Source organism: Girardinichthys multiradiatus, chromosome 19, assembly GCF_021462225.1.
Source record: "Girardinichthys multiradiatus isolate DD_20200921_A chromosome 19, DD_fGirMul_XY1, whole genome shotgun sequence".
Classification (NCBI taxonomy): domain Eukaryota; kingdom Metazoa; phylum Chordata; class Actinopteri; order Cyprinodontiformes; family Goodeidae; genus Girardinichthys; species Girardinichthys multiradiatus.
This window is the reverse complement of record NC_061811.1, coordinates 1,571,109-1,694,662: the sequence shown is the minus strand read 5'-3', so window position 1 is coordinate 1,694,662 and position 123,554 is coordinate 1,571,109. Positions and strand designations below refer to the sequence as shown.

The 123,554-nt window shown below is 42.8% G+C and overlaps 2 protein-coding genes across 5 annotated transcripts in view; both read left to right on the top strand.

Annotated features, from left to right (window-relative positions):
• Nucleotides 1-11,141, top strand: part of eif4eb (eukaryotic translation initiation factor 4eb) — a 17,038-nt gene extending 5,897 nt beyond the window's left edge. Inside the window, exons 4-8 of the mRNA XM_047345541.1 lie at nucleotides 438-533; nucleotides 622-685; nucleotides 5,902-6,015; nucleotides 10,301-10,440; nucleotides 10,518-11,141. Coding sequence (XP_047201497.1) covers nucleotides 438-533; nucleotides 622-685; nucleotides 5,902-6,015; nucleotides 10,301-10,440; nucleotides 10,518-10,626 — 523 coding nt within the window. The 3' untranslated portion in view covers nucleotides 10,627-11,141. The remainder of the gene's footprint in view (nucleotides 1-437; nucleotides 534-621; nucleotides 686-5,901; nucleotides 6,016-10,300; nucleotides 10,441-10,517) is intronic.
• A 35,445-nt stretch (nucleotides 11,142-46,586) lies between these two features.
• On the top strand, nucleotides 46,587-116,294 carry lingo2b (leucine rich repeat and Ig domain containing 2b). Of its 4 annotated transcripts, none has more exons than XM_047346128.1 (2): nucleotides 46,587-46,902; nucleotides 113,094-116,294. In XM_047346128.1, exon 2 carries the CDS (start codon nucleotides 113,123-113,125, stop codon nucleotides 114,989-114,991), a length of 1,869 nt encoding a protein of 622 aa, XP_047202084.1. In that variant the 5' UTR covers nucleotides 46,587-46,902; nucleotides 113,094-113,122; the 3' UTR covers nucleotides 114,992-116,294. The 4 variants fall into 4 exon arrangements, with proteins under 4 accessions (XP_047202084.1, XP_047202085.1, XP_047202081.1 ...); XM_047346129.1 differs by lacking the exon at nucleotides 46,587-46,902 and adding an exon at nucleotides 104,009-104,223; XM_047346125.1 differs by lacking the exon at nucleotides 46,587-46,902 and adding an exon at nucleotides 106,063-107,175.
• The last annotated feature ends 7,260 nt before the right edge of the window (nucleotides 116,295-123,554 follow it).

The window sequence follows — 123,554 nt, the reverse complement described above, 5'->3', positions numbered from 1 at the left end:
TTATCGCCTTTAATCTGACCTGTTGCTATTTGACAGACAAGTTCAAAAGGAGAAACACCACAAACATCTTGCATTAAAGCGAAGCTGACAAACATTTGCTTGTCAGACAGTCTGCTTTGTATTTTCAGCTCAACAGCATAGAGTTTCATTTGCATCTAACTGTTTCTGTCCGTATTTGGCATTTCTTCAAACCCTGCCGTCGTTTTAACTTTAATTCCTGTTATGTTAGACCTTCTTCAGCTTACAGAGTTCTGGGAGCTATAGAAAGATGTAGACTTGATTTGTTATGACACAGCATCACATTTTATTCAACTAAGAGTCTGAATATATGATTTCCAGAGCGGTTTTCCTAGAAAGCACCCAACAGATTCATTCACAAGCACTCTGGTTTCATTTCGTCTGTTTGTATTTATACCTTGTTCTTCTGCTTCAAACAGATGGTCTCTGTGGTTCTTCAAGAATGACAAGAGCAAAACATGGCAGGCCAACCTGCGCCTCATCTCTAAATTTGACACAGTTGAAGATTTTTGGGCGTAAGCAGCAATTAACGTCAGCTTTGCCTTCCTTTGATGGAGAGACTGAAGGAGTTGAACGTTTTCATTATTCTGCTCTCTGTTTCAGCCTCTACAACCATATTCAGCTGTCAAGCAACCTCATGTCAGGTTGTGATTACTCCCTTTTTAAGGTGTGTTGGCTTTATAATTTATAGAATAACAAGAAGTAAAAATCAGCCTTTTATCTTCATCATCATCAACTGTAATTGTAAAGTGCTTTAAAACCAACCACAGCTAAAACAAAATGCTGAACATCAAGTGCTGAAAAGCAGTTTTGTTGCTTCATTTGGTTCCTTTTTTATGTGAAATGTATTGAGTAAAAACAGGTGTCTACCCTGAATATACAAGCCAAGCACTGGGATTCATTTACTGGTTTATCAAGTTATACCAAGGAGGCATTGACAGAATATCTGTGTATTTTATTTGGAGATGGACAAACCTTTCTGGAACCGCCACAAAGCCCAATCAACCAATGTTGATTTGATTGGCTTTGATCTGTGATCTGCAGGTGCTGAAAAATGCTTCGTTACATTCATCAGAGCAAAGACTCCCATCACTTTCAGCCTGTAAGCGTATCAACAGCAGCATAAACTCTCATGCACGTTTTTCAATTGAACACAAATCAAATAAGGATTAGGGACGTTCATCGGGTTGAACCTGCAGCTCATTGTCCTTTTATGTGTCACGATCATCTGGTCCGACGTCAAGGAAAACCAGTGCATCTCTTATTTTAAGTTGTATTTACAGCTTCCTCACAGATCAATCTGCCATATTTTCATATTGTTATTAGCTGACTTGCTGCCCTCACTGAAGGCATTTTGTTTCTCCATGAAATGAAACAGCAGGTGTTGAAAGGTCATGTGACTGTTTGTCAGTGATTGTAACATCAGATCAAATGGATATGTCAACAAGCTTCATACAAACCTATAATCAGAATCAGAATCAGAAAAGCTTTATTGCCAAGTACGTTTTTGGACATACAAGGAATTTGTTTTGGCGTAGTCGGTGCAATACAATACAAATTAAACAGTATAAACATATCTACAATATAATATAAATATATGTGCACAGTTTTAAGTGAGTGAGAGTAAATATAGAGCAGTATAAGATGCAAGAGCAATACAACAGTGCAGGTGATCATTGTGCAAGTATGGCAGTGCAAGTAAAGCAGGAGTCCAAGCTGAGCGTTAATGTAACTCATAGAGTTACAGGTTACAGGTGTCCTGTCAGCAAAAAAAGGGGGGGTGTGGGGGAAAGGGAGAGTGTCAGGGTGGTTTCCGGGCTTTGTTAACCAGGCTGGTGGCAGATGGGAAAAAACTGTTCTTGTGGCGTGAGGTTTTGGTCCGGATGGACCGCAGCCTCCTGCCAGAGGGGAGAGTCTCAAAGAGTCTGTGACCGGGGTGGGAGGGATCAGCCAGAATCTTCCCTGCCCGCTTCAGGGTCCTGGAGGTGTACAGTTCCTGGAGCGACAGTAGACTGCAGCCAATCACCTTCTCAGCAGACCGAATGACACGCTGCAGCCTGCCCTTATCCTTGGCTGTAGCAGCGGCGTACCAGATGGTGATGGAGGAGGTGAGGATGGACTCAATGATGGCTGTGTAGAAGTGCACCATCATAGTCTTTGGCAGGTTGAATTTCTTCAGCTGCCGCAGGAAGAACATCCTCTGCTGGGCTTTCTTGATGAGGGAGCTGATGTTTGGCTCCCACTTGAGATCCTGGGAGATGATGGTTCCCAGGAAGCGGAAAGATTCCACAGTGTCAATTGTGGAGTCACAGAGGGTGATGGGGGCAGGTGGGGCTGGGTTCTGCCTGAAGTCCACAACCATCTCCACTGTCTTTAGAGCGTTGAGCTCAAGGTTGTTCTGGCTGCACCAGTCCAACAGATGGTCCACCTCCCATCTGTACGCGGACTCGTCACCATCAGAGATGAGTCCGATCAGGGTGGTGTCGTCCGCAAACTTCAGAAGCTTGACAGACTGGTGACTGGAGGTGCAGCTGTTGGTGTACAGGGAGAAGAGCAGAGGAGAGAGAACACAGCCTTGGGGGGAACCGGTGCTGATGGTCAGGGAGTCAGAGACGTGCTTCCCCAGCCTCACGCGCTGCTTCCTGTCAGACAGGAAGTCAGTGATCCACCTGCAGGTGGAGTCGGGCACACTCAGCTGGGAGAGCTTCTCCTGTAGCAGAACTGGGACGATGGTGTTGAAGGCAGAGCTGAAATCCACAAACAGGATCCTGGCGTAGGTTCCTGTGGAGTCCAGGTGCCGGAGGATGAAGTGAAGGGCTAGGTTGACTGCATCATCTACAGACCTGTTGGCTCTGTAGGCAAACTGCAGGGGGTCCAGGAGGGGGTCGGTGATGTCTTTTAGGTGTGAGAGCACAAGGCGCTCAAAGGACTTCATCACCACAGAGGTCAGGGCGACGGGTCTGAAGTCATTAAGCCCTGTGGTCCTTGGCTTCTTGGGAACAGGGACGATGGTGGAGGACTTGAAGCAGGCTGGCACATGACATGTCTCCAGTGAGGTGTTAAAAATGTCTGTGAAGACTGGAGACAGCTGATCAGCGCAGTGCTTCAGGCTGGCTGGTGAGACAGAATCCGGACCAGCAGCTTTCCGGGGGTTCTGTCTCCTGAAGAGTTTGTTGACGTCCCTCTCCTGGATGGAAAGAGCCGTCCTCGGCGTGGGTAGGGGGCTGGTGGGGGGGAACTTCAGGGTGGGGATTGGAGGTGCCAAGGCCCCTCTTGAGGTTGGGGAGGTGGGGGTGGTGGATTGTGGCTGCAGCTGTTGGGGGGTGTCGTGGGAGATGGTTGCAGGACTGTCCCTTTGTCTTTCAAAGCGGCAGTAGAACTCGTTCAGGTCGTTGGCGAGGCGTCGGTCGTTGATGGAGTGGGGGGCTTTCGGCTTGTAGTTGGTGATTTGCTTGAGCCCTTTCCAGACAGACGCAGAGTCGTTGGCTGAGAACTGGATTTGGAGCTTCTCAGAGTACAGTCGTTTGGCCTCTTTCACTGCCTTGCCAAACTTGTACTTTGCCTCTCTGTATATGTCTTTGTCCCCACTCCTGAAGGCCTCTTCCTTATCCAGTCTTAACCTTCTGAGTTTGGCTGTGAACCAGGGTTTGTCGTTGTTGTAACTCACCCTGGTGCATGATGGTACACAGCTGTCCTCACAGAAGCTGATGTAGGAAGTCACAGCCTCTGTGTACTCGTCCAGACTGTTGGTAGTAGTCCTGAACACATCCCAGTCTGTACAGCCTAAACACGCCTGGAGATTCTCCACAGCCTCACTGCTCCACTTCCTTGTCGTCCTCACAACAGGTTTGCAGAGCTTTAGTTTCTGCCTGTATGCAGGAATCAGGTGGACCATGATGTGGTCGGATTGGCCCAGTGCAGCACGTGGGACGGCGTGATAAGCGTCTCTGATGGTGGTGTAACAGTGATCCAGAATGTTGTCCTCTCTGGTCGGACATTTTATAAACTGTCTGTATTTGGGAAGTTCGTGGGTCAGATTACCTTTGTTAAAGTCACCAACGACGATAACTAAGGAGTCCGGGTTGGTCCGCTCCACACTCAGTATCTGGTCGGCGAGCATGCGCTGTGCTACCTGCACGTTAGCTTGCGGCGGGATGTAAACACCGACCAGGATGAACGAAGCGAACTCACGGGGGGAATAGAAAGGCTTACAGTTTATGATGAAGGCTTCCAGGTCTGGAGAACAGTGCTGCTGAATCACTGTCACGTTGTTGCACCAACCACTGTTGAGGTAAAAACAGATTCCTCCACCTTTCGTTTTGCCGGAGAGTTCCGTGTCTCTGTCCGCTCTGTAGAGCTGGAATCCTGCCAGCTGCAGCGCAGAGTCCGGTATTAATCCACACAGCCACGTCTCCGTGAAGCACAAAACTGCCGATGAATAAAAGTCCCTGTTTTTCCCCAACAACAGTTGTAGTTCCTCCATTTTGTTGGGAAGTGAGCGCACGTTAGAGAGAAATATTCCAGGTAACGGTGTTCGTAGTCCACGCTGGTGAAGACGTACCAGCACCCCAGCCCGTTTCCCTTTCTTCCGGCGTTTCACCGCGTGAACAAAGGTGAGTAAAGGTGAGCGCACCTTTAACCAGAATGTCCAAATATTCCAGAGCAGTAGGTAGAAATGTTGGAAATAACTCCTCTGGTGTAGTAGCCCTGATGTTCATGAGTTCTTCTCTGGTGAGAGAGCTCCGGGTACCATCACAGAAGACCGTTTTAAAGCAAAAAACAAAACAAAACAATGCGCACCAACACGCCGAGGCGACCATCTGCGGCGCCATCTTGTATCTTGTATCTTGTAATTAAACTCCATCAAGTGTTTGTGAGGATGTCTAATGTGTCCGTTGACTTTCAGAAAAATCACAAGTTATTAAAAACCAGCCTAATATCTCAGCTCAAGATAATGAGACAATAAGACTTCATAATAAAGTGTTATCTGGAGATAATGATCAAAGAAAAGCAGCATCATGTCAAAGCTAGTTGGAGATAATTAAACGATCTGTTTCCATGGCAATAATACCCTTTATATTGAGATAATACTGAGATAATAAAACTTAAAAATTCACCAAACGGCCACCACAACAAAACAATCTCAAGATAATGATGAAATAAAAATGTTTTTAGTAAAACTGTGCTTAAGATCTTATCTCGAGATAATAAAATAGTCAAACGGCTGCAGAAGCAGTCTTGACATTTCATCATCCTGAGACCATGAAGAAGCTCAGGTTATCCTGAGATAATGATGGAACAAAACCATTTTATTAAAAACAAGCTTGAAATCCCCAATGAAACAATTAAAGTTTCATTGTAACTAAATAAGGTTAGATTTTATTATCTGAAGATAATGAAAGACAAACAACTTGTACAACAAAATCCTTATTTCCTTAATACACTTGAGATCTCATCACCACATAAAATAATCATCTGCTGATCTTGTTATCTCAAGAAAATAAAATGCCTCTAGATATATCTCATAAAAATAAAAATGTGTGTTCAATTTTAGTTTTTAGGTTAATTTTTATGGAGTTTTATTTCAGTGGCTCCATAATAAAATGTGTTTTGTGCAGAGTTGATGCTTTTAGTATATAGAGAAAACTGATCATGAACCCTAAATAATAGCATTAAACATTTGAAGTTTCTTTTAACAAATGGTCTGAAAATCTCCAGAATATTTTTAAACATTTAATGAAAAACATCCCTGCGCTCCTCGCTGGATCCTTGTTCCTTCCTTTACCTTTTTGATATTACAGCTGTAAATGTTTGTACTGTTTCAATATGTGGCATCACAGAAGTTCTGAATATGTGTTGATGATCGGACCCGTTTTACTGCAGGATGGCATTGAACCCATGTGGGAGGATGAGAGGAACAAGCGTGGCGGACGCTGGCTGATCACACTCACCAAGCAGCAGAGAAGATCAGACCTGGACCGCTACTGGCTGGAAACTGTAGGTTTGACTGTTTGTTTTCTGTCGAGCCAAACCAAAGAAACCATCAATCATTTCTGGACCTCCTCCCTGGAGGAGTACATCCATTACCTGCTGGCAGTCATAATTAGAAACAGGTAGCTGCTGCTTTTCCACTTGTTGGTGGAGAAATGGGGGATTTCATCTACCCATACCCTTGAGCCCCGGATCATATGGCTTTGTTGGTGTTGCCATTCATCTCTCACACAGGGCAACATGGGTTTGTTTATATGTTGAGCTAACAGTTAAGGATCACTGTCTGGCCTAAAGGAAGTAATGCTGGAGTAAACCTGGAGCACTGAAGGTCCCTCCATTTATAGACAGGATTTTCATATTAATCTGCATCTTTTAATGATTTATTAGAACCGTTATTCTTCAATGATCATTGAAAGCAAGTGTTGCCGAAGTTAGAATTTATTGTGGATTTTACACAGGATCAGAATTATACATACAGCAGGTAGTATAATTATTAAGCACAAGACCTCATGCAAAAAATCAAACCAATGATGTCCAATAATTAGGTTATGTTTAATAAAACTGAATGACATTCGGAAAAGTATTCAACTCATGAATAAAGTGAGGTGCAAAAAGAAATGGAAAGGCATGATAACAGCTGAAATCTGTCAGTAATTAGAAAGCAATCCTGCCACTCAGTGCAATTCAGTAGCAGGTGGTTCAGCCTCAACTGATGGCCTCATTACCAAGGGGTCACAGAAGCAACATCTCATGATGGGCAAAACCAAGGAGCTTTCTTAATATCTTCTCAACCTTTTTGTCCTGAAGAAGAAGAATTTCTAAGCTGTTGAAGGTTCCAGAAAGTTCTCATGGAGCTATAATCTGGATGTAGAATTCACCACACCATAAACCAGCCACATCCAGCTGCTCCCAGCAAGATTTCAGACAGAGGAGCAAAAAGAATAATCAGAGGAGTCATCCTAGAACCACTTGTGGAGAGCATCAGAAGGACCTGCATTTAGCAGTTGCTGTTGCTTTAAAGACAATGCTAAGTAATGCACTCAACCACCATGGCTTGTATGCCCTCTCACTGCACAAGGCTCCACTGCTGAAGAAACATCAGGTTGAAGCATGTTTAAAGTTTGCTGAATAGCATTCACACCAGCTTGTGAAACACTGGTCAGCCGAGACCAAAAATAAACTGTTTAGATGCCGTAATACACACCATGTTTAGAGGTCAAAGGGCACGGCAAATTACCCCAAAACAACACCATACAAACAGGGAAGTGTTTGGTACTGACAGACTTGGTTTAATTAACGGATCAATGTCAAAGAGACATTCGTGATAATATACCAGAAGAATGAAAACAAAACAAGGGTGGACATTTCAGCAAGACATGGATCCCAAACCAACAGCCAAGGGAACTCTTAACTTGTTTCACAGGATGTAAATTTGGCTGGGTTACCCAGTCAAGTAACCTGACCTGAATCCTATAGGACATCTATGGAAAGATCTAAAACTCAGAGTTCATAGAACCTGATTTGTGTTTGGACTGTTTTGATCCTGGGGAGCTTCCTGAGTTATCAGAAATATTAGCTTCATCTAAATCTTCAACTTGTATGTTAGACCCAATCCCAACCAAATTATTTAAGGAAGTGTTCCCTCTGATTACCAGCTCCATTTTAGATATGATTAATCTATCTTTAGTAAATGGATCAGAACCACAGGCTTTTAAGTTAGCTGTAATTAAACCTTTGCTTAAGAAACCTTCGCTTGATCGAGATGATTTAATAAATTACAGACCTATATCCAATCTTCCATTCTTATCTAAAATTCTTGAGAAAATAGTTGCTAATCAAATGTGTGAACATTTACACAGCAATGACTTGTTTGAAGAGCTTCAGTCAGGTTTCAAAGCTCATCATAGCACTGAAACAGCTCTGCTGAAAGTCACTAATGATATTCTTATGGCCTCAGATAATGAACTTGTGTCTGTTCTGGTTCTGTTAGATCTCAGTGCTGCATTTGATCCAGTCGACCATAATATTCTCTTAGAAAGGCTGGAATATGCTGTAGGGATCAGGGGAACAGCGCTAGGCTGGTTTAAATCTTATCTGTCTGACAGATTCCAGTTTGTTCATGTAAATGATAAATCATCTTTAAACTCCAGGGTTAATTGTGGAGTACCACAGGGTTCAGTACTTGGGCCAATTCTCTTTACTATATATATGCTTCCAATAGGTCAAATTATCAGGCAGCATGGGATAAATGTTCACTGTTACGCTGATGATACTCGGCTTTACTTATCCATGAATCCTGATGAACCCAACCAGTTAGATAGACTACAAGCATGTCTTGAAGATATAAAAACTTGGATGACTTTACATTTTCTGCTTCTAAATTCAGACAAGACAGAAGTTGTCATCTTTGGACCAGAGTCTTTAAAAAAGAAACTGCTTAGTCAATCACTTAACCTGGATGGCATTAAATTGACCTCCGGTAATAAAGTAAAAAACCTTGGTGTTATTTTTGACCAGGACATGTCATTTAAATCCCATATTAAACAGGTTTCTAGGATTTCCTTCTTTCACCTGTATTGAGTAACTAGTCATGTGCATTGCTCCGGTCTGATTTCGGCTCATTCTTCCACATAAACTGTCTTTAAACCCGGAAGGTTCTGTGGGCCCTATCTATGAATACAATTCAATTCAGTTCAGTTCTATTTATATAGTGCCAATTCACAACACATGTCATCTCAAGGTACTTTATAAAGTCAGTTCAATCAAATCATTCAGATTTCATACAGGAGGCATCTTGAAGCCATCATCACCAACAAAGGCTTTGTACAGGCAGCATTTCCACGTGCCCTTCTAGTTTATTACACTTCACTTCATTTATGCACATCAATGGTTTAAATTCTTTGGACTGAATGGGTTGTTACTGACAAATGTTAAAAGCCAAGGAGGACAGGATTTTGTGGTTTTTAAGAAAAGTTTTAAAAGCAGACAATAAAGAGCAGCTGGTCAGCTGATCCTTGTGAGCAGGTCGTATTCTAGGGATGCGACAGCTCAGAAAGGGAGGGTGCGGCTAGGCCAGTCAAAGATTTTAAAACAAATAAAAATAATTTCAGAACAGACCTCAAAATGTACAGTATAATGTTCTAGGATCATTGTGGCTGAATATTTGACCACTCTTTCTTGTAGAGTTCAGTTAAACGGCTTGGTTTTAGTCCAAAATTGTTATCAGGTTGAGGCTGGACCTTCAGGAATGCCTTTTCAGAAGCTTAATGTTTTCTGTTTTGTCCATTCCAAAACTATCAGACCCTCAGATCAACGGAACGTTGTTAGGATTTTCAGGAACAACCCGGGAGCCACCAAGCCTATTGTGAAATGGAAACACCTGGAACACCAGTGTCCCTGTCCACAGAGAAGCCAATTTAACATCATCAGAGAATGACCAGGAGCTAACCAACAAAGAAAGCCTGGTTCCAAAGCCGACACCTTGAAGGTCGACTGAAATCTGCAGCTGTCCACAGGGACAAGCCAAATAGCTTCTGGAGAAAGCTTTGATGGTCAGACGAGACAAAGAATGAGCTGTTTGGACATAATGACAGGAAATATGTTTGAATAAATCAAGGTGTGACTTTCAAACCTAAGAACACTGCATCAGCTGTCAAGCATGGTAGTGGTAGTGTCTTGCTGCGGGTCTGTTTCAGCACCAGCGATACTTTGCTCCTAGTTGACTGCAATTCTTCAACTTCCCCTCAGATAGGCAGCTAAAGGGTTGAAACTTGGACAGTGATCCCAAACACAGATCTAAACTGGTTCTGGAATGGAGGAACCAGGATAAGAGTTGTCAGATATCCAGACAGAATGATGCCAGAAGCAAGAACAATGTGATCAAGGTCCAGCTTGTCAGAAGGAATTGAACCAAACATTAGTGGGTATGTACTTATATATTAAAACCTATGTGTGTAGTTCTGACCCTGTGTGGATTTGAGCAAAAACCACAATAAATTCAAACCTGAGCTCTAAATTCTGATTTTTAATAATAATAATGATCCATTTTATTAAAAGGCGCCTTTGTGTAACACATCTTTTAATGGTTTTAGAAACAATTAAAGTAGTTTTTTTATATATTTATTTCAATCTGGAAAAAATGTAATTATAAATAATAATGATGATGGAAACCTGAGCGGACCTGTGTGAAATCTGAACTGGGTTAGCGTTGTCTTTCTATCGCAGTCGGAACCTTTTCCCTCACTGTTGACTACAGGCGTGACTCATAGTGTCCTTGCCTTCCTCTAAACAGCTCCTGTGTTTAGTCGGAGAGGCTTTTGATGACTACAGCGACGATGTGTGTGGAGCCGTTGTCAACATCCGCAACAAGGGGGATAAAATTGCTGTGTGGACATCTGACTATGAGAACCGGGAGGCTGTAACACACATAGGGTGAGCCAGACTCTTTCTGACTGAGCATGTGCAGATGATGTTTGCTCGCTCTTACGATGCCATTTCTGCTTCCTCAGGAGGGTTTACAAGGAGCGCCTGGGACTTCCTATGAAGATCGGCTACCAGTCTCACACCGACACGTCTACCAAGAGCGGCTCAACCACCAAGAACAAATTTGTAGTCTGAGAAATGCCCCTTTGTGCCTCTTTCATTTCCTGTGTCTTATGTGTTGGTGCGAACGTTTACTTTGCTGCAAAGACTCTGCGAAACGCAATCTGGAGAGAAAGGAAAGTTCAAACTATGTGCCAAAATAACCATAACCAGCCCATTTCCAGTTCAACAGACATGTATTAAACTGTACACAGGTGGTTCATGACACTAACAGTGAGTGGTGGAAAGTACTTAGAGTGATTTATACAAAATAAATTTTATTGATTTTTAGATGCCTTTTCTGTTGAATGGCAGGGAATCCTGGAATGCAAAAATTGTATATTTCTCTCCTGTTTTTGTACGGCCTCTGGTTTGCTGTAATCCTGACATTAAACACATTTAATTTATTATATTAACCTGCCTGCATAATATTAGTGATTTAAACCTTTGATTGTGCTTTTTTGTGCCTTGAATTGTTGCAACCTTTTTAAAGTATTTCATGACTCATATTCATTTGAGTGTTAATATGAATAAAACTGGTTTTGCAATTATTACCTGGCAGTTGTGGTTCTGTTCTCCTTGGATTTGACTGAAACCTGCCTCTGGACAAGAGGACAGCAGCTCCTCAGGGTCTACATTACAGACATGATCACTCTGAGGAAAACATCCATCCCATCAATATGATATCCCTAAAATGCCAATATTAAAGCAGAATTCTTTGGGAAAAAACATCCAGTCTGAGTTCATTGGTATTAGATAAGCTTTGAAAATGTCAGTGCAGCATGACAAATGTCATCACATTTATGAGGAGTGGCTTTCATGCCAGCAGGCGATACATGTAGCTACATCCTGCATTAAGTGACTAGCTGTTTCATCTGTTGCTTGTTGGAAATGTGTTAGTAACCTTTAAAGGCCAGCTGATTTGTCACACGATCCTTATAAGGCGTGCATGATGAATACAGCAATACGTTAAATGTACATGATTAAAACTACTGACAGGGAAAGAAAGGACGGCATTGTCTTACAGTTATGAGTAGTCCAGACTGTGCAGACAGGTCACCACAGGGCCACTTTATTAAACGGTTACACTCTAACCTTGGCAACTATCACTGTGATTAATTTCATTTAGCTTTTTCCTAGGCTCCAGAAAGCTGCAGCTGCTGCAAGCCTTTTTTTTTAAATGTTTTTCTGTCAGAGAAACACATTAAAATCTCAATTTCTCCAACCATTTAAACAGTGAGAACCAGCAGTCATGTTAAAGGAGAAGATGCCCTCTTGAAATTCTAGAGTTTCAGGAGAAAGCCTCTTTAACAACAACACAGCAGCAAGGCTTAGGTTTGTGAAGCACAGCAATTTTGGGTCATAATTAGATCACAGATGAGACCAAACCTGAGCTGTTTGCCCATTACGCACAGAACCTTGTTCAAAGGAAACGAAACAGAATATCAGCACAACCAACTATCAAGCACGGTGGTGGAGGGCTGAGGATTTGGGCTTGTTTGGCCACCTTGCAGTCATTGTGTGGAAGATGAGACCATATGTCCAGATTGGCTTAAACTGGATCACAAACAGAACTTTATCCTAAACACAGCAGCAGATATACAACAGAATGACTGAAAAAGAACAGATTTATATGTTGTAATGTCCTATTCAAAGTCCAGACCTCAAACTGCTGTGTAGGGACTTTCAGAGAGCTGTGCAGAAACAAATATTCCTAAACTTTAATGAACAGAAGCAACGTGAGAAATGAGTGGGCTTCAATTCCTCCGCAGTAAAGAGATTGTTAAAGTCAGACAAGTTAACCTCTGCTCAGTCACTGAAATGCTGGATCATGGGGTGCACTTAGTTTTTCACACAAAGTTTTTCTGTATTGGCTACATCGGTGTTTGCCAGATATTGACAGTGTTGAATCTTTTATGTGTTTGTCTACGTTGAGGTTAGAGGTAGAGAATGTGGTAGAAATTAGCTCTTAAATATAAATATGGTCCTCCTGGGTTTTCACTGCTGTTCAGGTGGTGAAACTCAGAGTGGACTGAAATCAAAACAAACTTTTTAAAGAAGTGTATAGCCTTTTATTTTATGGTGAGTGCTAATTGCTTCTGTGAGCTGATTTTAATTGGTCATTATTTTACACTGGAGGGAGCTGCAATGCCGTGTAACTGTAAACTGCTGAGTGTGGAAAGCCAGTAGGCAGCACACTGAAGCAATTGTTTACAGCTTTAAGTCTCCATCCTGCAGGTTCTGATTAAAATGCTGTGATTTAACAGTTTACTTTTATGTGAAGCACACACACCATACTTCTGGGTGTGTCTGGCTTATTTCCCATCTCCAGGTTTGATGGTGGCAGCTCATAGTTCAGAAGGAAACAAAAATGAAGTCAGGCAGCAACACAGGCTGAAAATGTATCTTTTTCAGAGGTGAAGAGGGAATTTCAAAGCAGAAAATATCAAGAGACAACGTTTTCATTTTAGATGCTGTTAGTTTCTTTTAACATGGAGTTGTGCTCTCACCAAGGACTGCAAGTATGAGATTACGCAGTTAAGAAATTTTACACGTTTACGCCCCCTATGGTTAGATAATCAGATGGATGGATGGATGGATGATGGATGGATAGATGGATGGATGATGGATGGATGGATGGATGGATGGATGGATGGATGGATGCGATGGATGGATGGACGATGGATGGATGGATGCGATGGATGGATGGACGATGGATGGATGGATGGATGGATGGATGGATGGATAGATGCGATGGATGGATGGATGGATGGATGGATGGATGGATGGATGGATGGATGCGATGGATGGATGGATGGATGGATGGATGGATGGATGGATGGATGGATGGATGATGGATGGATGGATGGATGGATGATGGATGGATGGATGGATGGATGGATGGATGGATGATGGATGGATGGATGGATGGATGATGGATGGATGGATGGATGATGGATGGATGGATGGATGGATGATGGATGGATGGATGGATGATGGATGGATGGATGATGGATGGATGGATGGATGATGGATGGATGGATGATGGATGGATGGATGGATGATGGATGGATGGATGATGGATGGATGGATGGATGATGGATGGATGGATGATGGATGGATGGATGGATGATGGATGGATGGATGATGGATGGATGGATGGATGATGGATGGATGGATGGATGGATGATGGATGGATGGATGGATGGATGGATGGATGGATGGATGGATGGATGGATGATGGATGGATGGATGGATGATGGATGGATGGATGATGGATGGATGGATGGATGATGGATGGATGGATGATGGATGGATGGATGGATGATGGATGGATGGATGATGGATGGATGATGGATGGATGGATGGATGGATGGATGGATGGATGGATGGATGGATGGATGGATGGATGGATGGATGGATGGATGGATGATGGATGGATGGATGGATGGATATGGCTGATCAGGCCTTCAGGCTCCAGGATTTAAAGCATTTTGAACGGTCTTGTTCCTGAACTGTGGTGTATAAATAAACTTGCCAGTGGACTAAGAGGATCAATATCAGGATTTGTTAACCCAGATTAAAGGAATGAAGGCTAATAAAGCAGGCAGTTAGTTTGTTACGTTACACCAACATCCCAGGCACATACAGTCTATACTTGAAAAAGGGACCTACAACACATACAGAGGTGCACTGCCAAGGCAGTTTTTTCAGTATTAATCGATATTCCCTAAACAGCTGTTTGAGCCAGACTCCTGACATTCAGCTTAGCAGAAAGAGCGTATTATCCTCATGTTAGCTCCCAGCGCTGCACATGATTGATTTCAACATTTATTGATCATCTTGGAGACAAATCTGGTGGCAGCAACCGATTATTTCTCTAAACTAGATGTGGGACCCAAAGGCAGAGCCAGTCCAGCAGTGTTCAATGTCATAAAATCTCATCAGCATAAACAATTGTTCAGATTTCAGCTACAAATACAGTACAGACCAAAAGTTTGGACACACCTTCTCATTCAAAGAGTTGTCTTTATTTTCATGACTATGAATATTGTAGCTTCACACTGAAGGCATCAAAACTATGAATTAACACATGTGGAATTATATACTGAACAAAAAAGTGTGAAACAACTGAAAATATGTGTTATATTCTAGGTTCTTCAAAGTAGCCACCTTTTGCTTTGATTACTGCTCCACACACTCTTGGTATTCTGTTGATGAGCTTCAAGAGGTAGTCACCTGAAATGGTTTTCCAACAGTCTTGAAGGAGTTCCCAGAGATGCTTAGCACTTGTTGGCCCTTTTGCCTTCACTCTGCGGTCCAGCTCAACCCAAACCATCTTGATTGGGTTCAGGTCTGGTGACTGTGGAGGCCAGGTCATCTGGCGCAGCACCCCATCACTCTCCTTCTTGGTCAAATAGCCCTTACACAGCCTGGAGGTGTGTTTGGGGTCATTGTCCTGTTGAAAAATTAATGATGGTCCAACTAAACGCAAACCGGATGGAATAGCATGCCACTGCAAGATGCTGTGGTAGCCATGCTGGTTCAGTATGCCTTCAATTTTGAATAAATCCCCAACAGTGTCACCAGCAAAGCACCCCCACACCATCACACCTCCTCCTCCATGCTTCACGATGGGAACCAGGCATGTAGAGTCCATCCATTCACCTCTTCTGCACCACACAAAGACACGGTGGTTGGAACCAAAGATCTCAAACTTGGACTCATCAGACCAAAGCACAGATTTCCACTGGTCTAATGTCTGTTCCTTGTGTTCTTTAGTCCAAACAAGTCTCTTCTGCTTGTTGCCTGTCCTCAGCAGTGGTTTCCTAGCAGCTATTTTACCATGAAGGCCTGATTCACACAGTCTCCTCTTAACAGTTGTTCTAGAGATGTGTCTGCTGCTAGAACTCTGTGTGGCATTGACCTGTTCTCTAATCTGAGCTGCTGTTAACCTGCGATTTCTGAGGCTGGTGACTCGGATGAACTTATCGTCCGCAGCAGAGGTGACTCTTGGTCTTCCTTTCCTGGGGCGGTCCTCATGTGAGCCAGTTTCTTTGTAGCGCTCGATGGTTTTTGCGACTGCACTTGTGGACACTTTCAAAGTTTTCCCAATTGTTCGGACTGACTGACCTTCATTTCTTAAAGTAATGATGGCCACTCGTTTTTCTTTACTTAGCTGCTTTTTTCTTGCCATAATACTAATTCTAACAGTCTATTCAGTAGGACTATCAGCTGTGTACTGTATCCACCTCCTGCACAACACAACTGATGGTCCTGACCCCATTTATAAGGCTTGAAATCCCACTTATTAAACCTGACAGAGCACACCTGTGAAGTGAAAACCATTTCAGGTGACTACCTCTTGAAGCTCATCAACAGAATACCAAGAGTGTGTGGAGCAGTAATCAAAGCAAAAGGTGGCTACTTTGAAGAACCTAGAATATAAGACATATTTTCAGTTGTTTCACATTTTTTTGTTCAGTATATAATTCCACATGTGTTAATTCATAGTTTTGATGCCTTCAGTGTGAAGCTACAATATTCATAGTCATGAAAATAAAGACAACTCTTTGAATGAGAAGGTGTGTCCAAACTTATGGTCTGTACTGTATATAAAATGTATGCTTAGTCATAAAATGGCCTTGAGTCAGATTTTACACCTCATTGCTCTGACTGCAAATCTACATTTCTCCCCACATTCGTACTTGTTACCATCGTCTTCCCTCTCCTCTAGCTGTGTCTACTGCAGCCAAACTGCAGCTTCTTTGGTGACATAAGGGAGGGGTGTACCTACTTTTTAGGTTTAATTATCTGGTGCTCTGAATGATGAAAGTTAATTAAAAAGTAGGGGCCAGAGATTGGGGGTTACTTTAGGTTAAGACTGGTTGGCTATTTATGAAATAGAAAGTAAAATGTAACAAATTACAGCAAATTTAGTTTAATGTTAGTAAAATCCAATGTTAACTTTCTTTTATTGCATTTCCCATTTAGGCCATAATGTTTTACTAATTCTTTTCATTTTAGACACAAGCAAGGCAGTAATTTCTCATTCTACTTGTTTACATTTCCCAGCATCATTGTCAGACGAAAATAATGGAAACAAATCATTTTTAACTGATACTCCTAAAAATAAGCAGCAAATTATATTTAGTTGTGTTTTGCCTAAAATAAAAATAAGGTGAAGTAATAAGACAGCAGTTTTTAGAGAGTGTGATTTATCTTTATCTTTTGATTTATCTTTCATTGTTAAGTGAAAAACTGACATTTAGTTCATAAAGTCAGTGATTGTTTCTTTTCATCACAATCCTGTCCTCCAGATCTCACATACTGCCAGCAATCCATCATCCTGGGTGGTTAATTGCTCTTAATTACTTTCACCTGGCATAGCTGGTGTCAATTAGTCCCTAACAAGAAGGCTGGAATCTCAACAAGCAGCTCTATGAAAGCACTTGATGGAAAACCTCTGCAGAAAGGAGGGGAGCAGAGAAAAAACTTGTTATTTCTTGTTAGACAAGTGGGTCACTCAGTGAAAAGTTTAAAAATAACCAATCCATAGCATATCTTATTAACTGAAACCCTGCATTCATCCAGCCTTCAAAGGCGAGGTCACAACTGGCAGGGTTCACACAAGCTGGAGATCATTAGCATCTCCTTTTCTGAAGCTTTATGGTGTTCGCACCAGTAGTTACATACTAAATGGGCTGGGAACTATTGGCCTCCATCCACACCCTTCATCCTTCATCTGTGACAAATGAGCTCAGGAGACTCAACGGTCATATTGCATTTGTCATCTCAGTTTGCTGATGAGAATATTTTCCATTTAAATGGTAGCAGTGACACCCTTCCTCATATAAAGGACATCTTATGCGTTTGGCTTTGGATGGCACTAAAAAATAGGAGAAGAAAGAACAGGAGTGTGTTTTAATTAAATGTGTGAGCATTTACACAGCAATGACCTGTTTGAAGAGTTTCAGTCAGGTTTCAGAGCTCATCATAGCACTGAAACAACTCTGCTGAAAGTCACTAATGATATTCTTATGGCCTCAGATAATGGACTTGTGTCTGTTCTGGTTCTGTTAGATCTCAGTGCTGCATTTGATACAATCAATCATAATATTCTCTTAAAAAGGCTGGAAGCTCACAGCAGTGGAGATTGGGCGCGGTACAGGCAGGCCAGGAACAAACTAACAAAGGAGATCAAAGCAGCTAAGAGAAGCTACAGTGAGAAGCTTAAGAACATCCTTTCTACTGGTGACACTTCAGCTGTATGGACCGGTCTGAGAAACCTGACTGCCTACAAGAGCCCCTCCACCCATCCTGAACAGAGTCGTCTCCTGGCCAACCGTCTGAATGGATTCTACTGCAGACATGACAAGAAGCCATTCACACCTCAAATCATCTCCTCCACATCCCATTCAGGAACAAGTTCCTCCCACAAAGCTACCAACCTCCTACCATCAGATCCTCTGCCTGCACTAAAGATCTCCGAGGAAGATGTAAACAGGCTCTTTCAGCGCATGAAAACAAAGAAAGCTGGAGGACCTGATAACGTCTCCCCATCATGTCTGAAAGCCTGCGCACATCAACTCGCTCCGACCTTCACAAGGATCTTCAACAAGTCACTGGAGAAATGTGAGGTCCCCTCCTGCCTCAAACGATCCACCATCATCCCGGTTCCAAAGAAACCCACCATCGTAGGATTAAATGACTACAGGCCTGTAGTCCTGACGTCTGTGGTCATGAAATCCTTTGAGCGGCTGGTGTTGAAGCACCTGAAAGACATCACAGGCCCCCTGCTGGACCTCCTGCAGTTTGCTTACCGAGCAAACAGGTCGGCAGATGATGCTGTTAACTTAGGTCTACACTTCATCCTGCAACACCTCGACCATCCAGGGACGTACACCAGGATCCTGTTTGTAGACTTCAGCTCGGCCTTCAACACCATCATACCAGACATCCTCCACCAGAAGCTCATCCAGCTCAACGTCCCAGCCTCCACCTGTCAGTGGATCAACAGCTTCCTAACAGACCGACAGCAGCAGGTGAGACTGGGGAGCATCTTCTCCCGATCCAGATCAATAAGTACTGGTGCCCCCCAGGGATGTGTTCTATCACCACTCCTCTTCTCTCTGTACACAAATGACTGCACCTCATCGGACTCGTCCGTGAAACTCCTGAAGTTTGCAGATGACACCACTGTCATTGGACTGATCCAGGACGGTGATGAGTCGGCATACAGACACCAGGTGGATCGGCTGGTCCACTGGTGTAGTCAGAACTACCTTGAACTCAACCCACTCAAGACTGTGGAAATGGTGGTGGACTTTCGGAGAACACCACCCCCATACACCCCCCTCACCATCCTCAACAACACTGTATCGGCCGTGGACCACTTCAGGTTCTTAGGAACCACCATCTCTGAGGACCTGAGATGGTCTTCACACATAGACACTGTTCGAAAGAAGGGCCAGCAGAGACTGTACTTCCTGAGGCAACTCAAGAAGTTCAACCTTCCACAGGAGCTGCTGGTCATCTTCTACACTGCCATCATTCAGTCTGTCCTGTCTTCATCCATCTCAGTGTGGTTTGGATCATCCACAAAACAGTACAGGTCCAGACTGCAATGAATAATCAGGACTGCAGAGAGAATAATCAGAGCTGACCTTCCCTCCATCCAGGACTTATACAGGTCTAGGGTCAAGAAAAGAGCTGCCAAAATCTCTGCAGACCCCACACACCCTGCACATAAACTGTTCAGAGCTTTACCTTCAGGTGGCGCTACAGAGCACTGTTCACTAAAACCAGCCAACACAGAGTTTCTTCCCCCAGGCTGTTTCTCTGATGAACATTCAATAGAGTACAAAACAACAGCATACAGATGTTACAAATGCACCTTTTTTATGAGATATGTATATATGTGTAAATTGTAAATTTGTATATTCTGTAATGCAAAAACAGAACAAAAGAGCAAAGTGTACCGGAGGCAAATTCCTTGTTTGTATGTACAAACTTGGCAATAAAGCTGATTCTGAATATGCTGTAGGGATCAGGGGAACAGCGCTAGGCTGGTTTAAATCTTATCTGTCTGACAGATTCCAGTTTGTTCATGTAAATGATAAATCATCTTTAAACTCCAGGGTTAATTGTGGAGTACCACAGGGTTCAGTACTTGGGCCAATTCTCTTTACTATATATATGCTTCCAATAGGTCAAATTATCAGGCAGCATGGAATAAATTTTCACTGTTACGCTGATGATACTCAGCTTTACTTATCCATAAATCCTGATGAACCCAACCAGTTAGAAGATATAAAAACTTGGATGACTTTAAATTTTTTGCTTCTAAATTCAGACAAGACAGAAGTTGTCGTCTTTGGACCAGAGTCTTTAAAAGAGAAACTCCTTAGTCAATCACTTAACCTGGATGGCATTAAATTGACCTCCAGTAATAAAATAAAAAACCTTGGTGTTAACTTTGACTAGGACATGTCATTTAAATCCCATATTAAACAGGTTTCTAGGATTTCCTTCTTTCATCTCCAGAACATTGCCAAAATTAGAAATATTCTGTCCAGGAGTGACGCTGAAAAACTAGTCCATGCATTTGTTAATTCAAGGCTGGACTATTGTAATTCTTTACTATCAGGATGTCCACAAAATGTAGTTAAAAGCTTTCAGCTGATTCAAAAGGCTGCAGCAAGAGTTCTGATGAAAATTAAAAAGAGAGATCATATTTCTCCTACTTTAGCTTCCCTTCATTGGCTCCCTGTTAAATCCAGAATAGAATTTAAAATTCTCTTCCTCACATATAAAGCCCTTAATGATCTAGCTCCATCATACATCAGAGATCTGATTGGTCCATATGTTCCTAACAGAGCACTTTGTTCTTAGACTGCAGGTTTACTGGTGGTTCCTAGAGTCTCTAGAAGTAGAATGGGAGGCAGATCCTTTAGTTATCAGGCTCCTCTCCTGTGGAACCAGCTCCCAGTTTTAGTCCGTGAGGCAGACACCCTGTCTACTTTTAAGGCTAGGCTTAAAACTTTCCTTTTTGATAAAGCTTATAGTTAGAGTGGCTTCCATTTCTGTTATCTGTATGACCCCTTCTGTTTTCCAATGGTTATAATCAGTCTGACAGAGAGAGGTATCCCAATCCTTGTGGTTTTTAGTATAACAATGACCATCAGTGGGACCCTTTGTGGGGTGCCTTGAGACGACATTGTTGTAAATTGGCGCTATATAAATAAACTGAATTGAATTTAGCTCATACCTGGTTGATGGTGCCCTGGCACACTGAATGGTGTCAATAATACCAACAGGGAGATCATCTGTATTTAAATTCAGCCGCATAGAGGCCAAGCCCAAAGGGCCAACCTTTCTGGATAAGGGTGAAATATCTCCTTGTGATCCTGGGATGGCAGATCCCTGCGAAGCATCAGTTGCCACGATGGGCTGCACAAGGGTTGAAAAATCTCCGCCAGCCAGTGCTTTCCCGGCCACCATGGAGCTATCAGGATCATGGACAGACCCTCCTCCCTCACCCTGGCCAGTGTGGGAGAAATGAGAGCTACTGGCGGGAATGTATGGAGCAGAGACCCCGGCCACCTGTGTGCCAGAGCATCTACTCCCAGTGGAGCTCCCTGGTCCCGCAGGGAGAAGTAAAGTTGGCACTGAGCGTTCTCTCTCGATGCAAACACGTCTACAACTGCCTGACCGAACCTCATCCAAATCCAGTTCACCACCTCTGGGTGAAGTTTCCAATCTGCATAAAGCAGGTTGCCCCTGGATAAAAGGTCTGCACCATTATTCAGGGCTACTGCTATATGAGACGCTTTGAGAGACTGCAGGGTCAAACTGCTCCAGACTATCAGTTTATGTGCCAGCATGTGCAGGCGGGAGGACCTCTGTTCCCCTTGCCTGTTGATGTAGGCCACTACTGTAGAATTGTCTGTTCTCACCAAAACATTGCTTCCTCTGAGCCAGGGGAGAAAATGTTTCAGAGCTAGGTGAACAGCCATCAGCTCTAGACAATTTATATGAGTCAAACCCATGCCAGCTCCAGTCCCCACTTTCCATTTATGGAATCTCCCGTCGTGAATAGCACCCCAGCCTGTCAGAGAGGCATCTGTGGTGACTACCTTTCTGGCAGAGATGGTACCCATAGTGATGCCCTGAGTCAGGAAACCTGGGCTCTTCCACTGACGAAGAGCTAGAGAGCAGGCTGCAGAGACCTTTACTCTGCGGTGGCCATCTCAATGTGGGTCCAAGTTCAGAGATGAAATCCATGACTGGATCCCCATCATAAAGAAGCGACCGAGCGGTATTGGCGCCACAGAGGATGCCATCAGGCCCATCAGCCTCTGGCATTGTTTCAGGGTGACTGAGCGCCCCCTGTGAAACAGAGCCAGACTCAACCGCATGGCCTCCACTCTCTCTTGACATAAAAAAGGCTTTGAACCGGACCAGAGTCAGAGTCCAGAGTCTAGAGTCAGCCTTATTAAAGGTGATGCATTGAGAGGGCATTAGAACACTCTTTTTCCAGTTTATCTGGAAACCCAGATGTTCCAGGTGCTGCACCACTGCATTGGTGTAATGAGACACCTCCTAAGAGGTTAGAACAGCCACAAGCCAGTCATCTATGTATGTGGCTACATGTATGCCCTTTTCCCTGAGCGGGGCCACTGCTGCCTCTGTGCATTTTACAAACACTCTTGGGCTCAATGCAGTGGCGATTGCTCTAAGGCTGCAAGGGAAGCTCAGCTTTCCCTAAAATGTCAAAAAATAAGTGATCAAATAAAAACTGTTGTGTGTTCATGTCATTGACTAAATATGCGCTACAACGCGCTCAATTTATGTTCAGAATCAGCTTCTTATCACTGATAACGACGCGGCTTCTTCTCACTCATTCCTGCAGCTTCACAGCTTTAAACTCTGAGTTCAATAGTGAAGTAAAAATGCTGGGCTTTGTCCCGCCCATCGGACGCTCAGCGTCTCCGGGGGTCTATGGGGCAGTGGGCTGGTCTCGGCTGGCCCGGACGCTCAGCTTCTGCATGATGATTGGATGATCTGTCTGAGGCTGAATCCCTTTTTGATTGACAGCGAAATGAGCGAATCAGTGTTCTTGAAATTGAACTTCCCCTTCTTGAAAGACCAGCATCCGCCACTGGCTCAGTGACAACCCAAAGGGTAGAACCACAAACTCGTATGCTATCCCCTGGATTGCAAAACGCAAGTATTTTTGGTGTGTGGCTAAATGGGTATGTGAAAATAAGCATCTTTCAAGTCAACTGAGGTGAACCAGTCGCCTGCTCACTCCGTTCTCAGCAGGGAGGTGTGAGTCAGCATCCTGACTTTGTATTTCCTCAGATAACCGTTCAGAGCACGGAGATCCAGAATGGCTCTCATTCCCCGCCCCCCTTTCTTTGGAACTAACCCGCCGTGGGTTTCTGATGGAGGGACAACTCTTATTGCTCTCTTCTCTTTCAAGATGGAAATTTCTTCCAGAAGGATATTTAAGGTATCTCCCTGCATTTGGGAAAACACTATTTCTTTGAACCGGGGTGGGGCGACTTTGAACTGAAGTCTGCATCCCCGTTTGGTTGTACGCAGCACTCATTTTTTATGTGTGCAGGTTGCCCGGCGCTCTCTGTGTAAGGAGAGGGGGCTGACCGGCCACTGTGCCAGAGATGGGGTAATGATGCCCCCTTGTGGCGGAGCGCCAGGACATGCCGCATCCTCCCCTGCCGCCGTCTCTGACACATTGTGTAGGGGGAACTGGATGCTGTCTTCGCAGCTGAAAAGACATGGGTCTCCACAGGCTGTGTTATGGTAGACAGCAGTTGTTTGTTTCCCAACATATTTGTTGTCTTTTTTAATGTTTTTACAACATGCAATGCCGCCCTTGGCTTTCTGCCTGGATGCACGCATTGAAACATTTTTAATACAGAGTGTATGAAAGATGTGCTTTTGTGACAACTGTCCGAACACAGTCTCTCTTCCGTCATCCCCGGAACGGCTCGGGACTTGCACTCTGCCTGGAATATGTCCCCCGAAAAAACTCTGCAACAGAGCTTGGAGACAAAGGAGCGGCCCATGAAAAGGGGGAACTGGTCTCGCTGCCTCCGTAGGGAGAAGGAGAAGCAGTCAGGCTGGCCGCTTCTTCCGTTCGCTCATAGCGGCGGGAGGTGGAAGAGGTGGAGATTGGGCATGCCTGAGGGGACTGCTTCCTAGCCCACAGGTTCTTCGGACCTCCAGGGGCCAGTGCCGCGGCCTGCGCTTTAGGCACCTTGGGAATTCTAAACGCTGGCGTCGGGCGAGCGGCAGCCGGCCGTGCAACTGATGCGGTGCCGGAGCGTCGGGATGTATTTTTCTTGGCAGACAAAGTTTTAGAGTCTCATTGTCCCTCTTCTATTCCTCACATCTCTTCTGCATAGTGGTAACTGCTGCACCAAAGAGACCGTGGGGGACAATCGGGGTGTCGAGGAGTTCCTCCTTTTCCCTAGTCATCCGATTGGTGAGCCCAAGCCAGCGTGCCCGCTCCTGAAGAACCATGGCTCTTCCCGTGGCTTGTATAGCCAGTTTATGGAGACGGAGAACATGATCCGTTATTACACAGATCTCCTCCCACAGAGCACTACCTGGTTTAGCGGTCATATCTTCTTCCAACTCTCCCTGATATGCGGTCAGAATAGACGAAGCGTTCAGGGCTCTCACAGACAGGGCCGCAGCTTTGTGAGGCTAGACTGAAAGCGGTCCGTCTTGAAAGGGAGGGATGCGGCCATGGAGGAATAGGACGTCTTTCTGTGAAGGTGGCTTGCAACCAGCGGCTCCACCGTTGGCATCTGGCGTAACCCATGAGCCTCCATGCCCTCACAGTCCAGCAGACAACTTCTTGCGATGGGGTGCCTCTCGGTGTAAAGCTTGTCTCTGCCACATCACTGCAATTTCATCCAGGAGCTTTGGAAAAATGGACAGCACATGCTTCCCAGTTTTCCTTGCTTTTGGTAGCTTTTTCCTGTCAAACCGAGATTTTACAACCTCTGCCCGAATAACCGGCCAACAAATGGTCAGCCATGTGGCCGCACATTTGTGCTGATCCTGCACATCCAGGTCCAGGGGACACAGCGCCGCAGGCTTACTGTCATCATCCGCTGCCGGAGGTGTGTCTGGCAATCATCCGACAGCATAAGCTCTGAGTCATCCGACTCTGCCCCGTCTTCATCCCCATCTCCTTCCGGGAACAATCGAGAGATGGCCAGGCCATCACATACTTCGTCCATCTGTAGCAGTGGAAATGTTGAGGGCATTAGCTGAGGGTCTGCATCCATCCAGCTGGGACCAGGTGTAGCGAGTGGTTCCACCGCGGCCTCGCCCTCGAGCATGGCTGATCCACACATGACCGGGTCTCTGCCGGACAAGCTAACCTGGCGGCTAGCCTGTGATGGAGCAGCTAACGGGGAAAATCCGCACAGTGGATACACTCCTCTGTGAAGGTTAAGGCTGTCCTTACATGGACCACACCCAGACATGCCCCACTCACGGGATGAGTGTCCCACGAGGACATTTTGTTACCGCAGGAGCAGAGGTTGGGGCCTTCCTCGTCTACACCGACGTTCACCGCGGTAGCCATGGTTACCTAACAGGGCTCTCTCAAACGCTTGCGCAGCTAATAAGTATGAGCTAGCTTGCTGTATGGTACTGATACCGGTACGGTATTGCTACCCTCAAGTATTGCCACTTGGTGGATAAGCGTGAAAATCATTGCTACTTCGCGCTTGTACTAACCACGAGAAGTATTGCTACTTTTCGCAGGCTAGCGAACAACCGTATGGCTTGGAACAAGAGCCCGTGACCGAGTTGTTCACCTGGTCTATAGACAGTATAGCTTAGCACCCAGTAGTACAGTTGTTAAACAGCTTCTGGGAGAAGCCAGAAGAGGTTTTTGAATGTGAATGACACTATGTCTACCCTATTTATAGGGTGAGGGTCTGGGTCCGTCCTGACATAGACGTCACTGATGCCAGTCATTCAGGGCTGGCGTAATGACATTTAAGCTTCTGTCGAGGTCACGCAGGAGGCATTCCCCATAGTGAGACACGAAACAAATGCTATGAAAGAGAACCAACCTGATTCTCCTGCTGAACTGGAATTAAAAGCCAAGTTAAAAAGAAGAGTGTTTAAAGGAGATTGAAAATCCTTCAAGATGTTGGCCATCCTTACAGTGAGTGGAAGATCTTTCCAAAGTTTGGGAGCTGCAACGGAAAAGGCTCTGTCTGCTCAGCTCACAAGACGAGTCCTAGGATCATCTAGAAGCAGCAGGTTACTTGACCACAGATCTGCTGGGAACACACTTGTGTAAGAGGTCTGATAAGTAAGAAAGTGTCTGACCATTGAAACATTTAAAAACCAAAAGTGAAATTGTAAAAATAATTCTAAAACATACAGGCAGCCAGTGCAGGGAGGACAATATTGTAGTAATCTGGTCATGTCTTATTTTACCACTCAACAGACAGGCTGCGGTGTTCTGGACCAGCTGTGGATAAAGAATAAAAGAGTTGTCCATCCCAGTATAGGGAAAGTTACAGTAGTCCAGTCTAGAGGTAACACAGTAGTTAAGTAGCCAACACTTGGAGTAATGGACTACTAAAATGGCGGAGGGAAACGTATATGGATTCTCATAAGATACCGACGAGTCAGATGTAAACATTTGACCTGCCTGGCACTAACAGGCGTTAAAGGTATTAGCTAACAAAGGAAAGGTAATAGCTTGTTCACCACTTCTTTAACATTAAACATGTACATTTAACTACCATTAATATACATATTAATGTTCGTATGAGTGTGTTATGGCCAATCTGTGTTCAAAACCACCTATTAAATAAAGGTATCAACTACAAAACCAAGCCGATCTAGCTTGTAACCCCAAGCTCTATGGGGTGTTATCACTCAAATGGGTTAGCTTTTAGCACCACAAACAAAACAAAACACCACGAAAGAAACAGTATTAAGATTATTTCATCCTAAACTAATTTTCTCCCACCTCTCACATGAATCGTTCTGAGGATGGGAGGTCCAAAGGGCACTGGTTTGGGTAGCAAAGTTGGCCTGGCCCAGCCACGTGGTGGGCACGAACAAAGGAACGTTGCAACTACTCTTAGTAGCAGCTCTGGGCGTAACTTATGCTGGGTTGGCAAGCAACACGTGTGCAGAGCTGCGGTTCCGACCCCTTCTTCTTCAGGCCGTGGGGAAAACCGCTTCGATTTTCCTCTGGGGCCATCTCTGCAGAGGTCTGCAGATGCTCAGAAAAAAAAGTTGAAGACAGATTGTTTTAGTTGCCCCTTTTTGCATGAACGCTGGATTATTTATAGAGCAGATCATACTTAACTTTGGTTGTTCTCGATCGACGGATCTGTCTGTTTGTGCACAGTTCAGAGTCTATGTTTTCCATGGATAATAGAGTAATTGTGCAAATCTGGGCAGCTGTTTTGGCAATTGAGTGTGAGGTTTTATGTGAGGTATTTATAGAACATTTTAATTTAGTAAGCAAGCCTAAAACACTGCATTGGCTCACAGAAAGGAAAAAGGAGAAAAGGACCGGTCAGAGATCCATTGCTGCACCAGGCTGGAACCTGTAACTAAAACAGAATATGCTTTATATCCATGTTTTATATATGTATAAATATTGAACGCTGAAACAAGACAATGTAAATTCTTATTCAGAGAGCTTTTTAGTCACTTTCTCAGCATTTCATTAATACATTGAGGACTTACAGGGCAAAGTTTAGTGTTGTATATGACTTATGTATTGACTACATGAATATGACAGCGAGCCCTCCCACCACTGCATATTTATGATGAGGCCCTACAGGAAAACCTTAACCTTACAACATGATGCTGTGGTTTGTTTGCTTATGCATGAATAGATAAAAAGGGTGATTAATTTACTCCAATGTTTATTCATAATACTTTTAATTTGGCTGAAGTTGAGAGAGAGGGAGATATACACATAATACAAGGCTGAGAAAACAAAAACAGCCCAACAATTAAAAATGTGTTTGACTTTGTTGTCTGTTTTTAATGCTTAGAGTGCTCTGCAGTCACTCCCTGATTGCATTTACCTGATGATGCAACCTCCAGCTACTCACCGCCCACCTCTGAGCCACTTGTCACTTTTTCATGGTTGTTATCTTTATTGTAATCCACAAACATGAGCATTTGTGCAAGACTGCATAACAGATCAGCCTGTGTGAATTCAGAGAGCACAATAAAAAGGCTTGGTGTTTTTTTATTTTGGTTAATTGTTCCTCACAGGCAAACGTAGCACAAAATTAGGCCTGTGTTTCCCAGCTGCAGCTGAGGTGATAGAATATTCTGATTGTAACTCTGGATAATGAACAGGAACATTTGCAGTGTTGTTATTGGACAGAAAGACTTAATAAAACTGTCTCCATGGCCAACAGGCAAAACATAGGTTCTTCATCAAGTAATGATCACACTGACCTGAGTGTGTCAGCTGCTTTATTTAGCATTAATGACCTGTTTATAAGTCAGATCTTAGTCCTCGTCCCCACCTTCTATGGATGGGAAACGGATTATGTTACACATGTTGAACAACTTATTGCAGCAGGTTCCTGGGTTCTCATTGCTCCCTCCTGACTAATTTGCCTCCCAACAACCCAGTAAAAACAAATGATTGCTGCTGTTTTTCTTCCAGGTGCTGCTGTGAAGTTGCAGGGTGAATGAGCTGTGATAAAGTGTTTAATATTCCACCCACAATTTCCTAAACGCATCTCATTCTGCACTTTATTTTACATGTAAATTCAACTGTGAAAATGAAACTAGGTAATTTTTTTAAGCTGCTTCTAAATTCAGTTTACTTAAAACCTGGACACACTAATTTACATACGATTGAACCACCAGGGTATTGCTTTTTATGACATGTTGAGCTACAGAATGACCGATTTGATTTATGATTAAAAAAAACTTTTGTTTTTTAGAAATTTTGGGAATGACTTATACTCGTACTCGTCGTCTTCAGCTTTATCTGTGACTGGGTTGCAGGGGCAGTAGACTTAATAGAGACGCCCAGACTTTCCTCTCCCCAGACACGTCCTCCAGCTCCTCTGGGTTGAGCCCAAGGCGTTCCCAGGCCAGCCGAGAAACATAGTCCCTCCATCGTGTCCTTGGCTGTCCCCTGGACCTCCTCCAGGTGGGACATTCGTGGAACACTTCCTGGAGGAGAGACGTCCGGAGGCATCTGAAACAGATGCCTGAGCCACCTCAGATGACTCATCTCAATGTAGAGGAGCAGCGGCCCTACTCCGAGCTCCTCCCAGATGGCCGAGCTCCTCACCCTATCTCCGAGGGAGTGCCTGGCCACCCAGTGGAGGAAGCTCATTTCAGCCTCTTGTATCTGGGATCTTGTTCTTTCGGTCATGACCCAAAGTTCCTGCCCATTGGTGAGGGTAGGAACGTAGACCGACTAGTGAATCAAGAGCTTTGCTTTTTGGCACAGCTCTCTTCACCACAACGAACCTCCGCAGCATCGTACACTGATCCGTCTGTTGATCTCCCGCTACATTCTCCATTCATACTCGTGAAAAAGACCCCGAGATACTTGAACTCCTACTCTTGAGGCAGGAGCTCCCCTCCACCCTGAAGAAGGCAAGTCACTCTTTTCTGGTTGTGTTGGTGAAGCATTGCTTCCCTCTCCTGAGGTGCCAGACGGTTTGCCAGAATCACTTAGAGACTGACCGGTAGTTCTTCTCCATGGGCTGACCGAACTCCTCCCTGGCCAGAGTTTTTGCTTCTGTCACCAATTGGCCTCAAGGTACCCGTCAGCTGCCTCAGGAGTCCCACAAGCCAACCACACCCGATTGGACTCCTTCATTAGCTTGACGGCATCCCTTACTGCCAGTGTTCACCACCCTGTTTGGGGATTGCCACAGTGACAGCCACCACAGACCTTATGTCCACAGCTATTCTCCTCAACATCAAGAATAGAGGCAGAGAACATGGTCCACTATGACTCTATGTCTCCAACCTCTCCCAGAATCTGGTCAAAGCTCTCCTGGAGGTGAGAGTTGAATACATCCCTGGCCGAGGACTCCGCCAGATGTTCCCAGCAGACCTTCACTATACGCTTAGGACTTCCAAGTCTATCCAGCTTCCTCCTCTTCCAGCAGATATAACTCACCACCAGGTGGTCAGAAGAAAGCTCAGCCCTTCTCTTCACCCGAGTGTCCAAGACATGTGGCCGGAGGTCCAAAGACACGACTACAAACTCAATCATCAACGTACTGTCTAGGGTGTCCTGGTGCCAAGTGCACTTATGAACAACCTTATGCTTGAACATGGTGTTCATAATGGACAATCTACTGGGGTTGGACAATGAAACTGAATCACCTGGTTTTAGACCACAATAATTTATTAGTATGGTGTAGGGCCTCCTTTTGCGGCCAATACAGCGTCAATTCATCTTGGGAATGACATATACAAGTCCTGCACAGTGGTCAGAGGGATTTTAAGCCATTCTTCTTGCAGGATAGTGTCCAGGTCACTACGTGATACTGGTGGAGGAAAACGTTTCCTGACTCGCTCCTTCAAAACACCCCAAAGTGGCTCAATAATATTTAGATCTGGTGACTGTACAGGCCATGGGAGATGTTCAACTTCACTTTCATGTTCATCAAACCAATCTTTCACCAGTCTTGCTGTGTGTATTGGTGCATTGTCATCCTGATACACGGCACCGCCTTCAGGATACAATGTTTGAACAATTGGATGCACATGGTCCTCAAGAATGGTTCGGTAGTCCTTGGCAGTGACGCGCCCATCTAGCACAAGTATGGGGCCAAGGGAATGCCATGATATGGCAGCCCAAACCATCACTGATCCACCCCCATGCTTCACTCTGGGCATGCAACAGTCTGGGTGGTACGCTTCTTTGGGGTTTCTCCACACCGTAACTCTCCCGGATGTTGGGAAAACAGTAAAGGTGGACTCATCAGAGAACAATACATGTTTCACATTGTCCACAGCCCAAGATTTGCGCTCCTTGCAATATTGAAACCAACGTTTGGCATTGGCATGAGTGACCAAAGGTTTGGCTATAGCAGCTCGGCCGTGTATATTGACCCTGTGGAGCTCCCGACGGACAGTTCTGGTGGAAACAGGAGAGTTGAGGTGCACATTTAATTCTGCCGTGATTTGGGCAGCCGTGGTTTTATGTTTTTTGGATACAATCCGGGTTAGCACCCGAACATCCCTTTCAGACAGCTTCCTCTTCCATCCACAGTTAATCCTGTTGGATGTGGTTCGTCCTTCTTGGTGGTATGCTGACATTACCCTGGATACCGTGGCTCTTGATACATCACAAAGACTTGCTGTCTTGGTCACAGATGCTCCAGCAAGACGTGCACCAACAATTTATCCTCTTTTGAACTCTGGTATGTCACCCATAATGTTGTGTGCATTTCAATATTTTGAGCAAAACTGTGCTCTTACCCTGCTAATTGAACCTTCACACTCTGCTCTTACTGGTGCAATGTGCAATCAATGAAGACTGGCTACCAGGCTGGTCCAATATAGCCATGAAACCTCCCACACTAAAATAACAGGTGTTTCAGTTTCATTGTCCAAGCCCTGTATGACTGGCACAGAAGTAAAATAATGAAAAGCCATTCGGGCCATTCCTCCCAATCACACCCCTCCAGATGTCACTGTTGTTTCCCATGTGGGCGTTGAAGTCGCCCAGCAGAATGACAAATGAGTCCCAGAGAGGGGCACTATCCAGCACACTCGACAGGGACCCTAAAACGGCCGGGTACTCCACACCACTGCTCAGCCCATAGACCGAAACAACAGTCAGAGACCTCTCGGCGACCCGAAGGCTCAGACATTCGACCCTCTCATCCATCAGGGAAAACCCCAAAACGAGACAGCTAAGTTGGGGGGCGACAAGCAAACCCAATCCAGCCCGCCACCTCTCCCTTTGGGACACTCCAAAGTAGAAGAGAGTTCAACCTCTCTCGAGGAGCTGGGTTCCAGAGCCACGCTGTGCATGGAGGTGAGTCTGACAATTTCTAGCTAATATCGCTCACCTCCCACAAAAGCTCAGGCTCCTCTCTCCCCAGCAAGGTGACATTCCACGTCCCTTGAGCCAGTTTAAGCATCTGGATAGCCGGTCGTCGAGGTCTCCACCTTCATTCGCTGCCCGATCTTCTTTGCACGAACCCCTCATGGTTCACCCTGCAGGTGGTATGCCCACCGGGGGATGGTCTTGCGATTTTTGTTCGGGCTTGGTCCGGCTGGGTCCTGCAAAGAGTAACCCAGCCACCAGGCGCTTGCCCATTAGTTCAAGTCCCCCCAGGCAACCTCAAACCCCTCCACCACGTTACGGTGGGGGTTCAAGTAGGGTTTTTTTTATGGAAATGAGTTATAGTTCATCACAAGAAAACAATATCTAAACATACAATGTCATCGCAGAATTTATTGGGTTCTGCGAACTGTGGAAAAGTCTGGAGATATTTTCCAGAATGAACTAAATTAATATTTACAGACTAGATTACCTATTCCTGTATATGACTAATACTATCCATCCATCCATCCATCCATCCATCCATCCATCCATCCATCCATCCATCCATCCTCCATCCGCAATGGGTATGTATACAGTCAAGTTAAAAAGTCTATTTGTTTTTCTAACATATTTTAACATATTGATATTTTTCCAATGTGAATTTTATCAGTACTAAAAATGTTTGGAGGTACCAAGATGAGCTTATAAAGCAATCTCTCAAACTCTTACATCTCAGGGCCCACTGCTCAATCTATCCCAAAGAGTATAGCACAGCTGCAGAACTACCAAGACATGGACATCCACCTGAACTGACAGGCTTGACACGAAGAGCATACATCAGAGAAACACCCTAAAAGACCAAGGTAACTCTGGATGAGTTGCAAAGATCCACAGTGAAGCATGGTGGTAGCAGCATCATGCTGTGGGGATGATTTTCTTCAGCAGGAACAGGGAAGCTGGTCAGAGTTGATTGCAGGATGGACGGAGCTAAATCCAGGACAGTACCAGAAGAAAACCTGATAGAGGCTGGAGAAGACCTGAGCCTGGAGTGGAGGTTCATCTTCCAGCAGGACAACCACCCTGAACATACAGCCAGAGATACAATGGAATCTCTGGCAGATTCAAGTGTTAGGATGGTCTAGTCAAAGTCCAGAGCTAAATCTAAATCTGACTGAACTGGAGCTGCTTTACAAAGAGGAATGAACAAACATGTCCATCTAGATATTCATGTCACACCTTTCAGATTCTTATTAGTAAAAGATTTTGAAAACCATGAATCATTTTCTTTCGACTTCACAATTACCAACTACTTTGTCTTCTCTAAGCATGTCCCCTCAGGGCTCTGATAAGGGACCATAAGTGTCTGCATAAAAATTATGGCTGCAAAAAAACAGACCAAAAGTCTCTTTTCGTATCGGACATCCAGCGCTTTTTTATTGCTACTGAAAAAGACGGCATCCAGGATCCTTTCCCACGGCATTTAAATTAAACTGATCAGCCCATATCCAGGACATAACTCATCTCTGGGAAATTTTACTGAGTTAGAAACTTTTCCAAAGAGTTTTCAACCTGATCCAAAGATCCACTTAGTGGCAGGAGGATTTTTCTCCGTGTTTTATATATTTCTCCCAGTTCTGGAAAACCTTCTTCACCAGATTCTTGCTGAGAGCAAGTTAGATTAAGAGTACAGTGTAGTTCAAGCAATGAAGTTTCAAGTGTCCAAAGGTCAAAAGTCTTATAAGCAGCTCCATAGTAGACTGAATCAACTCTTTCACAGGTTTTAAAACTAAATCCAACAGAACCCGGCCTCTGAAAGTGACAACTGTGGTTTTACAGGAGAGTTTATAGCTGCTACTTTTTCCGTGGCTAATATCAAAACATGACATCAATTCTTTTACAGTTAAAAAGTCAGACAAAGGAAAGAAAAACATGTGGACTCAAACTATTTCTATTGTGCATCTTTACTTTTAAAGTGTGACCTTTAACCAGTGGCAATGCATGAGCTGACTCAACCCCTGGAAAGCAGCAGTGACAGAGCACATCAGCTGGAGGGGCCGCTGCGTGTTTAAGGGCCACTTGTCACACAAGTTAACATCTGAGGCCTTATGCAACCAAATTGCATTTTGTGAGACCACCAGGAGACCAAGCAGGCCTCTGTGATCTCACCTGAGGGCAAATGGATCAGAGGAAAGTGGAAAGTTTATATAACTGCACCATTTTGTGCCTTGGTTCATGGAGTCTGTGACAAATGCTCAGGTTTGGAATTAATTTTCTAGAATGTTCCTGGTAATTTGAGGATCATCCCTCCAAACATCAGTGTTGTCAAGCTGTTTATAACAGAGGATAGACTCAGGCTCAGACTTCTGAATCATGACACCGGCATTTTTCCCAGAGCTGGCTCAGTCACAGCGAACCTTTGGCATGATGAAGTTAAGACGGTAGCGAGTGTTTTCTTTGAGGCTTTGGAGGTGAGACCAAAAGCTGCACATTCTGTTGCTCTGCTTTCTGCCGTATTGCACAATGTCTCTGTGAGTACAGGTGACAAATATGATTTCTGCCAGATGTTTGTGACCTGAGGCGCCTCCACCACCAGCCTCACCAGAAAGGGACCAGCCTGCCTGTCACTTCACTGCTCAGAATTTATCCATCTACTCATTTGAAGCTGCAGAAACATTTCAAGACTGTTTATACATATTTAGACATGTTTATTCACCCAGCAGCCACTTTATCAGGCCATCCTTCCAATCTGTGAAATGAATCAGTTTTATTGCCAAGTTTATACAGACAAACTAGGAATTTGACTCTGACACTTTGCTCTCAATAATAAAAAATATCTTTTAAATGTACAAATATACACAATTGACGTTACACTAAAATATAATGTGAGATCAGTCCAAGTATGCATGGTGTTGTTCTGGAGCTCTGACTGTCAAGAGTTCATCAGAGAAACAGCTTGGGGGACGAAACTGTCTCTGTGGCAGCTGGTTTTAGCAGACAGAGCTCTGTAGCGCCACCTGTAGGTAAAAGCCTAAACAGTTTGTGTGCGGGATGTGTGGGGTTGGCAGAGATGTTAGCTGCCCTTTTCCTAACCCTAGACCTGTATAAGTCCTGGATGGAGGGAAGGTCAGCCCTGATGATCCTCTCTGCAGACCTGATTGTTCATTGCAGTCTGGACCTGTCCAGACTGCAATGAACTGGAGATGGATGAAGACAGACTGAATGATGGCAGTGTAGAAGGTGACCAGCAGCTCCTGTAGAAGGTTGTACTTCTTGAGTTGCCTCAGGAAGTACAGTCTCTGCTGGGCCTTCTTCTGAACATTGTCTATGTGTGAGGACCATTTCAAGTTTGGAGAAATGGTGGTTCCTAGGAAGCAGAAGTGGTCCACAGCAGATATTGAGGATGGTAAACGGGGTATGTGGGGTGGGGTAACAAAAGCAATGTTGCCAAAAAGTGCACAGTACAAATGAATGCAAGATGTATTTTGTGGCAGCCGCAGCTCAATATAGAACATCTATCTGTTAAAATCTGAATCGAAACATCTGTGGGTGTATGTGTGAGAGCGCTTGTGTATTAAAGGTTTCTCCATAAAAAATATCCAATAGCGATTGTGAAGAGCCACAGACCTGACCCTTGAGACCCGAGACAGATGGAGAAGATCTGAGCCACAGACATTTAAAGGCACCCCAAAGCACGCAAACCCCAGGAGGACCACCGCTGGGACTACCGCAATTCCCCCCAGAGAACAGCAGAGGAGAGCCCCAGGGGAACCACCCAGCGACCAATGTAGAAGCCCTAGGGAGCTGCAGCAACGACCCCACAGGCCCGCCGACAGCTGTCTACGCCAGAGCAGATCTAGCCATGGACCAGAAACCCAAGACCCCAGGGCAGATCACCCCCAAGCAGAGGGCCAACAGAGGGGTCCCAGGCCCCACAAGCAGCCACCGGGTGTGAGTCAGCACACCCCAAGCACCCAGCACTGGACACCGAGAACCACCAATACACTAGTGTCAGAGACACCAGCCACCAGGAGGGAGTGTGGCGGGGAGAAAATAGGCACCCTGTTTGATGGGTGGCCTAAGCTGATAATGGCCCACGATCCAACCTGACACAAAAACAGGTGCACACAGTCACAATCACACATTCCCAACCTCATGCACACACCTAAGAACACTCACACCCACACGTCCAACGTAAAGACACACAAAAATGGACATTGTAAACTCACTCACTCACTAACACTCCCCATACATACTCTATACTCCCAGGTCCATGTACCGATACCTCAGAGGGGCAACCAACCCCCGGACCCCGGGGGTGGTCCCCTTCATTCTGGGGTGGAGACAGGCAGACTGCCCCAGCATCAGCCCAGACCAGCGCCAGCATCCCCTGAACTAGAACGACCCCGGCATAGACCCCAACCCCAGCCCCCAACCACCATCATCCTCATCCGGAGAGGGGGGCACGAACAAAAGGGGGGTCCACATGGTCCAAACGAGCCCACCAACCAGAACCTTCCCAGAATGAAACAATCCCAACCCCCCAATGAATTGTGATCTCAACCCCATGAGCCTCCCACCCCACATGAATCCCAACATGAATTTTCCCACAGGGCCACCCCCAACCAGGACACAGATATCAAACACATGCCTCTGAACCCAAATGCCATGAATTCTCTCCCAGCAAGGGCACACCCCACAGAAGAGCTCCACTCCTGAAAAGCCGATGAGGATCCATCCATACAGCGCAAGCTCCACACACTGCCCCGCTACAAATGCCCCCGCCACATCCCGCCCTCCACCACACAGTGCGCAATGACAGCAACCACCTAACCAACCAACATTTCCCCCAGAACACACAAAACAAACCACCATGAAACAGCGTGTTTGGGTCAGAAATTTATTGACGTACCTTAAGGGAACCACCATCTGCAGGAGGAGGGAGCAGGCAAAGAGCAGCTGCCTATAATCAGACTGCCTTCATCAGATCAAACGGGAGGAAGATCCCACTGAATCCACGGAGGGCGAATATCCAACCTAAAACTAACTTCACCACGGTCAGAAGTCTGTGGTTTAGCATTTTAAAGGCCTGGTCATCGTTATCAACATGGCTGAGACAAAAACCTATTCATAAAGCCCAAAATTGTAACTTCTTTAGGCAAACTTTGGAGCTTCACCATCCAGACAGCAGCATTTCTCCTCTCTGATTATCCTGCCACACCCCTCAAAAGGGGCCCAGGGGAGCGATGGAGCTCTACAGCCAGTAAGCAGTCTCGAGGAGTCGCAGTAATTCTTCCCACAACACATTAGGGCTGTTGACTCCAGAGAGGTCTGGAGCCTGTGGGAGTTACAAAAATTAGAAACATAATTTCCTGGACCTTCATACCAGCTCAATCAGTTCCTGCTCACACTATCCAATTGAACCAATCCCAGCACTTGCATTTCTAATCTGTAAACAGACACAAAACATGGCTGCAATCAAAAGGTCATGGGACAGATGAAGACAAAAGTTGTCATCTTCTTAGAATGTCATAAAATCTCCACAAGGGTCATTGACACACTGTGAGACTTAACTCATTAAAACAAATGTTAACTTTCATCAGTAGGGTGAACTCCTACCTCCCAGTCCCTCTGTCTGTTTTCACACCTGATAGTTCAGTAGACCCAGTACAATTAGGGACTCAGTTTAGTTATGGTTCCCACATTGTGCTGGTGTACTTTCATAATATTACTAACATTAACTTAACAAACTGGATCTTCTAAATGAATCATTGACATCCTTAACTTGTTTTACCACTGAGTGTAGAAACCTGATGCCATCGTTGCTATGCAGCTCATCGTCCATGAGACCACCATGCATGTTTGTCATGATATGGGTTTTAATATAAAGCTTGGAGTTTTTACTTGACAATTTATAGACACTGAAATGAGCCACCAAAGGCAGAGCTAATTAACCCTTTAAACAACCATGGATGTTTCTTACGAGCTTTCAGTTCAGATCAATAACAACTGTTCACTAGATTAAATGTAAATTATTCACAACCTCTGTCTCTGTGAGACTCTAATTATGGTAATAATATATATGTGAAAAAAACTTGATTTCAGTGCTAATTACTAGTAAATACTAAGAGCAGCTAAGGCATTTGAAAATGTTTGGCACAGTTTATTATTTATTTATTTCTATTTTCAGGAAAGAATTAAAGGTAATTCAGAGCCGTTTGCTCGGTCTGTGTGAGAAACATCTCATCTATACCAGCCCAAGAAGGTCATCCAGGTCTCTGCAGCCCAAAATTATGACCCAACTAAATATGCATGCCCGAAATGTGAGTGTGGTTCAGGTGTCCTTTTATTAGCAACACTAACTGATACTTATTATGAAGCATTTCATATGTTAATTTCCAACACAGCAGAATTATCTTTTACTTTCCAAATCCAAACTTCTGGTTTGTAGCGGCACACCATCTGAAGTGAAGCCAAGAGACCTTGCAGGCTCTTTGTTGCTAGATGTAATTATATATAAAGTACAGCGGTGTAAAAATATGGCTTTAAAATTTGTCTGAACCTCAGACATCATGCAGCATATGCTTTTTATCATAACTGTACTATACGTCATGTTTGGATCATCAGCAGCAATCCCAGCATTTTTAGGTTTTCGTTTATGTTCTTCCTCAGCTCGGTTGCCATAGATGCCAGAACAGTTTGTATCTCTTTGGTCTCTTGTTCAGTCTTCTCTGCTTCTATTTTGGTCCCACTCTCAGTCCAACATGTCAGCCAGCGCAGGAGGGGACTGGCAGTCCAGTCTTTCACCGCAGGGAGGGAAACACAGAGGGTCGACTTGTCTAGTCAGAACCCCAATGAGACGTTACCCTCACAGGTACATGCTAATGAAGACAGTGAAATCAATATTCCTGTCAGCCTTTCCACAGTGACACACACACACACACACACACACACACACACACACACACACACATACACACACTCTCTCTCTCCATTCCTCACCAGATACAAGCTTATTTGTGCTGTTAATGGACAAAGATCATCATGTTTAGACTCATTTACTTAATGTTTTATTCCAGAATATCTTTTGTGAACCAAAGCAGATACCACATACCATATATACTGGTCCTTCTCAAAATATTAGCATATTGTGATAAAGTTCATTATTTTCCATAATGTCATGATGAAAATTTAACATTCATATATTTTAGATTCATTGCACACTAACTGAAATATTTCAGGTCTTTTATTGTCTTAATACGGATGATTTTGGCATACAGCTCATGAAAACCCAAAATTCCTATCTCACAAAATTAGCATATCATTAAAAGGGTCTCTAAACGAGCTATGAACCTAATCATCTGAATCAACGAGTTAACTCTAAACACCTGCAAAAGATTCCTGAGGCCTTTAAAACTCCCAGCCTGGTTCATCACTCAAAACCCCAATCATGGGTAAGACTGCTGACCTGACTGCTGTCCAGAAGGCCACTATTGACACCCTCAAGCAAGAGGGTAAGACACAGAAAGACATTTCAGAACGAATAGGCTGTTCCCAGAGTGCTGTATCAAGGCACCTCAGTGGGAAGTCTGTGGGAAGGAAAAAGTGTGGCAGAAAACGCTGCACGAGAAGAGGTGACCGGACCCTGAGGAAGATTGTGGAGAAGGGCCGATTCCAGACCTTGGGGGACCTGCGGGAGCAGTGGACTGAGTTTGGAGTAGAAACATCCAGAGCCACCGTGCACAGGAGTGTGCAGGAAATGGGCTACAGGTGCCGCATTCCCCAGACCTGGGCTACAGAGAAGCAGCACTGGACTGTTGCTCAGTGGTCCAAAGTACTTTTTTCGGATGAAAGCAAATTCTGCATGTCATTCAGAAATCAAGGTGCCAGAGTCTGGAGGAAGACTGGGGAGAAGGAAATGCCAAAATGCCAGAAGTCCAGTGTCAAGTACCCACAGTCAGTGATAGTCTGGGGTGCCGTGTCAGCTGCTGGTGTTGGTCCACTGTGTTTTATCAAGGGCAGGGTCAATGCAGCTAGCTATCAGGAGATTTTGGAGCACTTCATGCTTCCATCTGCTGAAAAGCTTTATGGAGATGAAGATTTCATTTTTCAGCACGACCTGGCACCTGCTCACAGTGCCAAAACCACTGGTAAATGGTTTACTGACCATGGTATCACTGTGCTCAATTGGCCTGCCAACTCTCCTGACCTGAACCCCATAGAGAATCTGTGGGATATTGTGAAGAGAACGTTGAGAGACTCAAGACCCAACACTCTGGATGAGCTAAAAGCCGCTATCGAAGCATCCTGGGCCTCCATAAGACCTCAGCAGTGCCACAGGCTGATTGCCTCCATGCCACGCCGCATTGAAGCAGTCATTTCTGCCAAAGGATTCCCGACCAAGTATTGAGTGCATAACTGTACATGATTATTTGAAGGTTGACGTTTTTTGTATTAAAAACACTTTTCTTTTATTGGTCGGATGAAATATGCTAATTTTGTGAGATAGGAATTTTGGGTTTTCATGAGCTGTATGCCAAAATCATCCGTATTAAGACAATAAAAGACCTGAAATATTTCAGTTAGTGTGCAATGAATCTAAAATATATGAATGTTAAATTTTCATCATTACATTATGGAAAATAATGAACTTTATCCTGTGCAGCATCACCATTACTGTCACATGACCAAACAGATAAAACATGGCCACGCCCCTCCTCTACCCTTCCAAACACACAAACAGCAACAAGATGGAAATAAACATATGATGTTAATATCGGCATAGTTTTGCTTGTGGGACTGATACGGATATGTCAAAAAACATCAGCCAAAACCGATGTGAATGCCGATATATCGTGGATCCCTCAATTTGATGATTGTTGGCAACGACTTGGCTTTTAATCATCATAATCATTAATGTTGAGTTTGGATCTTTGGGAAGACAGACAGACAGACAGACAGACAGACAGACAGACAGACAGACAGACAGACAGACAGACAGACAGACAGACAGGAACTAAACCATTGCTGCTGGTCTGGTTGGTGATGCATTAAAGTTTTGACTGTGTTGTAATAATTGTAACTGTACAGCCCCAAAGCATGATGCTACCACCGCCGTGCTTTCAAGCTATCTATGTTTGCAGCTGATTGAGCTTAAAGTTGCTGATTTTCTTTCTCTGCCGTAAAAACCTGGCTTCTCTGTTAACGGTTAAATTGGTGTCCCAGCTGGTTCTATTTCATTACTTAATGAAAGTTTATTGAATGCTCAAAGATAACTTTTCAGAGATATATGTCAACAAGGATAAAGAAGCACACCAACAGTAGCTAAAAAAAAAAGGAATGTTGACAGCAGCTAGAATCTATTGAGATGATTTCCAGATGTCTGCATCTTCTGCATTGCTTTAATAAATCAGTCAGCCACAATCAAATTCATCTGTCAAAGTAAAACAAAAGCAAACATTAACATTTTATTAATTTTATCAAAAATCAAAATTTAGTATTTCCCTCCTCTGCCTTGCCCTCTTTGTCAGAACATCTTGTCCTGAGACAGAGAGATGTAAGAAAACACTGGTCAACATCTCATGAGTCGAGGGTCTCCTATGACTCAGATACAGGTGAGAACATGTTGCACAAGATTAGAATAAGAAACACTGTGCCGCCCATAAGCAACAGGGGTGAAGGGTAGGAATGGGTAGTAGATGAGAATAGATAAAAGTCATGTAGAGCAGAGCTGAACAGAGGGGGAGGGGGTGAATAATGCCTTAGGTTTGCCTTTCTTTTTTCCCACATACTGAGAGCTACTGATGTCTGCCAATATCTTGGCAATTAACTGAGAAAACTGGAGTCCCACTATCACCACAGCAAGAAAAATGTCTTATTAAGCAAACACAAGCAGCCATTTTTCTTGCTTTCTATCCAGTGGATTGACCATCATCCATTAAGTGGCAGGATTATTGCTCCCTGAATAGAGGCATCAAATTCCTGTGCTGGCAGGAAAGATTGGATCGGCCAAATATTGACCTCATCTTTAAACCCTGATAAGCTTATCTGGGAATGTCAGATGCATCTGTAATGATGCATCTGTTTTAAGAGGAGCAGATTGGAGAATTGATTAGTTTGGGTAGTCTATGAAGCCTTTGGGTTAATGCTAATGTGACATTTTGATCCCATCCCAACCTCACACACGCAAGCTTATAAGGTCATAATTTATAAAATCTTTTTTCTAAGCAGATCATTCACTTAGAAAACCAAATTTAGTTTCAGTTCTGATTGTGGCAAGTCTCATAATTGGCTGTCTATTTATTTGTAAGAGAGAATAAAAACCACAGATACACAGAGGCAGAAAGAGATTTTTGGGCTGAACAGGTGGGCAGGTTCTGCTAATGGGTGCAGGCTTCCTTAGCTGTGAAGAGAAGGTGCCCAGGGCAGGTCCAAAGGGACTAATGCAAGCTGGAGAGAGAGAAGCTGAAAAGGCACCATGCAAGAGCACAGAGACTGAGGTAGAGATAACAAGCCTGCTGGAAAGATGGAGCAGACATTGTTCAGAGAGCAAGAAACACACAAAATACTGAAAGGCTGAGATGGTAAGTAAATAGCCTGAAGCGCTGTGGTACTGACAGATCAGGCTACAGTCAGGCTGCATGGCATCTAGAAATTACATTTTGTCCATGTCTTGTCTAAAGGTTGTTTACATAATTAGGATGGAAAAGACTGTTTTCAGCTAAAACAAGACATTTGCATATAAAACCTTTTAACGTGTGCATTTCTTTATAAGTAACTTAACGCAAAGGTCCGATCCATGTATTCATAGACGGACGGACGGACGGGCGGGCGGACGGACGGACGGACGGACGGACGGGTGGGTGGGTGGACGGACGGACGGACGGACGGACGGACGACGGACGGACAGATGGATGGATGGTTGGATGAATGGGTGGGTGGGTGGATGGATGGATAGATGGATGGATAGTGTTTGTTTTCTTTGAATAGATCTTCGATCTACACCACACGGCTGCTGTTTTCCTGTCTCCACAATTTATGACACCTAATGGTTAACAAGAACATATCTCTGGTTTTAGAGGCCATTCAGTTGAAATCAGCTTGGTTATATACTGCACTGGTTCACAACAAATGTCATCTTACAGCACTAAAATTATACAGAACTATAAAGTCAAGTCAGTCCAATCATTCAGACAGATTCAAGCTGTTTTTCATCCAGTTAGATGCTACTTAAAAAACAATGCAGTCAAGTTCATTCAAACAATTTATTCTTACTCTGCAAGCTTGGATGCAGACTGTTTTTAATAAAGTTGATCATGGTAGAATTTCAGTTCTCAATTCTTTGTGAGTTCATCTTCAATCCATCACACATTTATGCTTTGTAATCAGGCCTAAATGGGTAAGTATATAAAGCGACCAGAATCCAGTAGGAGGATGAATGAAGGACAGTTAACTCTAATTCTGATAAGTAAATGATTTAAACCATGAGAACCTATGTGGTATAAACATACAGGGGTTGGACAATGAAACTGAAACACCTGGTTTTAGATCACAATAATTTATTAGTATGGTGTAGGGCCTCCTTTTGCGGCCAATACAGCGTCAATTCATCTTGGGAATGACATCTACAAGTCCTGCACAGTGGTCAGAGGGATTTTAAGCCATTCTTCTTGCAGGATAGTGGCCAGGTCACTATGTGATACTGGTGGAGGAAAACGTTTCCTGACTCGCTCCTCCAAAACACCCCAAAGTGGCTCAATAATATTTAGATCTGGTGACTGTGCAGGCCATGGGAGATGTTCAACTTCACTTTCATGTTCATCAAACCAATCTTTCACCAGTCTTGCTGTGTGTATTGGTGCATTGTCATCCTGATACACGGCACCGCCTTCAGGATACAATGTTTGAACAATTGGATGCACGTGGTCCTCAAGAATGGTTCAGTAGTCCTTGGCAGTGACGCGCCCATCTAGCACAAGTATTGGGCCAAGAGAATGCCATGATATAGCAGCCCAAACCATCACTGATCCACCCCCATGCTTCACTCTGGGCATGCAACAGTCTGGGTGGTACGCTTCTTTGGGGCTTCTCCACACCGTAACTCTCCCGGATGTGGGGAAAACAGTAAAGGTGGACTCATCAGAGAACAATACATGTTTCACATTGTCCACAGCCCAAGATTTGCGCTCCTTGCAATATTGAAACCAACGTTTGGCATTGGCATGAGTGACCAAAGGTTTGGCTATAGCAGCCCGGCCGTGTATATTGACCCTGTGGAGCTCCCGACGGACAGTTCTGGTGGAAACAGGAGAGTTGAGGTGCACATTTAATTCTGCCGTGATTTGGTCAGCCGTGGTTTTATGTTTTTTGGATACAATCCGGGTTACCACCCGAACATCCCTTTCAGACAGCTTCCTCTTGCGTCCACAGTTAATCCTGTTGGATGTGGTTCGTCCTTCTTGGTGGTATGCTGACATTACCCTGGATACCGTGGCTCTTGATACATCACAAAGACTTGCTGTCTTGGTCACAGATGCGCCAGCAAGACGTGCACCAACAATTTCTCCTCTTTTGAACTCTGGTATGTCACCCATAATGTTGTGTGCATTTCAATATTTTGAGCAAAACTGTACTCTTACCCTGCTAATTGAACCTTCACACTCTGCTCTTACTGGTGCAATGTGCAATCAATGAAGACTGGCTACCAGGCTGGTCCAATATAGCCATGAAACCTCCCACACTAAAATAACAGGTGTTTCAGTTTCGTTGTCCAATCCCTGTATGTTCCACATCAAAAAGTAAAAAAGGATGACCTGCATGAATTTAAGTCAATATGTAAAACAATAATCAAGAATAGCATTATGACGTCTGATAGATGAAGTGAATAACGCTGCTCATCTCTCCATGAAATCTGTTAGTGGGAGATATATCAGGCAGCAAGTGAACATTTTGTCCTCAATGTTCATGAAAATAGGCAGGTTGAGGACTTCAGAGAGTTTGACAAGATTGTGATGGCTCGACAACTGGATTAGAACATCTACAAAACACAGCTCAATGAGGCGTTTTCAGACTGCAGTGGTCAGGATCTTCCAATGTGATTTAGGGAAGGAACTATGTTGTACCAGCTCCCTTATTTAGGGATAACTTGACTACTGGCCCGTGTGAGGTCCGATACACGGTGGTGGTGGTTCTCAGTTGCAGCTGGGGTTGCTAATTCTAGATCGGCATGCATCACTCGAGCTGCCGTTTTGATGCATTCTTCAGGCAGTGGGGAAAATCTCTACAATAAGAGACACCGTCTCTTCTGGGGAAATCTCTGGCTCAGATTCATTTTCTGCGGAAGCCGAAAAAGAAAAGTATAAGAGAAGCTTGTCGTGATATTGATTTTGATTGTCCTTTGATCAACGGGTACCCGAACATGGGATTATAGTCAACTTTGGATCCATGGATTCTCTGAAGTATTAGAAACTTACTCGCCATGTAGGTTTCAAAGAACTTCAGTTTTACTTGCTGCCCCCCAGAATATAATAATTTAAGATGCAGAGTTTCCTACCAATCTGTTTGATTGTGTGTAATTCAGTCCGTGATTTAGCCCATGAATGGGGGGACCAAACCATTACAGGCATTTAAAGCTGCAGTAGGGAGTTCTGAGAAAATCTGAACTTCGCCTAAAAATTTGAACCTCACACCTTACAGGTCCTTCCCCCTTGCTCTCTGTTTTGCTACAACCCTCCCTCCACAGCGGAGCCTGCCGTGAACGTGCAGACTAGTAAGCAGGGCCACCGATGATGGAGGATAAACAGCTATGGCACTAGTTACTCATTAGTAGGGAGGAAACATCAGTGACATGCTTTACACAGACTGGTATGTCCCAAGTCAGAGGCTGCATCCTTCGAAAACCCAGTCTACGTGGGCCGGGTCCTTCGTTGACCGCTAAAACCACGGAGGCCGGAAGTGAGCAGCTACAAATTGGGACGGTCTAGCCTAACCCCTGGGAAGGCTGGCAAGGTAAGCCGCGGGAGTGGAAAAAACGTCAGAGCACATTTGAAATGAAGCATGTCAAGCAGATATTTCACGTCAACAGTTATATTTCCACACTAAAAACATTGTAGAAGTTCATTTGTGTCACAGAAAGTGTAATTTTTCACAATTTAATCACAGCTTTTGCCGCTGTAGTCTTCCATGGCTGCCCTGCTTGACTAATCTGCTTCAACCCGCAATGAATCATGGGAAAAGATGGACCGCGAAGGATACTCAAGACCCATCCATCAAATTGGGCAAAATAAGGACACATTGTCGGCCGCATTTGAAGGAGTCTCGGTAGAATTCATGAATTGGGACAGCCTTCGTCATCTCGCTGTGATATAATCGGCCTACAAATACATCCTTCGAAGGATTCAGCCCCTGAATTGGGACATACCCTATGGTCTGCCCATACTATGACTACAATCTTGGTCCTCAAATAATTAGCTTAGCTGCAGCACATGATGGTAGACACTGTGCAGGAAGGGGTGTGATTGACACTACTACGACATTCCTCCTGGCTCTGATTGGTTGGTTCTGACTGGGAGCGGTGTATTTCTGCAAAGGACAGTAGAACCACTAGGTGGGGCCAGTGGGTTTTTTTCAAATTGTATATGTCTCATATTATACTGACTCGACATGGTGACAGTTTTAAGAAATATGTAAAAAATATATTTTTATAAAAGTTACGTACTGCAGCTTTAACACTGGAATCGTATGTGAGCCACATATTCAGGTGGTCATAATGTTATGCCCGATTGGAAATGCATTCTGTTAAAAACTCTTATTTTGAATATATTCATGTAATTCTGTAAGTTTAAACGTAAATAGTTTTGGAGCTTTTATTCTGAAGGTTGACTCATCAAGCCCCTGTGAAGCCGCAGCTGCTGGCTTGACGCATCTTCATCCCCGTCCTCCTCCTCCTCCCAGCGCCTCTGTCACGTTGCGCGGATCCGGCACATCTTTAAACCGTCGGTGAAGATGAGCCGCCTGCAACAGAGAAGCACATAAAAAATCATAGAAGAAAGCAAGATGTTCAGGTGAAGGTACTTTTGTCTCCCATGGAAGACAACCACAGAGGAAGGGAGACAAACTCGGAGAGAAGACTGCGTCCACAGCCTCTGCCAGTGCGTGTTCCTGTCAGAGTGTGCGCCTCGGACTCTGCCATGTGAAACGGGAAGGCGGATCTGGGCATGTGGAGGAACAGGTAAAAGGTAAGACTCCCCGCACACTTTAATATGGTTAAGATATGGATTTAAAATCCAGCAGCTGCTTCAATTTGTTGCCGAGATGAGTTTGGATCTTTTCCTTCCAGACTCACTCATTAACTGTCTGTTTTAAAGCTACTGACACTTGGTTTCATCAGCAGACTTTAGGCGGATTCCCCAATTTGGGAATGAGCAGTGGGGGTTTAGTTTGGGAGAGGGGGGAAGGACAGGATGCAAGAAATCAGAAGATTTTTAATGAACATGGAACTGTCTGTGGCGCTGAATGGAGATTAAGGCTTTGCCTCCAGGTGGAAATGCTGTAGGTGTTAAAGAAAGAAAGATCGTATCTCTCTAGAAGTGATACTGTTGAATAGACAAACTGCTTCTTTTTTCCCCACATTGACTCGCTGCTGCCAGGAGATTGCATCTGGATGACACGATGACACACACTTAACAGGGTGGGTAGATAAAGCCCTCCCTGAGCTGCACAGCGGGGGAGATGATACATAACGGTGTGAAGTTTTGCTGTGGGTCAAAGTGGGCCTGCAATAGAAGAACCTACAGCTTTTCTCAACCCCCTTGTTTAAAACCCCCCACCTAAAAGCCTGCAGGGGGGTGAACATGTATCCTTTCATGTGGATGAGTGCTTTCCAAAAGCCCCGACTTTACACTCTCCTTCTGACCTCAAGTATGTGAAAGGGGACTGAATTATAAATGAGTTATAGTCCAGCTGATGCCCCCCCCACTCCACTCTCAAACCTCTTCTGCCTCTGCCTTCCTTGTGCATTAATTGATCATGGCATGTGCACGGTAATTGTGTGCAAATTTAATCTGGCCCTTCTTATCTTCATAATGGGGAGCAAAGTTCAGGGGAAATACCCAGGAAAGCATTTATAAAATAAGGCAGGCAGCACAGGGGAACAATAATCTGGAGCATCTTATTGGGAAAATATTAAAAGCCAGACGGAGTTGAGAAGTTTTTGGGGTTTTTATCGTGGCAAATGGATTGAGTTAAAGGATTTTGGGGCGAGTGCTGCATCTTGCTGTTTACAAAGAGAGAGGGATGCTAATGGATGGGAGAGAGGGAGGATGCTGCCGTTACTGTTGCAAATTCGAGAGACAGAAGAGTGAGTGTGTTGAAAGGATGAGTGTGCTTGTGTGTGTGAGGCGTTTCCATGGCAACCGGTCAGGGGCGTGTTTGGTCCCTGGAGACACCGAGGAAAGAAGCAATGAGGAATGAGGAGAGAGATGAGAGGCGACGAGAAAAGTATCCCTCAGTAAAAGAGTATGTGGGTGTGTGTATGTGGGGGGGATATTGTCTCCACACCTCCCACTATTTCAGCCTTCTACTGTGTTTCCTCCCACCCTGCCAGGTTTCCCTATTTCTGCAGTTGGGTGTTGGTAGATTAGATCAGCTTTGCAACTGTAACCACTGCGCACAGCTGAGCATTCCTCCGGCTGATCCAATCAGCGATGCCCCTTCCTCTGCTCGCTGGTAAAGGCTCTGTTCAGGTTCATGGTGGATTTTCACAACCACACGCCTGAAAGGCTTCAGGATGATATCTGGGACACTAAGCACTTTTTATGCATCATTTAGTTTTTTTTCCTCGGCATAACATCCACGACCAAACTCTCGACCGCCCTACCCCTGATTATCAAGCCCCAAGTCCGCAGTTTGTCCATGTTTTCTTTGCCTAATAAACTAACGAGTTAACATGCTGGCCCTGTTGCTGCACACTAGCCAGCTGGTTGCTTCTTGGCACTTTCACTTCCCTCAGATGGTGCCAAGCACTGCCAGTGATTAGCGTTTTATGTGCTGAATGTTAAGCTCTGTTTTCGCTTCCACTGGTTACATTTGTTGGTATTAGGTGGATTACATGAGAAATCCAACTTAATACTTAGTAGAAAATATAGGAACAAACACAAACGATAATTTACTGATTACAGAGGAAATTATACCACATGTCGCAGCAACAAGTGGGACCAGAGATGCATTTTTTTCTTTTATTGATTTGAAGGAAAAATATGAAAAGGAGAGAAAAATCAACTACTCTACTACTGTAGGTTTGGTAAAAGGCCAACAGAACATAAAAAGAACAAACAGGTCCTGCTCATGTTGCTCCTTTCCCATTTCATACCGTTGTCCTTTTGTTCATTTCATCCCTGACTTTTTCAGGTATGAAACAGATCAGTGTGTTTTATATGGGCCATACATCACAACGTAACCTCCAGGGGGATGTTTCAGACCCGATTTGACAACCAGTAGCTTACAGCAATTTTCTGTGATCTGCTCCTAGTTCAGGGATCCTAATCTGTCATCTCATATATCATCTGGTGGAAGAAAACGTTTTCCAACATTGATAAATCCTATTCATTGCTAAGGACTGGTACTGGTACAGTTATCATAGACTTTAGTGAATAATTATACTGTGCTTGTTTAAAATAACAATCAGTTTGAATACTCAGAGATATTTCTGATGCTGTGATGGAAAGAACATCACAGTAAATATGGTTTGTTACAGTATCTGAACACTGTAACTACACTTAGACGGCAATACCATTAGGTCAAAACTGTTTCATATGCATCATTTTGAACTGAGTTTGAACAAGTGAAGTAAAAGTGTAAATGAAAAGTCCCAGTACATCATGCTAAAAGGTGCAGACCCTGCACATTTGACAAGCACGAGTTGGGGAGGTCTTTGCTTCACCAGCCTCTATTACAAGGATATAACTATAATATTGAACCTAGAAGTATACTGGTCCTAGAAATGTATGAAATATGAAAGAAAGGGTGTTTATCTGCAGATAAAAAGCCTGCACCAGACAGAAAATTCAGTTTGTCTAAGATTATTGACTGGCCTTTGCTCTTCACTGGTTGGGAAAATCTAACCTCTTAGTTGCATCAGACACTTTGTTTTAAATCCATGGTATACCTTGATGCTGGGAACCACATCCAACGCCACCAGGGGGCATTAAAAGGTGTTGAACCCTCAAATTGAATATACTGCCCTCTTAAGAATTTTTCTAAATTTGTAATTTTTAGAAATATTCATTTATTACTAAATTAATGTTACATTTTTATTTAAATATCTAAAACAAAGTTCAAGCTGCACAAGTTTGTATCCACTATTAGTTAGTTTGGAGTTATGAACACTTATTTAAAAAGTGTTCATGTTCTTATTTAAAAAACGCAATGATTTGGAATCACTGCCTAGCAGACCAGTGAATGTGAGCAGGAACAACCCAGTTCAACAAGACACACAACACCTCTCAAGTAAAATGACTGCAGTATCATTAAATTGTCTGTTTCATTCACCATAGATGCTGAAATCCATCTTTGGATGATACTGATATTAATCCCTTTCTAGGTGTGTCATTGTGCTCTTTCTCTGCAGCTTCAGTCAAAAACAGAAGATTTTCAAAGAGTTTCCAGTCACATGCAACCTTGTCAGTCCACAGACTTCTCCAGGTTTCTGAGTTTATCAAACCTGAGAATGGTTGAACACTCATTGCAGACCCTTATACAGGGGTTGAACAATGAAACTTAAACACCCGGTTTTAGAACCACAATAATTTATTAGTATGGTGTAGGGCCTCCTTTTGCGGCCAATACAGCGTCAATTCATCTTGGGAATGACATCTACAAGTCCTGCACAGTGGTCAGAGGGATTTTAAGCCATTCTTCTTGCAGGATAGTGGCCAGGTCACTACGTGATACTGGTGGAGGAAAACGTTTCCTGACTCGCTCCTCCAAAACACCCCAAAGTGGCTCAATAATATTTAGATCTGGTGACTGTGCAGGCCATGGGAGATGTTCAACTTCACTTTCATGTTCATCAAACCAATCTTTCACCAGTCTTGCTGTGTGTATTGGTGCATTGTCATCCTGATACACGGCACCGCCTTCAGGATACAATGTTTGAACCATTGGATGCACATAGTCCTCAAGAATGGTTCAGTAGTCCTTGGCAGTGACGCGTCCATCTAGCACAGTTATTGGGTCAAGAGAATGCCATGATATGGCAGCCCAAACCATCACTGATCCACCCCCATGCTTCACTCTGGGCATGCTACAGTCTGGGTGGTACGCTTCTTTGGGGCTTCTCCACACCGTAACTCTCCCGGATGTTGGGAAAACAGTAAAGGTGGACTCATCAGAGAACAATACATGTTTCACATTGTCCACAGCCCAAGATATGCGCTCCTTGCATCATTGAAACCGACGTTTGGCATTGGCATGAGTGACCAAAGGTTTGGCTATAGCAGCCCGGCCGTGTATATTGACCCTGTGGAGCTCCCGACGGACAGTTCTGGTGGAAACAGGAGAGTTGAGGTGCACATTTAATTCTGCCGTGATTTGGTCAGCCGTGGTTTTATGTTTTTTGGATACAATCCAGGTTAGTACCTGAACATCCCTTTCAGACAGCTTCCTCTTGTGTCCACAGTTAATCCTGTTGGATGTGGTTCGTCCTTCTTGGTGGTATGCTGACATTACCCTGGATACCGTGGCTCTTGATACATCACAAAGACTTGCTGTCTTCGTCACAGATGCGCCAGCAAGACGTGCACCAACAATTTGTCCTCTTTTGAACTCTGGTATGTCACCCATAATGTTGTGTGCATTTCAATATTTTGAGCAAAACTGTGCTCTTACCCTGCTAATTGAACCTTCACACTCTGCTCTTACTGGTGCAATGTGCAATCAATGAAGACTGGCTACCAGGCTGGTCCAATTTAGCCATGAAATCTCCCACACTAAAATGACAGCTGTTTCAGTTTCATTGTCCAACCCCTGTAGTTTCTCACATGTTCTGCCTCCATATTTGGGTTTAAAAATCAAACATGATGAGGCCCCAGTCTGTCTGTCCATCTCCTGATCTATCTTACCATTGCTTGTAAACACGCTAACCCTAACCCTTTCGCTTAAGACAGACCGACTCTCCAATCTGGAAGGAGTCAATCTTGTGTCCTCCAGTGGAGAACCATGGTCCATACTTAGATGACTCTCAGCCAGACTGCTTCACACTTAGCAGCCATGTGCTAGCACAAGCTGAAGGTCATGGCCTGAAGACGCTAACAGAACCACATCATCAACAAAATTCAAAGAAACAGGTCTGCACTGAGTTTCAGGAGGTCTTTGCTGAATCAGAATCAGGTTTATTGCCAAGTTCGTACATACAAACAAGGAATTTGACTCCAGTACATTTTGCTCTGTTTTTTTTATTTTTTTTATTTTTTATGCTTTATACGATATATTTATGCATATATCTCTATGTCCTTAAATATATATACATATATACAAGGTGCATTTGCAACTTCAGTATCAGGTTGTTTTATAAATGTTCATCAGAGAAACAGCCTGGGGGAAGAAACTGTTTCTGTGGCGGCTGGTTTTAGTGAACAGTGCTCTGTAGCGCCACCTGAAGGTAAAACTCTGAACAGTTTATATGCAGGGTGTGTGGGGTCTGCAGAGATTTTAGCAGCTCTTTTCCTGACCCTTGACCTGTATAAGTCCTGGATGGAGGGAAGGTCAGCTCTGATTATTCTCTCTGCAGTCCTGATTATTCGTTGCAGTCTGGACCTGTCCTGTTTTGTGGATGATCCAAACCACACTGAGATGGATGAAGACAGGACAGATTGAATGATGGCAGTGTAGAAGATGACCAACAGCTCCTGTGGAAGGTTGTACTTCTTGATTTGCCTCAGGAAGTACAGTCTCTGCTGGACCTTCTTTCGAACAGTGTCTATGTGTGAAGACCATCTCAGGTCCTCAGAGATGGTGGTTCCTAAGAACCTGAAGTGGTCCACGGCCGATACAGTGTTGTTGAGGATGGTGAGGGGGGTGTATGGGGGTGGTGTTCTCCAAAGGTCCACCACCATTTCCACAGTCTTGAGTGGGTTCAGTTCAAGGTAGTTCTGACTGCACCAGTGTACCAGCCGATCCACCTGCTGTCTGTATGCAGACTCATCACCGTCCTGGATCAGTCCAATGATAGTGGTGTCATCTGCAAACCTCAGGAGTTTCACGGACGAGTCCGATGAGGTGCAGTCATTTGTGTACAGGGAGAAGAGGAGTGGGGATAGAACACACCCTTGGGGGGCACCAGTACTTATTGATCTGGATCAGGAGAAGATGCTCCCCAGTCTCACCTGCTGCTGTCGGTCCGTCAGGAAGCTGTTGATCCACTGACAGGTGGAGGCTGGGACGTTGAGCTGTGTGAGCTTCTGGTGGAGGATATCTGGTATGATGGTGTTGAAGGCCGAGCTGAAGTCTACAAACAGGATCCTGGTGTACGTCCCTGGATGGTCGAGGTGTTGCAGGATGAAGTGTAGACCTAAGTTAACAGCATCATCTGCTGACCTGTTTGCTCGGTAAGCAAATTACATGGGGTCCAGCAGGGGGCCTGTGATGTCTTTCAGGTGCTTCAACACCAGCCGCTCAAAGGATTTCATGACCACAGACATCAGGGCTACAGTCATTTAATCCTAGGATGGTGGGTTTCTTGGGAACTGGGATGATGGTGGATCGTTTGAGGCAGGAGGGGACCTCACATTTCTCCATTGACTTGATGAAGATCCTTGTGAAGATCGGAGCGAGTTGATGTGCGCAGGCTTTCAGGCATGATGGGGAGACGTTATCAGGTCCTCCAGCTTTCTTTGTTTTCATGCGCTGAAAGAGCCTGTTTACATCTTCCTCGGAGATCTTTAGTGCAGGTAGAGGATCTGAAGGTAGGTGGTTGGTAGCTTTATGGGAGGAAGTTGTTCCTGAATGGGATGTGGAGGAGATGATTTGAGGTGTGAACAGCTTCCTGTCATTTCTGCAGTAGAAGCCATTCAGACGGTTGGCCAGGAGACGACTCTGTTCAGGATGGATGGGGGGACTCCTATAGACAGTCAGGTTTCTCAGGTTGCTGCTAATTTTTTGTAACTAAACACAATAAGTTCTGATTTTTAAGTACAAAAGTAGTGCACCTTTGTTCTGGCCACAGTTAAAGAAGAGGATATTTTTCATAGGATTCTGCAGAATTTAGTAATTAATTAATAACTCCGGACTGGCCCCTGGAAGACTTTATTTGAGGATCACTGGTAAAACATTAGATGCAAAGTTACAACAAGCAGCAGTTAGCTTTACTCTGCGAGTTTTTCAAAACACTGGACTCCAGTTAAGATTGTTCCCTTTGACGGTTGTCACTGACTCAGGGACCATCTTCTCTCTCTCAGAGAGACACACGGTGAAGTTCCACCTTCTCCTCAGTTGTTGCTGCTGAAGGTAAGGTGTTTCTGACAATTAAAATGCACATATTCAGTCGGACCAACCTAAAATGCAGTCCAGAAGAACTTTGCTCTTTTGCGTCTTTGTGGTTCTACTTCAAGGCAGATGATTAAAACAGGACATGGACGTGCATCTCCACTGTTACCGAAACGTCCGGAATAAATGACACTGGACCATAACTTTAGGTAGGCACCAAACTCTCAGATTTCTTATATCTTGACGCAGAATCCTCTTCATGTCAATCGCAAAATAAGGATTGTTTCAAACCTCTGAGGGATTGTCCTTGTCTGTTGTGCTAAATTAGTCATATTATAGGAAGAAATAGCCCATTCACCACATTTGGTTTGAGGTCTTTTTTTGTCTTCAGCAATGAAAATGGAAGAACTGTAATTTGGTAGCTTGAATGTCTTCATCTTACAGTGCCTAATTACCTCCACGAAGAAGCAATTACCACTTTGCTGAGCTAGAAAGTGAAAATGTTTGCAGAGAAACTGAAGCTCTGTGTAATGAATTTTTATTTGTTGTCATGCATCTCTGCAGACTTTAGTATCTCTCTAAAGAGAAGTGGAAGTGATGACATCTGATACAGAAAGGTCAAACATTAGCTTTACTGTGACAACATGATGCTTTGCACAAACCTTTTGCTGGCCTCACTTCCAAGACAGAAGAGCAGATTAAGACCAGTTTTCACATTTGGTGAAAGCTGCATTTGTGCTGATTTGGCCTCATTCATGCGCCGACTGCAGTGGCATCTAGTTCGAGTAGACCGTGCTTGTGCTGGAATGTGGTGATATTCTGTCTGGAAGATGTGCATGTTTAAATACTCGAGGGATGAGCTCCTCGGATTGCAGCATAGATCGAGTGGGATTAAACATCCAATTCCATTTGAGATTAAGAAACCTTTTAGAGGATGTCAAGCTGGACCCAGGATAAAGGCGAGGAGGTGGTGTTACTAACCCTTAATACCATCAATAATAACAGTTAACGTAATTTTTTGCCTAAAGAGTCTGAGGAGCTGGAGGCATTGGTTAGGACTGATGGAGTGTACTGGGAGTGTTGCCAGTATTTCCTAACGGAAAAAGAAAAGTGTTGCGAGAATTCAGACAACCCATTCAGATGCGCTGATTGTAATTTCAGGGGACTTCAACCATGTTGATGTAAACTCTCACCTAGGGGTTTGTATACCCTATCTGGACTGTCCTACAAGGCATGACAACATTTTAGATTTATGTTAGGTTACTCAGAAAGATGCTTACTGTGTAATGGCCATGCCTCCCCTTGGCAAGTCTGTCCACAATTTGATCCACCTCAGACCAGTAAACGGACCATGTGTGAGGAGACTGCCCATAACAAGTAGGTCCTTCAGACGATGGACCCCAGAGGCTAGCGAAGCTCCGAAGGACTGTTTTGCAATCTACTTTTGGGCTCAGGGGGGTCTAACTGCAACACTGATGAAGCTGTGGACTGTGTCACAGGTTACATTAATTTCTGTGCAGATGTGGTGGCACCCATAAAAACTGTCAGCTGCTATCCAAACAAGAAACCCTGTATAACAAGAGACATAAAGCAGCTCCTAAACAGAAAAAAGGAGGTGTTTATGACAGGCAATGGGGACAGGCGTAGGATTGTACAACGTGAGATTGAGAGGAGCATAAGGAGGGCCGGAAAGTCTATAAAGAGAGATAGGAGAAGAAACTGCAAAACAACAAACCCAAGAGATGAAGGGCCAAGAGAGCCATCACCGGGTACAAGGAGAAGGGAAGTGTAGCACCTGGTAGCGCTGATATGGCCAATGACGTTAACTGTTTTTACAACAGGTTTGACTCTGTCCCTCTGAGGTCGACATGTACACCCAGCAGCTGTTCCACTTTAGCTGCTTCTCCTCACGAAGGTTATTTTATGGTGGATGAGGTGCGTGGTGAACTGAGGAAGGTGTGCATTGGGAAGTCTGCTGGTCCTGATGGTGTAGCACCGAGGCTTCTCAAAGACTATGCTTTGGATTTGGTGATGCTAGTACAAACCATCTTCAACTCGAGTCTCCAAACCGGACATGTCCCTGCCCAGTGGAAAACCTCATGCCGTGTATAAGTGCCCAAGGTTGCAAGACTGGCAGGAATGAAGGACTACAGACCACTGGCCATGACATCTGTTATAATGAAGACTTTGAAAATGCTACTACTCCAACTCCTTAGACCTCAGGCACAGGAGACACTGGATCCATTACAGTTCCCCTATCAGGAAAATATGGGGGCAGATGATGCGGTCCTCTTTATGCTTCACCGGTCTCTGTCATTTTTATTAAGGGTGGGGGCTATGTGAGGCTGATGTTCATTGATTTCACAAGTGCTTTCACTAAAATTCAGCCTCAAATATTTAAGGAAAAACTGGAGAAGATAGGAGTCGCCTGGATCTACAACTATCTCACTGCCAGGTCGCAGTATGTCAGGCTGGGAAGCAGTGTTTCAAAGACTCTGGTGAGCAACACGGGAGCACCACAGGGCACTGTGTTGTCTCCCTTTCTCTTCACACTGTACACTGCTGACTATGCATACCATTCCACGGCACGCCATATCCAGAAGTACTCCGATGATACGACAGTTGTGGCATATGTGAAGAGAGAGGACAAGAGGGAGTACAGAGCCATCTCCTCATTGACAGAATGGAGCAGGAGAAATTGTGTTATCCTGAACACTCTGAAGACCAAGCAGATGATGCAGGAAACCCTCCATCCTATAAACCAATCACTGTTGATGGAAAGTAATAATAATAATAATAATAATAATAAGGATACATTTTTTTGTAGGCACCTTTCTAGAAACTCAAGGTCACCTTACATAGTTTAACATTGTGATGGCTTCAGGCCCACTTTGGTAAAGTCAATTCACAGACTCACCTCATAAATTTGTTTTGTTTTGAGATTAAACGTGTTTTATTTAGGTAATTCATTAATTTCCTTACTTAAACTAACAATAATAGTATGGAACACACAGATAATAGCACGATGTGGTTTGTTGTTATTAATTATGTTTTTCTTTTTGAGTTACCTGGTTTGGGGACTCAGCTGCTTCCTATCTTGGAAAGAGGCGTGGCCAAGAGCTGAGGACTTAGAAAGCATAATGCCAGCTCAGGAGGACCAACTATTTGCCTGTCAGCTAGGGGTGTTTAGGTTAATTTACATCATTTGGTTCTTAGGTAGTAGTGATGTTTAGTTCTGTTTCCCCCATATTGTGTATGAATGATCTGGCTAATTCACTATATAGGTTAACCTTCTGTGTCTTTGTGTTAGGTCAGTTTGGAGTTACGTTGTGTATATTTTGTTTCCTTAGCTAATAGTTTGTGAGTTCCCATTTTGAGAAGAGTTATATTTAGTTGACCTCTTTTACGGGCCCATAAGCTATATTTTGAAGTTTGTTGAGTAAAATAAAGACCCACTTGGAATATACTTTCCTGTGTCTGCTATGCCTTTACTGCTCGGTCCCTCACAAACATAAAAACAGGCACAATATTAAAAGACACAGTAAAAATAAGTACAAAATAGGATAATAAATACAGTGCAGTTGCTATCATAGAGCGTTTGCTACTTTAAACAGATGAGTTTGGATTTGGGCTAGTTCTCACGAGAACTCCCAGAAAGAGCGTGAACCCATGCGAACTTCTGCTTTTGGGAGTGCCGTTTCCACAGCCGGAGCCATAGCTGGGTCAGGCTGGCCGCAGCGCAGTTTGAGTGGCTTTCTACAGCACGACTGCACCGCAGCTGCAACGCGTTCAGTGTGAGCCCGGTGTAAGAGGCTCCTCTCCCTTCACTGCAGAATGGACCGTTTTAAGAGATCTTTTGATCATTCTGCTATAAGACTCTATAACAGTCAGTCTGAACATGTGCATCTTCTATAGTACTACGCTAGTAACTTTTTGAATTTGTGTTTTTATGTATTTATGTATAAGTGTTTTGCTGCTGGACACCTGAATTTCCCCTGTGGGGGATTAATACATATCGACAGCATCTATTATCTGGGTTGAAAAATATATAACTCATAATATATGTCTCATCTGGTGTTCCCGGGCCAGATGAGAGACATAATCCCTTTAGCGTGTCCTGGGCAATCCACTGGGCCTCCTCCCGGTGGGACGTGCCTGGAACACCTCCCGAGGAAGGCGTCCAGGAAGCATCCAGTATAGATGCCCGAGCCACCTCAACTGGCTCCTCTCGATGTGGAGGAGCAGCGGCTCTACTCCGAGCTCCTCCCGGATGGCCGAGCTCCTCACCCTATCTCTAAGGGAGTGCCCGGCCACCTTACGGAGGAAGCTCATTTCAGCCGCTTGTATCCGGGATCTCGTTCTTTCGGTCATCTCCCAAAGTTCATGGCCATAGGTGAGGGTAGGAACGTAGACCGACCGGTAAATCGAGAGCTTCACTTTTCGCCTCAGCTCTCTCTTCACCACAACGGACCGGCACCCTGCCCCCATTACTGCGGCAGCCGCACCGATCCGTCTGTCGATCTCCCGCTCCATTCTTCCCTCACTCATGAACAAGACCCCGAGATACTTATTTGCAGATACCGGATTGATAGGCATATGGCGGCATTTGAATCCTAAAATGAGAGACTACATTTTCTATTCACACTGGACTATTTTTTTGTTCCCAAAAACTTTTTACATTTTGTCCTGACCTGCAGTATAGACCCTATGGTTTTGTAGGACCATGCTCCGGTCCATTTAAATATTAACCCACTATTTAACATTCCTAGAACTCCAACCTGGAGATTCAAAACCTCTTCTTTGAATAGCGATTCTTTTTGCTGCTTTGTCTGGAGTAAACTTTCACAAATCAGGCTTGGTCATAAATATTCTCCAGTAACCTCCACGTTACGTGGTCATCAAGCTTTAGAGGAGAATCGAAAGAACCTTGAAAACCCTGCATAATGTAGATTACAAGATTGCTGCAAAGGTATTGGCTAGGAGACTGGAAAACGTCTTTCCAAAATAATAAAATCAGGCTGGATTTATGAAGTCAAGATATGGCACAGATATGCCACGTTTTTAATGTTGTTCAATACCTTGATTCTTGGAAAATCCCAGCATTCATAGTCTCCCTGGATGCTGAAAAGGCCTTTGCAATCAGCAGGGGCTGAAGACAAGGCTGCTGCCTGTCACCCTTCACCCTTATTTACATTTTTTATTGAACCATTAGCTGAGGTCATCAGAACTAATTCTGATGTATTTGGAATTAGAGTAGGTGAAGAAAGTCATGTTATTTTATTATTTGCAGATGATATCCGTTTATATACAGGTCCTTCTCAAAATATTAGCATATTGTGATAAAGTTAATTATTTTCCATAATGTAATGATGAAAATTTAACATTCATATATTTTAGATTCATTGCACACTAACTGAAATATTTCAGGTCTTTTATTGTCTTAATACGGATGATTTTGGCATACAGCTCATGAAAACCCAAAATTCCTATCTCACAAAATTAGCATATTTCATCCGACCAATAAAAGAAAAGTGTTTTTAATACAAAAAACGTCAACCTTCAAATAATCATGTACAGTTATGCACTCAATACTTGGTCAGGAATCCTTTTGCAGAAATGACTGCTTCAATGCGGCGTGGCATGGAGGCAATCAGCCTGTGGCACTGCTGAGGTCTTATGGAGGCCCAGGATGCTTCGATAGCGGCCTTTAGCTCATCCAGAGTGTTGGGTCTTGAGTCTCTCAACGTTCTCTTCACAATATCCCACAGATTCTCTATGGGGTTCAGGTCAGGAGAGTTGGCAGGCCAATTGAGCACAGTGATACCATGGTCAGTAAACCATTTACCAGTGGTTTAGGCACTGTGAGCAGGTGCCAGGTCGTGCTGAAAACTGAAATCTTCATCTCCATAAAGCTTTTCAGCAGATGGAAGCATGAAGTGCTCCAAAATCTCCTGATAGCTAGCTGCATTGACCCTGCCCTTGATAAAACACAGTGGACCAACACCAGCAGCTGACACGGCACCCCAGACCATCACTGACTGTGGGTACTTGACACTGGACTTCTGGCATTTTGGCATTTCCTTCTCCCCAGTCTTCCTCTAGACTCTGGCACCTTGATTTCCGAATGACATGCAGAATTTGCTTTCATCCGAAAAAAGTACTTTGGACCACTGAGCAACAGTCCAGTGCTGCTTCTCTGTAGCCCAGGTCAGGCGCTTCTGCCGCTGTTTCTGGTTCAAAAGTGGCTTGACCTGGGGAATGCGGCACCTGTAGCCCATTTCCTGCACACGCCTGTGCACGGTGGCTCTGGATGTTTCTACTCCAGACTCAGTCCACTGCTTCCGCAGGTCCCCCAAGGTCTAGAATCGGCCCTTCTCCACAATCTTCCTCAGGGTCCGGTCACCTCTTCTCGTGCAGCGTTTTCTGCCACACTTTTTCCTTCCCACAGACTTCCCACTGAGGTGCCTTGATACAGCACTCTGGGAACAGCCTATTCGTTCAGAAATGTCTTTCTGTGTCTTACCCTCTTGCTTGAGGGTGTCAATAGTGGCCTTCTGGACAGCAGTCAGGTCGGCAGTCTTACCCATGATTGGGGTTTTGAGTGATGAACCAGGCTGGGAGTTTTAAAGGCCTCAGGAATCTTTTGGAGGTGTTTAGAGTTAACTTGTTGATTCAGATGATTAGGTTCATAGTTCGTTTAGAGACCCTTTTAATGATATGCTAATTTTGTGAGATAGGAATTTTGGGTTTTCATGAGCTGTATGCCAAAATAATCCGTATTAAGACAATAAAAGACCTGAAATATTTCAGTTAGTGTGCAATGAATCTAAAATATATGAATGTAAAATTTTCATCATTACATTATGGAAAATAATGAACTTTATCACAATATGCTAATATTTTGAGAAGGACCTGTATACCCAGGCCAGAGAAATCAATTCTGGCAGTTTTGAAATAGATAGACACAATAAGTGCCTTATTGGGGTACAAGATTAACTTGGGGAAGTCTGTTGCACCCCGTTTATTATCCCCCAGGAGTTGTCAATATAATCTCCTTTCCAAATATCTAAGAGGGGATTTAAATATTTGGGTATCTTCGTTACACCAAATGTAAATAATCTTTTTGAAACTGATTATTCCACTTTAATTCAGAAAGCTATGAATGATTTGACAAAATGGGTCTCCTTACCAACCTCCCTCCTTGGGTGAATTTACACTATAAAACTGAAAATTCAGCACTACTTAAAATTATGTCAGATTGGTTTATGAATCCTTATGGATGGGCCTTGAATCCCAGTCTTGTTATCCAGGTAGACTTAACTCCCTTCCTTTTATAAAAATATAGATCAGTTAGATCATTTCAGGATCAACATAACTGTTTATAATACATTGCTAGCTTGGCGAGATGTGAAAAAATATCTAGATATTTACCCTGACATCTCACTTCAGCCTTCTGTGGCCTGGAATCCGGATGTACCAGCACAGATTAGGAGTATTGATTTGTTGGAGTGGTCACTAAAAAGGCTTTTCAAATTTCACGGACCTGTTGGATTTCAACTCTGTTAAATCATTTGAACATATTAGAGCTAATTATAATATTTCTCCGTCACTTTTTAGGGTCTCTTTGGAGGACAGGCAGAATACATATGAAATTGTCAGAGACAGAAAACACAAAAATTTTGGTCAAGTTTCCCAAAGGAATGATTACCGTAATTTATGCCTCTGCTTTATTGTGATTCCTTGGGTTTTGACTCTCTGAAACTGTTGTGGGAGCCTGACCTGGAGGTGACATTTAATCCAGGTTATTGGGAAAAGATTTGTGATGGGGTTTTCCCCAAATGCACTTCAATCTCTATACATGAACAGAATTTTATATTTTTCTGTCAATCTTATCATAAATCTGTTCACCTCTAGAAAATGTTCCCTGACATTTTAAATCTCTGTTATAAATGTAAAATACACATCAAATATATTGGCACAGGGTTCTTTCTGTAATTCAGGAGATCACTGACTCCTTTCTATCTTCTTAACCATACTCTGGACAATATGTTTAACACAGACACCAAATCTTTGCTGGTGATCCTTTTGTTCTTGGATAAAAAACGTATATCACTGAGATGGTCAACCCCCCAGGTCCCTACAGTCGACATGCAGATAACTCAGATTTCTGCTTTTATGCCCGTTGAGAAGTTGACTCATGATCTCAATCACAAAATAGAACATTTCTGGAGGATCAGGAAATGTTTGCATTTTTTTCTTACAAAAATTATACCTTACCATTTGTTTCTAGTAGAATAGAAATGATAATACATTTTTATATTTTGTTTATCTTCAAATATGCCATTGAATTATCTCTCTACGGTCTTTTTTTGTGGCTTGTTCAATCAACCTATTTGGGAATGTGTACGGGTACATCTATATTTATATATCTGTGGATATCACAGCGGTCAGTATTAGGGTGGATGTTTTGCTTTTTGTTTTCAGTTTTTTTGGTATTTTTTCTTTAAATTATCATTATTGTTCTTGAATCCTGATTTGTTTTTTTCTATGCATTGTGCTTGTAAAATTGTAAAATTTATAAAAAGAATATACATATATAAATCTCAATAGAAACTAATATAATTCCAAATGTTATGAACCTGCATTTCTCATGCTAATGTAATGTTTAGCCAGTTGAACAGAGTCTCATGGCAGCAGATGTTCACACCAGACACTGATGACATTGATCAAAATACTAAAGGTCACAGAGTGATGGAGGCACCGATGAGGGGAAGGAAGAGAATAGGCAGATATCACAACTGATATCACCATCCCAAAACTTACCAATATTATGCAGCCCTAATTTTGATGTAATTCAGAACCAATGTAGACCAGTATTGGTTATCTGAATGATCCAGTTTGCAAGAAACTGACAGGTCTGGGACAGGTACCAGAGGGAATAAGTGGCAGCATCACAAATGGAGCAATGGTGTTATCAGGCAGTGTCCGAAGCACCTGACAGTCAATCAGAACAGAGGATGCCTCAAAGACATCATCAAAAGCAGTTTGATAAAGCAACATTTTAGATAATCTTTAATATTCCATCAGTATGTTTAACAACTGGGATTTGGTTTTGTACATTAACTTTCCATCTACTCATCATGGGTCTTTATTTATTTCACTGTAGTTTAAAAAGTAGAGTTCACAGAAACATGAGGTCTCATTTTCAGGGGTGACCTGTTTTAAATATGCATACAAAACAACAGCATGTTAAAACTATAGTTATAATTCATATAACCAGTCTGACAAGTAGTTTTACACTGTTGCAGCCATCAACAAGCTTCTGATATCATTCTGGTTGGATATTTGTCCACTTCTTGGCAGAGTTGGTAAAGTTCTGTTAAATTAGATTGCAAATATTTAGTCGGGTCAGGACTTTATGGCCAGCCTGCTTCATCTATTTCAAACTGGTTTTTGATTCAAAACACTCTAATTCTTCACCATCTGATCCAAACTGTCACTCTTGGATCTAAAGAGGGTCAGATGAGACTATTATTATTTGGCTTTTTAATACAATGCATGAATATATTTAAAATATATTTAAAAACCCACAGAGCAAAGTGTACCGGAGTCAAATTCCTTGTTTGTATGTACGAACATGGCAATAAAGCTGATTCTGATTCTGAATGACAAGATGTATGTTTGGAGGAATAAAGAAGAAGCTTTCAAACCACAGAACTGCATCAGCTGTAAAGTACGGTGGTGATGGCATCATGGTGTGGAGCTGCTTTCTCTGTTGCATTGAATGAACTAAGAAGAGGGTTTTAGGTGCAATGATGAAATTTTACTTAATATTATAGGATCCTTTATTTGTATTCTGACCATGTGTGGAATAAAGAAAGTGTAAAAAAATAAAACTAGTTTTTTTGTTTAATGCAGTTTTCTGTTGGACATGGATTCCATATTGAAAAAAATATTGAATATTGAATATTGAAATGAAGATCAATTAAATAATAAATAATAATATAACATTTGTGTCCATGCTGGGTTGATGTAAACCCACCAGAACTGACAGATGATTTAGAATTTATAAAAACTATAAAAACTTGACTAAATATGAAGGTCTCATCTGTTTTATATCTTCAATAAAAAGATGAAATTAGTACCTAAAGAGATTAAAAACAAGAATGTGAAACATTACCCAGCACCTGATCTAAACAGGTCCATGCACCAGTCCGCATGGAGACGCAGTAAGAATGCGTCTCCATGTCCTCATTCTTACTGGATTTGTCCGAAGAGGACAGCGAAGGCTCGGTCCAGATGTAGCCCAACAACACATTAGTGATGCAGCGAGCTTCTGAGCACTCGCCTGTTATTGTAGTCGACGTTTTAGCCTGATAGGGAAGACAAGGCGAGTCTACGGGTCTACAGGGTGTTCTGCTCGACTGTGATTAGAATTGCAGATGCTGGTATCTGTAGCCCCCCCCACACACAGTGTCTCCACTGGCGGATTAAAATGTAACAACGGTGCATGGGACATTCAGCAGAATTATGCTGCAACAATGAAAATAGCCTATTTCAGCTGTTCAGGTGTATGTTGCTCCTCTGCCTGCTCTCTCTCTTAGATACACAAAAGGCTCAGACTGCATGGATCTTTGCTTTTCTGTGCTGAAGCCAAAATCTTCTCAAAGCTGCCAACAGTGATCAGTTCCTGCAGAATGATATCAAAAATGAATGTGTGAATGTGAAAGAGGATTGACTCTGATGTTCCTGTAAAGAGGAAGGATCAAAGATCCAGCACTGAAAGTCATCTTAATGAAGAGTAAAGTCATTTAATAGAACAACTATTGACGTCATTTCATAACAGTAATCATCAAATAATTAACATGTACGATCGATTAAATAGCTTCAAGTCAGAAGATTTTTCTGAAAACCTGCAGAATCAAAGCTACTAAATCAATATACTGTGTTGGTGTCAACTTACTGTACACACACACTCACACACACGTCTATTTTTTTATTCTCCACGGGTCCCAATATTCACGCCATGCATTCTCTATTCCTCTATCCTCAGACCAGACGGGTTTACTCATACTGAAATGAGCTGGTCACTGGTCACCATTTAAGAACCAGTTCTGGGTCCGAATGATGTAGCTAACAATCATTTGTCTTTTTATTTCTGTTCAGTAACTAAAGTCACCACATGTTGCAGAGGTTAGTATTTCTACTCTGATAGATATTATTTAGTCAACTCAGAGGTAAGGAACGACACAGAGTCAGTTATACTTGCGGCAAGGGTAGCTGTGTGTAATAAAAAATAAAAGAATTAAAACAAGCCTTGTTCATATCATCATTGCACTTTTTCTCATTTCACTTTAACAGCAACTTCTTTCGATTTTCTGCTATAAGGTCATTTTATGAAGTACAAGTATGAATACACTCAGGCATTGAAGATATATTCATTTACAACATGTCATCATAATCATCTGCTTTTTGGGTCCAGTGTCCATCTCATCCATCTCTTCTCGTGTGATGTTACATCCTGTGGGTCCTGTCTTAAACAGAGAAAAAGCCCTGCTACCAGGTTTAAGCTCAGGCTTATCAGTCCTGTCCACACGTTACAAAAAGCCATGCTAAATTGGGCACAGGTCAGTTGTTTTCTTTGCCAGTTTGAGATGTTGGACCATATGGGTTTCCAACCCCTTTGTACCCGGTCTTTCCCCTGTTACCCCGTCGGTTGGTTTGGCTCCTGTAACGGCAATATTAGCTTACAGTGGCTCTTGTGGATCCAGGATGGTCTCTCTGCGATTTTCAGAGCTGTCGGTGTGGTCAGAAGAACACGATATGGCCCTTTCCAGCAGGGGGTGCTCCAGTCCTTTCTGTGAAGTGTCTTAATCAGGACCAGGTCCCCAGGCCTCAGGTTGTTCTGTGAAATCGGAGCAGAATTTACTGGCAGACTACTGGACAACTGTACTTCTTTTGTTTGTAACATCTTATTCATCCATTCAACTAATGATGTTTCCTGCTGTGCTTTTCCTATGTCATCCATTTCTGATGGCAATGGAAAAGGTCTGCCATGTACTATTTCAAATGGAGTGAGACCAGTTTGATTTGGAGTTATTCTCATCCATAATTTAACCAGAGATAGACATTCAGGCCATGGCCTCCCTGTTTCTTCCATTGTTTTCCTTAATCTATTTTTTATTGTTCCATTTGTTCATTCAACCAGCCCAGCAGATTGTGGGTGGTAAGAACAATGGTTTTTTAACTGAAACCCTAATGCTTTAGAGCACAGTTCTATTACATTATTTACAAAATGAGTCCCATTATCTGATCTTATGATTTGTGGGATACCATTTTTGGGGAAGAAATGTGTCACTAAACTCTTCGCCACTGTGAGCGCATCACAGTGTTTGGCAAGGTACATCTCAACCCACTTTGAAAATGCATCTATGACCACTAAACAATATTTCTTTCCCCCTGACCATGATAACTCTATGAAATCCATGTGTATCGTGTGAAAGGGATGAATTGCTGCTGGGAACTGGCCTCTTTTGGGTCTCATGTTTCCTTGTGGATTATGTTTGCAGCAGATAATGCATGATCTACAAAAGTTTTTTGCATAGTCAGAAAAATGTATCGTGTAGAAATGTAGATTTACTAAGTGTATCATTCCCCCCCTCGACACATGGGAAACCCCATGCATGTGTCGCATGGGCCGCCGTCTTGTATAAATTCTTTGGTAATATTGGCTTATTTCCCAAATGATAAATGTCATCTTTCTTTATGGCCCCTCTATTCAGCCAATATTTAACTTCTGCAGCTGGTGCAGATTGTTGTGAATCTTTCAGCACATCTGTATCTATAAATAAGAGATCTGACATTTTCAAAGTGAGGGGAAGCCTCGAAGCTATTTTAGCAGAAATATCAGCAAAGGTGTTCCCCTTTGTTTCCATGGTTTCATCTGATTGATGCACTTTACATTTACAAAGCGCTATCTTTGCAGGTAGCTGGATAGCTAACAGCAGTTGTTTTAACAGATTAAAATGTGTCAATTTTGTTCCAGATGATGTTTTGAACCCTCTATTCTCCCATATTTTGGCAAAATGGTGAACAGAACCGAATACATATTGGCTGTCTGTGTAGATGGTTAGGATTTTTCCTTCATATAGTTCACACGCTCTGATAACAGCATACAGCTCTGCAGTCTGTGCTGAGGATGTATGGGGCAGGGCCTGTGATTCTATAATCTTAGTTTCAGTGGTTACTGCATAACCAACTCTGTTTTTTCCATATTCATCTTTTGATGCTGATCCATCTACAAAGATTATTTGTGAGTTTTCCAGAGGTGTCTGAGAGATATCTTGCCTAGGTTTTGTATCTTCCTCAACCTTTGTTTTGCAAGAATGTGGTTTCCCATCTTCTGCTGTTGGAATTAGCGTGCTAGGGTTCAGTGGACCACATCTTTGCAAAGTTATATTTGGTTGTGAGAGTAACAATGAGGTCAACGTAATATGCCTTGCATGAGTCATGATACTGGTGGAGGAAAACGTTTCCTGACTCGCTCCTCCAAAACACCCCAAAGTGGCTCAATAATATTTAGATCTGGTGACTGTGTGTCAGAGAACAATACATGTTTCACATTGTCTACAGCCCAAGATTTGCGCTCCTTGCACCATCGAAACCAACGTTTGGCATTGGCATGAGTGACCAAAGGTTTGGCTATAGCAGCCCGGCCGTGTATATTGACCCTGTGGAGCTCCTGACGGACAGTTCTGGTAGAAACAGGAGAGTTGAGGTGCACATTTAATTGTGCCGTGATTTGGTCAGCCGTGGTTTTATGTTTTTTGGATACAATCCGGGTTAGCACCCGAACATCCCATTCCTCTTGCGTCCACAGTTAATCCTGTTGGATGTGGTTCGTCCTTCTTGGTGGTATGCTGACATTACCCTGGATACCGTGGCTCTTGATACATCACAAAGACTTGCTGTCTTGGTCACAGATGCGCCAGCAAGACGTGCACCAACAATTTGTCCTCTTTTGAACTCTGGTATGTCACCCATAATGTTGTGTGCATTTCAATATTTTGAGCAAAACTGTGCTCTTACCCTGCTAATTGAACCTTCACACTCTGCTCTTACTGGTGCAATGTGCAATCAATGAAGACTGGCTACCAGGCTGGTCCAATTTAGCCATGAAACCTCCCACACTAAAATGACAGGTGTTTCCGTTTCATTGTCCAACCCCTATAGATGAACAGTTGATCAGGGGACTGTAGGTGGTGCCTGAACCAGTTCTCCTGGTCAGGCTGCCAATAGCAAAGAACCACATTCCCCTAAGAGAGTAGAGAAACGCTCCAAAACCATTTTTATTTCTAGTTACCTAATGGAACCATTATGTGTCATGATCTACCTGTGTTTGGTTTCTGAGTTTGAGTTCCTTGCCCGTTTTCTCTTCTCGTGTTCTTCAGTGTCTAGATTTTTCATTCATTGTTGTGTTTAGATTACTTTCTTAGATTCCTTTGTTAGATTTTTCCTTGTAGATCTGGTTCTTCTCTATTTATGTTCCTTATGTTAGTTCCATTGCTTATTTATATCTGTTCACTTAGATATTTTATTTCCCTTGATCCCTGCTTATCTGAGTTAATTAGCCTCCCTCCTTCAGTTGTCTTGCATTATCTTCCACCAGCTGCTCCCGATTCCTTCTGATTAGACCTCCTTGTTCATTGGTCCATTGTCCTCCCTACCCCAGTATTGATACCCTCTGTTTTCATTGTTCTCTGCTGGATCCACTGCTTACTTCCCTGTTCCATGTCTCCTTGTAATCCTGTGGTCCATTTTGTAAGTTCTCAGTTTAAGTGATCATTAAAACTCTTCAACTCACCATGCAGCTCTAGTCCTCCTGCTTGCACGTTGGTCCTGCTCCACCTCAGCACATTATCACATTATGCACATAATTACTGCCACAGCTGGAGCCTGATCAATCAGTGCATTTCAGTCTTATCTGTCAAAACAGGTTAAACTCCTCCAGGTTGCTGTGACGATAGACAGAAAACATATCTCAAGTGGTAAAGTCAAAACGTTTTAAGTGTCTACTACTCACAGCGCTCTATATAAAATGTGCTCAGCTTTCAGCAATGTCAAGAGCTCATAATGGCCCACATCCCACACCCATTGAGAGATGAAAACACAGCAGCAGACAGGTCTCTGGAGGACACACTGCTGGAAGAGAAGCCAGTGAAATGAGGAAAGAGGCTTTCAACTCAATGGAGACCCCAGGTCTGAGTGGGCTACCTCTGGCAACAGCTCAAAACAAGAGAAAGTTTAAATTAAAAGTGCATGTCAAATTAAAGGTCTAAATATTCACAATGCAAGCTCTAAAATTAGCTACTGATCATTTTTAATCAGAGATATCCTATCAAGCCATTTCTTTTTCTTGTTACAAGGTGACTAAGAGTTCTAGCTATTGGATCAGCATGTCCTGCATGTTTCAGATGTTTCCATGGTTCTACAAGACTGAATCATTTCAAAGATCTATTAGCATGGCTCTGCTGAACTGAATCCATTACTGAAGATGTCATTAATTAAGCTTTCTTGGACCAGAAGCATACCTAAACTTACAGGGACCAGAACCAACAGACTACTTGTATCTGGAATTGCTGGCTTATTTCCAGAAAATACGGGGCACTTTGGGGACTCAGTTGTGTTATAAAGTGGCATGTAATGGGTTACTTTGCAGAAATTACATGTTACATTCCACCTTTAACATGTTACCTTCTGGACAAAAAGGGTGCCCCCATACTCATAATGGAAACTGGCTGATATTGCTCACTAACTGATTGATGCTGCATTGATTAAAGTTACTTTCCTGAAACTTACAGGTTGTTTTTTTAGGTCTGACTTACCATATCCGATTTTGATTTTCTCTCTAAAGACTGTAAAAAAACACAAACTAACTTGTGTAAATATTGTCATTTTTTGTTAATTTGCTAATTAAATGTGACAAACAGCCATCAAAGACAGAAGATACTTCAGGTGTCTTAAAAGAAGCAGTAGTTTTGAATCTTAAGAAAAATAAAGGGATTGTGATATTATTTATGCATGAGAGCATAATGTCCAGGAGCATTTATCTGTTTGTTGAAGAATTTACACAAAACCTGAACAAAAAAATGGTTTTCATGCATTAAATGAACAGAGCAAAAATCCAATTTTGTCAGCATCTGACGTGTTGGTTGTGGGTCAATGAATATCAGGTTAGAAATGGCCTATTCCAATCCCTAGCCGACTGACTGCAGCATTTCCTCTGAGACCAGGCTTTCTTGTGTAATAAATTGTAACCAGCGGTGTTCAGAGCTTACAGGTAACTCTTCAAGACTTCCAGGTTACTTTCAGGTCTTACAGGGAACCTCAGAGAAGCTGTATCATGATGGTTAAACCTGCATTCTCCAGAAAGGAACAGGCTGTGTTGTTACTGATACAACAAAATCAATTCATATTTGTTGTCAAGTGGTTTCCTTTTTGTAAACTAGTGGTGGCCTGCAACAATTTTTAATATTTTCCTTTTATTAAAATATTTTTGAATGCAGGCAGATATTGGCAGAATATTGATCCTGAAGCATTCTGGGATTTTTGTTAAAATTACAAACATGCACCGCTTCCTCCACATTTAATACTACGAAAATGAGACGTTTTTCCATCGAAAACCTCTGAATTTAAAGACTGTTGGGACCCAGCCATGGATTTCAACATTAAACTCCGGTACGGACTTTTCTGGAACTTTCAAAATAAATTGCATTTAACTGACTTCCAGCAACTGAAGAAAGGGGGGTAGCAGCAGACTTCCCATGATGCCTCTGTCTGAATAAGAGCACCCCCTCTCCAACAAGCCGACCTCTTCCACATCGGTGTTCATCGGGATAGGAGGAGAAAGCGAGCTGATGTCTCTTTGCTGGCAAAAAGACATAAACTCTACAAACTGGATCCAAGAGTATTATAAGATCATCGATCATATGCACAAGTTAAGTATGAGTGAAGCACTGTTTGTGTACCCGGTGATTTCATTCATAAAGAGGGGTAATTAAGGTACAAGCATTGCTGACTTTCTCTCCGAGCCTTGCAGAAGCAAACGGTGTTCGAGAGAAACCCCTGCAGAGACACGGTCTCCGAGTCTGGAAGGAAGACAGCAGAGACCGCCTCATCGTGTTAACCTGTGTGGTCAGCGGACAGAACGGGCCGCCCAGCTACAGCTCTGGAGATAACCCTTTGTTCAAAGCGAACGCACCTTCAACCCCCCGCGAAGCTACTAAGCTAACCGCTTGTTGACTGTGGACGTTTCTTCAAACTTCGCCCCTTGGACAACATTTCCTCACCATGGTCAGAGGTTAGGTTTGGGCAGATCAACAGTTAGGATGAAATAATCTGAACGTTTTCATTCTATGAAGTTTGGTTTTGTTTGTGTGAAACTCTGCTATTTTAGTGCTAGCAGGCTATCTGCAGCCCTGTTTGTGTTCTTTGTTTGTATGTTTTTAAAGTTAAGACAAACTTTATTTAAAGGGTGATTTTAAACAGAAGATTGATCATAACCCTTTTATTAACCCTGGTATTTTAAAGGTGTGTGTTTGATTCTGGTGCTAAATAATATTTACCCAGAAAGGTTTAGTCTTCAATCCAGTAAATAATAGTCCCTAAACATCATTTACAAAATTTGATAACCAAGTAAACACCATTAAGCCCCATTTTCTCCAGAAAGATTAATATTCCCTTAATATTCCCTTAATATTTCTTAAAATATAATTTTAATAAATAAAGGCAGCTAATGAGACACCGTTGAGAAATAGTCATCCAGAAGGTTGGTTTTATTCAGCATATCATTCTTTAAAACATTATTTTATTAAAATAATATTTTACCTGATCTTGCATTGTGAATGGTTGTCTAAACGTTTGCTGATTATTGTCTAAGTTGGTTCCAAGACTAACTTAACTTCATTTCCAGATTCTTCAAGGTAATCCTTGGTTCTCAAACATAAACATTGCATGGTAATGTTGCATCACTCTTTTGGTCATAATTATCAATCATCTTTAATCAACTTGTTTATATTGTACATAGTCCATTAGTCTTCATTATTCTTTAATTCTGCTTGGTAGTTTAGTTGGATTGTTTTAGCAAAGTAAAGAGTTTATTGATTGAAATATGTTTGACTTTGAGTTGACTTATTTTTATTAAATAAATTCTTGTATTTTAAGAAATTGTGTGAATTTATTCCATATATGTGCAGAGTTTATGCTGTTCAATAATGTCAGAGCTCGTCTCACACCTTTCTATTTTGTCCTAATACCATCTCCTTACTGGGCTGGTGTTCCCAAGACAACCCTTAACAGACCCAAATATTATTTGATAAAATATTAATATTAAATATTAAATAATATTCTCAGATTAATAATCATAACAAGACCTAGGATTTGTTTACCTGTGTAAAATGAATTCTGGGGATTTGGGTTTCTGTTTCCATTGCTCAGAAAGGCCACGGACCATTTATTTAAATTAGCCTATACTCCTTTACTCCCTTTAACCCTCCCGCAGTCCTGGAGGGGTCGCACGGACCCCGTGTGCGCTAATCAAATTTTTCCCGTCTCTTTCATGGTTTTCCCACACGCCGGGCCGCAGGGAGCCCTCCACATCACATTTCTGACCACTGCCCTAGATGTTTGGTTCTGCGGGCTCAGAGCTCCCCGCATGCAGTTCTTTGTGGCACCCACCATGACATTTGCCTCACTCTGGAGTACCGCTTAGCCAGGACTGTGGGAGGGATGACTCTTAACTAACAAATTACTCTTTGTTTCAACTGATAATTAAGCTTTAGAGTTATACCGCTAATTAATTCCTTCCATTATTCGTTAAGTTGCTGTTGATCCATAAGCAGGAAAAGTTTAAATCATTATTTTACATTAATTTTCTACCAACCTGCATCAGGCCAGAGTTGTTTCTTTACAGCTGTATGATTCATTTACAATAACTACTAAACACTGATTAACACACTGATTTTTCTTTTATTATCATCTGGTAAACTCATATCAGACAACTACAGTATTTATTAGAATATAAAAAACCAATAATCAGTCCAGGATTACAGGGGACTAATACCTCGACTGTCTAATCATAACTAAATATTTATATAAAGTGTAAGATGTGTGGACACTGGAGTAGATGATGGAAGGACATGAAGATGGTCACTGAGAGCTTCTGGGAAACTGCGTTCAAACCTGGAACTGTGGTCTCTCCTCCTACACAGCTGTCTGTATAAAACTATGAAAAATCAAATATATTAAAGAGTTTATACTCCATTAAGTTTGATTTGTTGAAAAGACAGTCATAGGGAAATGTGTATTTTTTGTGTACATGAAAAAGTACTCTGATAATCAGCACTGCTTAAAAATATGTTTTCCTACAGAGTAAAACAGTTTCTGATTCATACTTACATAAACTTAAAATGTAAAAGATTTCTGGTGAAGAATATTACATTTTATTTTTGGGTACTTGTTATTCACCACATACCTACTAAATGCTCAGTATTCACTTTCAACCGCCACAAACATTTAACAGACAGCAACAAATCCCAGAGTGCCGGGTTGGGATCAGGTTAGTGGGGAAGTCCCAGTCCAGCTGCCCGGTTAGCTTAGTTTAGCTTAGTAGCTTAGCACCCAAAAGTAACCGACCCCCTCCTGACGCAGCAGAACTCTGTGAGTTCCACACCCTTCCCTTTTTTACACACACACACTAAACAAAGCAGTGAATGGTCCACAAAGTGGAATTATGAAATAATGGCATTTTGGGAAAAATACCACACTGAACTATTCTTAGCTGTATGGAATCCTTGCGAACTTCAAACTATGAATTATTCCTCTCATGATCTCAGTCAAACTTTGGGCCTCCACCAGACAAAAAACAGGACCTTGGAGCCAGCTTCAGCCCCTTTCTGACTCCTCTTTCTCTCTGTTAGACAAACTCCTTTAATGTAATCATCATGTGAAGTCCTTCATACTTGGAAAGCCATAAAAATTCCTGGTTGGACGTCACGTGTTGGAGGCACAGTAAACGTGGAAAAAGGTCTGGTCTGATCAGAGGACCCACCTAGACTCACAGGCTAGACAAGGAGAACATTTATCAGAGAAACCAAGAGAGGGGGTGCACAGCACATGTGGAGAGATAAAGAGGCAGGCGTCAGTTATAGTTTAACTTTGACTTTTTATATTCTGTTAATATTGCAGCCATTCCCCTTAGAACAGTGAGGTCTATTAACCAAACTGAAAAACAAACATTTGAGCTTTTTTTGTACCAGTCTCAAAGAACATTTATGTTTTATTGTTAGCCAATAAATCAAGCACATACCTGCTGATTTAATAGAGAATAGAGAAGAATAGAGAGTAGAGAAGCCATTCTGACAGTTGCAGAGAGCTGCTGGTACTATATTTGAAAAGCTCAACCAAAATGGAGACTGATTAGAACCCTTTACCTGGCTTTTGCTGCGGACAGACAGACGGGGCTGAGAATTAAATATGACACTAGCCAAGAGCCAGATTTGATCTGAGAGTTTCACCTGCTGGCCCGCCCGCCCACACCCTCATCTCTTTCCAACATCGTATTTATTTCAACAGTGAGGTCTGTAACCCTCCATGTCCAGGAGTTCTGCCTGCATCTGGCCCATATTCTATCATTTGCTCCTCCGACCTCTCTTCTGCTCCCTCTTTCTATCTCAGCTAGTGCAAATTTACTTTGGTCCTCTGCACCCTCAGACTGATAGGAAAGCATTCAAGCACAATAGATGACACATTGTACAGGTGGTAAACCCTACAGCCCAGAGGGATGTTTTCACTAAAGCAAAGGAGACAAAATTGAGCAGGATTTGACTAAAATAGAAGAGAGGACAAAAGGAATGCCAAAAGTCAACAGGATGGCATTTTGTAAAGTAATTTCAGCTCCATAAATGGCAGAGTGTAAAGAAAAGTGAACCAGACAGAAATTTAAAGTGTAAGGGGCTGGTGGGTGCGTGATCCAAATCTGCTGGTTGTGACTTCAATGCATAATGTGCAGACAAGTTCAATCAGCTGCTCTGACTGTTGACTTTCACAGTTTGTGAGTGCAGCCTGTGAACTAATTGGAGAGAGTAGCAGCTTCACGCCTCGTTTTACTTTCATGTTTTTACTGACGTTGTTGCCACGGCTACAAAGAGAAATATCAAAGGTTAAAAACATGAGGAGGAACATTTCAGGGAAGCTTATGCACAATGGAATAATACACTCACCAGCCTCTTCATTAGGAACACCTAAGGATTTAAGTCACTTTTAAAGTAACATGGTTGTTGGTACCAGATGTACTGGTCTGAGTATATCAGAACCTGCTGATCTGCTGGGATTTTAACCAACAACCATCTCTCAGGTTTACAGAAAAAAGTCTGAAGAAGAGAAACTCTCCAGTGAGCAACAGTTGTGTGGATGAAAAAGCCTGGAAGATGTCAGAGGTCTGAGGAGAATGGGCCAACTGGTTCCGGATGATAGAAAGACAACAGCAGCTGAAAGAACCGCTGGTTCCAACCAAGTTCTGCAGAAAGCCAACTGAGCATTATTTAACCAACACAGCCTACCTGAGTATTGTTGCTGACCTTCTCCATCCCTTCATGACCACAGTGGACCCATCTTCGGATGGCTGCTTATAGCGGATTAATCTCCATTTCACGAGACCAAATCATCTTGAACATGACAATGAGCTCACTGACCTCCAACAGCCTCCAGTCACCATATGTCCAACAGAGCAGCTCTGAGATGTGGTGGAACAGGAGGTCCTTATCATGGATCTGTAGCAGCTGTCTGATGCCATCACGATAAAGGATAAAAATCTCTGAAGAATGTTTCTGACACCTCGTTGGATCCATGCCATGAAGTAAAGCAGTTTTGAAAGGGATAACTGTGTACCAGTCAGGTGTACCTAATAAAGTGGCAAATGAGAGCCAATAAGGCATCCCAGCCTGACCCAGATGTGAAAAACAGCAGCAGGTCTCAGACAAACATAAATAAAACTTATTATCAAGCAGACAGGACCAGGAGCAGCTGCTGATTGTCTATCATGTATGATGGAAGAAACGAAGCGTCCGGCTGCAGCACCTTTCAGCATAAATATTGTTTTATTCTGTCTCATATCGTTTTATGCAGCTCTGTAACAAGATGCGGGAAGGCTGAGTGATTGCTGATGCAACGGGATAGTTGTTGGCGCAATGCTCGCAGGCATCTCCTGCTACGGTTTAGTAACGGCACCCATCACTGCCCTAATGCACTCATCATTATGAAGCACTTCAAAGAACATTAAACCTGCAGTGCAGCGCTGGGACCGCTTGCTCTCCAGTTGTGGAGCCCGTGGCCTCTCAGCTGTCCTGTCATTAGGACGCCAACGCTCCGGTTGATCCCCTGTCTGAGAGCACACTCCTTGCCACGGGGGACATTTGCCTGGTTGACGGCCAAAGCTGCAGCTTCAGTGACTTGTTAGGATGGCAAAATCAGCACCACATGTTCTGCAAGAGCTGTGTTGCTTTGCATCTAAAACAGACAATGTGCCTCTGTTTCTAAAGATGGATTCTTTGTCAGAAAAGTTAAACCTGTAACATCTTTAGCAGAACCTTTGAAAATATCTGGTTTATCACAGAGCTGGATATTAGGTGCACTGTCTTTGAGTCAAATCTGTACAAGATGGTTGCTGCTTCCTGTTCTTCTGCCTGATAAAACTTGCTAAGCATTAGTCTGGACCCAGTGGGATTTATAATGTGGGTTTTGCGCCTGAGAACAACAGAGGTGCCAGGCTCAGTCACAGATAGCTATTCATCAATAATTTTAACTTTATCTGACTGAGCAGAAAAGTTATTTACAGTGAGAGATGGGCAAAGTGGAGGATGATAAAAAGAGCAGCAGCAGCAGAAGTAATTTCATTTGCATGCCACTCACCTCCATTTGTGTTGCTGTGGCTTCACAAATCTCAGCAGCAGAAAACTTCAAGTGTCAACAAATAAAACAAAAACTGCAGTCAAGCGACGGCGGGGGGGCCGTTTCACGTTTAAATTAGATCAGAAGTGTTGCACATGCTCTACAGTGATTTCCCACTGCACAGACACGCAGTGCAGAACGTCACCCTGGAAAGATGATGTTTTCATGCAGTCTGTGCTTCTGCAGACTCTTTGAAGCATCTCATGTTTTGGATTCAACATTTTGGGGGATTTTATGTGACAGATCAACAAAAAGTAGTGGATAATTGTGAAGTGGAAAGAAAATATGTGCTGGTGTAGATTCTCGGTCATTCGGGTCAATGTAGACCAAAACCTGAATAAAAAGCAACTTAAGGTAATTCATGAAGACATCTTTAGTCATGAATTGAACCCAGGAACTAAAAAAGCTTGGCTACTCCCCACCAAGCTCTCAGAACTGAAGATGACCTCTGGAAGACGTTGAAGAATTACAAGAAGACCAGTTGCTTTTGATTCAGTTTTTTCCTAAATGATACGGGGCTTTTTTACAAAACAAAATGTGTGGCATGAATTTTGTTAGAGAACATTAGAGAACAACCAGGAGAAGATTCTGGTTCAGTTTAAAGCAGGGTTAGGTTCTACAACAATATCCCAAGATTTGAACGGCCCCCAGAGCTCTGTTCAATCCATCATCTGAACATGGAGAAAGGATGGACCACCTGCAGACCTACCAAAGAATGAACGTCCACCTAAACTGACAGGCTGGCCAAAGAGAGCATTGATCAGAGAAGCAGTTTTGCGGACCATGGTAACCTCTGACCTACGTCCAATACATGCAAACCGGTAAATGAAATCTGGCTAGAGTAGTAAATCCTACCCCTGGGCTAGTTCCTGGCTTTGAAGATAAAATATACACTCACCGGCCACTTTATTAGGCACACCTGTCCAACTGCTCTTAATGCAAATTTCTAATCAGCCAATCACATGGCAGCAACTCAATGCATTTAGGCATGTAGACATGGTCAAGACGATCTGCTGCAGTTCAAACCAAGCATCAGAATGGGGAAGAAAGGTGATTTAAGTGACTTTGAACATGGCATGGTTGTTGTGCCAGATGGGCTGGTCTGAATATTTCAGAAAGGCAGTTCTGTGGCGCAAATGCCTTGTTGATGTCAAAGGTCAGAGGAGAATGTCCAGACTGGTTCCAGCTGATAGAAAGGCAACAGTAACTCAAATAACCTCTCGTTACAACCAAGGCATGCAGAAGAGCATCTCTGAGCACACAACACATCAAACCTTGAGGCGGATGGGCTACAGCAGCAGAAGACCACACCTGGTGCCACTCCTGTCAGCTAAGAACAGGAAAAAGAGGCTACAATTTGCACGAGCTCACCAAAATTGGACAATAGAAGATTGGAAAAATGTTGCCTGGTCTGATGAGTCTCGATTTCTGTTGAGACATTCGGATGGTAGAGTCAGAATTTGGCGTCAACAGAATGAAAGCATGGATCCATCCTGCCTTGTATCAACGGTTCAGGCTGGTGGTGGTGCTGGTGTAATGGTGTGGGGGATATTTTCTTGGCACACTTTCAGCCCCTTAATACCAATTGAGCATTGTGTCAACGCCACAGCCTACCTGAGTATTGTTGCTGACCATGTCCATCCCTTTATGACCACAGTGGACCCATCTTCTGATGGTTACTTCCAGCAGGATAACGCGCCATGTCATAAAGCACAAATCATCTCAGACTGGTTTCTTGAACATGACAATGAGTTCACTGGACTCAAATGGTCTCCAGTCACCAGATCTCAATCCAATAGAGCACCTTTGGGATGTGGTGGAACGGGAGATTCACATCATGGATGTTCAGCCAACAAATCTGCAGCATCTGTGTGATGCTATCATGTCAATATGGACCAAACTCTCTGAGGAATGTTTTCAGCAAATTGTTGACTCTATGCCACGAAGGATTAAGGCAGTTCTGAAGGCAAAAGGGGGTCCAACCCGGTACTAGCAAGGTGTACCTAATAAAGTGACCGATGAGTGTAGCTGCAGACTCTGAATGCTGCCTTATGGTTCACACATGCACAAAGAAAAAACAAACACTTCAAAAAATTTAATATCTGAATGTAGTTTGTGTTTTACGAGGTTTCTGGGTTTTGCAGAGCAGATATTAAACATAAACAGGGACATTCTTAGAGAATAGCGCCTGCTGCTGGATGCTTCTCAGGCTTGCACCAGAAGGGTTTTCTTGTTCTTGGGAAATAACCTAATGCATTCTCGCCACCTTGTGGTAATAGCAACACTTTTTAATCACTCGACAAGTTGGTAAAAAAAAAAAAAATGAATCTAATCGGAAAGAAAGACCTCATAGTATGAGCACTGAAGGGGAAGGGAAATACACACCAACACCAAGCCCTATAGAAATATTTCATAATTAATGTCTTAATGAGCTGATTGTAACTAACTGAAAACAACCAAATCCAGACATTTATGAGACTCATTAAACTGAAGAGGCAAACAAACACATTTCTGAGCCACAGATCGGAGCAAACTGATCCTTCCAACCAAATACTGCAATATTAACAGGTTTCATGGTGGGATTTACATAAAAGATATCCTGAAGCTTAACTGCAAGCTCTGCTAATTTAATGTCATCATTTGTTTTGGCATCTTAAGTTAAATGAGCCCATGTGCTGTAAAGATTCCTGCAGTACAGCAGGCACACATTGAATAAATCAAAGAACCTCACTGTACAATGTTGGAAAAGCAGTTAGTGTTTGGTGAAAGATGTGTCTCAGCAGAGCACAGATTCCAGAACCATCCGAATGTCATTATCAGGAGCTGCAGATGAAACGCTGATCAGAAGACCTCCTGAATTGGTTAAACTTTCCTCACCTTGCTGATTCCTCTCCTCTCCTCTCCTCTCCTCTCCTCTCCTGTCCTCTCCTGTCCTCTCCTCTCCTCTCCTCTCCTCTCCTCTCCTCTCCTGTCCTCTCCTCTCCTGTCGGTGAAGTAAGACAGCAAACAAACTAGAAGAACTTGTCCTACAAGTAGGATACAAACAGTAAAAATATGAATTTAATATTCGTGTTACATCTTACTGTGAATCTCATATTAGGATTTATTTTTAGTTAAGATAAATGAAATCCAAACTTTTAAAACATCATGTGTTTCAAAGGCTTGTATTAGCAAAAGTGTCAAATCTTTGGGTCCAGGTAATATTCCCAGTGTTGATCCTTCTTCAAAACGTCTCCAGTACTTTCAGAACTTTCTGCACCAGAACCTAAGTGACAGTGACACATTATTGTCTTCTGACTGCTTGAAGTGATTACAGTTTCAGTCTGGGCATGATTGTTTCTTCTTTGCTGTCCTTCCTGTGCAAGCAGATGTACTCACAGTCACCTGCAGTCAATGCTAAGCAAGCTCTGCTCTGGAGGCAACAAGATTCCCTCCTCAGGAAGGAACAGCAGCTGGAGGAGCATCCTGGACACTCTTGGATGTCCTGAAGCCTTTTTCTCTGAAATCCCCCATAAAAACTGTCCTTTGTTGCTACTCCCCCCAGCAAGTGGTTTGGTTTGTTTAATCTCTTCCTAATTACTCTATTGCACCTTTTCCACTGACTCGATTTGGCCCTACTCAACTCCACTCAGCTCGCTTTGCGTATGTTTCCATTACTGTTTTTTCAGTACTGGTACCTTCTTTTTTGGTCTCTGCTCCTGAGCAGGTACGACCCGGGCCTGAGTAGGGACTACATGTGATGTGAACACACTGCTGTTTACTTATTGGCCGTGGGAGGAGGAGAAATGAGGTTTTCGTTGAGACAGTGCAGGGAAAAGTTAGTAAAACTCAATAAACTACAATAATATTAAGGACCACAGTGGCCGGAGCAGGTCATACATTAAATTTGACCATTTACGGGTCATAAACCAGTCTGAAGGCTGACAGAAAATAAAAAGGACAAATCAGCTTTCTGAATTACATGCAGGCAGAGCGCTGTATGTAATAACATCCTAAATCAGCTGATCACACATAAAGAGCCCGCTGAATCTGTGGAGCACGAATATGCAATATCCAACCTAAAACTACAGGGGTTAGACAATGAAACTGAAACAGCTGTCATTTTAGTGTGGGAGGTTTCATGGCTAAATTGGACCAGCCTGGTAGCCAGTCTTCATTGATTGCACATTGCACCAGTAAGAGCAGAGTGTGAAGGTTCAATTAGCAGGGTAAGAGCACAGTTTTACTCAAAATATTGAAATGCACACAACATTATGGGTGGCATACCAGAGTTCAAAAGAGGACAAATTGTTGGTGCACGTCTTGCTGGCGCATCTGTGACCAAGACAGCAAGTCTTTGTGATGTATCAAGAGCCACGGTATCCAGGGTAATGTCAGCATACCACCAAGAAGGACGAACCACATCCAACAGGATTAACTGTGGATGCAAGAGGAAGCTGTCTGAAAGGGATGTTCGGTTGCTAACCCGGATTGTATCCAAAAAACATAAAACCACGGCTACCCAAATCACGGCAGAATTAAATGTGCACCTCAACTCTCCTGTTTCCACCAGAACTGTCCATCAGGAGCTCCACAGGGTCAATATACACGGCCGGGCTGCTATAGCCAAACCTTTGGTCACTCATGCCAATGCCAAACGTCGGTTTCAATGGTGCAAGAAGCGCAAATCTTGGGCTGTGGACAATGTGAAACATGTATTGTTCTCTTATGAGTCCACCTTTACTGTTTTCCCCACATCCAGGAGAGTTACGGTGTGGAGAAGCCCCAAAGAAGCGTACCACCCAGACTGTTGCATGCCCAGAGTGAAGCATGGGGGTGGATCAGTGATGGTTTGGGCTGCCATATCATGGCATTCCCTTGGCCCAATACTTGTGTTAGATGGGCGCGTCACTGCCAAGGACTACCGAACCATTCTTGAGGACCATGTGCATCCAATGGTTCAAACGTTGTATCCTGAAGGCGGTGCCGTGTATCAGGATGACAATGCACCAATACACACAGCAAGACTGGTGAAAGATTGGTTTGATGAATATGAAAGTGAAGTTGAACATCTCCCATGGCCTGCACAGTCACCAGATCTAAATATTATTGAGCCACTTTGGGGTGTTTTGGAGGAGCGAGTCAGGAAACGTTTTCCTCCACCAGTATCACATAGTGACCTGGCCACTATCCTGCAAGAAGAATGGCTTAAAATCCCTCTGACCACTGTGCAGGACTTGTATATGTCATTCCCAAGATGAATTGATGCTGTATTGGCCGCAAAAGGAGGCCCTACACCATACTCATAAATTATTGTGATCTAAAACCAGGTGTTTCAGTTTCATTGTTCAACACCTGTAACTTCAAAGGTCAAAAGTCTGCTGTTTAATTTCCTTATTATCTCAGTTTTTCCCTGTTTAAGTTCTGTTATTGCTGCCATTTTAGTTGATTGTTGATTATATTCTTGTGTTTTGGTCTTATTGTCTGTTAGATATCCTTCAGTCTCCTCTCTGTGATCTGCTCCTGCACATAGTCTCCTACCTTAATCCTCCTCAGATGTTTCTCAAACTCACCTTATCACCCTCAGCAGGTCTCGATGCCTTTTCTCCTCTCTCTCCTGTATATTAGCTGCCCTCATTTGCTGGAGTCTTCCATTAAAATAAACTACTCTTGTCTCGATGCTTCATTGCTCTTTTCATGGCCAGTTCTCCTTTTGAGCTCCTCTTGTCAGTGGAAGTCAATTGATTCTTTATTAAACATTGTTTCACTTTGCCCCTCTGCCTCCGCGTCTATCTGCATCTGGGTCCTCCTGCAAACTCATCATGACAGTAGAATGTGTGTAAATATTTGTGCTACATTTTTGGTGTAAACCGTTGCATGCAGGAAAGATAAGAGTGATTCAGGGTAGATCTGTCATGGTATCTGCTAAAACACAGGGTGACTAGCCAGCGGCTGCTGCCACCAAACAGACCGGGTGTCTGCGCTCTACATCGTCTCACTGAGGGTCTTTGGGGTCATTCTCCAGGTGGGGTCTGAGCTGCAGAAAGTAGTTCTGCAATGGGTGGTGTCCCTTACTGACCGTCCTGCTAATGCACAACTCTTGTTGGATGCACTGCTTAGTGATCTCTGTGGACATCTTTTGACAGCGTTGCTATGTGCATCTCCATTCGTGTCCATGCACTCGACCAGGATCTAGAGGATTCTGGGAAGGACGTAGGTCAAGTGCCACAAATAGAAGAGCAGTAGCTTTGTTATTATTTTGCACATTAACATGTCTGCATAGTAAATGTTTTTAGGAATAAAAAGTAGTTAGTTCTTTCTGCAGACTGCATCTCCTTAAACAGTTTCCTTTGCCTTCATCCAGGCTTTTTTCTCCATTTCTGTCCTCTTTTCTAAACAAATCATGGAGGACGGATAAAAGCTGGAAATGTTTTAACACTGTCTTTGTACAGCAAGCTGTGGGGTGGAGGTAGCAGGACGTTACTTGTCAGGCTTGTGCTGAAATGCTCTCAACACCTCTGTATGGATGGTCTGTCTCAGAACCATGTGGTGGCACTGTAATAGTTTAAACAGGTCAACAACACTTTTTTCAAAATAATCGAGCTATAAGTTCACAGAAATTCATGTGTTTTGGAAAGAAAATAAGCAGTCAATTATACCGTCATCAGCCACTTTATTAGACACACTTTGCTAGTACTGGGTTAGACCCGGTTTTGCAATCAGAACTGTCTTAATTCTTCATAGCATAGATAAACATAGGGTAAAAAAAAACATTCATCAGAGAATTTTATCCATACTGGCATAATAGGCTCATACATTTCTGCATATTTGTTAGCTGCACGTCCATCATGAGAACCTGGTATTCCACCACATCCCAAATATGCTCTGTTGGAAATCTGGGGACAATGGAGATCACTGGAGTTCAGTGACTCATTATCAAAAAACCAGTTTGAGATGATCTTACCTTTGAGACACGGTATACTGATACAGATCATAAGGGGATGGAGATGGTCAGCAATAGTGCTTAGGTGGGCTGTGGTGGTTAAATGCGGCTCCTGTGGAACTAAGGGGCCTATATTAAGAAAAGGAAATATCCCCCATTACAGTATAACCACTGGAATGAACCATTGATACAAGCCAGGATGGATCCAGGCTTTCATGCTGTTTCCACTAAACTCTAATCTGACCATCTGAATGTTGCAGCTGAAACAAGGACTCATCAGACCAGGCAACATTTCTCCAACCTGTTCTGGTCCAGTTCTGTTGAGTCTGAAAAAGTCCCCCATCAAATGAGGCACCTATTTCCTCCCTGCCGGTGGCTGGTGTCTCTGCCCGCCGGTGAATTTGTGGTTCTCGGTGTCCGGGGCTGGGTGCTTTGTTGTGTGCTCACTCCCGGTAGCTGCTTGCCGGGGCCTGGGCCCCCTGGATCTGTTCGGCCTCTGCTGGGGGTTCATGTGCTCTAGGGTCTCTGGGTCCAAGGCCAGATCCACTCTGGCGTGGAGGGCTGCCGACGAGGCCTGTGGGCTCGTCGCTGCAGATCCCTGGGGCTTCTGCACTGTGGCTGCTGGGTGGTTCCCCTGGGGTTCTCCTCTGCGGGGTGGGGTGGTCCTCCCAGGGTTCCTGTGCTCTGGGGGGCTTTTGGATGTCTGTGGCCCTGATCTCCTCTGTGTCTGTCTTTATTTATCAATTTTATCTCTCTCTCGTGGGACCCCTGTCAGTCAACGGCCCTTGGAATCATCCTAACTTATCCTCCCTATCTAGCACACCTGATTCTGAGTGCTACTTGGCCGGACAGGACAGGTTAAAAGAAAAACAAATGAAATGGTGTACCTAATAAAATGGCCACTAAGTGTACGTCCCAAGGGAATAAATACAGGACATAAACAACTTCTTAGATTTAGTTTATGGAATCAAAGTGACTAAATGTCAATAAAGACCAAAGACATGTTGTGAATAATAATCTTTTCTACCTCCTTCATGTTATTAAAAGGAAATAAAAACCTCTTTTACCCGACACCCTGCACCACGTCTGATTTGGGGATTAGGAAATGTCGGCTAGCTGTAGCAGCTGCCACTATTTACTCTTGTTCTTTGTGTTTCAATGATGGAAAATGGATGTGGTGCTAATGAATGTGTGCCACCCATGGTCCTCTGTAAGAAAGCCTGCTTTGTCCACTGTGTCTTTGTATTGATTTTCTGGCATATGCTTGTTTTTTTCTGAATGGTGTAATTTGTCAGATTTATAACGTGATGCAGCTTTGGTGATGTATTCACCAGAAATACTGGCCTTTAACTTGAAGGGGTATGTTGGAACAATTTTTCTGTGCTTCTTCTCTACTAGAAGAATAAGCTCTACCTGGAGATTCTAGATGAAAACATGCTGCTGTCAGAAATATAACTGAAGTTCCCGCTAATGCACTTCTTCCTGTATGGTGGCTAATTTACCATATTGGAAAATTTCTGTTCTAACTTTATCACTGGGCTTAGAAGTGGATTGTTTTTCATGCAGAATGTTTCTGGTTATCAATGCATGTCAATGCAATTTATTATGGGATGTTAGTGCCTGAATGGTCCAAATCTACTCTGGTCCCAAAAGACGCCACTTCTGCTATTTCTCTGGCTGTGCTTTCAGGCTAACAACGTGGCAGGTACACAAAGCAGGTAAATACCATGTAAAAGCATTCAGTAAGCCCACACAAATACGTACTAATTTTATGCTCTTTTATCAGCTGTCTGGATTCCAGCACAAATACATTTAGATAAAGGTGCCTGTGTCTCACAGAGAGCCTCGGGCTCCTATCAGTACTGAGGTTTTAACTCTGGGAACAGAGCAGATTTCAGGGCTTTTACTGTGAGTTTCGTTTCTCCTGAAAGACTAATGTTGGGAAAATGTGGTGAATTTTTACAGTGATCTCTGACCAGGATGAGCTGCAGGACCTTTAAAAGGTGAGGTCTCTCTGAGCAAAACCCTGCAAGAATAATTATATCTGTCCTTGTTAGGACTAGAGCAATGGAGGAACCCAGAATGCAGACTAGCAGGCAGCATGATGGTAAGTGAAAAGGACTTAATTAACAAAAACTCACTCCAGATGAGGCAGGATCAAAACAGGCAGATGAGGCAAGCAAGACAGGCATGACATGATCGAGAAAATGTTTCCGCAAGCAATAAACAGAACGGAGGTGTATATATGGAACATGAACCAGGTGAAGAAAGGAGCCAGATTAGCTTGAAGCAGGTGAACTGAATAAAGTTAATTGACAGGAGAAAACAAAACATGGTTGCAGCAAAACAGAGACCATTGAATACAAACTAGTACACTATGAAATTAAATCATAACCAGATCCAAAAACCAAACTTGACAAAACACGAATAAGACTAAAACGTGACCAGAAAAATAAACAGAAACATGATTAAAAACTTCAACTGTGAAATAAGACCAACAAAACCCAAAAACACCCATAAATCATAACAGTCCTTCTAAAAATGCTACCTGATGTTTATAGTCTGAATTTAATTAAAAGGACACAATTAAACTGAAAATATAAGAATGGTAGTGATTCATAGGCTTTCTGCCCAGGGTGACACACCAAGGAGAGGGAACCATGTAAAAATAGGTTATCCAGCTGGTCCACTCCTAATGGAGTTCCCAAGACCGATACGAATGTTAGTGTGGGTGAGCGCCTCCTTGTGGTGCTCATAGTGTCAGCACTGTATGCACACTGTTGATTTTCATCAGAAAATTCATGCACAATTATAGGGCTAGTCAGTTTCTAGTTTAAAATCTTACATATTTAGACTGATGTGACCAGAAAATGATTATTCTCACTGTTTGTTAACCTTTATTTTGGTTGAAAACATCCCAAAAACAAGCATTTTTAATCTTTTGTTGTTTTTTTTTTTTTGCTTAGGGACCACCTTCTGGTAAGACAGGCATTTAAAGCTTTCCAACCTGGATGAAAGAAATGGAATGCTCTATCAGAAAAGATTTCTTAGTCATGTATGTTTCTGATAAATGGCATGATAAAATCTGGATTTTGTGTTACAGAGCAGGTGTCAACAGGGGTGTATTTGGTTCTGTTTGGGGTCAGAAGCAGAGGCTCACCCAGTTCATAACTCAGTACCTCCAGTGTTAGCAAATACATTTCAACAGCTGTTTCTCCCTCTTTTGACCTTTCTTTACATTAATTAGGTGTAAGTTCTACACTATTGTAAAGTTTGATGGCCTATTTACCTCGGCGGTCTGAGATATGCTTCAAACACAGTCATTATAAGGTTAGTGTGTAGAGTTGGGAATCGTTTGAAATAGTTCCGATCACTTGTTTCGATTCCAGTTCTTATCGATTCTCGATTCTAAGTCTTTTAAGAGGCAGGGTCATAAAAGTTGACTTGGTTTAAATGACCTGAGTTCTCTATGGATGAAATAGCCTGAACTATTTGCTATGAATTTCTCACAGAGCTTTTTCCCACCAGTATATAAATATCAAACATATGAATTTTCTTTCACAGGGCAATACAAACCATGATCTAATGCTGTAGGTACTTTCACATGTTACTGAGTATCACCTTATGCGCTAACCTGATGTAGAATATCAAGCAAACAAAAAAGAACAGCTTGTACAACCCAGTCCAGACTAGCAGCAGGTACAGCATCAAATCAGAAATGATTCTTGTTGATAAAAATGATCATCTCTGCCTTCTCAGGTAGTAGGAGCGTTCTGGACAGATAGTGTCTCTTGCAGAGGAGAACCCAGGGTCTCTGGGTGTAGAAGAAGCTTGAAGGCATAAATATGAGAAAGTGAGACCTGACAGCAAAGGATTAGTGTTTCTTTGGTTCCACCATCATGGAGCAGGGTCCTCAAACATAATGGAGTAGCACATCGTGAAGTCTGGTCTACTGCCTGGCTAACATTATTTTAGCTCATTCATCTAACGGGCTAACATTAGCTGGGTATTTTCATTTGAGATGACAAGTATTGACCATCCTTTTCCAATGTTTCTCCAGGGCATTAACTTCTCTCCTATCTGCCATTATGTATCTACTGAGTTAACAGTGGAAAAAACAAAAGATTAAATTGCTTCAGGGCATTTTCCCACGTCTCCTTGTTGGTGGCAACTCGACTGTGTGCAAAGACACAGGGAGATATATTTGTGTGAGATAAATATTGTGGGGACATCAGTAAAGCTGGATCTTGTGTTTTTCTTCAAACTTGAAAATATAATTTAGCTCTGAAAGCTCTGATAAAGAAACAAAGTGATGTTTTCAGTTCACATAGATCCTGCTGACATAAGAACTGTCATGTAGATGTTTCATCCACCCAGTGGGCTCACAGCTGCTGGAACCTGGTCTTGAGATCTTGGAAATAATCAGCAGGTGAAAATATGAGCTCATCACACAGCCTTGTTTGATAGGAGAATAATTGGGAGGTCATGCTGGTCACAGAGGACCTTAACTAGACTCATAGACACGCATGTGCTGTGTGGAGACTGCTACCGGAGTCCTGTCTAAGCAGAGGTAAGAAATGTGGATGTCTGGTTGATTGAACCCTCCACACCTCACTATGACGGTAGGACTGACACTGAAGTGTTTCTCTAGAACACTGGTAGAATCTGATTCCTTCAGCGCCAACATATTTCCACACAATGATCATCCTTAATGACTGCAACCTAAATATATTGCCCATATTTCATAGCTATGGCACTTCCAAAAAGCAGTCATCTCTGGTCTTATGGGAAGGTGAACCTCTAATCTGGTTGATAAAAGGCCTGCAGACATGATGCAGGAGAACAGGGGTTCTTTGAAAGAGTCCAATACCAGTTTCTGGATGGCAGACAAAGATCTTCCCGTGGTGAGATCAGTTCTGGGTGAACCTTTCAGAGGTGTGGGTCCCTTTACATACCAAATGAGTCCAAAATTGGGCCACTGTGACAATCAGAAGAATGAGGGGTTGGTTCCTCTAGCTCGGGGCTCAGTCTTTGCCTGAGGCAGAGGAGTTTTTTGTCTTGGTGTCTTGTTCAAGAGTTCGATGAACTCAGCCTTAGCAGTAGGATAGGGAGCTCCATCATCCAGGGGAGCTCGAAGTATAGCTGCTGCTGGAGTCAGCTGTGGTGGTGCAGGTATCAAGTCTGGAGGCCTCCTCCACACCTTCAGATGTTCTGAAGATGGATGGATGGATGGATGGATGGATGGATGGATGGACGAACGCTGCCTCAATTTATGCCCCCTGGTGGCCATTCTAGGGGTGCCAGCTCCTTGCAAACCTAAGCAACTCATCACATGTCAACCAAATTACCTCCAAACTTTGCCACTCATTCGGTGGGTAACCTTTGTCAGTGAGTACACCCCCAAACCTTACGAACCCACTAACACAGCTTGGTTTGTCTCCATCTTGCATTGGATCTAGTTTAATTAAGAAGTAAAACTGAAATACGCACCTGTGTGCATAAGCTCTCTGAAAAAGACAAGATTATTTCTGCAACTTTCAAATTCCTAAAGCCGTGCTTCCCAACAAGGACAAGGGACAAAGTCGGTCTACTCAGATATTACTGAAATATAAGATTTAAAATAAACACCATATTTTGCTCATGTATTAAAAGAGAAACAGCAGATGGATATGAATGTTGTAGCTCTAATGTGGCTGTTACTGGGCCCTAGTCTTAAAGGCTACTTACAAGAGTTTACTTCAGCCAGTGATCATGAGGGTTGCAGGTCTCTGATGCTGCTCATTTGTGGGTCTAAAAGTGAAACCAGTAACTGGAAGAACTCCAGGACACCTCCTACCCCTGGCTGTACAAGATAAATGCTGGTAGAGAAAAGACCTCAGTCAGATATTCACGTGTTATTAATCTCTGATGAGATCTAACATTAAATATAAAGTGAAACCTAGCAAAGCGTGGAAAACTTCAAATGTTCTACCTGCTCTACAAACCTGCCTGAATCCTGACCATTAAACAGACTCCATGGCGTGGAGGCTCAGCTGGCGGCAGAATGTCATGACTCAGGCGAGTCGGCGTTGTCCATGGGCAGCATGGTGCCAGATGCTGACAAACATGACTGTTTCAGCCCAATGTCACCTTGGCTGTCACACTGACTTGAATTGGTTTGGAGCTTGTGTGAGTTCTCCAGAGCGACAGCAGAGATTGCTAATCCGTCAGACTGATTTGGTGACCGGGGAACGTGCTAATCCTCCCGTGTTATTCAGTTCCAGTGAAGACCGCCTAATCCCTCGCTGAGGGTCTGATGTAAAAAGAAACGACATTAACTAAACTTCTTTACAGAAAAATGATCACAAAGCTTCAGGTTTGGACCCTATTATGTATTTTCTACTTCCCTGTTTAATCAGTTTGAAATATCTTTTGACTCTCAGACAAATTTAATCTGTGACAAACAAACATATCAAAGTTTCACTTTTGGGTTTGAATCCAGTCTAATGGATCATAAATACATGAATATCTCCATATCGAGTTAATAACAAACTGAAATGTGCCTGTTAAAGTACATTTTTAGTTTAAACTCACACGCATGTGATGCTGCCGTAGCTCATTTCTCTCCTCCAGAACCAAAACCCAATCTGATCTGCAGCCAGTGAGAACAGGTTGCAGCTTTGGCATCAAACGTCCAAGTGAGTTGAAACATCTGTCAGATGAATGAGCCGCGCTGCAGAACCACCCAGCACCCTGCCTTTTATCAGATTCCTCTGATTAGATTCATAATTGCAAACGGAACAAATTATTTTCCTAAATGTTGTTTGGATCAGCGTATGGAGAAAAGGTTCAGGCCTGGCACTGATGGAGGAAACTTTCCAGTGAATGACAGCATCCAGTCACCTCAGAGACGTCAGAAAACAGGAAAAAAAATGCGTAATCATAACAGTTTTCGCAGGTAAATGATATTTATTCTAAAGTTTGAGAGGGTAAAACACTGGTGGAGAGTCTCAGTTTGGTTTCAGTGCTCAATGCAAATATACAGTATCGTACCTTAGATTTCTATCAACCCAAATGATAAAGCAGGTCTATTCAAACACTGAAAGCTCTTGTGCTTATAAAAAGATTAGTCACACAGATGGAGTGTCTTTAAACCAAAAAGTCATTTTGAGAGCTTCTTTTCAACCGGAACAATTGAAGTACCTAATTAGCACACTTGTGAAAGTCCAGCATTGTTAGCTGTGAACCTTCCTTTCATCATGAATCAGAGAGTGAATGGGCTTCCAGCTCAGGATTAAAAAAATAAAATAACATTTTGTGTTTTCATTTTTCTCCAGCTAGCCTTTTAGCTCGCCTTAGCATAAACAGCTAACTCAAGCTCATAAATTCTCAGGTTACTGGATGTTTTGGTTGTTAACTTTGAACAAAAATTAAAGTTTATAAAACATTAATTTCTGTTTTACCAGGAGTTTGTTTGCAGGATTATCTCTTAAGAAGTAGGAAAATGTTGCAGATGAGCAGCTTTTTCCATGTTTCCTCTGGAATTTTGATGATTTATTTTTTGTGAAGAGCTCCAAGTCTTTCAGGTTGGAAGGCCTCCTTGCCATCACCCTCATGTTTAGCTCCTTCCACAGATTCTCTGTCAGATTCTCTGTCAGTCGGGACATGGATTGAGGCGTTCCAAAACATTAGTATTTCCATTCAGAATAAACATGTTGGTAAACTTAACAGATTACTTTGAACCTAAATCTGCCAGGGGTATGAATAATTCTGGTCTAAACTGTTTATTTGCAGGAGCTATTGGCTACATGTCCATAAGTCAACCAGTCCCCAAAATCAGATCAGTCTAATTAATCCTAATTCATCTGAAGATTAATTATTGACCTTTTCAGAGAACTTAAAACTGCACCTAAAAGATGAATGATAGATTATAGTTTTTTTTTTACTTATATTAACAATAAACAGTACAGACCAAAGGTTTGGACACACCTTCTCATTCAAAGAGTTGTCTTTATTTTCATGACTATGAATATTGTAGCTTCACACTGAAGGCATCAAAACTATGAATGAACACATGTGGAATTATATACTGAACAAAAAAGTGTGAAACAACTGAAAATATGTCTTATATTCTTGGTTCTTCAAAGTAGCTTTGATTACTGCTCCACACACTCTTGGCATTCTGTTGATGAGCTTCAAGAGGTAGTCACCTGAAATGGTTTTCACTTCACAGGTGTGCCCTGTCAGGTTTAATAAGTGGTATTTCAAGCCTTATAAATGGGGTTGGGACCATCAGTTGCATTGTGAAGGAGGTAGATACAGTACACAGCTGATAGTCCTACTGAATAGACTGTTAGAATTTGTATTGTGGCAAGAAAAAAGTAGCTAAGTAAAGAAAAACGCGTGGCCATCATTACTTTAAGAAATAAAGGTCAGTCAGTCCGAACAATTGACGTGCGACAGGGAAGTGACTTAAAAAACACATTGTCTTAATACTATTGATTAGAACAGTTAGAAACCAGTCAGGTGTATTTATATTGGAGAAGTCACGGTGAGCAGAGGAAACAGCGCCTCCTAGAGTCATAATATACAACATGAAAAATGAGAACTGCCTCACTGCAAACAATAACATATCAACAATTTTTGAAGTGGTTCCTGAACAGGATTTGTTTTTATGTCCATCAGTGGAGCTGGAAAATTAACAGTTCTGAATATAATAGTAACATCCAAAACAAACAGAAAGTGAGATCTTGCGTTTTCTTTGTTAAACTGATTTGGTCTTAGTGTGAGTGGACAGCTCCACTCTGTCCTGAAATATTCTGCCCACCCTCCTAATGCAGGACAGGGAAGCTGATTTAGTCTTCATTTCCTCATCATGGAGTAATATTGTTGTGAATTTGAAGACACTTTATTCCCAGAGTTAAGGTTAGGTTCCAGAATAGTTCAGGGCTCCTCTGTCCTGAAATATAAAACCATAAAAGCAAGTCCTGTGTAGGAATCACTACACAGATTAAGTGTGGAGCAATACTATATTACTTTTTCATAATAATTTAGTAGTCCTTCACTTATTTATGCTGCCAAATGAGTCCGATGGAGCTGCAGAAAGGCTTCATATAAACAGAAAAAAGAATTTCTTAAGAAAACTGGCTCATTTTGGCTTTACTAAGAGTTTATTTTAACTAAATAATAAAAGTTGGCTAGAATCAGGAGAGCAAAGGGTCTTTGGTAAAAAATTTAACTTTGTTTGACACTTCATATTATGTTAAATATTTAGCAAATATTGAAATAATTTTTTTGGCCTGTATGAATATGTAAAGACATTTTCAACCACTCTGACACCACCTAAAACAGGGGTGTCCAAAGTGTGGCCCAGGGGCCATTTGTGGCCAATGAATGATAGCGATTGGTCTCCAGCTACAAATAAAGAATGGAATAAATTTGTCCTGCCAGTCCAGACAGAAGGATACTGATGTTTTACTGGTGATGTTTTATTGCCAAAACTCTTATTTTAATAGAGGTGCAGGATTCATTAATTGATCATCATCAGTGTGACACTGATGATGATCAATTAATGAATCCGTTTTGACGGAGACATCAGCTTCTCTAAGATTAAATGAGGATTAAATCAATATTTAATAAGAGAGCTGAGCTGAAAAGCAAAGCTCTCGATTTACCGGTCGGTCTACGTTCCTACCCTCACCTATGGCCATGAACTTTGGGTCATGACCGAAAGAACGAGATCCCAGATACAAGCGGCTGAAATGAGCTTCCTCCGTAGGGTGGCCGGGCACTCCCTTAGAGATAGGGTGAGGAGCTCGGGAGGAGCTCGGAGTAGAGCCGCTGCTCCTCCACATCGAGAGGAGCCAGTTGAGGTGGCTCGGCCATCGATACCGGATGTCTCCTGGACGCCTTCCTCGGGAGGTGTTCCAGGCACGTCCCACCGGGAGGAGGCCCAGGGGACGGCCCAGGACACGCTGGAGGGACTATGTCTCTCGGCTGGCCTGGGAACGCCTTGGGCTCCCCCTGGAGGAGCTGGAGGAGGTGTCTGGGGAGAGGGACGTCTGGGCGTCTCTGCTGAGTCTGCTGCCCCCGTGGCCCGGTCCTGGCAAAGCGAAAGACGACGAGTACAAGTATGAGTAAATCAATATTAAAAGTGGAAGAATTTAAAAATAATTCAGAATAAATTCAAAATGAAAGCAGGTTGCAGAAAACTAAATTACCTCCTGCTTTTACAGAAGTGCACAATTGCATTTGATTAGTTGCACCATGCTGCGGTTACCATCCTCAATACTTTGACTAACTTTCCATAACTGTGTATGACTTCATATTTCAAGTCAGAAATTTATATTTTAGTGGGTGTTTCACTTCAGTTTTGTTTCACGTCCATCTTTTTAAAGTGAATTTCTACATCATATTTCAAAAGGATCTTATTTTGGAAGTTTTGAGGCTGTTTTTTAAATTATAGCATCTCCTATTACATTAATTTGGTCTGAAAGCCCAGTACACATCTGTTGACTGCTGTCTTAAGATCAAGCATGGACTTAAATCAATATTTGGGATCAATATGGGTACCACATAATTGCTACAGGCTCTTATTAGGATAGAGCAAACACCTCCCATGAGTTTTGTGGGCAGCATAAAACATTCACAATAAATGACAACATTGCATCCTCTGGCTTTTAGAGGAAGGATAGGATGTAAGGAATCACTTGACCTTTCAGAACAGAGACACGTCTATCTGACATCACCTGAAACTAAACGTTCAGCTCCTCGCAACACTTTCCTCTCTTCTGAAAGTCATGTGCAACACAGGGCGAAGTAAAGCAATACCTGTACTGGTCTGTGGGATGTTTGGGAGGTTTTATTATTGGTGTCAGGCTTTCCCAGAAGCTTATCTGAAGATAATCCTAACCTCTGCCCCCACCGGCTGTGAGCCGCCACACACCGCTGAAAGTTGGAGCTTGATAATAAAGCTGATTTGATTCAGATTACACAGAAGTTGTTTTCAGGAAATATGATTATTTAAATGGGGGCAGGAACAAGGTGGTGTAATATGCTCAGACAAATCTCATTCTGGATGAATGAGGAAGGGCCAATGAACCAGTGGAGGTATGCATATACCATGAAAAATAGATGAGTTCCACCTCCTGAGACTAAAATTAGACAGTAACTGAAGATGGTGAGTGTCCTTCAGGTAACACTGCTCTATAAGCAACAACAGCAAGCAGAATGAGAAGGTGTGGACAATCTGCCAGAACCAAACCCCTCCTGAAGTAGGTAGAAGGCCAGAATTTCGGTCCAATAAAATCGCATTAGTACTACAGAATTCCTCTTAGCATCCTCAAGGAGAAAAACTTCTAGTTTCTACTTTTCTACATCTACTTCTTGTGTCTCAGTGTTTAACATTTTACTGCTGATGTTACCCTGAAACTCTATGGATTACATTATATACATAGAAAAGAATAGGATGCATTAAGGAATCGCTTAAATTATCAAACATTTACTAAGATGGATGGATGGATGGATGGAGGGAGGGATGGAGGGAGGGAGGGAGGGAGGGATGGATGGAGGGATGGATGGATGGATGGATGGATGGATGGATGGATGGATGGATGGATGGATGGATGGATGGATGGATGGATGGAGGGAGGGATGGATGGAGGGAGGGAGGGAGGGAGGGAGGGAGGGAGGGATGGATGGATGGAAGGATGGAGGGAGGGAGAGAGGGAGGGAGGGAGGGATGGATGGATGGATGGATGGATGGATGGATGGATGGATGGATGGATGGATGGATGGATGGATGGATAATGTTGCCACACTGTGGTTCAGGTTTTGCATATTAAAATATTTGTGCTATTTAATTTACATTTAAAAGATGAATCACAAATTAAAACGAGGATATTATTCATTAATGGCACATCCAGCTGGTGAAGAAGCTCATAAACTGCCCTCATTGTTGACGATGCGTTGGTTGTACATGCTGAGGTGATGGAGAAGCACTTTATCACATCTTCCTCTGTCTATCAGCTGGTACAAACACTAAGAATTAATTTGACTTTTTTTACATCCAGACAAAAAACTTTCCCTCAACATCCCCTCCCTGTTGAGACTGCAGCCCAGCTTAGGAACATTAAGCCTCATGGTGGGGGGACTGGAAGGACTGGGTGTGCTGGCGAGGACTCAGTGAGCCACGGCCTAGGGGCAACGTGACCAGTGGAGCAGAAAGGGGCTGTTTAATTGGCAGACAGAATGCAGAAGCTCTAATTAACGAAGAAGAACACAGATCAAGTTCAAGCATCCAGAAAACTCTTCTGACATTTTGCACTTTGCAGGGTGGTCAGTGCTGAGAGCAGCCGTTCCCAGAATAGCAAGTCTTTTTGGGCTTCTTAGTATTTGTGGTGAATATGCTTCCGATTTTCATTAAACAGAGAAAGGAAGCTGTATCTGAAATCCCACTCTGTTGCTGCTGCACAATACCTTTACTTTCTCCGTAGCCAATGAAAATAATACATGATCTGTTAGGAGGAGAAAAAAGCTTTCCCCCTCTTGTTTTGACAAATCGGTGCATCAACAAAATTAATCTTTGCATTAGCATAACAATGTTGTAATCACCATTTGGAACGCCGTTCATGCCTCAAAACGTGGGTGCAGAAAGAAGGGTTGTTTACCAGCGTGGCCTTCAAGGTCAGTTATCATGCCGAGTGTGTCATGAATTCACACTGTGACGAGAATCACCAACACAAGAACGCCTTCATGTGAAATAGCTCTGTTATCCACACCCCTCTCCTGCTGGCTTATAAGAAAATGAATGAATATCTGCATATAGGCACAGCTACATGTTTTATGTCTGCACTGATCCAAAGTGACAAATAAAAAACCTTCACAGGCATTGAGGAATGAAAGAACATGTGGAACATCTGTAGAAGTTCCATCAGTAGGCAACAGTAGGTTGTTCTCTACTGTCCCTTTTCACAGGATTCTACACGGTACAGTAATATTCCTATTTGTATTTAATTATGCTATTTGATTACTTTTTATCTTATCATACCCTCCCCACCCCTCGCAAAGATGTCTGAATTAATCTCAGGAGCATAATCTCACATTAAACATTTTAGAAAAATCCAGCCTTAAACCTCAGAGCATTTATTCAGTAACAATTGTTCAGTTACTTTTTTGACAAAATCTCAGGTAATGTGTCCCTCTTGCTGTTCATACTTTTTAAAAAGCTGTTATCAGAGTTTGAAGCGTCGCTCAGTTAAAATTAACAGAGGTTTGATCAGCCCGTCACATCTCTGCTATATCGTCCACTCCGCTCTCTTCTCTCGCTGTGACTCATTATTCATCCTATACAGCTGTCTCTACACTCTCACTTCTATTTTATTCCATTTTAAAGCTGAATCCTAAATGCTGAAGGCTGTAGGCTGATGTCCCCAGAACTCTTATGAATGCTTTTTGTTTGGCCAGCTGCACTATTGGCTCCAAGTGTTTCTAAAAATACAGTTTAGCTCAGAACGACGCGGTTCTGTGTGCACGCCATCGCGGTCCGCTTGGGGTCAGAGCCAAGGCTCTGAGGAGGCCATGATGCAAGTGATGGATGGAAAACAGGAAATCAGTGAGTCGATGACTACTGAAATTTCTCTGATTTCTTATTCTCCCTTTAAATGAGCAGTATGAGCAGTATTATGCTGACTAATGATGTTTTATGGTAAAAAGACATGAATTAGAGCTGCATGATGTTAGGAAAACATGCGATAATATTGGTGAAAGACATAATGAAGACATAGACCCATAGATAAGGAGAAATCTGTCCAGCTTCTTAATGACTTGACGCCATTACTACCTCTTCTCCAGTAAAACATTTTATGATGTATTAAACACATGTCACCCAATAATAACAGAGGCTGACTGCATGGCACTTAAATATTTACTTGATATTTGTTGCAATCCAGGTATGCACACTGCGTAGTGACACTGCAATGATGATAAACCTGCGATATATTGTGCAGCCCTGCTATGCATTCAGTTTGGTAGAGTTACAGTTTAGCTCTCTGACTCCAGGTCAGATTTCAACTTTGTTGCATTTTTCTTTTTAAACAGGCAAGGTCAAAATGAAAGTCTTCCAATTGTCACTCCAAGTTGTTCTGTTCCATCATTTTATTATTCTGCTTGGATTTAAAAGTCCATTAAATCCAGATGAAATGTCCTTCTGTTGTGGATTTTTAGAGGCAGTACCTCATTTATTCAAATCACAAAAAAGATATTGTTGAATTTTAAAGATTAAACTTGGCTGCAAACCTATAAAACCAGATGAAGGTTGTTAATTTACTAAACAGACCATAAACACAACAAATAGACTCAGAAAGGTTCTACAGTTCACATCCATCATGCATCCATCCGTCCCTCCATCCATCCATCCCTCCATCCCTCCTTTCATCCATCCATCTGTCCATCCATCCATCCATCCATGGATGTGTTGTAATTATGAATATATTATTTAATATTAATATTTAATCAAATAATATTTGAGTCTGTTAAGGGTTGTCCTGTGAATACCAGCCCAGTAAGGCGATGGTATTAGGACAAAATAGAAAGGTGTGAGACGAGCTCTGACATTATTGAACAGCATAAACTCTGCACATATATGGAATAAATTCACACAATTTCTTAAAATACAAGAATTTATTAACAAAAAAAAGTCAAACATATTTCAATCAACAAACTCTTTACTTTGCTAAAACAATTCAACTAAACTACCAAACAGAATGAAAGAATAATGAAGACTAATGGACTATGTACAATATAAACAAGTTGATTAAAGATGATTGAAAATTATGACCAAAAAGAGTGATGCAACATTACCATGCAATGTTAATGTTTGAGAACCAAGAATTATCTTGAAGAATCTGGAAATGAAGTTAAGTTAGTCTTGGAACCAACTTAGGAAATAATCAGCAAACGTTTAGACAACCATTCACAATGTAAGATCAGATAAAATATTATTTTAATAAAAGAATGTTTTAAATAATAATCTGCTGAATAAAACCAACCTTCTGGATGACCAATTCTCAACGGTGTCTCATTAGCTGCCTTTATTTATTGAAATAATATTTAAAGAAATATTATTTTGACTAAGAACCAAATCTTTGAGAAATGGGCTTAATTGTGTTACTTAGTTATGAAGTTTAGTAAAATAATATTTAGGGAAATATTATTTTACTAGATTGAAAACTAACAACCTTTTTGGGTAAATGATCTTTAGTAGGCAAGCATGTGTTCTTAGCTGTTAGTAGTTAAAGCTAACAAAAGAAGCTTTAAAAAAAACACAAACACAGAACACATAAACTAAGCACATGTGCTGAGCAGACAATCTGGTAGCACTAAGATAGCTGAGTTTCAGCACAAACAAAACCAAAGGTCATAAAACAAAAAATGTTTAGATTATTTCACTCTAAACTACTTCTCTCTGCCCAAAACACAACGTCTTATATGAACCGTGCTGACGAAATGTTTTCCGGGCAACGAAGTTTGAAGAAAACATCCACAGTGAACAAAGGGTTAGCTGCAGCTAACTTCCGTAGCCGTGGGGTGGGGGGGCTCGTTCTGTTGGCCGGCCAAACTGCACGTTACTGCTGTAACCACGGTGATGTGGTCCCGTTGTTCTTCCTTCAGACCGGGAAAACTGCTCCACTTGGCGTTGTAGAGACAGGGTCTCTGCTGGGAACTCTCTGGAACACAGTTTGCTTCTGTCGACCTCAGAGAGAAAGTCAAGCCACGCTTGTACCTTAATTACCCCGTCCATGAATGAATACCGGATACACAAACAACAATTCATTCCTACTTAACTTAGTGCATGTGATTGTGTGATCGTATGACACTCTTGGATCCAGTTTGAGGAGTTATGTCTGTTTGCCAGCAAAGAGACATTAGCTGTGTCCCTCCATCCAGTTCCTCTGGGGACCCGTATGGAAGAGGTCAGTTTGTTGCAAAAGCGGGGTTTATATTCGGACAATGACATCACGGGAAGTCCGCTGTTACCCCTCTTCTGGCTGTGCTGGAAGTGGGTTAATGCGATTTATTTTTAAAGTTTCAGAAAAGTTCTTATCATGTTGTCCCCATGGCTGTGGTCCCAACACATCCATCCATCCTCTAGAAGATACCAAAGCACTCCTTCGCCTGGGGCAAAGAATTATGGTCCCAGAGTAGACTCTCCTTCCTCCCAGCTCTGCTGTGACCCACTCCAATGCATGCCGACAGTTATGCCTTAAGAAACACCAATGTTTTCTTGTAAAAGTTTACCCTTATTAAGTTTACCTTCAGTATGTGTCCCAGTGCAGATAGAAAAACAAGCAGAAATGTATGTCATTTGAATCATTTGCATTTGTTCCTAATGTTTACTTATGCCCTCAATCGTTGTCAGTCATCAGCATTGTGTCTTTAGAGCACGTAAGAGGAAATGCGAAGGATGACACCAGTAGGAGGACGTTTGACTCAGAGTAGCAGATATGGATTGAGACATCAAGCAAAGCACTGTTGTTCTGAAGAATGAAAGCCTCATCATTTTCAAGGTTATGCTCTCCTACATTGAAATGGATTTTCAGTCCAAGGACATGTTTTTCTAGTCTTTGGAGAATCATCTGTGTTATGCAAATCCTTTGAAGTAACACAGTAGTCTTTCAGATCAATTTCAAAAACCACCATAAAGATCTTTATCTGCTGCTGCACCTTTTAAATTTGGTTTAAAAACAAAAATGTTGAATCTGATGTGAGCTTAAATACCTGCAAGCTGGATTGTAATGGAAAAGGGTTTTTCTTCTGATTTTGCTTTTTGTCCCACTTAAATGCTTTAGATAATCAAATGAATTCTAATATCAAACAATTATAACATGAGTAAAAACAACAAAACTGATTTCAAATGATGATTTCATTTATCAAGGTGTAAAAAATCTATTCAATTTTACCTGACCCTGTGTGAAAAAGTATTTACGCCCTAAGCCTAATATCTTGCTTCTTCCTCTGCCGAAACAGCCTCCATTAAGTGTTTGTGATAACTGGTGATGAGTTTTTAAAATCATGGTTGTTCTGCCCCAGTTATGGATGAGACATGGACTTGAACTGTACACAGAGAACTACTGGTAAAATAAAACCCTGAATCCCATTTTGCACAGTGTTAACCTATTTTTAAGGCCAGCCCCAGGAAGAAGGAGTCACAACAGGAATCTCCTTAATGTCAGTATATAAAACTCTGGCGTACAGCAGCAATTATCTCTCTATCCCGCTGCCCGCCACTAGAGCAGCTAAATGAGAGACAATGCAGGTGAGGGTCTGAAACTCATTGCTGAGTCTTTTTCTTTGAAGAATCTTTGGATCAAACATTAAATACAATTAGCTGTCTGCGTACCCAGCAACTGTATAATGGCTGAAAATAAGACAAACTGCCTGAAATAGTTTTGTCTGAGCTCCTGCAGGACAGAATCTGAGGCATTACAGATTCCCCAGAAAGACATCCTCCAAGGGTTTCCTTTCTGCTGCCCTGAGAGAAGACGGTGAAGGAACTGCAGCCCTGCCCACCTGCACCTGTGTCAGCCAAGCAGGGGTCTCCCAAGCGGCTACAGTGAAGGCCACCCATCCCGCCACGCATCCACACGGCCAGACCAAGATGCCATCTTCACCACACAACTCAATGCCCTTTGGACCTTCCTCACCATGTTGGGCTCACATTTATAGGACAATACTTGACAGACTGAACGTTTTTTGGCTAATGATTCCTGATCAGGTGGTTCCCTGATTTATTATTCTGACTGAAAACTTTATTAATAATTTTGTCAATACTGGTTAATTAATTATTATTAGTTGCTAATAGCCAAACAATCATAATCATAACACAGAGGAGGAATTGTGACCAACTCTGCTGTGCAGAATTGATTTATTTCAGCCTCACTGGTTTATTAAAATTAACATAAGAGGTTATATTAGATCTTAACTCATGATTGATTCCAAATCCTTTTTTACCTTTGTTATAATGAACCCTCACCATTGCAAACTTTGACTCACATGGCAACAAAAGCCTGGGTTACAATTAAATCATTTCTGGTTGCTTTGCTGTTAATGTCTACAGGTCCTTCTCAAAATATTAGCATATTGTGATAAAGTTCATTATTTTCCATAATGTCATGATGAAAATTTAACATTCCTATATTTTAGATTCATTGCACACTAACTGAAATATTTCAGGTCTTTTATTGTCTTAATACAGATGATTTTGGCATACAGCTCATGAAAACCCAAAATTCCTATCTCACAAAATTAGCATATTTCATCCGACCAATAAAAGAAAAGTGTTTTTAATACAAAAAACGTCAACCTTCAAATAATCATGTACAGTTATGCACTCAATACTTGGTCGGGAATCCTTTGGCAGAAATGACTGCTTCAATGCGGCGTGGCATGGAGGCAATCAGCCTGTGGCACTGCTGAGGTCTTATGGAGGCCCAGGATGCTTCGATAGCGGCCTTTAGCTCATCCAGAGTGTTGGGTCTTGAGTCTCTCAACGTTCTCTTCACAATATCCCACAGATTCTCTATGGGGTTCAGGTCAGGAGAGTTGGCAGGCCAATTGAGCACAGTGATACCATGGTCAGTAAACCATTTACCAGTGGTTTTGGCACTGTGAGCAGGTGCCAGGTCGTGCTGAAAAATGAAATCTTCATCTCCATAAAGCTTTTCAGCAGATGGAAGCATGAAGTGCTCCAAAATCTCCTGATAGCTAGCTGCATTGACCCTGCCCTTGATAAAACACAGTGGACCAACACCAGCAGCTGACACGGCACCCCAGACCATCACTGACTGTGGGTACTTGACACTGGACTTCTGGCATTTTGGCATTTCCTTCTCCCCAGTCTTCCTCCAGACTCTGGCACCTTGATTTCCGAATGACATGCAGAATTTGCTTTCATCCGAAAAAGTACTTTGGACCACTGAGCAACAGTCCAGTGCTGCTTCTCTGTAGCCCAGGTCAGGCGCTTCTGCCGCTGTTTCTGGTTCAAAAGTGGCTTGACCTGGGGAATGCGGCACCTGTAGCCCATTTCCTGCACACACCTGTGCACGGTGGCTCTGGATGTTTCTACTCCATACTCAGTCCACTGCTTCCGCAGGTCCCCCAAGGTCTGGAATCGGCCCTTCTCCACAATCTTCCTCAGGGTCCGGTCACCTCTTCTCGTTGTGCAGCGTTTTCTGCCACACTTTTTCCTTCCCACAGACTTCCCACTGAGGTGCCTTGATACAGCACTCTGGGAACAGCCTATTCGTTCAGAAATGTCTTTCTGTGTCTTACCCTCTTGCTTGAGGGTGTCAATAGTGGCCTTCTGGACAGCACTCAGGTCGGCAGTCTTACCCATGATTGGGGTTTTGAGTGATGAACCAGGCTGGGAGTTTTAAAGGCCTCAGGAATCTTTTGCAGGTGTTTAGAGTTAACTCGTTGATTCAGATGATTAGGTTCATAGCTCGTTTAGAGACCCTTTTAATGATATGCTAATTTTGTGAGATAGGAATTTTGGGTTTTCATGAGCTGTATGCCAAAATCATCCGTATTAAGACAATAAAAGACCTGAAATATTTCAGTTAGTGTGCAATAAATCTAAAATATATGAATGTTAAATTTTCATCATGACATTATGGAAAATAATGAACTTTATCACAATATGCTAATATTTTGAGAAGGACCTGTAAATGACAACATTTCAGCTAATCAGACTTCCTGACTTCCCAGGGCTATAAACCACATGATAGACTGGTCTAAGAGTGATGAAGGAAAAATGTACAAGAGTCACAGTAAAGAATTATTTCACATAATGCAAATATAAGCCAAACAACCCATAGAGGTCAGTAGAGTCATGATCGAAGAATATCGTGGAGGTGGGCAGAGAGAAGAGCTTTTAGGTTAATTAGGCAGCAACAGTCTGCCACAACAACATCAGCTCCATCACCTGTAACTGACATCAGTCAGATGTTTGGGTTCATTAAGAGTCCTGAAGAACTATCTTCAGCGTAAAGAACAAGACTTACTGAAAGTGATGGTCTGGCCCACAGAGCCCTGATCTCAACATCATGGAGTGTATCTGGGATTACATGAAGAGACAGAAGGATGTGAGAAAGCCTCCATCCACAGAAGATCTATGGTAAGTTCTCCAAGATGCTCTTGCATCTTATACTGCTCTATATTTACTCTCACTCACTTAAAACTGTGCACATATATTTATATTATATTGTAGATATGTTTATACTGTTTAATTTGTATTGTATTGCACCGACTACGCCAAAACAAATTCCTTGTATGTCCAAAAACGTAATTGGCAATAAAGCTTTTCTGATTCTGATTCTGATTCTGAACAACCTACCAGCCGAGTTCCTTCAACAACTGTGTGTAAGTCTACCTAGCAGAATGGATGCTGTTCTGACAGCATAGGGTGGTCACACCGAATATTGATTTGATTTAGATTTCTCTTTTGTTCATTCTCTGATTTTTGTTGATTGATAAAAATAAATGATTAACTCTTTCTTTACAGCATTTATTCACACCTGTCTAAAACTTTTGCACATGACTGTACATGTTACTGTCAGTGACTTATATATTTGAATTAGAAAAATATTCACCATGACTTCTTCCTTCGAGTAAACTGTTGCAGGTTAATTAGCAGCAAATAGAAATTAGTTTCTTAAAGAACTGAACCTTGTCTCTGATCAAGTTTAGAAAGCATCTTCCTGTCAGAGTACATCCTGTACAGCATGTTCAAACAATTGGTCTAAACCGAGACGAAATACAGTCCCAACTATGAATAGAATAGAATAGAATAGAATAGAATAGAATAGAATAGAATAGAATAGAATAGAAATATCTATTGTTGTCCCTCAGTGAGGAAATTCTGGTGTACCTAAGTCACAGGTAAAGCACACAGATTCAAAGATGAAATATAACAATAGAAATAAGAAATTAGAGACTGTGCAGTAAGGACACATTTACAACTAAAAATAGCATATATAGACATGTCTAACTGAGAAATCAGAAATCAGGTCTGTTTTTTACTGGCGTCATCTGGCTTTCTCTCAGGAATACCTGAGGTACATTTGGCAGCAGTAAAGTAAGAAATCATCAAATTATTGTCAGTCGGTAATTTTCTATAGTGCTTCTTCTAAAGTGGGTCGCAGGGAAGCTGGTGCCTAAAGACAATTTAGAGAGACCAATTAACCCAACAGGTATGTCTTTGGACTGTGGGAGGAAGCCGGATTACCTGGAGAGAACCCACGCATGCACGGGGAGAACATACAAACTCCATGCAGAAAGACCCCCGGCCGGGAATCGAACCCGGGACCTTCTTTGAATCAGATTAAGATACAGACGGATTTTCTAGCTCAGTGTTGCACTTTGCAGGTGGTCCCTCAGCACCAGTCTTGGGTTCAGCTTCATTTTTAGACCAATGTTATGTGGGGCGCTCAAAGCAAGACATGTTGTGGATTAAAATGATCGTGTAGTCTGCTGTCCAGCTCACCACAGCTAGAAAAAAATACAGTTTGGGTTTTAACAGCACTTCGTTTTGAGAACTTTAAATCTGTGAATATTTGTCCATGTCACGACTTGTGTAGTGGAGGACCCCGGAATGCAGACGGACAGGCAGCATGACGGTAGGTGAAATTATTTAATGAACAAAAAAACTTACTTCAGAGGGTGATGGCAAAAACAGACATGGGCAGGCTGGCAAGACAGGCTTGGCATGAGCAAAAGGACAAGACATGAACAGAGTGAGTGAATGATCCAAAATGTTTCCGCGAGGAATGAACAGATCAGATGTGTATATATGGAACCAAAACCAGGTGAAACGAGGAGACTGAATGCTAGGTGCAGGTGAACCGAATGAAGTTAATTGACAGACAAGAGAGAACACAACGTGACTGGAGCAAAACAGACATTCAAGGATACAAACTAATAGAAACATAACTAGAAAAACATGGGGCGCCAACTCATTAGTGACTGCACAGGCAAAAAAAATCACTTATATTTAGGGTGCAACTTGGAGGTAAATAGGTGTTAGTTTTTTGTTTTAATTGGCAATGGTGCGCCCCCTTCTTCAGCCTCCCTGGGCAACTTCCCAAGTTGACCAAATTAAATCACCACTGGATGTTACTGACTTTGTTGCTCATCTGTTCTTGAATTTCTTTACGTTGGGGCATTATCAGTTGCTTTTTGAGATCTTTAAAATCTTTTACCCTACAGCAACCAGGCCTAGATGTGGCTGGTGTTGTTGAACCATAAAACAAAGTTAATCACAGTTAATTCATGACTTAACAAGGAGGTTAATTACTTTTTCACACAGTGCCAGGCTGGTTTGGAAAGCTGTTTCTCTCCAACAGATCCCAGGACCCGGTCATCTCTGCAGCCGCAGCCACCTGGACTCTAATTATTAACACAGTGAGGCAGAAGGAAGAGGAGCTGACGGCTGGAGGCAGACTGATAAATGCACAGAGACAGAGGCAGAGAGTGGATGGATAATAAGGTGGAGGGACGTGGACAGTTACCAGAGAATCAAATGGACAGGCAACAAGACAGGTGGACAAATAAGGCCGTCAGAGGGACAGCTTTAAAGCACCTTCAGCCGGGTTCTGATTGGCTTGTGAATTTCTTTCTTTGAGCTGAATTCAAACATTTTCTCCAAGGAGTTGAATAAATCCAACCAATACGTCATCGTCCTCATCCCGCTCCCGTTTTTTTCATTAATTTGATTGGCACAAAGAGCGGATGAGAGTAGGGGTTTGTGGTTGCCGTGGCAACGGACTGCTCTTTGTGAAAGGCTACGTTGCTGGCATCTGATGCGTCTGCGCTGCGATCGATAAACCCCCCACCCTACAGGGACTGATGACCAGAGCGGACCGGGGCTTTCACCAGGGCCCGGCTCGGAGAACCGGGGAGAGAGCAGGAGCTGGGAGGAGGATGTGCCGACAGGAGAACGGAGAGATTAGATGGAGATAGGAGGAGGAGGAGAGGAAGACAGAGGGAGGTATGGAGATAAGAGCGGTGCAGCAGATAGCAGGGCTCCTTCTGCCTCATCTCGGCTATTTTCTGACACTTTGCAATCAAAGTAAGGTATGTGTCCGTCTGTGTGCTGCTCTGCTTACCTTGGCATGGTTCTGCTTTTTCTGGCTCAACTAGCACTCTACAGAAGCTTTCTAAAGGCGCCTTTCTTATTTTTTAATATACTTCTTTTCTTTAGGATTCAAATTTCCTTTGCTCACAGATGCGTTTTACACGTTGTTCCCCTAATTGGCAAGGATTGCCTTGAGCAGAATGCAGATTTTACGGGTAAAGAGGCAATTATGATCAGCCTCTCCGTCTACAAACCATCTGTCAATTCAACAACCTGTGGCTGCTGGAAGGTGTTTTCCCGCTCCGCTCCGTCTCCTCATTTCCCCGCCGTGAGTGCTTCTTCCACCTCCTGTTTACCGCATCCAGTACAGGAAGAAAATGATGAAATTGGCAAATACACAATAAATGACACAAAATTAACCAACTCAAACGCTCATGTTAGGCGCTGTTTTAGAATCGTGAAAGGAGGAAATCTGCAGAAAGCATGCTTCAGGTTCAACATGCTGTGCATAGAGCAATGTAGCTTGTAAGTGATGTGCCTAATGGATTTATTATGAGATAAAACTTGACTAAATCATTTCTGCAAGAAAGGAAAAACAGATCCAGCTGCTGTGAAACGTTTCCATCCAGTTGCTTTTTGAATTGATGTTTTCTCTTGTTTTCCCATGCAGAATGGAATAGTCATACATCACATGAATGTGGTGCACGGCTTTGAATTATCCGTGGATTTTGTTTTTTTCACACAGGACAAAACTGGGGACTAATATGCATACATACATACACCCTCACTAATATTTGGTTTTCTTAGCAGGGTGCACCTTGATCACATGCCTATTAATATGAAACAACAAGCTTCTGGCATCATTCTCAATCATTCTTTCAAACTGGCTGAGATCCCTGCATGGACCCGACTTTTAAGCATTGCGCAGAAATCTCCTGTGAGGTTTAGGTTGGAGCTTCAGAAAGCCCACTCCAGAAACCTAGTCAGCAACATCTCAGTCAGTTGTGATATAAAACTGGCTTCACTGTGGACAGTGACACTGGTTATTCCTGATCATTACAAACCAGTTTCGTCTTCTTCCAAACTTTGACAGAGTGGTGTCATAAATAGATATCTGAGCGTTCATACAGGTCTTTCTGCTTTTTGTTCACATTTAGATGTTTCAGATCATCAACGAGATTTTCAAATGAGACAAAAATAGCCTGATTAAATTCAAAAATGTGTTTTCAAACCTTAATATTAACTCCTTTTTTAAACACTTTATTTGTATTGCTTTTCAAGCAAACAAACAAAGATTAAAGATTAAGATTTGTCAAAAACTATTTCTATCATGGGAGAAGAAGTGGAGGTGGTGGAGGAGTATAAATACCTCGGTGTTCACCTGGACAACAGACTAGAGTGGAGATGCAACTGTGAAGCCATCTACAAGAAGTGACAGAGCAGACTGTACTTCTTGAGGAAGCTTAGGTCCTTTGGTGTTTGCAGCAAGATGCTGCAGATCTTCTATAAGTCTGTTGTGGAAAGTCTGATCTCTTCTACCATCATCTGCTGGGGTAGCAGCATCAGAACCAGGGACTTAAAAAAGCTCAACAAGCTGATAAAGAAGGCTGGTTCTGTTCTGGGGACTCCTCTGGAACCTCTGGAGATCATTGTGGAAAGATGAATTCTTCATAAAATGAAGAACATTATGGAGAACCCTGAGCATCCTCTTCATGAGACTGTCCTACAACAACAGAGTGTCTTCAGTCAGAGGCTTCTTCAGATCTGCTGTAAGACAGACCTACAGGAGATCCTTCCTGCCCACAAACATCAGCATCTACAACGACTCTTTGAGGAAACCTTCATAATATGAGCTACAACAACATTTAATTTCCCTTTGGGATTAATAAAGTATTTTTGAATTGAATTGAATTGAATTAAACTAATTACATTTTCACAATTCTAGTATGTGTAATCATATGTGACAAAGACTCGCATGGCTCAGACAAAACAGATAGGAAAAAAGCAACCTTGGGCATCCTATTCATATTGTAGCATAGGCAAGACTGATCAACAGTACATAAGAAATGACACACATAAATATAACTCCAAACCAGGCAGCGTATTCACATATTGAATAAATGGGTTTCATATTTTATGGCATTTGTCAGTAGAGCCATTAATGGTGGATCTGATTTTTTCCAGTTTTATATTATGCATCATTTGTCTTAATAAGTAACTATAAGTTGGAGAAGACGATGACATGGTGTAGGTATATTGGAGGATTATTTACATCATCTGGGCATGGTGTAATGGTAGTTATAGGAGAAGGCTGATTATTATTATTAAACACCTGGGATAATGTTTTAAATAAATTATTTCCAGAACTCCTCGAGCCTTGAGCAAGACCATAACATATGATATGTAGTTCCCGTGGCCTGGGTGCATCTGTTGCACGTGGGGTTAATGTTTGGAAATATTCCTGCAAGTTTGACTTCTGAATAATCTAGACGGTATACAATTTTCAAACTGTATTAGCACATGTTGTGAGCAGATGGATGACATATGTACTTTATGAAGGGCTTTGTCCCATTCTTCATCAGAGAACGGAACCTCCATATCGTAAGTCCATTCAGAGGGAGTGACTCTTTCCATTATCTTTGTATGTATCATTAACACTCTTCCTTTATGTAAGATTGACTTCTACCAGTCTTGGAAGGATTATAAAGCCTCATCCAGGAGGTCACAGATGAACCCAGGACAACCTCTAAAGCTCTGCACTCCTCACTTCCCCAGTCATGATCAGAGTTCATGATTCAACAATAAGAAAGAGAGATCGGGCATAAATGGGCTCCATGGGAAACTTCCAAGGCTAGAACCACTGCTGACCCTTCAACACATCATACCTACAGTCAAACGTGGTGGTGGTAGTGTAATGGCCTGGGGCTGCTTTGCTTCTTCAGGACCTGAATGTCAGCCATAATTTATGAAATCATGAATTCTGCAAAAGAAAAATCCTCTAGTAGCTCACTTGGGTTTAGCAGCAGGATAATGATCCAAACCAACAAATCCACCTCTTATTGGTCCCGAATTAATCAAAACAGATGGATTTGTGGAGATGCAGTCTGCATGAAAAAAACGTTTACTGTGGCTTAATTAAAACAGATCAGCAAAGCAGAGTGGGTCTAAATTCATCCACAGTGATTGGGGAGTGGTGACCCAGTGGTTAGAGAGGAGGGCATTTGCGACCCTGAGAGGCCACACGTACCCTGGTTTGAATCCAACAGCCACCCACTCTGGGTCCCTGAGAAAGACCCCTTAGTCCCTTAATGCTCCCAGGCGCCGCACAATGGCAGCCCACTGCTCCCTAAGGGATGAGTAAAATGGAGAGGACATTTTCTCCATTGTGAGATCAATAAAGTCTATACATTATTATATTATATTATATTATATCAATACTTAGTACCAGCTATTATAAACACCTGATGGCCATTGTGGAACTACCAGTTATTAGGTTTAAGGGATAATTACTTTTTTACACAGGGTCATGTTGGTTTTGCTATCATCATTTGAAAACTGTTTTCTGAATCTATTCAGCTTATCTTTTTTCTCATACTAGAATTAATTTGTTCACCTGTAACATTTAAATGTGACAAAAAACAGGTCAAAGTCTTTAAGGGGGTAAATATGTTTTCACAACACGTTTTACAGGATTCTGTGTGAATTTGAGAAAATCCACAATAAGCTAAGATTTAAAATGTATCCTGAAGCATTGAAGCATGTACATGGTAAAGTGGACCAATTAGCCAATAAAATGGCTTTATTTCTTGCAGCAAACAAACAAACACCCTCAGATATCTGCCATGCAAAACTCACACACATCCTACAAAGACTAAACTTTGTTGTACCCCCAGTACAATGGCAATAAAGATTTCTATTCTATTCTTTTCTATTTTAAGACGAGTCCATGAGGGCATTTAGCCTGGCTGAAGCTAACAGAGTTTTTTTCCTCTCGCCATCAGGCTGAAACATCTTCATCCTCAGAAAACACCTCTACTTAGCCTGCAACCTTTTGTTCTAACACACTGATAAACGTTCACACCTTTCTGCCTAAGATTTTTCTACATCTCCCTTTTTTTACCCTGCCATGATTTTTATTCTATTGAATTGTCTTTGCAGATGAAGGAGGCGGCTAATTAGAAGGAGAAAAGGGTTTGCAGTTCAAGTACACACAAAATCCATGAGGTTGAACCTGTAAGAAGCTGTTCTACAGGTCCTTCTCAAAATATTAGCATATTGTGATAAAGTTCATTATTTTCCATAATGTCATGATGAAAATTTAACATTCATATATTTTAGATTCATTGCACACTAACTGAAATATTTCAGGTCTTTTATTGTCTTAATACGGATGATTTTGGCATACAGCTCATGAAAACCCAAAATTCCTATCTCACAAAATTAGCATATTTCATCAGACCAATAAAAGAAAAGTGTTTTTAATACAAAAAACGTCAACCTTCAAATAATCATGTACAGTTATGCACTCAATACTTGGTCGGGAATCCTTTTGCAGAAATGACTGCTTCAATGCGGCGTGGCATGGAGGCAATCAGCCTGTGGCACTGCTGAGGTCTTATGGAGGCCCAGGATGCTTCGATAGCGGCCTTTAGCTCATCCAGAGTGTTGGGTCTTGAGTCTCTCAACGTTCTCTTCACAATATCCCACAGATTCTCTATGGGGTTCAGGTCAGGAGAGTTGGCAGGCCAATTGAGCACAGTGATACCATGGTCAGTAAACCATTTACCAGTGGTTTTGGCACTGTGAGCAGGTGCCAGGTCGTGCTGAAACATGAAATCTTCATCTCCATAAAGCTTTTCAGCAGATGGAAGCATGAAGTGCTCCAAAATCTCCTGATAGCTAGCTGCATTGACCCTGCCCTTGATAAAACACAGTGGACCAACATCAGCAGCTGACACGGCACCCCAGACCATCACTGACTGTGGGTACTTGACACTGGACTTCTGGCATTTTGGCATTTCCTTCTCCCCAGTCTTCCTCTAGACTCTGGCACCTTGATTTCCGAATGACATGCAGAATTTGCTTTCATCCGAAAAAAGTACTTTGGACCACTGAGCAACAGTCCAGTGCTGCTTCTCTGTAGCCCAGGTCAGGCGCTTCTGTCGCTGTTTCTGGTTCAAAAATGGCTTGACCTGGGGAATGCGGCACCTGTAGCCCATTTCCTGCACACGCCTGTGCACGGTGGCTCTGGATGTTTCTACTCCAGACTCAGTCCACTGCTTCCGCAGGTCCCCCAAGGTCTGGAATCGGCCCTTCTCCACAATCTTCCTCAGGGTCCGGTCACCTCTTCTCGTTGTGCAGCGTTTTCTGCCACACTTTTTCCTTCCCACAGACTTCCCACTGAGGTGCCTTGATACAGCACTCTGGGAACAGCCTATTCGTTCAGAAATGTCTTTCTGTGTCTTACCCTCTTGCTTGAGGGTGTCAATAGTGGCCTTCTAGACAGCAGTCAGGTCGGCAGTCTTACCCATGATTGGGGTTTTGAGTGATGAACCAGGCTGGGAGTTTTAAAGGCCTCAGGAATCTTTTGCAGGTGTTTAGAGTTAACTCGTTGATTCAGATGATTAGGTTCATAGTTCGTTTAGAGACCCTTTTAATGATATGCTAATTTTGTGAGATAGGAATTTTGGGTTTTCATGAGCTGTATGCCAAAATCATCCGTATTAAGACAATAAAAGACCTGAAATATTTCAGTTAGTGTGCAATGAATCTAAAATATATGAATGTTAAATTTTCATCATGACATTATGGAAAATAATGAACTTTATCACAATATGCTAATATTTTGAGAAGGACCTGTATGTGCCGACAGCAGGAGTATTTTAACTTACTTGCTGTTTTCTGTGTTGCAGGGCTTGTTCGTGATGGTGCTCTGTTTGCCATGATGGTGGGCAACGTGGGTAAAAGAGACATGCACCACCCAGCCCAGCACCACTGCCACCTCCTCCTGGGCGGGGCCTTGCTGATTGTCCTCACAAGCTCAGCTTTGAGCTGCCCTGCCCGATGTGAGTGCTCTGCCCAAACCAAGTCTGTCAGCTGCCACCGCAAGCGCCTGCCCAGCATCCCTGAAGGCGTACCCATTGAGACACGCACTCTGGACCTCAGCAAGAACAAGCTACGCCTCATCACAGCGTACAACTTCTCCTCCTTCCTGCAGCTGGAAGACCTTGATCTCAGCGACAACCTTATCAGTGTGCTCGAACCTGGCTGCTTTCACTCTAACCTTGCTCTCCGCTCGCTCAATTTTCGCAGCAACCAGCTCATGCTGGTTGCTAAGGGAGTGCTATCAGGCTTGACGAATCTCACCCACCTCGATCTGAGCCACAACCGACTGGTGATTCTCCTGGATCATGCCTTCCAGGATCTGCACAGATTGACATTCCTGGAGGTTGGTAACAACCAACTGGTTTTCATCTCTCAGCGGGCCTTCACGGGATTACTTGGAATTCAGAGTCTGACGTTAGAACGGTCCAATCTGACTGTGGTTCCGACCGATGCTTTGGCACATCTGCACAATCTCATTGAGCTACACATGCGCTTTCTGAGCATTAGTTTTCTCAAACCTTTCTCCTTTAAGAGGCTAACTCGTCTCCGCCACCTGGACATTGATTTCTGGCCGTTGCTGGAAACTCTGCCTCCACTCTCACTGCATGGCCTCAACCTGACAACCTTGTTCATAACCAACACTAACTTGTCTGCCTTTCCTGGTGTAGCACTACGCAATCTGCCCTACCTCACACACCTTAATCTGTCCTACAGCCGCATCCAGCACATCCACCAAGGAGAGCTTGGTCACCTCCCTCAGCTGCAGGAGCTTCGCCTCCAAGGGGCTCAGCTACTTTCCATTGAGCCCCTTGCATTTGTGGGCCTTAAATCCCTTCAGCTATTGGATGTGTCACAGAACCGCCTGGACTCTCTGGAGAGGGGGGTGTTTGCCTCAGCCGACACCCTGCAGAGGCTTTGTCTCGGTGGAAACCCACTTGTGTGTGACTGCAGGTTGCTTTGGCTTCTTAACAGCTACAAGCCTCCTTCTCTGCAGATTCTAGACATCCAGCCTGAGTGCAGTGCACCACAGCACCTCCTGGGCAGAACTCTCCGTGATCTCAAGGAGCCTCTGGTGTCAAGGTACATGACCTGCACCAAGCCACGGATCGGACCCAACACAACACAGCTACTGATGGCTAATGAGGGTCAACCGGTGCATCTGAGCTGCACGGCGGAGGGAGCGCCTCGGCCCTCTGTGGTCTGGATTACACCTCATAGACGCTACATCACGACTAAAAGCAGCGGTAGGGTGGAGGTGCAACCAGACGGCACCCTGGAGATCAAGGCTGCTGAGCTGCATGACAGTGGTGTGTACTTGTGTGTTGCCAGTAACGCTGCTGGCAACGCCAGTCTGTCGGCATCCTTAGCTGTGAAGAGCCTGGGCATCGGGGACAGATCTTACTATAGCAACAGGAGCTCAAACTATCTGACAGACTCTAACAGCACATGGGGGAATGGAACAGTGTTGTACAACATGACAGTTCCTATTGACATGAAGACTATACTTATATCTGCAGCTATGGGCTGTCTGTCCTTCCTAGGTGTGGTCGTTTTCTGCTTCCTTCTTCTGTTTGCCTGGAGCCGGGGGAAAGGACGACATAAGAGTAACTTCGATATCGAGTACGTCCCGCGGAAATCCAATGGGGCAGCTGCAGACGTGGCGGAAACAAGCGGCCCACGGCGAGTTAACATGAAAATGATCTGATGCTGATAAAGACTAACACACATATCAGTCAAAAAACAAAATGTTTTTGTTTGTTTTTTTATGAAAAAGTGGATTTGTGACAAACGAAAGTGATGTACTGTTATAGTGGATGTGGATATGACGGTGGTCTAGTGATAAAGTGGACTTGTGAAATATGAAACCGTGTTTATATGAAATAATGTTCTCATACAGTACACTGAATATAATGCTATAACCAACATATCAATATGGGACTGATATAATGCTGCACTAGGCGTGTGATTCGGTGGAGATGTGAAGAGTAATGATATTGTTGAGTCATGTGACATCAAGGTGAAGGAGGGAGCTGCTAGGACAGACGGGGACATCGCTGCGTGGCGGTACAGCTGTCATCACTGCAACGTGTCACGACTAAATTGTCTAGTACCCATCTTAGCTGCAGTGTGAAAGATGTGTGTGTGTGTGTGTGTTTCTTTGTGCATGTGCACGCATTGCCTTTCTCGTATGGTGGAGCAGTTAAACTAAATGTTGGGGTCCAAAGCATTTTTTTCTTTTTTGTACCAACAGTAACGTCCCTGTTGATTAAAACAGGTGTTTGTATGCAAACCCAAAATTAATCTATATTGAAGAAATGCTGCATCAGTAGTAAAGTAGGTCATTGCCCCACCATCCTGCCCCTACCCCCCAAACAAAAGACTAATGGGTTTTTTTCTGAACTTGAAAAGGTGTTTCTTGGCTGTACCTTTCAGGAAAACATGCTTCTCCTGGTAAACAGTAGTGTCCGGGGTCTGTTTTTCATCTGAACAAAAAGAGGAAAAACATTTTCCAGCCACAGAAAGTGATGTTAAACCCATTTTATTACATAATAAATCATGGGCCGATTTTCCTGCCAGACAAATCCTTCGATATAATATAAAAGAGTCGGTGGCCAGACACAGTGGCAAAGATTTACGGGCTGGCATCCTCTTTGGACCAGACCAAGCTGAGCTTTACAGATTTATGTGCTGACCCCCCCTCAGTGGTTCTTTGATCGAAACATTTAAAGTTGTCTATATCGCCCGCCCCCTTCCTAAAAGGCAGTTCTGAATGTTGTAGTGGCTTGTTCCCGTTTTGTTTTGTTCTGTTTTTGTTGACAATGTTTTTAATGTTTATGGTGGGAAAAATAAGTACAACATTTAAGGGCAACTCTTTGTAATGCAGGGAGGTGGGTGTTAATTTGTGTGATCCTGTTGTGATAAAATGTTCAAGGTTGTATAATTGTTTTCATATGAGAAATTTATGGATATATTTTCAAAAGGAAATAAATCTTAACCTTGCCCCTAAAGCTAGAGTTCCACTGTGGATTTGTTTTTATCTGTTGTATTGATTCACAGGGCCTTGCAAAACTATTTATACCACTTGAACTTTCACATAAGTCCCTGCACGAACACAACTTCAGTGTATTTTATTTGGATTTTACAAAATAAACATAGATGTGCATGACTGTGACGTGGGAGGAAAATGATACTCAGTTTTTAAAAATGAAAATGTAAAACGTGTGGGACGAGTTTAGATTCAGACCCCTAGTGTCTAATACCCCTAAATACCATTCTGTGCAACCAGCTGCCTTCAGAAATCACTTTATTAGTGAATAGAGTCCAGTTGTGTGTAATTTAACTGCAGCAGTTCTGTTTATGGCCTCAGAGGTTTCTTAGAAAACATTAGAGAACAACCAGCATCATGAAGACCAAGGAACACAGCAGACAGGTCAGGGAGAAACGTCTGGAGAAGTTTAAAGGATGGTTAGGTCCTACACCAACATCTCAAGCTTTGAGCATCTCACAGAGCTCTGTTGAATCCATCTGCACTTGGAAAGAGGATGGACCAACTGCAAACCTACCAAGACATGGACGTCCGACTAAACGGACAGGCAGGGCAAGACGTCTATAAGCCAAGAGGACCATTGATAACTTTGGAGAAGCTGCAGAGTTCTACAGCTCAGGTGGGAGAATCTGAAGACAGAAAAATGTTAGCTGGGTCATGTGGAAGAAGGTAGTCTGTACAGATGAGACCCAAACTGAACTTTTTGGAATGATCTTTTGCTTGAGCAAAAAAAGAAACTGCAAATGCAGTAAGTGGGCGTGCTGCAGATGATCTACAAAGACTGCACGCGTAATGTAAAAACAGTTTGGACCGCCCTATTTAAATGAGAATTTTACGTGTCCTACTGGCTGTCATTATGGACAATGTCGGAAAGCAGAGCGGTGTTTGAAGCCATGAGGTTAGAGGTAATAATGATAATAAGAAAAAAAAAAGAAATATTGCTCATTTCAAAAACATTTGAAAAGATGAAAATAATAAAAGCTGAAGGTAAAAGATTAAATATTAACCATAAAAACTGGAGAAGATGACTCCCCCTTCCCCCCACACTCACTATAAATATGGCAGCTTTCATTCTGTGCCAGACAGATAAACCTGCTTGACCCAATGCAACCAAGATGAATGTGCTTCATATGAAGCTGTGAAGGAACATTGAGGGGGAAAAATATATAAAAATCTCTCTTGTGCAACAGGTAGATGTGCACACTTTAGTTTTGCTAAAGTGTTCCTTTTTCTGGTTTCTGGTGGCTGTTGATGTTCAGATTTGTTTCTTTTGAAACGTGCCACCATATTTAAGTTCAGTCTTGGTGTTTTTTGTTTTGCTTTAGTTGCATAAAGATTGACGGCAGTCCAGCTGCAAACATGCAGCAGACAACTAGAATCTGTGCCACCTTTTCTGGGCTGTATAGAAGCACTCCTCCAGTGCACCCAAACATGACAGTGTTAACTCATAACACTGGACTTATAATGCGGCAGCTACAAAATGGTATTGCTGGATAGATGATATCTCTACTTTTTTCAGGGATCTCCCGCTCCTTCCTACCAGCATTTATAAACACACCAACAAACATGAACTCATTTCCGGCCCAGAGGGAACATTCCACCTCTTTCTAGTTCAGAACCAAAACCAAAGACTGAGGCTTCCAAAGTCCAAATCTGCACATAAACACCACCTGATGAAAACCGCACAAAAGCTTTCTGTCCTTCAGCATGGCAGGACTGTTGAGATACATAAACAAGGTCTCTCACAATTCGCCATCATTCCAAATTAAGGCCCTTACTGAAACCCACTGAAATCACTCGCATCCAGCATGTCCCAACTAATATTTGACATGATCAGGAAGAAAAGAGAAGCAGTGGGTGAGCAGAATGATTGAGTTTAAATGCAGATTTTGATCATGCTCTACCAGGCAGATGACAAACCAGTAGCATGAAATGTAATTACTTCTCACTTTTTCTTCCAGCACAAATGTATCAACCTCCTTTTGAAGAGATCTCTTACAGCACAGGTCCCCAACCCTGGTCCTCAGAACTGACCTTACTGCTTGTTTGATATTTCCTTCTCCAGGGAACCTCAGAAAGTACCGAAACTATGCAGGACAATGTTGGGGACCAGTGTCCTCCAGTTTATGTTCTCTCATTTTAGTCAGTCATTCAGTCAGTCATTTTCTACCGCTTCTTCCAAAGTGGGTCGCGGGGAAGCTGGTGCCTATCTCCAGCAGTCTATGCATGAGAGGCAGGATCCACCCTGGACAGGTCTCCAGTCCATCGCATAGCAACACACAAACAACCATGCACACACTCATTCACACACCTAAGGGCAATTTTAGAGAGACCAATTAACCTAACAGGCATGTCTTTGGACTGTGGGAGGAAGCCGGAGTACCTGGTGAGAACCCACGCAAACCATGCAAACTCTATGCAGGAAGACCCCCGGTCGGGAGTCAACCCCAGGATTTTCTTCCTGCAAGGCAACAGTGCTACCAACTGCGCCACCGTGTGGCACCACCATGCATCCCCGTGTTTTCTCATTTTAATGTAATGTATAATCCTGCCAACATGGAGCAATGACACTTGTGTGCAATAACAGTCTTCTATGTGCTCCAGATGGGAATCAGCAAACTGTGAATCCATCCATCTTTCTCCAACATGCAGTGATCAGAAATCTTCCAAACTAGGCCACATGAAGGGGAAACACATCCGAACCGAGATGCTTCAGAGTACAGCGAGCTTTAATAACCTGCAGGGAAACAAAATTTGGCCCAATTCTGCACCTCATACCTGGATGAAGTCATATCCAAAAAGTTGCATGTGTGGACTGCACATCCATACTACATGCTTCACAGAAAACTGTCCCTATCGATAACTTTACTCTGCCTCATCAGGTAATCTGGATAAAAGGAAATGATAATTTGGCAGAAAGTTTCTTTTTTTCAAAAAACACAAGATGCTGTCTGGCAGAAAGAGAAGAACGGTGTGTGTTTGAAAGCTCAGAGGGAATATTCAGGGCGCGGCTGAAGCATGATGGGAACAAGATCAAAGTCGCTTTAGTAAAGTTTCATTATTTGCATGTTTCCCTTTGGAAACTGAAAACAGCCTAGGTAACAGTTCTTTGAAGGTTTGCAGTAACTGGAAAAGGCTTTAATTTTTCTTAACAAACGTTGAGCTTTGGCTGCAGATTAAGCTGTGGGATGAATTATTTTACAACTCATTAAACCTGGGTTCAGAGCGCAGCTCATACCCAGCTGGTAAAATGAATGGAAACACTTGAGAAGGTGTGGAGGTGCTTAATAATGTCAGACTTCATGAAGGACCTTCATAAAGATTGTGTCAACAGTCACCAGCTCCTCATCAAAGAGCGAGAATGAAAGCCAACCTGAGTCTCTGAGCTTCCTGCATCAGCGTCAGATTAAACTGCTTATTAAAGGAGAAACACTTTCAAGAGTGAACAGGTTATCTCACTGTGTGACCTTTGACCTGTTGGGCTTTAGCTGAAACATATTAAATAAAAACATAAAACTCCGGCCTTTTGTGGCATTGGTAAGATATGTTAAACTATATTAAAGTGCATAAATACGTTTGCTTCATAAGTGGTCAAACCAGCCTAAAGGATGAGTTATTTCCTTCCATTGAGTTTAAATTTAAAAGCAAGAAAAGCAAGGTGGTAAAGGTTTAGCTTATTAAACCAGATCTGGTCCCAGATTTCTAATGTTGTCTACAGCTACTAAGCTTGCAGCTCAGAATCATTCACAGTGGGAAATATTTCCATCTGAAGCCTCCATATATTGCGCTCCAGGAGATAACAGAGCAGACTTATTATTTCATGAGACAGTCATGATCGTTTATGCACAGTCTGGTAGCCTTTGAAAGAAACAGTAACACAGTCACACTAAACATGAAATGCAATAAAAACCCATCCTGGCTCCAGATTTTCACAGATCCAGTCCATGAGTTTAGCTGCTGATGTCAAACCTTTGATTGCTTGTTTTATGTCTTTAAGATTACAATAGGTCAGCTGTTCAGCTGGTTCTCTCTCACTCACAGTTTGGTTAGATTCAGACATGATAATCCTGGCTTAAACGTTGCATGTTTTTCATCCTGAACTATAGCTAAAGATCCATGTAGACCATCATCTGGCTTGTTTTTAGCATCATGTGTACATAAGGCAGCTATAAGCTACTCAATAGTCAGATTGTTCTGTGGAGGGAGACCTGAATACCTGATAATAGTAGCTGACACAGTCCAGGTACAGTTAGGCCCTTTATGTTTTCTCTCAGATGTAATTCACCTTGTCACAGTTCTTGTTTGTCATGTCCACAGACAGCATCTCTCCAGAATATTTAAGTCATGATCCTCATGGAGCAGTTGTTAGCTGAACGACTGGGATGAAAACCAACTTCTCTAAGTCCAGTGAAATGCTTCCTTCAGGTCAGGGATTATTTGTCTTGAGCCAAAGAGATCCAGGATCCTGTAGTCCTTTTCAGGAGTGAGAGACGGACTGATGGATCACAGCTTCTTCTGCAATAATCAGCATGTTGATCTGGGTCCATGGTGGTGGAGAAGGAGCTAAGATGAAAGGCAAAGCTACAGATTTATTGCTCCATCTATGGTCCAACCCAATCTCTCACCCTAAAACATGGATCATGACTGAAAGATTATGAAAAAAGCAATTGAAATGAGCCTTAGCTAAAGAGTGACCCGCTAATGCCTTGAAGGTCAGGAGCTTCGCCCACATTGAAAGGAGTCATCTGAGGTAGTTGCAGGTTCCTAGACAGTCTGGAAAAGTCTGAAGTTTGATCTCATTATTTTCTATGTCTGGACAAGTATGGTCTAAATGTTATTTCCTTCCTTCCTTCCTTCCTTCCTTCCTTCCTTCAACTAACCCTAACCCTATCATATTGAATGAAATAATGAGTTTGGCTGAGTCAGTTTGGCTGTGAAGAACATCTGTCCTCATGTTCTGGGACATTAGGAGAACGGTTGCAAGCAGATCTGGCAAATATTAGCAGGTCCAGATGCTGACAGACTCGAAGCAAAGAAGATCGGGTTCCACCAGAAGGTGCTTCAACATAGTATTAGTTTAAAGGTGTGGACATTTAAGACCAGCTTTTTATTTTCATATTTTTCTGTCTCACAGATTTGTTTGTTTTTTGGTTTTTTTGGTTGAATTGTACCAGAGAGATGTCACATTAAGAGGAGAAAACATTTAGAAATGATTTATCCCTGTCTCAATGTTTTACCTCACAAAACACCTGTTGTTCTGACATGGCTGTGCACTCTCTCTATACCCAGCACTACTGTAACCTACATGCACCTTGAAGATTTCACTGAGATACTGACAAAATGGGGGTTTTGCCCTGATTGTACTGAGTCTGGTCAGAACCGAGCTCCACTAGTCTCATCTCTGCTCCATGAAAACACTGCTTGTGGCAGGTGTTGAATGCGAGTGCTGTGTTGTGAAAAATGAGAGCAATAACAGAAAAGAATTGCTGTCACCCCTCGGGGTTGTGGAGCAAAGTGAGACGTCATCTGAAACTCTGAGTTGTGAAAAATGTTCAGCGTGACGCCATTTTTGCAGACTTTCTTTGGTCCTGAGTTATAAAAGGCTGGTGTGAGAGCTTCTCAAGTGGTCTTCTCTGCAGCATATTACAGCAGGTTATCTGGAGGCATGCAGTGTGATTCGTGCTGAAGCTGTGGAGAATTACTGTTACACATGTGGACAATATTGTTGGTACCCCTGAAAATAATAATGTGACCAAAGGGACATATTAAATCAAGGTGTGTCCATTAATTAGCATCACAGGTGTCTACATTCCTGTAATCAGTCAGTGGGCCTATATATAGGGCTACAGGTAGTCACTGTGCTGTTTGGTACCAGACTCAACATGGACCAGAGGAAGCGAAGGAAAGAGTTGTCTCAGGAGATTAGAAAGAAAATTATAGACAAGGATGTTAAAGGTAAAGGTTATAAGACCATCTCCAAGCAGCTTCATGTTCCTGTGACCACAGCTGCACATATTATTCAGAAATGTAAGAACCATGGGACTGTAGCCAACCTCCCTGGACGTGGCTGCAGGAGGAACATTGATGACAAAACAAAGAGACGGATAATATGAACGGTAACAAAAGAGCCCAGAGAAACTTCTAAAGAGATTAAAGGTGAACTTCTAGCTCAAGGAACATCAGTGTTAGATTGTACCATCCGACGTTGTTTGAGGCAAAGTGGACTTAATGGGAGACGACCAAGGAGACCATTGCTGAAAACCAATCATAAAAAAGTCAGACTGGAATTTACCAAACTACATGTTGACAAGCAACAAAGCTTCTGGGAGAATGTCCTACGGACAGATGAGACACAAATTTTACTTTTTGACAAGGCACATCAGCTCTATGTTCGCAGACGGAGAAATGAAGCTTATGAAGAGAAGAACACTGTCCCTACTGTGAAACATGGAGGAGGTTCTGTTATGTTCTGGTGCTGCTTTGCTGCATCTGTCACAGGGTGTCTTGAATCTGTTCAGGGTACAATGAAATCTCATGACTATCAAGGGATTCTAGAGAGAAAGGTGCTGCCCAGTGTCAGAAAGCTTGGTCTCAATCGCAGGTCATGGGTCTTTCAACAGGATAATGACCCAAAACACACAGCTAAAAACACCAAGAATGGCTAAGAGGAAAACATTGGACTATTCTGAAGTGACCTTCTATGACCCCTGACCTAAATCCTATTGAGCATCTTTGGAAGGAGCTGAAACATGCCGTCTGGAAAAGTCACCCTTCAAACCTGAGAGAACTGGAGCTGTTTGCTCATGAGGAGTGGGCCAGAATACCTGCTGAGAGGTCCAGAAGTTTCATTGACAGTTATAGGAATCGTCTGATTGCAGCGATTGCCTCAAAAGGTTGTGCAACAAAATATTAAGTTAAGGTACCATCATTGTTGTCCAGGCCTGTTTCATGAGTTTATTTTTTTAAATAATTCTGTTGAAGCATGTTTGAAAAACAATGTCTGACTTTCATTTGTTCATTTTCATAGAATTTTTATTCATTATTACCTTTGTCAGATTCAAGTTATTTCTGTGACCATTGTGGGTTTTTCTTTCATTAACCGTGGGGAACCAACAATGTTGTCCATGTGTGTAGATGTGAGACGTCCTCTGAGTTTCTCTTGGAACTCATGTGACCACTGGCCCTGCAGGCGTGATTATTTGAGCCAGCACACACTCAGCGG

Bases quoted from the DNA above. Each gene is read 5' to 3' on its own strand.
- lingo2b (XM_047346125.1), top strand. From the start codon at position 107,097: ATGGAGATAAGAGCGGTGCAGCAGATAGCAGGGCTCCTTCTGCCTCAT. The intron at 107,176-113,093 runs GTAAGGTATGTG...TCTGTGTTGCAG, and splicing joins TCTGACACTTTGCAATCAAA to GGCTTGTTCGTGATGGTGCT.